The sequence below is a fragment of the Polypterus senegalus genome, chromosome 18 (genome assembly GCF_016835505.1).
Source record: "Polypterus senegalus isolate Bchr_013 chromosome 18, ASM1683550v1, whole genome shotgun sequence".
NCBI classification, from domain to species: Eukaryota; Metazoa; Chordata; class Cladistia; order Polypteriformes; family Polypteridae; genus Polypterus; species Polypterus senegalus.
Window position 1 is genome coordinate 1,279,721 of NC_053171.1, and position 144,179 is coordinate 1,423,899.

The window sequence follows — 144,179 nt, forward strand, 5'->3', positions numbered from 1 at the left end:
AAACCAGAACAGATGTTACCAGATTAAAGTCCAATTATTTTATGCAAGACACTCACGCAGACATGTCATCTCTGGGACCACCAGTCTCATTCAAAGCCTCAGATCACTTTGTGCCCCTCAGTATCCCCCTCAGCAGATCTGCAGGCAGAGAGCACCTTGATCCAAAAGCAGTCACTCACGAGGACCAGCAGCACAATTAGCACCAGAAATGATAATCTAATCCGAATTGCATTTCCTGTTGAATAATCCACTGAAAGAAAACGGAGAAGAGTTACTGTGTTTTTATTGTCAAAATCAGGGGAAATAGTCAAAATGAAACACTCCAATTTAATAGCACACTTCACCTCAACTTTGTTTTCTTTCATTTTACATTTTGGCATTAATGTATTTTTCATTGATGTTTTTAATACAGGAAAATGTACTTGTGCCATTTTAGGGTATGCTACTACATCATTACAACAGTCTAATGACAAAAGGACAATATCCAGACAAACAGCACATGTAATTCTGTTACCAAAAGCAACTGGAGTTCTATTGGTAAGTTGCTGATTACACGTAATGCGTTTCTACTTGCTTAAAAAATAATAATAATAATAATAATAATAATAATTCATTACATTTATATAATGCTTTTTTTCACTACTCAAAGTGCTTTACATAGTTAGTGAAGCGCCAATTCACCCAACACCAATTTATAGCTCTTTTGGTACTGTGTCTATCCGGAAAATCCTTGGGTTCCGCTGGTTTAATTTTGTGTTGCTCATGGAGTCCTGAATGAGGCACATGACCTGCATTGTGAGGGAGCATCAGTTACGGCACTACGGCCATGTGGTGTGTTTCCCAGAGGGTGATCCAGCTCATAAGATCCTCATTGTTGGGGACTTGAGTGGCTGGACCAGACCAAGGGGTCGCCCACGTACCACCTGGCTGCAGCAGATACAGGGTAATTTCCGGAGGGTGGAACTGGACCGCATGTCTGCCTGAGGGATTGCCAACCGGGATCCCGAGTTGTTTCGTTGTGTACTGGGTGCATGCTCCCCAACTTGACTTGACATTGATGATGCAATAGCAGCCATTTTTGTGCCATTACGTTCACCACACATGAGCTGTTAGGTGGTGAAGGGATGAGAGATAGTTAACCAGTTAGAGACAGGGGATGATTAGGGCGCCAGAATGACTAGGCTGTGGTGAACAATTTAGTCAGAACATCGAGATATACCCTTTTCTGTTCAAAGGATGCCCAGTGATATTACATAACCACAGAGAGTCAGGACCTCAGTTTTACATTTCATCTGAAGGATGCACTGGGGCATTGGGATCCACATTCAAACCACAGGGCCATGCCAGCACCTATTCCAGCAACACTCCAAGCTTTTTCTGGATGGCCTGCCATCCAAGGACTGGCAGGGCTTGTCAACAGATTTGAGTATTTGTAGGACTCTTAGTGTCTAATTTCAGCTTATTTTTGCCTTTGCAATAATATTAACTTCTTTAATATAATGCATGTGAAGAAAACCTTTCTAACATTTGTCATGAATTAACTCTAAACCTGCTTCTATACCCGTGTCTTGCTTTTGTAAACGATTATCAGAGAATAATAATAAAACCAGACACATCTGTTTGTTGTTAGTTTGTCTCTTAGATGATTTTAATAAGAATGTTTTGTTTTCATCTTTTCAATATTTTATGACACTGATGACCTGCTCTCCAAGGACCACTTTGGTCTTCTACAGATGTACGGTCTCTGCCACATCCCAATGCCACTCCTGGACCCATTTACAAATAATGCATCAGTCGCAGAAACTTTTTCATGTGCAAAGAACAAAAACACATTTATTTTTACAATGCCTATACATTCATCCATCAACTTACAGCTCCATTTGGGACCGGCCATTTAGTCATATGTCAAATTGAATGTACAGTATGTCGAGCTAAGAGTGTGCAGGTCATTGCAAACTGAGGCTCTCTGGGTGTTGTGCAGGTTACTGGTTCAGAGTAGAACACACTCATCTTTGAGTCTCGATGTCCACACACCAGGTCCATGTAATGCAGTGTTTCTCAAGCACTGAGGGTTCATGGATTGCCAGTGTTGGTTCTCCAGGGGGTTGCACTGCGTTGCCTAAGCGATTGGCAGCACTGCAGGATGTTTCCCCATTTTCTACTTGAACGATTTTCACCAAGTGGGACAACTGATTGTGCTTGTTTCACAAGGGGGCACTTGGCAATTGCTGCGAGTGGGAGTGAATTTATATTGGTGCTGTTAGTTAGAGTCACACCCGATCATGGTGTGGGGGGGTGGCGGCGAGGGAGAGCGTGAACGTGATTGAGAAAATAAAACTGAAAAAAAAGCTAACTTTTACAAATGCCATACATTCACAGCCGATCTGACGCAGTTCGTTTTGAAATAATATTGCATTAGTGCGAAGATGTTTTCTGATTGATACAATTCAGTTCATAAAATGATTTCTTCAAAGTGTCACATATATTTGTCTGTTTCTTTTTTGCCCGGTGCTGCGTTGACATTGTGCACCAGAAGGCGTGAGCTGATTCAGTGCGAGCAGGAACACGCAGGTGGCTGGTTGCTTGTGCTATAACACGATTGACTTGGTGGCGATGAACGCATATGTACTGCATAAAACTAAGCAAGTGCTACAAAGCCATCTTGTGCCTTATGTACACAGAGTTCTTTGTCTCAAAATACATATGGAGATGAAACATCTACTCCCTACATTACTGCATCTTATCATACAGAAAAAGTTACATTTCTTCACTAGAGTTAAGTTCCCCTCATCTAAAACTACTGACCTGTCACATGAAGACAAGGCCTCTACTGCCTCCAGTCTGTGCTACACAGGTGAGTGGCTTCTGCACCCCGCTGTCCCTCCTGTTATCACTCGCTTACCTTGAACAGTCAGTGTCACAGCATTGCTAAACTCTGTGTAATGTGGAGGATGGTCTGTGAAAGCGTAACACCAGTACTTTCCACCATCAGACTGAGCCACAGACTGGACAGTGTAAGTGTCTTCGGTGATGCTCTTAAGCTCATTCCACATGCCTGCCTCGCTCCATTGGTACCAACGATATGTCCAGTCAGATAAGTTACTGTCACTGCTGCACTCCAGAGTCACACTGTCACCAATGTTAAATGACATCGTTGGATTCTTTATCTTGAGTGTCACTTTGTGTGTCGCTGTAGAGAAAAAGACATCAGCTTTACACTCAGAAACTGAGATGGTAGACTCAAAGCTGCTGCCATAAACCTTGTAAATGAATTCAAATCCCTGCATTTGCTTTCCATTGACAATGTAACTATTTGACTTTAGTTTGATTTTTTACAGTCATTTCTTGGACTCCAAAAATGTTAAGCTATGTTTTTATGTATTTCTTAGGTCAAAAACATAAGCAGTTTGACAAATGAGGAGACCATTCAGCCCATCAGGCTCGTAGATTTAGCTAATGACTAAGCTGCCCCAATATCACAAAAGTGACAAAAGAAACACTACAGTCAGCCGTGGAGATAACAGGTGAATAATCCTACCATGGTCCCGTTGTCTGATACAAGTGTAGCTTTATCTTCAAAAAATGTATCTATAGGAGGACCACCAACAGATTGGCCTGCCATTGACAAACCAGCCACTCAACCCAAGTTGGACTCATTTTTATCAATGACAACAACAGGAAAGGTATAAGTGAATTTTCGGTTAAAAGTTATGAACAATTTAAATGGCCAGAATACAGTAATTGCAAAAATAACAGAACAGGTTTTGGGGATGCTGGGACAGGGTCTGTTTTGATGGTGTAGCAGTCATGTCTAGAAACATGAGGGGTTAAACAAATGTTTTCTAAGCTGTATGATTTCACTACAGTTCCCTAAATCTGGCTCTGTGCACTGCAGCTATGGTACCGGGACACATATACACTCTTATAAAACTCTCAACTTCTTAGATAATTTCATGACAGGGTCTCAGAGACATTTATGGAAATGCGGAAGGAGATGCGCTTCGTAGACAGTGCCTTGAGCTGCAGATATCAAAATCAGGATCTGTCAGTAAAATTCTCATAAATGGCTATACAAAACTAAAGGCAAATTCTTTATTACAATAGGGCAAGACTGACAAAAGTGTTTTTTTTTCTTCTTGTAAAGTTTGAAACATTTCTTGAAAGTCAGTGACTTTTGCTTTTCTCCCAAGGGGTCCCTGAGTTACACCCTGCTTTATTTGACTAAAATCTCAGTATTGGTTTTGCTAAATTCAGATATAATTCAGAATGGGACTTTGATAAAGCAGTCAAAATTAATTGAGGGGTTAATGGACAAACACGAGATTGCTCACTTTAAAGTCACAATCTAACGAAAGAGAAAGTTGTCAATAAAACCAACAGTTTCTTACACCTCATCCACTCGTACCTGGGTATTTCTAAGTTTTCCACCTTCATTTTAAAAAAAAACTTCTGTCCATGTGCACACTATTTTTTAAAATGCACATGAAAATGCAAAAATCCACTGTCAAGAGCCAGAAAGAGACATGGATAATAAAGGGAATGTCATTTAGATTAATTTCAATCGCCCTGTGTGTTCAGCATGGAATTTGCAAAAATATGGATGTCATGAGCAGTAGACCCCATTTTACTATGATGTCAATAAATGAACACTTGTAATCACAGGTGGCTTGTATGATAAGAGAAAAATTCCCCTTTCTGTTCTAACAATCCATGGAATTTGTGGATGGCTGCTGTGACAGATGGCCGTGGCCCATGCCCGCCTGGGACGCCCCTGCAGCATATGTTCCAGGGGAGCAAGCATGGGAAACCCAATATCTCCCCCTGGACACTAGATGGCAGCCTCCCTGGGTTGCAGCAGTGCCTCGGACTCCTGCAGGGCTTCATGGGGGTTGGAGTTTGGTGCAGCCCTGTTGGGTAGACTGCAGAGCTATAGCGCATCTTTATGTGAAAACAGCAGAGAATGAAACTGAATTAAAAAAAATAACAAAGCTAAGCTTTATAAGTATCATACATTACACTGGCTGTCACAGACCGAAATCAAATGTATGTTTTTATTCTAAAATAGTAAGAATAAGAGCAGTTCATTTCTCAAAATGGAGTCATGCGGGATCGAACTTGTGACCTTTTGATTCCCAGTCAGCAGCTGATGCTGTTGCACCATGGAGGAAGTCGTAGCAAATGCGTGTCAATGTCTCACCCTAACGCGGCTTTTTTTTCTGCCGTTATATTCTTGAATATGAAGCGCGCGCACTTGTTCTGTTATATTTGTACATTTTGTGAAAGTGTTTCTTTGACATTTGGACTTCAGGCTTCACATATTATACACTTCATGTCTACATTTTGTCAATTATTACTAAAACATGAAAAAGTTTCTGTTTTAACGATGTGTTTACTGTGCATAGATCGTTGTAGACATGGAACACATGTGAAATGCAAGTGTTCCAAATAACAATATAGTATTTACAAAAGGTGTCATTTTGCTTGACGTCTCACTCTATACAACTCTAAGCAACTGGCACGCAGGTAAACAGACTTGAGCTGAGAAAACTGTGCGGGGTGGGGGGATGTCATAGCAGGCTGCTTGCTGTTTGCTGCTTATCCACACATTTAAACGACCAAAGGACGCTGACAGAGAGGTGAGAAGCGATTTAAGGTGGGACAGATTTTTGAGTTTTTTTCGTAGGCTCTGGTAATTCTAGTGTTAAAAGTTCCATCTGCTTCTACCTACGGTTAGTGACAACTGCACACTGCTGACCCTCCAGAACTCAAACACTCACCTTGAACATTCAGTAGAAAAACATCACTGAGATGAGACATTGGAAAAAAGCCATAACACCAGTACGCTCCACTATCAGACTGAGTCGCAGACGAAATTAGAAAAGTGTCTCTAGAGACATTGTAATGGGATTCCATTCCTCCTGTTTGGCTCCATTTCCTCCAGTTATATCTCCAGGTAGTAAATCTGCCTTCAGTGCTGCATTCCAGAGTCACGTTCTCTCCAATGTACACTGGTTTCCTCTGATTCCTCATTTTCAGTATTGCCTTTAATTTATCTGTGTGGAAAAAAAGAAAGAAATCAGCCAATCATATCTGCTGCTTTAAATGTGTAAATGAAGTGAGTTTCTGTATAGAATTCACATCCCTCTGGTTATGTTTTCATTCCAAACAGGTCTCATGGTGAGGGAGTTTGTTTGAAGACACTACAGTAGAATTAAATCAGCCAGCACATAAAATGTTGCTTCTTCATCAATTTTCAATAATTAGAGATTTTAGTAATTTATATTTTCAGACAGGAGTTTTTTAATGTTCAGAAATTTACCCGGCTTTCCCTTAAAGATAGGGTGAGAAGCTCAGTCATCTGGGAGGGGCTCAGAGTAGAGCCTGTCGAGAGGAGTCAGATGAGGTGGCTCGGGCATCTGGTCAGGATGCCTCCTGGACGCCTCCCTGGCGAGGTGTTCTGGGCACGTCCAACCGGGAGGAGGCCCCGGGGAAGACCCAGGACACACTGGAGAGACTATGTCTCCCGGCTGGCCTGGGAACGCCTCGGGATTCCCCCGGAAGAGCTAGAAGAAGTGGCTAGGGAGAGGGAAGTTTGGGCATCTCTGCTCAAGCTGCTATCCCCGCGACCCGACCTCGGATAAGGGGAAGAGGATGGATGGATGAAATTTACCCACAATGAAACCATACACATTGGGCAATAAGAGAAAAACACACAAATATAAATGGCAATCTGTCACCTCATTAATTTTCATACAACTGCTTATTTTTAAGATTTGAAGAATGCCTTTTGCCTCAGGTGGAGTTGCAGCAGAACTGAACAAAGAAACTGAAACACAATGTGAGTGAGCCTGCTGACTACACAGCATGAACAAAAGAAACAAGGAAACAAACCACAAAATGCCTTTAAGGAAAACATTTTATGAGAAGAGAGATAAAAAAGTTCATTGAGAGGTGAGACTGTCGTCTTTCCATTCATGCTAACAAACAGACTAATAGTAGGAATGAGTGGGGCTCCTCAGGTGAGCTTATTAAGTTTTAGTTTATTTACTTACATCTTCTTCTCCTTTCGACTGTTCCCGTTAGGGGTCGCCACAGTGGATCATCTTCTTCCATATCTTTCTGTCCTCTGTATCTTGTTCTGTCACACCCATCACCTGCATGTCCTCTCTTACCACATCCATAAACCTTCTCTTAGGCCTTACTCTTTTCCTCTTCCTTGGCAGCTCTATCTTTAAAATCCTTCTCCTAATATACCCCTCATCTCTCCTCTGCACATGTCCAAACCAATGCAATCTCGCCTCTCCAACTTTGTCTCCCAACTGTCCAACTTGAGCTCTAATGTCCTCATTTCTAATCCTGTCCATCCTCATGACACCCAATGCAAATCTTAGCATCTTTAACTCTGCCACCTCCAGCTCTGTCTTCTGCTTTCTGGTCAGTGCCACCGTCTCCAACACATATAACATAGCTGGTCTCACTACCGTCCTGTCCTTTCACTCTCGCTGATACCCGTCTGTCACAAATCACTCTTGACACTCTTCTCCACCCATTCCACCCTGCCTGCACTCTCTTTTTCACCTCTCTTCCACAATCTCCATTACTCTGTACTGTTAATCCCAAGTATTTAAACTCATCCACCTTCACCAACTCTACTCCTTGCATCCTCACCATTCCACTGACCTCCCTCTCATTTACACACATGTATTCTGTCTTGTTCCTACTTACCTTCATTCCTCTCCTCTCTAGAGCATATCTCCACCTCTCCAGGGTCTCCAGTTTATTTCCTTACAGCGATCTCTGATTTCAAAGAGTTTACACTTCAATGTAAATCTCCCCTCCTCTAAAGCTTATAAGACCCCACATGGAGATAGACCTTCTATTCCTTCTAGACTCAGACACATTATGTGTTTTCTTACACATCTCTAAGTTCTCAGTCATCACAAACTCACCTTGAACATTCAGTGTCACAACATTGCTGACCTCTGAGTAATCAGGTGGATCATCTCTGACTGCCCAACACCAGTACTCTCCTTGGTCAGAGGTCCACACAAACTCCACCGTGTATGTGTCTCCAGTGATGCCAGTAATCTCCTTCCACTTGTTTGTCCAGGTTTTGAAGAATCGATATCTCCAGCCAGGTAAGCCTCCCTCAATTCTGCACTCCAGTGTCACATTGTCACCTGTGTAAATCTGTTCTTTCTGATTTCTCATCTTTAGGGTGATTTTTAGTTTCTCTGTAGGGAAGAAAAACAATCAGACATACACAGTAACTCAAGGATCAGAGAGCTAATCAAACTGCTGCTTTAAAGTCTGTAAATCAGTGAGTTTGTAGCTAAAATTAAAATTCATGCTTTAATATTCTAATTTTTAACACTTCTGATTTTGAATTTTTTAGTGCTTAATAATAATTCTTTACATTTATACAGCACTTTTCTTGCTACTCAAATTGCTTCACACAGAGAAGTGAGGAGCCACTTCAAACACCACTTATTTGTAGCATTCACTTGGATGATGCAACAGCAGCCATTTTTGCACCAGTAGGCTGACCACACATGAGCTGTTAGATGGTGAAGGGGTGAGAGAGACAGGGGATGATTAGGGGACCAGAGTGACTAGGCCATGGACCTCAGTCTTACGTCTCATCCAAAGGATGGTATCATTTTAACAGTACATTGTCCCATCACTGCACCAGGGCATTGGGATCCACACACAGATGACAAGGTTAGAACTCCCTGCTGGCCTCACCAACACCTCTTCCAGCAACTACCTAAGCTTTTCCTTGATGGTCTCCCATCCAAGTCCTGGCCGAGCCCAAACATGCTTTGCTTCAGGTGGATGATCTCTTCTGGTGCAGGTAGTATGGCTGCTTCTCAACAATATAAAGACACCAGGCCTGAGTATAAAAAGTGAGCTTACTGAGTTTCAGTACTAATAATATCAGTGTTGGACAGTTTGTGACCACTTCTCATGTCCCATCATCTTATAGTTCCACCATCAGTGTAACTTTATTACTGAGGCTGAAAAACACAGGGGACCCCTCAAGTGCACCATTTGATTATTATCTTTCAGCAAGAATCCACCGCCAATGGGGGGTATGGATTTCAAAGTCTTGTTTCATGTCTTTTAAGTAAATTATTGTGCCATTAATTTGTTAATGTTGATTTTTTTGATTATGTGCATTGTTCTTTGTGTTTGATCTTGTCTATAAAGCTACCTGCGTTATGTCCCATGTGTTTTTTAGGTGGTCCCTCAAGAGGAGCGGCCACCTGCTAATTACTGTCAGGAACTGCCCTCCACCCTATCAATCTGGATGGTCCCCCATAGTTCCTGGTAATTCATTTAGAATGCATTCTAGGAGTTTGACCAATTCTTGTGTTTCTGTGTGCTTTGTGCCTGTTTGATTTCTCTGGAGTTTTGACCTTTGTGTTTTGTTCTTTCACTTCCCCTTGGGATTTCTGTATTGGGGCTGTGCTTGACTTGATTTTGCTTGTGATTTTAGGCAACTCCATTTTGTTGTTGTGTTCTTTGGAACGCCACAGTCTCACAGAGCATCTTTGTGAATAAAAAATATAACCTTTTTCATTTATTTGAAGTGTCTTTGTTTTACTATTTATTTCAGAAGGCTTTGGTTTGCAATCTTTTGGGACTGACATGCCTTGGGACTTTTAATTCACAACACTGATGAGTCTGATTCTGTGGGCTGGATGTAAGACCTTAATGTCACATCGACTGGACTTTGTGTCATTGCTGATGGCTACTGGAAATTTAGTTGTGTTTTTTTGCTTCATTCCTAGACACAGGAGTAGGCACTACAGTATGGTGTAGTGGTTAGCTCAGGTCTTTTCTGCCTATGCTGGGGAAAAGGCATATTGTGAAAAATAACTATGAGTACCTAGACCAGTAGATGAGAGAAAATCATTGTCAAATGAATAACAGAGGTCTGAGCCAAAAGATAATTAGGAAATCAAAATCAGGCAAGCAGCCCAAACTCATAATCAGACTGAAACATGACCGGATTCCCTAAGCTGATTTTCAAGAACTAAACTCACTGAAAAGATTGTTTTTAGAGTCCAGAAACTTGGACTTCAGCATTAGCATGCCAGCATATTTTACAGGCAAGCATTCAAAATGACAAGGGACCCCAGTGTTTGGAAATAGGCATAGAAGAAAACAACATGGCCGCGACTATGCAAATGGCCACAAAATGGAGGGAATTCTCCAAAAATCTGAACACATAATGGAGTTATATGAAAAACAACAAAAAATAATAACAACCATAAAATGTAACAAAATGTGTATAACAAATATTTTGTGCTCATATGGTGGAGGTTTTACGGGCATGACCAGCTAGGAGGAAACCCCAGGGAAGACCCATGGGCCACTGGGAGCATTAAATTCCCCAGATGGCCTGGGATTGCCTTGGAATCCCAATGTATGAGTTTTCAAGTGTGGCTGGGGAATGAGACGTATGGGGCTCACTGGTAAGACTGTTGCCCCCACAACCTAGTCTTGGATAAATGTTAGAAAATGAATGAATGAATGAATGGTTAAAAATCTAAATTATAACATTGTGCTTTACTGCTCCAGTGCCCTGAGTTCAAATCTCAGCCTGGCCTTGGTCTGTGTGGAGTGTGCATGTTCTTCTAATGTCTGTGCATATTTTTCTCTGTGCCCTCGAGTTTTCACTCACATCCCGTAACTATACAGCTGATTTGACTGGGGTATTTGAATTGTCCCAATGTTAGTGTGAGTGTGTGTATGTGTGTGTGAATAGGGAGTGTGTGTGTGTGTGAGTGTCCTGTAAAGAATTAGCTTTTTCTTTGCACCCATTTTTGTAACCTGGACAGCAAAACTGCACACAGTACTCCAGATGAGTCCTCACTGGTGCACTATAAAGGTTCAGCAGAACCTCCTTGGACTTTTACTCCACACATCAGGGAGCTATATAACCTGACATTCTGTTAGCCTTCTTAATGGCATCTGAACACTGCCTGGCAGTTGATAGTGTAGACTTCACTACAACTCCTAAATCTTTCTCATGAACAGTACGTTCGATTTTCAGACTTTCCATTGTGTAGTAAAACCTCACGTTTTTACTTCCTACCTTCATACCTTACATTGACTTTCATTAAACTTCATCTGCCACAAATCTGCCCAAACCTGTCTGCTGTCCATGTCCATCTGTAATGATTCAACAGATATGAGATTATCTGCCAATCCACCAAGCTTGTTATCATTGACACACTTAATCATCTTGTAACTTATATTCCAATCTGAATACTTTACTGTATACATATTAAAAATAGCACATTATCACCCTCTGCTTCCTGTGTCTGAGCCAATTTTGCACCCATCTACAATGAGCACCCTGAACTTGAACTTCTTTTACACAACCTGACATGTGGCACCTTATCAATGCTTTCTGAAAGTCAAGATAAATAACATCATATGCACCTGGACTGGTCTGGTGATATCCTTTAGTGGCTTCCTCATAGAATTCCAGCATGTTTGTAAAACATGTCCTCCCTTTTCTCAAACCAGGCTGACTTTCTGCTAACAATCCTGTTCTCGCCATGCTGACTGTTCAGTAAAACTCCTGTTCTTGGCATATGTTGCTCAAACATTTCCTTAATTATTCCTTCCACTGGCAACTTGGCGCACGCTACGCTGCGCGTTGGATGACCACAGTTGAAGGACTCAATCATAAGGACCTCTCGTCGGGTGTCTCATTGGCACGCTTTTGCCTCTTTCTTTCGCGATCATGGCGTAATCTGTCTTCTCTCTCTGTAGGGGTTTCAGTTGCCTTTCGTTGTGTGGTAGAGACGCGTCATTGAGCTAATCTGTATGAATGCTGAGTGTCCGTTTCTTGCGAGCGACTGTCACGCCTTTGCCTCTTTGCTTCGTGATCACGCTGTGATGTGTCCTCTCTCGCAGCAGCAGGTTTAGTTGCGTTTCGTTTCAGCATTGTTCCGTAAGGTCTCCTCCGTACAAGTGCACATGGGTAGCTGAAGAAGGAAAGGCATAGTGGGCACAGTGAAACACATGAATTGGTGACCAGGGGAACCATCCGACTCAGACGCGGGGCACGAAATACACAAGTGCACATGTTATTTATAATTTATTTATTTATTTTTTTTGTTATGAACTTCCCCAAAAGAGTTGATCCCTGTAAATAGTTAATAGTAGATGAACAATATAATCTGTTGTAGTACGGACGTTAATTAGCGTCACACCTCATAACCTGTATAAACCACGTGTTTGGCTGTAACGCCAGAAGCACGGTGGATGCTGTAAGGGTAGGTTGTTGTTTCTGTTTCTTTCGTGATTTTTTTATTTAATTTTATTGATTATTTAACAGGCAGAAGGGAGAAGACGTTAATGTGACGCTCTGTCTATTTCTTTACTTTTGTTTTGAAAAGATTTTCGGGAACAGGAAAAATAAAAGCAAAGGGGAAACAACGGAGGGGGGTAAGCAGGAATTCTGAGAGGGGACGGACTGGGGCTTTTCTACGGGGCGGCTATACAGCCAAAAGGAATGCGGACACGGACACTGCGCTGGGCTTTTATTATATAGATTAATTTAAGTTGCTTGTATCTTCCCGGTCAACGTTTTATTATAATGGGGTAATATTTGCCATTTTACTGTCCTTCGCAGTTACTTCTCAAAAATGTGTCAAGAGTTGATATATGTACTCACTAACCTCCTTAGGCCCTCTTTGATAAATAATATCTGGTCCTGGTGATTTCTTTGATTTCAGCCTATTTAATCTAAGCAGTACTTCTTCTACAATTTCCAAATCACTCAGTACCTCCTTATTAGTTCCTATTACTGCTGGGATGTTATGCACTTCCTCACATGTGAAGACCACAGAAAAATGTGAGTTTAGATCTGCTATTTCACTGTCTGTATATTTTAATTCTCCTTTACCATTCCTAATTCACTTCACCTCCCCCTTGACTGTTCTGTTATTATTAAAAGACTGAAAGAATTTCTTTGGGTCATCTTTCACCTTATCTGTTACGTTCCTCTTTAACTACCTTTTAGCCTTCCTAATATCCTTCTTAATGGTTGCCCTTATGTTCTCATATACCGTATGATTCAAACTGGAAATATTAGTCTTATGTGCTTTATTTGTTTGTTTTTATCTTTGCTGCTTCTTTTTTAACTCTGCAGTGGGTTAGGTTAATAAATTTCCTACCAATTCCAAATTTAGGTATGTGCCTGTCCTGCATTACATGTAAAAGTTTTCAGACCTGTTCCACTCCTCCTCGACTGTCTCCACACTTAAGAGCTTATCCCAGTCTATCCTCCTTAGACTTTGCTGTTTGAATCCGCACTCTTCTAAAACACTAAGAATTGTATTATATTATGGTCACTTTACCCTAGTGGCTGAATCACATCTAAACTTTCAGTTCTATCCCGATTATTACAAGATACTAAATCTAGACAGGTGTCCCCCCATGTCAGTGCTTTAAAAAGCAGTCACTGATTACTTATAAAAACTCCTGCTCTTGTGCTCCGCTATTTGCAAGGTTATCACAGTTAATATATGGGTTAAAGCCCCCCATAACTATAACATCCCCCTGTAAATTGTCATTTTACTATTACAAAAAAGATGTGCATTGGAATTAGTCTGCAATGATGGTCTTTAAAACACTCCTTTAATTAGCTTTCTTTCCCTAATGCCTTCCAGATGTCCTCACTAAGATGGGGCTCATTGTGCAATTGAACAGGATTTGCATTTAAATTCTGTTTGACATAAACAGCAACCCCACCTCCTTTTCTGTTCTGTCTATCCTTCCTAAAAAGATGTGACACCTACACAAAGAAAAATCACAATGTCAGTGAGAGGAGAGGAGAGACAAGTGAAACAGAAAGTGTCTGCTTAGATTTAGGGGATGGTTTCACTGTTTTAATTCTAGTGAATTATCTAAAGTAGAGTCACCTGAACTGACTTCACAGACTGAGTAGCCCTGCCGACCAAAGGGTTTTGCAATTAAGGCTGTATGACACTCAGAGCTTCACAGACAATTCACAGTAACAATAAAAAAAGAGAAAAACAAGGGAGCTTCTCCTTCTTCCCTTTCCAAGTAGCATGTAAAATATAGTGATGTCTCGTTAACTTCAAACAATACTAAAATCAGACCAACTTTTTAAGGTCAGATGAAGTCTGATGTCAAAGTGTAAATGAATTAATGAAAAGAAGCCATACAAGTTTCACTGCCTTAAACTTCCAAACTATAAACCCACTGAGAATATTCATGGGAATGACGCCTCTGTGGTCACCTGTTTGTGTTGGACAGATAGTGACCACCGCACACTGTTGACCCTTCTGGAGTCCTACGCTTACCTTGAAAACTCAGTGTAACAGCATTGCTGGGTCCAGAGTATTGAGGACTCCCATCTCTTTCACCAGCACACCAGTACACTCCAGTATCAGACTGAGTCACAGACTGGACCGTGTAAGTGTCTCCAGTGGTGCCATTAAGTAAATCACTCTCTCCTGCCCAGTTCAGTTTGTACCAGAAGTATCTCCAGCCAGTAAAGCCGACATCAATGCTGCAGTAAAGGGTCAGTGTGTCTCCAGTGTGCACAGGTCTCCTCATTTTCAGTTTCACCTTTGGTTTCTCTGTATGGAAAAAGAAATGCAGTTCTAATAAAACTGAGAAAATCTTGTGATTGGTCTCTCGTATTCTCAGATATGGGGATGGATATTTGAGGAGTTAACCTCAAGACAATGATTATATTTTTATATTATGTACATTTATAGAACCATCAACAACAAATCAAATTAATAATATATTGAACAGTTATCATAAAAATAAAGTTGAATAAATCGGACTCTGCAGCTGCATGAATAAAAAAAAAAAATTGAGTATGTGTTCAGATAAAGAACCACTTCCAGTTAGTGGAAATAGCCCAAAAGTTTATAGAAATCTATGTTTTGTACCTCATACCTGTATGCAAAATTTAGTTGACCTAAGTGAAAGCGTACTCAAGTTATCGTGTTTACGCACACACACACACACATAGACACACAGACATAATTTCAAAAATGGTATTTTTGGACTCGGGGAGGTCTAAAACCTTGAGATTCATCAAAATCTTGAGATCAAATTTTTGGACGATTACAATACTTTCCCAATACTTTGTATACGAGAAAGTAAAAACAGACAATCAGAGCTACTGCTTTAAAACAAGCAAATGGAGTGAGTTTACTCTTTAAAATTGAATTCCTTTTATATTTTCATTTTTCATTTGTATAGTAAAGGGACTTTGTTTTAAGACTTCTTAGTAGAAGGACATAAGCAGGCCAGCATGGAAGAATATGTTGACTGTGCTTACATTGAAGCCATCTTCCTAAAAGACCAACATTATACATTATTTGCATTGCACTGGTGTCATGATAAACAGTTCAGGCCATCCTCTTGCCTCTCCATATCATCACTCATTCACTTGTGTGCTGTTTTAAATGTATGCTTTAGACAATTTAAGTCTCTATTTTTAACACTAGAATTACCAAAGCCTATGAAAAAACTCGTAGATCTGTCCCACCTTAAATCCCTTCGCACCTCTCCATCAGCATCTTTTGTCCTGTAAATGTGTTGATAAGCAACAAGCAGCCCACTATCACATCCCCCCACCGCCGCACAGTTTTCTCAGCTCAAGTCCGTTTACCTGCGTGTAATTTGCATAGAGTTGTATAGAGTGAGAAGTCAAGCAAAATTACATCTTTTATAAATACCCGATTGTTATTTGGAACACATGCATTTCATGTGTGTTCCGTGCCTACAACAATCTATGTAAACACATTGTTAAAACAGAAATGTTTTTCATGTTTTAGTAATAATTGACAAAATGTAGACATGAAGTGTATAATGTGTGAAACCTGAATTCCAAATATCAAATAAACACTTTCACAAAATGTACAAATATAACAGAACAAGTGCACTTCTATTCAACAATATAACTGCAGAAAAAGAACCCGCATTAGGGTGCGACATTGACGCCCTTTTGATATGACTGCTTTGGTGGCGCAACGGTATCAACTGTATCGACCCGGGACAAGCCCATTTTGAGAAGTGAGCTGCTCTTATTCCTACTATTTTAGAATAAAAACATACATTTGATGTCAGTCTGTAACAGCTGGTGCAAATTTATGATACTTGTAAAGGTTAGCTTTGTTTTTTTTATTCAGTTTTATTCTTTCAGTCGCATTCACGATCCCACCCCCACCCCAATCTGACACTGCTGTTTTCACATAAAGGCGCGCTATAACAGAGGTGAACTCAGATGATGATGACGGTTCTACATCGGAGAAAGAATGCACGTCGCACTTTTGCAGTCGCTGTACTTTGTATATGTACACGAGAAGCTCTGCAGTCTACTTATGACTTTACACTGTAGGAAGTAAGTAAATAGATCAAGGTAAATATAGCACAATCTATTTGAACTTCTCCAATCTGGCAAATACTTCAGAGCTTATCCTGCACAGACCTTGAGGCTCAGAAACAGTTTTATCCAAAGAGCTTTAAATATACTCAATCAGTCCATCATGTACTCCTGGTAGAACTGTTTGTACTTATAAGTACAATTACCTCACTGTAAACTTGCACTACAACTGTAACACTGCACAACCTTAGCCACTTTATGAATCATTTGCACCATCTGCACTATATGCACATGTTTATTGAACTTTAATATTGCATATTTTTCATTGTTTTTACTGTATTTATTAGTACTTTGATCATTTTATAGGAGATTTGCATATTGAATCTCATTGTACCATACAATGACAATAAAGGAAGACTATTTAATGCAATAGAAGAGAGCGTGCATTTACAGATGATGATGACTGGTTTCTAAGTCGATTTAGATTTCTAAGAACTATCCTCTTGGAGCTGTGTGCTGTTGGAATACTAGGATGTATACTTGATGTCATTTTTATGATGAAATCCATTAAAGTATGCATATTACATTTTATAGATAAATTGTTAACTTCATTTTAATAATGTTTACTGTTAATAATTAAACATATGAAGTCATGGTGGCACAGTGGTATTGTGAAAGAATATGAATTGCTTACAGGCTACTAAGGATCGAAAGTTGTTTAACGCAGTAAAAAGTTACTCATACAGGTGTCTGTCATAAGACAGGATGCAATGAATTGACCTAGGGCAGCTTCTGCTTGTCTGTCATAAGACAGAGTGCAATGAGTTGATCCATGGTAAGCATCTCCTTTTGAGGTGCGTCTGTCACAAAAACCAAAACTAAAACAAAGATAACTTCTGCTTTAAGGGCCTGACACGTAGGCAAAAGAAAAATGGATGGCTGATTATTTACGGAATAATACACACCTGCTGGAAGCAGGAAGGATAAATTCTAACCTATCTGTGCAAGCTGCTGAGTTGTATGCTGTCACACTTGCCTGCCAGCTGTTTATTGACAAACAAGTAACTATCTGTACTGATTCCATATATGCCTTTGGAGTATGCCCAAAGTGCCTTGAGCAAGGGAAAGGCGCTATATAAATAAAATGTATTATTATTATTATTATTATTATGCCACAACCATGACTCCATGTGGAAATTAAGGGGCTACAAAACCAGTACTGGAAAACCAATTCAGCATCATATACTGGTTGAGTTCTTATTAGATGCGATAAAGCTACCAGCTGTGCTTGCCGTAGCTAAATATGAACCCATACAGGAAAAACAGATGTGGTTAGCGAGGGAAATGCTTGGACTGGCTCGACCCAGGATGGATGGAATAATTAAACATGTATAACAAAGATATTTCGATGTTCCATAAATGTTCTGAAGAATTGCCATTCTAAGCTTACAGCTGGTTTTACATTTATTACAGAGCTCATTGTGTGGCAATTAGTTACATGGAGAAAGAAAACAGAAGGACAGCAATTCAGGGTTGGTATGTTTCACAGAGACAGTACTGCTGCATTAAAGTATTCCATGCAGGGTTACATGGGTCTCAGCAAGCATTTTGTGAGAGGCAGGAATAATCCCTGGATGTGAGAGGCAAGTGCTCCGACATGTTTAATACATGTTTTAATATATTTCATCATGAAAATCAAGTATACATCTTACAATTCTAAAATGTTCAGAGAGCTCTAATATCATCAATATAATTTATTCTGTGTGGCAATTAGTGCCTGCGCTCTCCTGTCTATGAAAAGAGAAAGCCTGTTTAAAAAGCATGCAGTGATTCACACACATGGAACACAGAGAATACAAAGCATTTAACGTGCTACTTTAGTTACAATGAGATTTGATAAACTGTAGTAAGTTAAACATCAATTTTAAAATGAAGTTTATGATGTTCTACTTTAATGACAAAATAAATTACGAGATTAAAGCTGAAATGTCCACATTAAAGTGGACATTTTGACCTTTTTTTTTCTTCACTGTGTCCCTCATTTTCATTTCTTTTCTCTGTGCCCTAATATGCTTCCATGTGACACTTTGACAGTGGGCTATGATTTGCCTTTTCACCTCGAATTTGACATCTGACCACTTTTTTTTTTGGGCACTGTGTGACTTTCTGAACTTTTGAGTGTCACTTCATCAATCCCCTTTGGTTGCTCCTACCACTGCCTAAGCCACGAAGTGCGTGGAAGTTGGCTTACGGATGATTTTGTGCATGTGATTTTTTTTGTGCGCACACACATTTCCACTTTTGTCCATACACCCTGTTTTAGTGTGAGTTCTACACACGGCGTTATACATGACGCCCCAGGAGAAAGACACTAAAGCAAAATGTGACTGTCACACTGTGAAAACAAAAATCACAGATTTAAGTGTGAGTGAGATCCAACAGGCAAATGAAAGGCTGCGTCAAGAGGTACAACTTGAACTTCGAGAAAGTTCAAACCCTGTGAAATTCGCAACTGAACTTTTTTCTAAAATAATCGGGGGCGACTTTAAAGCAGAATCTGAGATAGCAGCGGCTTACCGCGTACGCGGATCAAACACCGTCAGACCCCGACCAAGATCTTTTGTAGTTCGTTTTGAACGATTATCATTTAAGTTAGAGGTGATGGCACTCCTCAGAAAAAAGGGAGATATTATATATGAAAATAGCCACATTCGTGTCTTCCCTGACTTCTCTCCAGCAACAGCTATTAAACGCGCAGCCTTCTATAATATTAAACAGCTGCACGGCAAGCCAGTGTCAAATACGGCCTCCTGTATCCGGCAAAACTGAAAGTGGAATGGCAGGGTGTAATACTACATTTTTCTTTATGTCACTGTATCTGGACAGTACTGTTATGAGTTTTATTCACATGTGCATGTTAACTGTGGCACACACGGGCTCAGCAGTTAGAATTGCTGACCAAGCATTGGATTAGATAGCCAAAGACAACTGGAGGCTTGTATAGTCAGCTTAAACACAGGTTAGGGTATTTCTGTCCTCTATCAGCACAAACCTTCTTTCCTTCTTGGGAGAATGAGAATCGACATGTAAGCACTATGATATTTCTGTATTTTGTGGGAGAGGAATTCAGCCCTTGTTTGGAGACGGAGAAGACCAGCAAATGAAGCAAGAACCATATAAAAGGTCTGGACAGTGGCCAGACCCTTCGAGGCTGTGCCGACACAAAGGTGTGTTGGAAAACCTCCCAGCGTGGGGACGGAGAAAATGGCTGACTGTGTTGATCCAGGGATATCGCCTTTTCTGGTATAATATGATATTGTTTAATTATTTAATAAGCCACAATATTAAAAGAACACATTTCCAAGAGAGCTAATGCCTCTGCAGGAAACACAGGGTCATTTCTATGTTTTCGCTAGCAAGGAGGAAGCAGAAAATGAATTAAGAAAGCTGATCCCGGGACTATTCTGATACATAATTGTGAGTCATGGCGGTAAATGATAATGCTAGGATTAATAATCTACTGTCTGATCTATTTGTTTTAAAATACGGGTTTTTTATCAGCATATATTCTCATATTCTTATTATTACTTACTTATTACTTATTATTACTTAGTATTACTAGGGCGCTAAATGTTTATGTTTTATTGTGCTTAATTACGTTTTCCTCCTCTTTTTTTTTCTTTTCTAATTATTTCATGTGTACCCTAAATGAGACTGTTCAATATCATACCCTTGGTTTACTGTTATTGCTATTACTGCATTAAGACTTGTTATGCTTATTTTGGACACATCTTTAACACCATCACCTGGGTTTATTATCTGGGGGTATCATCTTAATGCACTAAAATTGCTGAAGATTATATATATATATATATTAAGTGCAAAATTCTTTTTTTTTTTCCTCTTTTAAAGACTATATTGGTAACAGATATCTCTATCTTTTAACCTTAAAGCGCCACTGCATGGGGGCTTGATGTGCTTTGGACGTGCTCTGTCTCTGGGTATGTCAGAGGACTGGGACTGCATGAAGTGGGTTTTAGCCTCACCTGGGGAGGCAAAAGGGAGGGTGGGGGTTAAGGCGGGAAGAGAAAGAGAGCAGGCTTGATCTATATCTAATCTATCATCTCAATCTTTATAATTATAACTATCAACGTAATAATAAGCTGCATGGCAACAACTCTTGGGGGAATAGGAAATTAAGACCTAAACTATTTCACTTCCAGTTAAGACTATAAAATGACATCAAAAACTCAGAATCAGTGTCTCCATGATGGGACAGTTAACTTCGTAAGCTGGAATGTTAAAGGCCTGAATCACGAATTAAAGAGAAAGAAAGTACTTTCTCACCTAACAGGTCTAAATGCTAAAATAGTATTTTTACAGGAAACCCACTTACTAAGTAAGGATCAGTTCCGCTGCAAAAGACTGGACTGGCCAAATGTTCCATTCTAGTTTTACAAAGAAAACTAGAGGGTGGGAATTCTCATACATAGAACAGTACCATTTGTAGCATCAGATGTAGTATTGGATCCTGAAGGGAGATATGTGATGGTCATGGGAGACTTATCTAACTGTAAAATGATTTTGATAAATGTTTATGCACCTAATGTTGATGATAAGGAATTTATACAAAATTTATTTGCATCCATTCCCAATCTGAACACTCATAAACTTATAATGGCTGGGGACTTTAATTGTGTTCTAAATCCACTTTTAGATAAGACTTCCTCCACAGGGGGAAAGGCAACTAACACCGCAAAGATAATTACAAAGTTTATAACTGATCACAACTTATCAGATCCCTGGAGGTTTTTAAACCCAAATTCAAGAACATATTCTTTCTACTCACCAGTACATCATTGCTACTCAAGGATTGATTACTTCTTTATAGATAATAACTTCTTGCCTAAGATTAAATCTTGTAAATACGATGCTATTGTTATTTCAGACCATGCTCCGATGATCTTGGAGCTGAAATTACTAAGCCCCATACACTCACCCGCAGATGGCCTCAATCCGCTTCTATTAGCTGACGAGAATTGTACTGAATTTATATCCAAACAAATGAATTCTTTCTAGAGACAAATACATCCCCTGAGATCTCTGCAGGAATACTCTGGGAAACTCTTAAGGCCTTCTTAAGAGGACAGATTATCTCATATCTTTCCCACAGAAATAAATCCGAAGCGAAGAAAGTAGCAGAGATAAAAAGCGAAATTACTAAAATAGATGAAGAACATGCCAGACTACCAAGCGAGACTCTACATAAGAGGAGGCAGGCTCTACATTCAGAATTAAACCTCTTGACAACTAAAGAAACTGAACAACTAATTTACAAATCCAGACATCATTATTATGAACATGGAGAGAAAGCTAATGCAAGATATACGCATACGCAATCTCGTAATCACTAACACGAACGGAGATAAAATCATCGAACACAAAAATATAATGTACACTTTTAGAGACTACTATAAATCCCTATATACTACTGAGTTTAAAGAAGACAATATACAATCTAATGCATTTCTGGATACATTACAGATACCACAAATTGACGCTTTTAGTGTGGAGGAACTCGATAAACCTCTGTCATTATCAGAATTACTGGATGCTATAAAGTCACTCCAAGGTGGAAAAGCAGCAGGCCCTGACGGCTACCCTGCAGAGTTTTACAAGAAATTCTCCGCTCAGCTAGCTCCCTCCTATTAGCAACATTTACAGAAGCCAGAGATAACCAATCTCTTCCACAAACCTTTCGCCAAGCACTAATCACTGTCTTTCCAAAACAAAATAAGGACTTATTACAATGTGCATCATACAGACCAATTTCACTTCTGAATAACGACGTTAAAATACTCTCTAAAATCATAGCTAGAAGGATGGAGAAAGTGCTCCCCTCGTAATATCACAAGACCAAACTGGATTTATTAGGGGCCGACACTTATCTTCAAATCTTCGACGCCTGTTTAATGTAATATACTCACCAACTAAATCAAACACCCCAGAAATATTATTATCATTGGATGCAGAAAAGCATTCGACATGATTGAATGGAAATACCTTTTACTATTTTGGAGAAGTTTGGGTTTGGCCCAACATTTGTGCATGGATTAAATTACTGTATACTAACCCAGAAGCTTCAGTTTGCATCAATAACATTTGCTCAGACTACTTTAAACTAGAACGTGGCACAAGACAAGGATGCCCTTTGTCACCACTGCTGTTTGCAATTGCCATTGAACCACTGGCAATACATTGTCGAAATACTGATCAGATAAAGGGGATTAGCAGAGAAGGACTGGAACAGAAAATCTCATTATATGCAGATGACATGGTACTGTATATATCGGACCCAGAAAATTCTGTGCCTGCAGTCTTAGCAGCACTCACAGAATTTCAAAAGCTCTCTGGTCTCAGAATTAATCTGAATAAAAGTGTACTCTTTCCGTGAATTCTCAAGCATATAATATTAGATTAGACACCCTTCCTTTTATCATTGCAGAACAGTTTAAATACCTCGGGGTAAACATCACAAGTAAACATAAAGTCGTCTGCATCAAAATTTCGTCGTCTGCATGGAAAAAATTAAACAAGACTTGCATAGATGGTCAACCCTTCATCTCACACTAGCTGGAAGAATTAACACTGTTAAGATGAATATTCTTCCTAAGCTCCTTTTTTTATTTCAAAACATACCAATATACATTAATAAATCGTCTTTTATTAGATTCAAATAAATTTATTTGGAATTCTAAACATCCACGCATCAAAAGAGCGACCCTACAAAGACAAAAGGCAGAAGGCGGCATGGCTCTACCTAACTTCCAGTTTTATTACTGGGCAAATATACAGCGATAAGAACCTGGACACAAATAGAAGAACATACACAGGCATGGACCGCAATAGAAGTAAAATCCTGCAGTACTTCTTTGTATTCCTTGCTGTGCTCCAATAAACACACGCTATCGGCAATACACTAATAACCCAATTGTGCTCCACTCACTTAGAATCTGGAACCAATGTAGAAAGCATTTTAAGACGGAGAAGCTTCTTTCTGTGGCACCCTGCAAAGAACCACCTCTTTCAACCTCACAAACATATGCAGTTTTAATATCTGGAAAAATTTGGAATTAACTTGCTTAGAGATCTTTATATAGACAACGTCTTTGCATCCTATGAACAATTACATTCCAAATTTAACATTCCAGCTACAAATTTCTTTCACTATCTTCAAATCAGGAACTTTGTTAAACAGAACCTTCCAGATTTTCCTCATCTTGCACCCTCATCCACGCTGGAAAAATATTGCTCAATTTCAAGGAGTTAGACTCCATCTCTACAATATATAAAATCATTTTACAATCCCTTCCTTTCAAAGATCCAAGAGGACACTGGGAAAATGACCTCTCAATTAATATATCAGAAAAGGAGTGGAAAGTAGCAATGCAGAGAATTCACTCAAGCTCCATATGCAAAGCATACAATTATACAACTCAAAATTATATATCGAGCACATCTGTCTCGACTAAAACTCTCCAAAATGTTTCCAGGGCATGATCCAACCTGCGAACGTTGCAACCAAGCCCCAGCCTCACTAGGTCACATGTTCTGGGCCTGCACCAAATTAACATTATTCTGGACAAAAATTTTAATTACCTCTCAGACAGCCTTGGACTCACAATCCCTCCTAACCCATTAACAGCTGTGTTTGGGGTTCTTCCAGAGGGTCTTAAAGTGGAGAAAGACAAACAAATTGTGATTGCATTCACTACACTGTTGGCACGCAGACTTATTCTGATAAACTGGAAGAACCCAAACTCTCCTCTTTTAAGTCAGTGGGAAACTGATGTGTTATATTATTTAAAATTGGAAAAATCAAATACTCAGTTAGAGGATCTGTACAGACTTTTTCAAAACATGGCAGGATCTAATCAGTAATATTTTGAAATAAGTTTATAAAGCACAGAGAATTTGTTGATTTAGGTATTTTTACAAGCCTTAAATTTTACACCGTTTGGCTTGCTCTCTCTCTCAAGGGTGGGGATCGATCTGTTCTTAACATAATTCTTTTTTTTGTAAAAACTTGATTGCTATGTATTGATTGTAATAAAATTAATAAATAAAAATAAAAAAAAAAAAAAAAAAGAAATAAGTGTGAGTGAGATGCAAATCGCAAAGATACCGTCAAAGGTAACGTTTTATCAAAAAAAGAGTTAATTAAGTTTTGTGAAAGACAAATCATCTCCATTCCTGAATTAACAGTCAACCTGTAAACAATGTAGATGAGGGCAACTCTTATTTTCTGTGCTCTTGGCCTGGTGTGGTGATCTTACTTGGCTTCAGTTTACTTACATACAGAAAACTCTTATTTCAAAAAGTTAAACATCACCTGTTGAAGTTAAACTTCACTCTTCCAAAACCACCAAGCAGCGACATAGAGATAAAGCCTTCATCTTTCCAGTATGTGCTGCACAGGTAAGTGACTGCTACTAACTTCTGACCTTCATGTTGTCACACACACACACTCACCTTGAACAGTCAGTGTCACAGCATTGCTCAGCTCTAAGTAATAAGGATGATCATCTCTGACAGCAGCACACCAGTACTCTCCACTGTCACCTGATGACACGGACTGAAGCGTGTGTGTGCCTTCATGGATGCCATTAATATCAAAAGACAGTCTTGTCAAGCTCCATTTCTGCCAGCTATATTTCCAGTTTGGTAAGTCACTCTCAATGCTGCACACTAGAGTCACATTGTCACCGATGTAAACAGGTTCCTTCTGATTCTTTATCTTTAGTGTCACCTTTTGTCTCTCTGTATTAAAAATAAAAAATGAAGATGAGATTCAAACATTGACACCAGAGCCAAAATTTGTAAATTAATGTGAGTTTCCAGTTAATCATCTATCCAATATCCAACCCACTATATCCTAACTACAGGGTCACGGGGGTCTGCTGGAGCCAATCCCAGCCAACACAGAGCACAAGGCAGGAAACAAACCCTGAGCAGGGTGCCAGCCCACCTCAGGGCGCACAAACACACACACCAAGCACACACTAGGGGCAATTTAGAATCGCCAGTGCACCTAATCTGCATGTCTTTGGACTGTGGGAGGAAACCCACATGGACACAGGGAGAACATGCAAACTCCATGCAGGGAGGACCTGGGAAGCAAACCCGGGTCTCCTAACTGCGAGATGGCAGCGCTACCCACTGTGCCACCATGCCAGCCCCACTTAATCATTTTGTACTTAAATCACTACATTTCTGTTTTCATTCCTAAGATGTCCAATGATAAGATTTTGTTAACACTTCTCAGTAGAATGAAAGCAGAAGGCTTTAAATTTGGTTCTCTCAATATTCTAAAAGCGGTGCTATTAGTAATTTAAATCTTATTCACATAAATTTTATAATGTTCACAACGTTACACACAATAAAATCGTGTAGCTTGGATAAAAAAGTAAACACACCCAAAATCAGTATATTGGAAATCTGTCTCCTTAAAAATTTTCTTATGGATATTTATTTTACATCTTTTTAACCATTTAAAGTCAGTCCTGTTTTTTTGGACTCGCAGTTGGGACTAAACAATGATGCAAACTTTTTTAAAAAATGTCAAAATTTCCTCATTGTTGTACTTAAAGTAGGGTGTTTTACCATTAAAATGCTGTATTGTACAGTATGCCTTGATACAACATTGAAATATTTCTCTTTCTTTCCTCAAAGATGGCCCCACCCCAATGGCTTTTTTGAACGTCCTGATTGGCAGACAGGCTACTGTCTACTAAATGGGAGGGGTGTTTCAACTGTCAAATGACATCACATTCCATTTTCTATAATTTATTTTTTTTTTCATAAAGATGTTTTTGAATCTCACAAATATTGGTGTTCACATTTGGATACTCAGTAGGATTTCTTTACCAACTATATATATATTCTGACAAAATGATGCATACGCCCGGGGTCTTCAATAACAGATATGTGTGTTATGGAAATTATTTGAATATAATAAAAAAGGACAAAAAAAATCCTGTTTTTTGTACTGCTTCAAAACAGTAAAACTAGAAATATTCCTTCTAAATATTTCATAACAACTGTTTTCTGGGAGGTCCTAACACCTTTACAGTATTTGGAAGCTTCTAACACATATGGAAATAATAATAAACTTTGAAATGCATTGCTAAACTAAATTACTAATATTTTGTGATTTTTTTCTATTCTGAAAGATAAGTGTCTGACTTGTATTTTTAGGGGTAGAACATGGATGTTGAATGAAAAATGAAGTAATAGCCAGTTAAATCAAAATAGCTGAAAACAGATATAAATAAGGCTGAGTTCAGAGAGTTAAGATTTGAGGGATGCGTTTTCTTAGGTAGTCGAGATGCAGAATTGGGCAGAGAATGTTGAGACTGAGCAGACCTAAAGCACTAAAGAGTTCCAAAAGCACTTCTAAATATGCCTGCTAGAGGGGGATATACCTCCAAACCCGAGCTAGTATAAAGGAAAACACAAAATCTTTATATATTATTCACTAAGGCAAGACACCCATGGAAATCATGCCAGAAGGGGTGTGGATTCACTAAGCCGCCGACAAGTAAGACACCTATGGCGCACGCAGAAAGGATCCACGTCCACCAACTCCAAGACCATTCGATACGACGACAACTCGCAGAGCCACGCCCACCAACTCAGACGCGACGACACAGAAAAAACGCCGTCATTTATATTCGCCTGTCGTAGAGGCCACGTTGACTGTTCATAGAGTTTCTCACGGAGGTGAATTGCCATATGCAGCGTGTAAAACGGTTTGCGAGGGGTATCCCATGGGATCCTTAAAACAATCCTTTACAACTGAGGTTAAAACACAATGAAGTAAGCAGTCTTTAAAAACAGAGTTTTCGGTTACGACGCACGACCACGTGCAGCATAGCAAACTGTTTTACACGCTACATACAGCAATTCGCATCCGCGACAAACATGCATCTTCTTAGATGCTCCTGCAGGAACACGGAAAGTCTACGTGAGTCACAGGTGCATCTGGACTGTGCAAAGACGACAAAGACTCAAGTGACGAGTTGGAGGTAGGCACATGAGCGATGGCGGTCCGCCAGTTTTCAGTCACGGACGATTGTGTATTGGTTCATTCCATGCATGGTTACAATGTTGCTTTTCTTGCTGATTTATTACATTACCGATTTTTCAAATGTTAATTTTCTCCCTGTGCTTAAAAATCATTAAAAAACCGGCCTTATTATGCGGCGTATGGTATGCCGCGGGTTGGCTAGTAATATAAATTTCACCAAAAATGCTCTGTAATACTTTGGAAATTCAAAGAGCACAAAATGTATAAAGCAGCTGCCTAAAACACAAGGGAATCTATGCAAACATTTGTGAAAGGGCCCTGAACCCTCGGTGTTGGCGATGAGATAAAGAAGCCATTAAACAAATGAGGGTGGGCTTATGCATGGGCACACATGGTACACAAGTGTCCCGTGTTGGGACTTTGAAAATCTTTTCACCCCATAATTTACCTTCAGAGTTCCACATTCACCTGATATCCATAATTGCTCTATCACTGTAATGAAGTTTGCCTTTCACTTCTGTTTTTTTCCTAACATTTGTTATAATTGTAATTTTATGAAACTTACTATGGCCAGCCATGCTCAAGCAAATAAGGAATTCATTATGAAGGTTCTTTATTTTATTTATAAATTTAGGTTATGTTAATTGCCAATTGGAAATTGTCACTGTGTGTGAATGTGGTGTGTGTGTGTGTGACGGTGGTCTTTGTGATTGACTAGTGTCCTGTCAAGTCGTGTTTTTAGCCTTTTACTCAGTCCTGGTGTGATGGTTTTTGGAACCTGCAACCCTGAAACAAAGACCGAGATGGTTGCTGAACCCAAATACTAAACTCCGTCCATTGAAGCCCCCAGTGTCTGAACAGCCCACAAACACACCTAAATGTTACACCATGTTTAGATTTTCTAAGTTGTTGCATTTTGTTTTGAAATTCTCCTTTCTTCAGTGTACAGTATGTTTTGGACCATAACCTTTAACAAATATCACAGTGTCACACCTCACCCAGTCTTCCATGAGTGCATATTTTCAAATATTTACTATTTATTCCAGAAATAACAACATTTCCTCAGATGTACAGTCACCAACAAAACTTTTAAAAATTCTGTGTTAGTGCTGCCATTCAGTCTAACTGAAGTTTAGCCTCTGCAGTAAAGTCGTGATGTGAAAACAAACCAACTTCATGTGGTCACTGCTGCCTGTACAGGAAATGAGGCGGGCACATGGCATGCGTGGAAAACATGAGGAGAAGGCAAAGAGGAAATGAGCAAAAGGAAAGGTTTATTGATTGATTAAGAAAAGCAACGTGAAAACTGGAGGTACATGCTCTAGACAGAAAATGAAGGTGTTAATGGCACTGGAAACTGGAAAACAAGTTACCTGCATATGCTGAAGAAGTCACCACCATCAGCCCTGAAAAGAAAAGAAAGGATGTGAATAGCAGAGTAGACTGAAACGCCCTAGAGTAGATGAGGGTGTGAAGAGAAAGAAAAATCCGATCATTTCAAAGGGTTTCTTACAGCTGACACCTCCATTCTGGAGATTCCCTCCTTACCTCCTGCTGGCCCTTTCTTTGTTGGCAGAATAAGAGTGAAATCCTGGACTGCTATTGTTCCCCAATGCTGTCAAATACTTTTTGCTTCCTTTCTAGCCAACCCCATCTAAATTTCTTAACCTACCCCAACTCTAGACCTACACCATTACATAATAAAACTTAAAAAAATGATAATCTTGAAGTGCAAGTGGAAAATGAAGCAGAAAATTTCATGTTCATAGTTGCCCTTCTATATCCAAAAGTTAATGGGTGTCTGTATTTTAATGTGAAATTAAAGAGCGTGCCCTAGCAGCATCCATGGGCCATTTCTGCCTCACAAAGGGTTATGGCAGGGGGGCACCTAGTATCCCATAAACCTAAAATAGAAATAAATCAGTTCATAAAATTTAGAAAATAGTAAAGAGAAGCACAGATGGATGATATCCTGAAGGTGCTCTTTAAAGAAGGCTGCTTTATAGAATTTTGACGTTACGGCCATAACATTACCTGCTTCATGGAATTTGATTTGGTGACAATTACACATAAAACATCACAGCTCAAACATTCCCAAAATTGTAATCAGAAATTTGGTAAATGAATTTAGTATAATGCAATATGAGTCTTTTGTACTTACTAGGAAGGTGTCCCAAGGCTATTAACTAATTCCTTATATAATGATTCTCTGAATATATAAGGTGTGGCAGATGGCCGGGGCCCATGCCTGGCCAGAACGCTCCTTCACCACATCTGCCAGGTGGACAAGGGTGGGAAGCCCAGTATCTCCTCCTGGATGCTAAATGGCAGCATCCCTGGGTTGCAGTGGTGCCTCGGACTCCCCCAGGGCTTCATGGGGATTGGATTTCTGTGCAGCTCTGTGGGGTTCTGCAGGCGCCGCCAGGGGGTGCTGCACCAGGAACGACTGGCCCCTATTGGGCACTGGTTTCATCGCACCTGGAAGTGCAGCTGGAGGCCAGCAATCAACCACCTGGAGCACTTCCAGGTGCCTGATAAAAGGGAGCCAGAAACCACCACTGTTGGCCAGAGTCGGGAGGAGGAGGAGGACTGAGCTTGAGGAGGAGTGGTGGTGGAGGAAGAGATACAGGATAGTGTTTGGGTGTTATTTGTGCTTGGGACTGTGTTGTGGCTGGAGGAATTACGGGGAAGACGTGCCCTCCAGCTGAAGAAAAATAAGAGTGTTTGTTTTACACGTGCCTCCGTGTCCAATCTGTGTCAGATCGGGCGCTATATAGCGCCTTTCTTACAAAGACTAAATTCTGAATATACAGAGGCAAAATCCAAATATATAAAGTCAAAGTCCAATTATATAAAGTCATTCTTGAATATATAATCTCAAAGTATGACTTTATACTGCAATTCCTTAATATGCTAGTTTAAGTCATTTTTTAATATTATAGTTATTCCTGAATACATAAAGTCAAATGCTGAATATATAAAGTTATTTCCGAATGTATAAATAATTCTCAAATATATAAAGTCATTCTTGAATATATAGAGTCAAAGTCTGAATATACAAAGTCTGCGTTAGAATGAATAAAGTCAAAGAAAGAATATATAAACTCATATCTCAGTCAAGGTCTGACTATATAAAGTAAGCATCTAAATATACAGTGTGAAGTCATTCCTGAATATATAAAGACAATGTCCGAATATATGAAATCATTTTTGAATATATGAAGTGAAAAATCTGAATGTATAAAGTGAAAAGACTCAGGCACACTTCTAATAAACTTAATGAGTCCTAATACTGTATTGTAAATTTAGTTTCTTTAAGTATTACTTTGCATGATAGGAATTTTTGAAAAATAATATGTTTAACATTACCAATGTAGACCACATGTATTTTTGCGTGGGCCACTTATTGGACATACAGTATGTTAAAAGAGCGAGTGCCTGTATAAGGAAGACATGAACAGAAGCCCATGAATCGTAGCTTACAATCAAGTGTTAGAAACTGGATTGCCATTCCACTTATGCATTTAGTTTTACTGATGTTATTTAGCACTGATGTTTTCAGATGAGCAGAGCAGTGGTTTAGAACTACATTTCCCCGCTCACAAAGTCAGAGGTTTCCAGCTTGATTCCTAGCCTGGTCAACATGGCTTTGGCATGTTCTCCCCATTATATTCATGGATTAATTTGTACAAATGAGTATGCAGATTTTATTTATCTGTTTATGTACTGATTATTTTATAATATTTTTATGTAAAAGGCAAATCTCTATCTATCTATCTATCTATCTATCAAATAAAGATCTATCTATCTATCTGTTGTTTTCATAGATTAACTTATTTTTATTTAAATGTTTAAAATCATCAGATATACTTACATACAATCCAGCAGAATTCACTTGGATTCATCTCACAGTTTCAAGAAGCAACATGGAACACAGCACAACAAAGGTGCCTCAGCTGAATCTTACTCCTTTGCACAAAATGATCAACTTGTAGGCTTCTCTTTGCGTTAATTCAGGAACACTTTAGATGTGTCGCAATTTGCAAATCATGTGCTCTAAGATATTAGGAAATGTGGTTTGCTAACCTAAACTTTTATGACATCAAATGTCTAAATATAAAAATTCTCATTATCACAAACCCTGCAGTTATTTTGAAAGTTCCAGAGAATTAGATTGCTGGGATTGAATCATTGCCTTCCTGTTATCTTTGTGCAATTTGCATGTTGTCTCTGTTTCTGTGTGGGTTTCTATTTCACATCCCAAAGACATAACTGTTAGGTGCAAAGGAGATTCACAATTTGTCCCAGGGGTGTAGGTTTGGTCCCACACTTGCACCTTATGTTGTCAATGTGGCCACTCTGACCCTGACATTGTAGAGGTTTGAGTTTATTACATAATGTTATCTGATACTGGTACTGGTGATACTGGTGAAGGATCTGACAGGTATAGTGGACCTTTAACTTTCTACATCAGAGTGTACAAAAGCAATCAAGAATGCTAGTAGAGGATACTATTTAGACTAGGGTTAGGGTTAGGTCAGGTAGACTTTATGGTCCTGCGTTATTATTCCAGTAACACTGGGTATAATGCTGCGCTTGACTAAAACTCAGAAGTCATAATTTCTGAAATCTGAATCAGACAACAGAAAGAAAATGTGCATTGAACTCAGAATTGCTATTTGCACCATCAGGCCTGGTCTTTCAAGTCTGAGTTTATCTGACATTACATTATGTTGTCAATTCAGATTGGCAACATACACTGCAAACAGGAAGTGCAGTTACACTTTATAGGTTTAATTTATTTATTCAGAGAATTGACTTTAAATTAATCCCCTCAACCCATAATACTGAATATTGAGAAAGTAAGCACTAACATTACCAGGAACAATAACAGACTAACCAATGTTATTATGATACATGCTACTGTTTATACATTCCGCTCAATGGTTGCTTTGTGCTTGTTTTATGGAAGCATATACTGTATAGTACTATTTATTGTGGCTAAGGACATCAAAATCAGTTTTAAGAGAAGGTGACATACTTTTCTGCCTTTTTTCGCTCAACGGTTTCTTCTTCGATCTGGACTGCAGAACTAATTGTTAGCACTTGTTGCTGAAACACCAGCATTTATTGGGGCATTCATGTTTAGTTCCCCACCCGGAGGTCACAAATGGCGCTACTGTGACTTCTGATTTCCAAGCTCTGCACAGGGTTCTTTAAATAGTCCAGTTAGTGAATTCAAAACAGTCGCACAGACTCTCAACAGAAATCCTCGTCCCAGACATTTATTTGTTTAACTCTTTGAGGGCTGAATATTCTTTCCAAAAAACATAGTTTCTGAAAAGCAATGGTTTCACACTGAAATCCATATAATCCATATTTCTATCTCTTATCATTGTTAAGTGGCAGTCCTCCTGGCCAACAGTGCTGTAGGCGTGTCAGCTACATGAACCTGTTCAGCACCACGATTAGCTGGGGACCAGTCAGCTGAAGCTGGAACCTCATATTCGTTTTCGATCACATGTAACAAAATCGGAGTCTGACAAATCATAGTCCAGTTCAGAGATAATATGCAAAACTCCTTGGGTATTTTGCTTTACACATTCGCTCTGATCTCTCACCATTATGTCAGTGCCATTTTTGCTCTTGTTTGTGCCATACTACTTACACAAGTGCTGGAAATCTTGGTCAAACCAATGAAGCTAACTTTCCTTCTAGCAATCAGAGTCCTACTAAAACATAAGGTTGGTTTTGTCTCAGTTTACAGTTGATTACGATCGTCATCTCCTCCTTTTGACAAAAGTCAACATCAGCCCTGAAAAAGTTAATTTCTGGCAGTGGTGGCTTCGCTCTTAACTCATAGGTGCCTTCGATGTTCCCACAGCACTGACCAAACACTCTGTTGTGACGAGATGGCCAAGTGAACATACTGGTAAAAATTACGCAGCATTTTGTTTGGCGAACACTGGTTACAGTCTCCCAAAATACAATTCTGATAGTCGGGAGGCAGCGATTCAAGTCTCTGTATCACTCATGAGATGGGGTTAGCAGCTTCGTTCACAATTGCCCTCAGGTGAATATACAAAATTGTGATGAAAATTTGTGGAGACAGACAAAAATTCCACAACTTTCATGCACACTTTGTCTCTGTCACAGTTTTTCACCATTATTTATATATATAAAAGCAGATGCCTCCGCTGTGAGTTATCGGTGATGGCTGAGTCACTGTCCAAATTAACTGTTACACCAAAAGCATCAATTGTCAAGTGGTCATCTGAATTATTTCTATTCAGCCAGTTCTTGCAAATGCCATAATGCAAGTGTCTCTGTAATCGGTCTGAAAGGTGCACAAGCTTGAAGTTCATCCACTTTATTTTCAGAGAGACTGAACATTACCCATTATAAGAGTTGGGACGGGGTGTCAGACTCCATTTTTCAGTTTTTCTTGAATATCTCCTCTTTTCTCCTTTTTTCGTTCTTTCTTGGTTACACAACTATTGTAACAGTTTACTGTGTTAAAAAAAGTGCAAAGATTCACCGAGAATCTTAAACTCAGGGTCGGACATGCTACCATCTGCATTATTCTGCAAGTGCACTAAGATTAGTATTCAATGGGAAAAGAATCTTGGCTTTCCCGTTTTTTTCATGACTAAATGAGCTTTACACTTTTGTGAAAACCATTTTTCTCAAAGCTCTCTATGGAACTTTATATGTATAACATATATTCTCATAGAAGACAAGAGTTGACTGGCATCCCGACTGGAATGGATAGTTCCCTACCCGGCTGTGCAATGCCTTGATAATGGAAGGATAAAAAAAGTCCGCCACCTGGAGTCATGTGAGAACCTAGTCTAACAGGTGGCTACAGCACTCTGAAGGGTCACCAATATACAGTACACACCCGCAGGGCTTCATGGGAATTAGAGTTCCAATGAGCAGCACTGTTTGGTCTCATGGGAGGTTTCTGAAAGGAGGATGTCTCTTCCTTTTCTAAAGGTTCCGCCTGACCCTGTTGTGCTTCCTGGATGCAATGTAGTGGCACCCAGAAGTACTCCTGGGTATAAAGGAAAGCACTCCTCCTCACTCCACTCAGTGAGTCAGAGTCAGGAGGATGAGGACAAAGCTCACTGAGGAAGAGTGGAGGAGATGGAAGAGACAGAGTAGAAGACTTTTGTTTATAATTGTGCTTTTGCAACCTTTAAAGAAGCCTTTGAAAGGTATTTGTATCACTAGTCTGACCCAAGGACCTATGAAGTTGTGGTTCTATTTGGGGTTTGGGGTGCTGCAATGCTCCTTACCGGTCACAATACTTACACGTGCTATTCTATGAAACCTTTTGAAAAGTATTCCTCTGGTTTTCATTGAGCAAACCTTCCGTATTAATGATTCAGAACCTGCCACATCCCATAGATTTAAAAAGAGTGCTGGACCATCCGACAAAGGGCAGTGCGGCGATAATTTACTAACACCAGAAAGTAAAACAAGCCATTTACTCAAAGAACAATTGATTTACTGACATTTTTTTTAAATATAATATAGCAAGATATTTAATATTTCAAAGTTTTCTAAATAAGCAAGGCAACAATACAGGGAGCAATAAGAAAGCCATGCAAAATAACTGAATTACTCCAACAAATATCATGGAGCAATTACAAAGATTAGTGATTAAAAGAAAACAAAGAATGGCTAATAATAATGATACGACTCATCACCAAATTAGTTTGTTCCTATGAAATAATAGGGAAGACATGGGGTTAAAATCATCCCACCACCACCAGCATTTATTTCTGTTGCAGAATTTCATATAAAGGATGTGCTCAAAGTACTTTACGATATGTCAAAGAAATAGTTACATACAATGAAAGACAAATTAAATTTAGAATAAGAATAAAAATGAACAAATATACAAAAGATAAATTAATAATGCATATTTACATAAGATGGATATCTAATTAAGACAAGTAGAGTCCTTAAATAGTTGATGGCCAATTCTAGGAAGAGTTCTGGTGATTCCAGACTTCTTCTATGTCACAATTCTGGAGGCCACTGTGCTCCTGGGATTTCGCAAAGCTTTAGAAAGAATCTGATCCCCTTGTAAGAGCCATTTGCTAGTTATTTAAGTTATATAAAATGTTTGCCTATATATTAGGGAATAGTCCATGGGAGGTTCCTACAACCCCCATAAATTGAATTGAATGATATATTCTAACTATTTGTAGCCTCTCTGACTATACATTATACTCAGTTAGTGACCTGTAAGGCATTGAGGGCACACAGTTTTTAATCGTGCCTTGGGTGCCTTAAATGCCAAGTAACAGGAAAGACAACGTACATTTAAAGAGTTCAGAAGAAGAAGTAAAGCATCTTTAAGTATAGAAACAACTAAAGTGTGACAAGAAAAGCTAAGTTTAAAGAAGATACATTTATTCTAATTTGTTTTGCCTTTTATTCTACATGCGTAACAACCTTTTTTCTTTATTCTTGTGTAGATTATTTGCTTTGAATTTTCACTGAATATTTTAAAACAAACTTTTGGATTGAGAGATTTCTTTCGGCACACATTTTACCCGTGCTTGAACCCGCCTTACACGCCCGCAACTACACCCCTCTTCCCTGATCAGAGGTCGGAGCCTCTCCACAGTTTCATCATGGAGGTCTACAGAGAGTTGTGTGAACTTCATGACTTGATTTTTGTCCTGACATACAAGTGTGAATTGTGGGGCCTTCTATACACAGGTACACATGTGCCTTTTCAAACGATGTCCACTCAGTTCAATTTGTCCTAGGTGGACTCCAGTCATGTTCTGGACACATCTCAAGATGGATTAAAGCAAATAGGAGACATCTGAGCACAACCTGGAGTGCCACAGTAAAGGGTCTGAATACTGAGTTGAAGGAGAAGTCTCACTTTGTGAATTTTAATGAATTTGGCAACATTTCTGAAAACATGTCTTCACTTTATTGTTATTGGTTATTGAGTGCAAACTGAAGAACGAGTATGGCAAATATACCTAAAGGTAAATTAACAGCACAGTAAAGTTCATAGAAAGTGAATATTTTCGCAATTTACTGTATTTATAAAAAGAAGGCTTTGCAATATTGCATGTTGGTTTTAAAATTACAAAAAAAAGTGTCACTATAAAATCTACAAGAATATGTCACCTTGGCTAAAAGTGTCTGCAAAATAAAAAACTGCAATTGCGAGGGCTTTTTGCAAGCTTTCCATCAGCATACTGGATCCATTTGGCTCATCACAGCATAACAGGGAACTGGAATCTGCAACATCCGGCAAAGCGCAGGAAACAGAAAGAGATAACAACAGTTTTATGTCTATGGCACTCTTTCATGCAAAATATGGAACTTAAAATGCTTTACAAGATGTTGAAAGAAAAATAACAAAAATTTGGATGGGACTCCATTCCAGCCGTTATGTGTATATTAATTTACCATTAATGTTATAATTATTTTCATTGATATTAAATTTTTTTAAATTATAAATCTGGTCCACACCCAACTGCTGTCTGTGTGGAGTCTGCATGTTCTCTCAGTGTCTAAATGTGTTTCTCTCTGGGACGTCTAATTTTCCTTCCACATCCCAAAGATATGAGCGTTAAGTGAATCTTAAGTTCTAGATTACTCCATGGGAGTATGCATGAGAGGGCCCTGTGGTGGACTGACACCCCTTGAAGACCTCCTTTCTTACCCCACACTTTATAAGTTATGGTCCTCTATGACCCATTTTAGATAAGAAGGTTTTAGAATATTAATGTGTGGTACGGTCATCTGTAATCAGTAGCACTGGCATACTGCAAAATACTTGGGGACCCCACAATAGCAGAGCTGGGGGTCCCTTCCTGAAAAAAAAATTACAATAGAAGCCTATGCAAAACAGAAAGCAGACACAAAAAAGGTTTGGGGCCCCATATAATGAAAATAAACAAAACATGGCATCATCTTTTTACAAAGATTGAGTAGTCATCCTTTCAGACAGGAGTCGGATATTAAACTGATTCAAGGAAGTCCGAACTGCTGGTCATATGGGTTTCAGGCAGGAAGGGGCGGGTTCAGGAGGGCAAACAATAGAAGTGATGCCAGAGGTAGAACAGCCATTCTGCAGAGGGAGGAAAGCGAGAAGGCATTAGCACAGAGCGCCATCCCCTGGTTTGGTGGTTAACTGTCATCACCAGAACACTTAAGTTGCCTCCCAAGTGCACTTGTGTGACATCTGATGTAACATTTACATTTATCTGCTGGGCAGACAATTCCTTCCAAAGTGACTTACCAAAGAAAATTCCCATATTTAGTGTTTTCAAACATTTAATGCCTTTAATAAAGTGTGAAAAAGTTTAGGGGAACAGGGAATAGATGTGTTGTGGAATCTAAAACGGAAGATCTACGAACAGGAGAGAACACCAGAGGAATAGAGGAACCATGTGATTGTATCCATTTATAAGGAGAAGGGGGATATTCCCGATTGTGGAAACTGTACAGGGATAAAGTTGATGTCATACACAAAGAAAATTTGAGAAAAGGTTCTGGAGGAAAGGTTTATGGAACAGATGACCATAGGGAAGGAAAAGTTTGGTTTTATGTCATGAAGAGGAACAACTGAATCAGTCTTGGCAATGAGACAGAATCGAGAAAAACAGAAAGGACTGCATATGGTGTTTATTGATTTGGAGAAGGCTTATGATAGAGTGCCAAATCAAGAGATCTGGAGGTGAATGAGAAAGGAAGGAGGACCAGAGAAGTATGTGAGGATTGTCCAGGATATGTATGAGGGAGTGAGGACTGTAGAAGGAAATTTTTTTTAATTAGCATAGAGAATAGCAAATTAACATAAAGAGCCTTAAAAAGTAATTAAAAGCTTCTAAAACATTAGATTAAGCATAAATTAGAATGTTAAGCAAATAGTTAACAAAAAAAATCAGTTATATTGCATTATTTTTAAGCTTACAGCAAAATTTCCAGAGTAAGAAAAGAACAGAAAATTGACGCTTAGAAACCAGCTTAGAACAGGATAAGAGGTTGAGAACACCTGTGTTCAAGGCATTGGGAGCTAAAAGAACAATACCACACAGAGAAGATGGCTCTGGAAGGCACGTAGCGAAACCAGCTGGATTGGGGAATCAGCAGAAAGGCAATGAAAGGCTTTTGCTCTAAGCAAGGTCACACTGTAATGCATGAAGAGAAAATCTTAGTAAATTCAGGCTTTAGCAAAAATATTAGAAGAATATATTAGAAATTAGCTTTAGTGTAGAAATTAAGACAATCAAGTATGCCAAGCAATAATAAAATGAAAGTATATACAATATTTCTTTTTAATTAAAGTTTAGCTTTAGGCCAATATTATAGTATAGCTTGAAAGGCTAGAGGAGGAAGTGACACCATGGAAGACCAAATATGGAATAGAGGACATCTTCCCAGTTGAAGAACCAATCAAGAATAAGAAAAACAGAAACTGGAATAAACAATAGACAGTATGGCCAGGTGCAGAATGAGCTCATTGAACAAGGTTAAAATGATAATAAATTGTTATAAAAACTTCGATTGGTGCAATGTTCAGGGCTCAGCTCAATTTGGCCGTATTGGGTTGAGTCCTTGTTATTTTTTGTGTTGATTTATTGCAATAAAGCCTTAAAACTCTGTCTGTCTATCTTGAGTCCTAATAGCCTTAATTTCCAGGTAAAAAACCTTCTGGTGACGAATTTTTCGCCACGACAGGACTCGGGTTAAAAGCAGTGATGGGGTAACAGACAAGATCCCAGTTAGAGGTGGTCTCCACTAGGGGTCTTCTTGAAGTCCTTACCTCTTTGATCTGGCTATGGATGTACTGACTTGTGGGATAAAAGACCAATCCCCTGGTGCCTGCTTTTTGAAGATGACATTGTGTTGTGTAGCACCAGAAAAGAGGAGGTGGAGAGGAAGTTGGAAGAATGGAGATGGGGTTTGGAAGATAGGGGGTGAAGACAACTAGGAAGAAGACAAAATACGTGACATTTAATGATGATCAGGATTCAGACGTTAGTCTGCAGGGACAGCCATTGAAAAGAGTGGCTTAAGTTGAAAAATCTAGGATCAGTAGTGGCCAAAGATGGATGCAGTGATAGATAACCCATAGAGTGGATGGAATAATTGGAAGAAGGTATCAGGAGTAAAATGTGTTCGAAGAATTAAGGCAAAGGTTAAAGGTTAGGTTTTTAAGACAGTGATGAGACAAGCAATGATTTATGGAGTTGAGACATGGGCAGTAAAGAGAGAGCAGGAGAAGAAGTTAGATGTGACAGAAATGAGAATGTTGAGATGAATGTGTAGAGTTACAAAAAAAGGACAGAGTAAGAGATGAGACAATCAGAGATACAACGAAAGTGGGAGACATGGCTAAGAAAGTCTAGGAACATGGGTTGAAATGTAATGGACATGAGATGAGGAGAAACAAAGAATATATTGGGAAAAGAATAATGGGAATGGAAGTCCAGGGGAAGAGAAGGTGAGGAAGGCCAGAGGGGAAGTGGATGGATAAAGTAAAAGAAGATCTGAAGGAAAAGGGCTTGACTGGTGAGGTGGTGCAGGGCCGAGCTGTTGTGGAGAAAATTGATCGAGCACACCGACCCCACATAAAAGTGGGAAAGGATGAACAGGAAGAACATGAATAAGGAGATCTGTTAAACCATTAATCTTCAGTAAAAAGAAGGAGAGTTGGTGTCCCTTAATAGAAATTGCTTGGCTGCTGGTTCAGAAGATGCACATTGAAAGTATAGAATTTTAATCAATATTTTTAATCAATAAATTATATCATTTTACAATTTAATGCAAGTATATACTTACTGTATATGAAGTAATAACAATGAATTATTAAAAATAAGGGTAAGAACTGAATGTAACTAAAAGGTTAACTAAATGTTGTTTTAAGGCTTGGCATGCGAAGTTGTTGCCTTACCTTAGAGCAGCCACCAATATAGTTGCTAAGGGTAAAATGAAGTAGGTGAGTAATAAACACCCCTCTAGAACGTGGGGATAAACTAATGGGAAAGCCACAAACACCCCTCCTATGAAGTGGTGCTAAAATCAATAGAAGAATCTGCAGATCACCCCTCTTTACAAGGCAATGCTCAAACTGATGGGAAGTCAGAAAACACTGCTGGCAGATGTAGATTGGATGAAGCTCTGCATATTATGCATAGTAAGAGTCAGATAATGTGATGTACTAGATGAGGTAATGCAACAGAAAAGCATAAAGGCAGATGAATTTTTTGACTGAGTAATCACTCCATGGACTGAGACATTTGTGCACACCTGTGTACAAATAAAGAATTGTTCTTCATTTCCATCTGGTCTCTGTGAATGACTTCTTTGAAAACAGAGGAAAGTTTTTCTTTTACAAAAAAAATTGCCGACAGGTTCTTCTAATGCTGACATGAAAGTTCTCACAATTTGTTTTTTATAGTGCATATGCTTTATTGTGAAAGTTTTGCTTTCAATGATTCATTCTCTATGCATACTGAGGACTAGACCCGACTAGGTGTTTTAAGTTTTGGTAACTATTGGATTATTTTGGTTATTAGGAAAAGCTGGGTGCATAATCAATGACAAGTACAGATAGACAGATTTGTCCCCAGGATAAATCTGGCCTTTTACAGAAGCTCTGTAAATAAATTGTGACGTGTAAGTCCCTGTATTGCACCCCAAAACATGAGGCTGAGTCTCAGTACTTTAGCAAAACAAGCTTTATTCAAGATGACACAGGAACAGCACGGTTATTTATTGCAGAGGGAGCTACCACTCTCTTATACACAGACAAAGCAAACGGGCAAAGTCGGGGCCAGGTCAGTGGCCAGGTTATACTGTTCCCTGCATTTATAATGTCACTTGCATCACCCATCGGCAACAGGCACATGTAGCATGATATCGATCAGATCGTAGTTGTTTTCCACAGCTATGCTGCTGCACTGCGAACCTGTGGTTCCTCGGCAATGGACACGCAGTCCTCCACAGGCGGAGCAGTCACGCTTTGGCATGTTGTCCTGTTTTGGGGGGAAAGGGATCCAAAAAGTAAAAAAATATATATATATAAGTAGGTAGATAAATAAAGAATTATGTACATACTCAGACACACTATGGTCTGAATATGCACCAGAATGACTACAAGGAAGAAAATTTAAAACAAAGAAAACTTTGGACTTGGCTGTCACTGTCCCAGTGAAGCATTATGCCACATTGCTGTTGAAGTAAAGGAGCCCCCACTGTTTCTTCACACACTTGTGCTGAGTAATTCATTGGCTGAAAGTCCTCAGTGTTAGTGTGTCATGAAGTGGTATTTGCAATATTCTTCATACTGGCACTGAGTTTTGTTTTGATTCTCCCCTTGTCAACTACCTCCAGGGTGTTCAGAGTGCATCCCATTACTAAGTGTGCCCATTTAATTAGTTTGTTAACTTGCTAGGCCTTTCTTGAAGTGAAGTAATCAGCCCAGCACACCACACTGGTCATCACAGAGTTATAGAAGATGTGAAGGATGTCATGTCCCATGTTAACGGAACACAGTCTCCTGAGGAAAGAGAGGCTTTCTGAGTCTTTCTTCTATAGTTCCCCTGTGTTCTGAAACCAGTCCAAACTGTCATTAATGTGGACCCCCAAGTACTTGTAGGAGTGGACCACCTCTACATCCATTTCTTGAATAGTGACCGGGCATAGAGGCTCTTTTGTGTGGCAAAAAACAGTAAGCAGTTCCTTGGTTTTGGTGATGTTAAACATTGCAGGCAATTCTCTTTGAACCAAGAAACAAAGATCTCCACCTGACTCCTCTCCTCCATCTCATCCCTCTTGTCAGTACACTCCATAAGTGCAGAATCATCTGAGAATTTCTCCAAGTGACATGACCTGGTGTTATATTTATATTCTGAGGTATACAGAGTGAATAGATAAAGAGACAGAACTGTTCCTTGTGGTGCTCCAGTGTTGCTCACATCCGTATCAGAAACACAGTCCTTGAAACAAATTAAAGTGTGCTGGACAGAAAACCCATTATCCAGGACACCATAGGGTCCTCCACATGTATATCTTTGAGTTTACCCTTTAATAGGGAGGGCTGGATGGTAATGAAGACACTAGAGAAATCAAAAAACAGAATCCTCACAGTGCTGTCAGCTTTGTCCAGGTGAGAATAAGCCTCATTTGTCTGCAGTGGGTCCAGGTGGTCAACCACAACAGGACCCATAGAGTCTAGGATCAGCCTCTCAAAGGGCTTCATGATGCAAGACGTAAATGCCACTGGTCTGTAGTCATTAGGTGAAGAGGCGCCTGCCTTCTTTGGAACAGAAACAATGCAGGATGTTCTCCACAATGATGGCACTTTCTGAAGCCTTAGGGGCAAACTGAACAGGTGACAGAGGACACCATATAGTTGCTCAGCACAGGCCTTAAAAACTTGAGGACTGACTCCATCTGACTCTTCCTGTGTGCTTTCCTCATTTGTCTCCTTATTTGGTTTTCAGCTATGAACAGTGCAAACTGATGGCCAAAGGTGGACTCAACTCTCCTGTATTATCTACAATAATTAAATTGTGACATTCAGGGCTGAACATGTTTAACATGTACACAAAACAGTCTTCTGAACCACCTGGATACAATGTTGTACACCTTCTACCAAGGGAGAGTTTCCACACCAACCAGTATAGCTTTTTAAATTATAAAGTAAAAGATTCTTCTTATTATTGTGTATTTATTCAACATCTTTATCCAAGCTCACTTGTGAGATCGTGATACGTTAAAACTGTGTACATTTTTGATACTTGGAGCACAGACTCTATAATAAACTTGCAAAAAATCACACATTGAGCTAGAGGTGTCAGACCTTAAAGTAGAAAAATAAAGTATATGCATATTTTGGTATATAACACATGAAAAGAGCAAAATAAAATGTAAAAAAACCGAAAGCACTCCTTAACTCACTCTCCCATTATCTCACTACCATAAGGCCTTCCTGAGTGCACATGCTAAACTGTTAGCTCACTTGTTACCAAAGGGCACTTCGCAAAAGCAGCAGTTTTTTTCTTAGGTAAGTGGTTAGAATAAGGGACAATGTAAGCTGGGTGTCTTTTCAGCTATTGGAGAATAAAAGTGACATAATTTCCCTGTAAATCTGATCTTGTTGATGAACTTATAAATGCATCAACACATACTGTATAGTACAATGGCATTAGTAATAGTGCTTGTTCTTCAACTTCCCCAACACAGCAAATTTAATAAAAACACACACTAACATATTTATAAAATTACTAGGCTCACCCGCCTTTTAAGTTGACCACTTCTTAAGGCAATTCAATATGTAGATCACTTTGATATTTTATACAAACTCATTAATTTGGTTATATTGCATTTGAGCATTATTACTTTAATACTCGTAGTTTCTGTTATCTGTGATATTTACTACGCAGTGAAGCATTTGTACTCCATCAACATTAATTATTTCCAGAGACATAATTTTGTCTATTTTTCCAGCGCATCGCGCACAAAAGCAAGGGAACGATGGGAGCACCAGAACTCTGCTCACATCATGTCGCCTGCACGCAAGCTGCAAGTAGTAAGTCTGTGATAAGCGGAATACCACTACGCTCTTCACTCACGGGACGGAAGGACAATCCTGACCGCTTTTATATAGTAAGAAAGAAGAAGAAGATATTGCACGTCTGTAGTAGAAAATCATCTTTTACCTGGAAAAACGAAACTACAAATCCCATCGTGCATTGCAAAATGGATGGGGCGTGTGTGAAACTCCGCGCTCGCATAGCACTCACGGGACGGAAGGACATCCCGACCGCTTTTATATAGTAAGATTGTAAAACACTCTTGAGGGCAATAACTTTAGTTAACTAGGCTGTGGAGTTAGTTTCTTTATTTTATCTGTTAAAGATCCATAATCTGTTGAGACAAGGACTGAGAAAAGATGTTGAAAATGTAGGAATGATGGACTTTGTGCATTCAGAGTTGTTCTGCCTTTCCAATTGGTTCTGTTCCCATGTGCCTGTATTCCTAGCTGCAGGTTTGGAAAAACCTTTGCATAAAACAAGAAGCTCAGAAGGCTTTGCTACAAAATTGAGAAAAAAAAATCCATCACAGAGCTTCTTCCAAATTAGTCATAAAATTAAAAGCAAATGAATCGTGTAATGTGGGAACTGTATCAGTCCAAATGCAATTCCAACACAAAACAAGATTTTGTTTTTTGTTCAAAAATGTCAAGAGTCAGTGAGACAAATAGAGAGGAAAGGTGAGGGTGATTATTTTATTGTTTAAAAGTGTTCACAAAAGAGAATATAAGATTCTTTTTATTTTGTCGGACAGGTTAATGCTGGAAATGCCTAAAAATATTAGTCTTGATTTACATGTACACCCCGCAATACTTATCTTTTTAACATTCACTCATCATTCATCTTCATCACAGACTGCAGTGACTGAGGCTGGCTACCTCAGCTTCAATAAATTAGTGAGGACCAGAAGTCGCTAAACTCACAAGCCGCACTTGTGTCAGGATGCCCAACTCTCTAACTCTGATTGAGAGGGAGACATTGTCAAATTACCTTAGCAAAGGCCAGAAGCCACTTTAAGGGCTATGTTCCTGCTTGGACTTCCCTGATAGCTACATTTTAAAGAGCTACACAAATCTAGCAAAACGAGCACATCTCACACCTGAACAAACATGTAAGACATAGGCCTACTCAAACAAGGTCAGGAGAATCACCTGTCAGGTTACCGTTATCCTTCAGAATCCTGATTGTTTCCTTTGAAACAGCTGAACAGATAACAAATTGCATTAGGGTAGATGATATCAATAAGTAAGACAAGATTTAGTGAGATGATATTCAAAGTTTCATTTAATCACAACTTATGTTTCATTGAAGAGAAAATACTAGGAATCAAAAGTAGAAGAAAACATACAACCTGAACAATTCAAATCAATGTCCACACAGCAAGAATCGCTTCATTATAACCCAGATAAAGAGTTCACTCGTCTTAATCCAACTGAAGTGTTCTTTACAAGTATGCACCATTGTGCTGTCTTTTCCTCCTCTTCTTCATCTGGGCACATTTCAGGTCATGCTGTACTTTTGTCCTCCGACAGCATGATGGTTTGATGCACCTTCACAACACACTGTGTTTCACAATTCTAACATTAAAAGTTGTATAACATCTATGTCAAGCCAATACAGGTGAATGAATTTTATTGTGACTTAATGGCTGTTTTTAGTAAGTGAGTATGCTCCCAACCTGATGTAATTGAATAAAATCAGACAACTGATAAATTACCATGGTCTTTCTATCTGTCAACCTAAATTTGTTTTGAGCTAATTATGAGATACAAGTTAAACAACAAAGTTCCCAAAAGCACCTATTCCACATATTTTTTACAAACATATACACACTGGTAAGTTTATCTGAGCTTAAACATATACATTCTAATAGACATGACACTTGCTCTTAACATTTCTTTATAACTGCATATTTTCCCAGAGTTATACTATTTAGTATCTCAAAATTTACCACTCTGTTTAAACACATTGTTATGCCTGCCAGTTTTCTAATGGTCCGTTTTTTAAAGTGGTCTCAAACTTGATCCACAGTTCTAATTTTCTAATGCTGTTTCTAACAATTTTCTAATGCTGTCCCTGACAGTACGATGTGATCAAGTTAATGGCCTGTCTGTCAGTGACCGACTCCCATACCTGTGTTTTGCTTCTTCCAATTGTCTGTTAAACTCCTGCTTAAATACACACACTTGAAAGTAATGCTAGCATTTCCCTTATGCACCCTATAATATAGTTATTGTCTAGGTCACACAGCTTATTAACTTAAAAGATACGTTTTATCTAAATAATAAAAAATGAAAACATACATGTTAAATATTATCTTCTTCTTCTTCTTCTTTAGGCTGCTCACATTAGGGGTTGCCACAGCGAATCATCTTCTTCCATATCATCCTGTCCTCGTCATCTCATTCTGTTACATTTGTGTCCCCTCTCACCACAACCATAAACCTTCACTTAGGCCTTCCTCTTGCCTGGCAGCTCTATCCTTAACATCCTTTTCCCCAATATACCCAGCATCTCTCCTCTGCACATGTCCATCTTAATTAATAAAATGAAAAATCTGAGATAATTAAATAATTTTCTGAAGGAAGTGCAATATTGGTATTTGTTTTCACTGTTTTATGGAGAAAATGGAATAATTTACTCGAGATCTTGTAAAAATGAAATTTAACCTTTGCTCCTGGTGAACTTGCTAAAACATTACAACAACTGATAACAACAATGATAGCAAGTGTTGAAAATAAATGTGCGCCTATTTGTGTCACGCATTTCTGCTAACTGTGTAATCTTGTTGGATGATTTGTTGCATGTCTGCTTTGCCTTGCTTTGTATCAAACTACAATACTAATATAGGATTTCCGTTAACCCCGCCAACATCTCCCCCATTGACAGTTTATCATAGCAATCCATGTGCTAAATGTAATTTAATTTAAATGTAATTTGTACAAACTAATGATACTGCACTTTCTCAACAAAATTGATAACATTTTGTTATCATTAAAAAATGATAATTTGTACATCCTCTCTCGGGTTCTGTAGTCCTCAACTAAGCTTGCACTTTAATACAATTGTATAAGAAAACAATAAAGGTTATAGTAGGACTAATCTCGTCACATTAGAGAAACATTATGCTACTCTAGACACCATTCCAAATGGGACGGCATCACCAAGAATGTGTAAAGTTAATTTAATTTACAATTCCAGATCACTTTCCAATGCTGGCTGTCCTGATGCACAGGCCCTTTCATTGGACCTGGAAGCCAAGCATTCACTCACAAGGATCAGCAGCACAATTAGCACCAGGCCTGATAATCCAAGTCGAATGACGTTCTCTGATAAATAATCCACTGAAATGAATGACAGAAGAGAAATTGTGAATATCATTTAACAAAAACAAAATGACAATTCAAAAATCCCTTCTTCATGGCTGTTCCTACCGTGTACTTGAATGTCAGTCTTCTTGCTGTGCGCAATTCTTCCTCCAGGCATCTCCACAGCACATGTGTAGCTTCCAGTGTGGCTTTTATTAACATGCTGGATATCAAACACTGCACTGTTGCTCATTTTCCTCACAGTCATGCCGTCTTTAAAGAAGCTGATTCTGAGGCTAAAGTTGGAGGGTCTATTCGCCACCCATGAGCAGTTCAGGCTGAGATAGTCTCCCTCCTTCAAAGAACCTTCAAGTGATGCAGTCAACATCACAGGGTGGGCTGGGGGGACAGCAAAACGAGAGTGAGCGTATGAAGAGGAGTTCTGTAGCAGTCATAGTGTGGAGAAATAAGCTGCTCCTCCAGGAGCTCAAGATCTCTATGTCATTGCCAGCCACACAGACAAATACAATGGACGTCAATTCTGTGAACAGATTTAAAAGTGAAAGGGTCTACAAAACCATCCATCCATCCATTATCCAACCCGCTATATCCTAACTACAGGGTCACAGCCAACACAGGGCGCAAGGCAGAAAACAAACCCCAGGCAGGGCACTAGCCCACTGCAGGGGTCTACAAAACTTTCTTGAAATATAAGACTGCTGTTTAGATGGGCACATTTCCCTGGTTGAAAAGGTAGATGCAGAATTAGGAGAGGCACTGAAAACTGGTTGAGAAGAGTGTGAAATGAATTACAAAATTCAACCTACTACACTATGACACAGGAGGTAATACACCAAGCCACTCCTGTGATCACTTTTATATGTGACTATTTAAATTTTAAATAGAAGGAATTTTTATTTAGTCGACAGAAATATCTTTGGTAGGAATGGTAAAACAGACAGGAATATTATTCTGAATAAATCAACTCAAACCTTAAACAACTTATAATATTTTGCTCTCCATAAAAATATATCCTGTCTAAATTATACAAGTTAGAAATAAAGTAAACGTTAAAAGAACAAACATTCAAATTTCTTTACTCTTATGTAATTTTATATAAAAATAAACTTAGATTTTAAATATCCCAAAAGATTTTGCTCTCCATAAAAATATATCCTGTCAAAATTATACAAATTCAAATATGAACATGCTGCATAACAAAACCTAGAAATATAAATAAAATGTGTTCCTTTCAGCAATAACAAATCAAATCATTCAGTTGTCTTTGCTCATATGTCATTTTAGAGCTGGACGCCTGGCATCTTTTTTGGCACAGGTTCGTTTCTGTTTGGTGTGAGGTTCTGTGTTGTGGAGATTCTCAGGATGGATTGCAGGTGCTCATCAGTGAGGCGACTCCTGTGTGCTGTTTTGTTAGTCTTTATCACTGAGAAGAGCTTCTCACACAGATATGTGCTACCAAACATGCACAAGGTTCGAGCCGCATGTAGACGGACTTTTTTTGTTCTTCAAAGTCACCAAAGCGCCGTGCAAACTCAGTGCGCCAGTTTATCAGCAAAGTGCGATTTGGGAACACCGTAGTGACGACTTGGTTTAACATTACTTGGCAACAGGGAAAGTGGGGCAAGTGCACTGGTGCATTTGTGTCTCCCATAAAAGCAGCTTCACTTGAAATCACTTTGTGATTGTGCACGGTAAAACGTCCGCTGAAGTGTCAGATTCTTATTTAATTCTTCTGCTTTCTGTATCTTCTGCATTGCATTCAGGTTACCCTGATGTTTTGTCTCATAGTGCCGTCTTAGATTAAATTCTGTAATTACAGCCACATTAGCTCCACAAATGAGACACACGGGTTCAGTAAACATATACTCAGCCTCCCATCGGTTTTAAAGGCTCTATTTTCAGAATCAACTTTTCTCTTCAGCATCGGTGAGCTAGCTTCGCAATAACTTGCAGCATCATAAGCTAGACTTGATTAACGTGTAAGTGTTGGCAAGGCAGCTGAAGCGCTGCATTATGGGATCTGTAGTTTATTGTGTTACCAGCGCTTCATATACCCGGCCATTAATAACAATAATACAGTATATAAAATGATCTCGGGGCGGATATAATTACACGCCGGGCGGATGTGGCCCGGCCCTTGAGTTTGACACATATGGACTAAATAGAACTTGAAAAGATATATTTTTCAAATGTGATCGCAATTCAGATAGAGTTGACGCACTACAGCCTGCATGCCTCAATAAGTCATCCTCCCTCGCTCTTACTTTTTACCGCTCATCTAATGAATACACTGAGTATGGCTTTACCAAAACAATCATTGATGGCTAATAAAGTATCCATTATTCAAGTATGTAGATCGGATATATATATATATATATATACATATATATATACCCGCGTATCGCAGCGGAGAAGTAGTGTGTTAAAAAAGCTAGAAAAAGAAAAGGGAACATTTTAAAAATAACGTAACATGACTGTCAATATACAGTATTTGTTTTGTGAGTGTTACTGAGTGTTGCTGTCATCAAGGATTTGATTATCATTATTTCTTTCAATCAGGTTCGTATTTGTAGGATGTGTTGTGTTCAAGTTACATTCCGTGTTTGTCAATCGCTGTAAAGATGACAGGTTTCATTCATCGATTCGTTTCTTACTGCATCAATAAACAGCTCGTCTTCTTCTTTATCTGAGACCTGACACACTGCATGCACGGGTTTTTTTTACACTGTCTTCCTTTAGCGGGACATTGACTTTTTCCAACGTGTGCTTTGTTTCCGCAGTAGTTGGATTTATGAATATGCTTATCAGACGCTTCATATTTTTTGCTGCCTTTTCAATTGTGTAATTCGGTTTTTGTTCAGCTCTTTGGAACTGTTGCTTTTATCTGTGCACTGCCAGTTCACGTGAGCCACTCGGTGTACATGCATCGAAGGTTCCCAGCTGTGCTGGTGCCATCTCGTGCTATGTCCATGGCTGTATTTAATGTTACCTTAGTCCTGGCACTTAAAACTTTCTCTCGCAGTTTCGCTGAGTTTGTGTCAAACACCACCCTGACCATCTCATCTTCCTCTCCATAAGCACAGTCCTTCACCCGTGAATATTTACCCGTGGCAGTTTGCTATTGGATTGCCGCTGACGGACGGCCTTATATGGGCAGGCACTAAATTACAAACGCCAGCGGCAGCCTGTCTATGAACTTAATTTAAAGTGTAGGTTTACATCGTGCTTTGTTTCCAAGTAGCAGAACTCATGAATATGGTTGTATATGTCACTCGCCGCTTCTTATTGTTTCGCTGCCTTCTCAATTATATAATGCATGTTTTCTTCAGCGCTTTTTTTGAGGTCTTCCTGGTTTTCTATGTACTGCGTGATTACGGGAGGCGTGATGATGTCACACGAAACTCCTTACTGTCCAGAGAAAAGACACCATAACCTTCACCTTACTGAAGTGGAGACATTCCGGTTGTTACTAAAAATGTACATTTAGACACTTATTGATATTTTAAGGGGATCACCAATGAATGATGTGATACATTTCATGCAGGAGTTGAAATTGCCACTTCATGGAGACAGAGTTATGGTTGCCAACTTTAATGTGGAGAAATAAGGGACAATCCCCCAAGGGGGTGTGATACTATAATACATATGGCTTTATTGAAAGACAACACATGGACATGGGGGGTGGGAGAGTCACTTATGGTTTTCATAAGAGTCGTCTAAAGCACAATGTGTATGGAAATACGGAACAAATCACATTCCATATCAGTTCAATACATTGCACGTCTTTTACTTCCCAATTGCAGGATGGTTCCGTATTGTAAGGGATATCTGGTAATCCTAGCCAGAATGTTTGCTGAAAATCAAGAGCCTGGTATTTATTGCATTCATAGGAACTACTTGCAAACATTTTGTAATCACTTCAGTTTTTTTTGTCCACCTTCTGACAAGTAAACTTCCACATATGATATTCTTTTCGACTCAGCTTGATGTCTAGTTACAGTATTCAAAATCTCAAGGTTTTTGCATTTGACCTCTATATATTGCCCTCTGGAACCAAAAAATATTTCATTTTAATGGCATTTGCAGACCAGTTTGTACAAGGTCATCATGATAAAGGACAAACCAATAGGTTTCTTTAGCAAAAATGATGAGTTGAAGTTGTACAGGACACTTTAACCTATCCAGGGGTTCACTCTCAAATGGAGTGTGAGGGGTCAAAGTTACTCCCTTTGAGAAAATGAAAAAGTTGAGGATAAGTAATACAGCTATATGGAGTGATCACAAATATTATAATACTTTTGATATTTGACAAATATATAATACTTTTGATATTTGATTCTTTACTGGTGGTCCTAGCCCTCTAAGAGCCACTCTCAAAAGTTTAAAGCATGCCAGTTAGACTATTCCAAGGTCAGTGTTTATGAATATGGTGTTATTTTGGATTTTTGATCCTTTACTGGGGATCTAACCTTCCTCTATCAGTGGGTGAAAAATAACACATTTCTATTACAATCAAACATTTAAAATAAAGCACACATTTTAATATTACAAATTTATGATGCAACTACTCTTGCTTATTATGTAGGTCTATCTCATCATTACATTTTTTAAGAACACCCCACATTACCGAAAGAATGAGATTGTGAATACAAGCGGCTGAAATAAGTTTCCTCCGCAGGGTGTCTGGGCTTTCCCTTAAAGATAGGGTGAGAATCCCAGTCATCCGGGAGGATGTTTCCTTTAGAAGCAAAAGCTCCCTAATTGGAATACGTTCTTTTAAATTGCGGCATTTTAAGTAACCGAAAATATAGAGATATGATATTAAAAGGCGATATCCCTCCAATAGTGATTACGGCGGTTATAAATCACATCAGAGATATATACTTAGCTTTCTTTAATGATGGTTTACGCGGCATTACAGACGAAAGGAAGCCATAGGAAGACAATCAAGGTAGGATCTTGATCTATAGAGTCTGCCATTTTCATCACTGCGTTGAAAGGATTTTCCGGATGGATGACATCATCCATCCATAGGCTTCAAAGTGTCTTGGCAGCAGTCCAAGCCTTATATACTGGGTTCTCCACGTGCAGGCTCTCTCTGGTCTCCAAACAAGGACAGGAAAGGACTCAACTCCACCTCCAAAAATATAGGAATAGCACAATGCCTACTTGCAGTTGTCTCATTCTCCAAACTGCTAGACTAGTGGTTTCTAAATGCAGCCTAGCCCCTGTGTGCCATACTTGGTCTGCATGTGTGAATGGATCCATGAAAATGTGCACAGAGACAGTGACATTAAACAATATTATAACGGAGGGGCCCAGAGTAGAGCCGCTGCTCCTCCGCATCGAGAGGAGTCAGATGAGGTGGCTCGGGCATCTGATCAGGATGCCTCCTGGACGCCTCCCTGATGAGGTGTTCTGGGCACGTCTAACCAGGAGGAGGCCCCGGGGAAGATCCAGGACACGCTGGAGGGACTATGTCTCCCAGCTGGCCTGGGAACGCCTTGGAATTCCCCCGGAAGAGCTAGAAGAAGTGGCCGAGGAGAGGGACGTCTGGGCATCTCTGCTCAAGCTGCTGCCCCCGTGACCCGATCTCGGATAAGTGGAAGAGGATGGATGAAAAGAAATAAAAATAAATAATGAATAGAAGCAAGATTACATAATCACAGTGTGGAAACCATCAGTATTACTGAAGGTCCTGGAAAGCACGTGAATAAAAATGAGACTTTAATCTTGTTTTGAACAGTTCAATTGTAGACGACTCCTTTATGTAACGAGGTAAAGAGTTCCACAGGCGAGGAGCAACAGCTGCCAAAGCCCTGTCTGTCCCCCTTAGTTTTACACTTGGTACGAGGGACAACAAGAGACAACTGACCAGAAGATATAAGCACTATAGATGGCTGGTGTAATGCACACAATTCAGATAAATAGGCAGGAACAAGCCCATGTAAAGAAGCTAATATTGGAGAAACAGAATCAGACTTTCTTGCCCCAACCAGAAACTATAGTAAATTCTGGACCAACTGTAACCTGTGTATCATCGATTTGCTAATCCCAGAATACAGTGAGTTGCAGTAATCAAGGCGAGAAAAGATAAAAGCATGAGTAGCTTTCTTAAGATCCCTAGAAGATAAAAAAGGCTTGATCTTACCTAAAAGATGAAGCTGGAAAAAGCAACTCTTGTCTACAGAATTAACTTGTTTCTCAAAAGAGACGTTACTGTCAAAAATAACACAGTTGATTGCAGACTTGAGGTTTGCAAAACACAGAGAAAGAGCCGAGAAGTCCAAGACCAATTTGAGCTTTAGCTGAAGGACCACTATAAGCACTTCTGTTTTATTTTGATTTAGATCAAGAAAATTATTAGCCATCCAGGATCTTAGTTCAATACCTGCCTATATGGATTTGTCTGTCTCTGTCTTTCTTTCTCTCCTCTCTCTGTACTGCGTCTTGGCCCAGTTTTTGCCACCTGCAATGTTAATGTCACTTTACCAAACACTTTATGCTAGCAGCCATACAACCTGCATTTCAGAAGAGGTCATCCACCTGAAGCTAAGCATGCTTGAGCCCATTTCAACCTGGAATAATGATTAGGGGTAATCACTGCACTTTAATTTCATAGAATTTTGTCATTATATTAGGGCGGTTAGCACTTGAAGCTACCTGACAGACTGGAGAGTTAAATAGAGGTGCTCGAGACGTACTGTATTTTGGTTTTAATGCCACTCAAAGATAATTTGTTTTGCACATTTAGGTGGTATGACATTGATTTAAAAAAAGCACAATTTTTATCTTTGAGTCTTTTCTACAACATTATACCAGGACTGCCATAACTGCTGTGTCGGTATGTATAAATCAAGAAAATGAAAACCGGTATGAGGCGAACACCTCATTGCCTGCCCTGGATTTGACAATATTTTTTGAAAGTGTTAAACTGGCCACTTTAATCACAAAAATGAACATGTTAACTTTCCCATCCCATATATATATATATATATATATATATATATATATATATATATATATATATATATATATACATTTTATTTATTTGTAGGCACCTTTCTAAACAGTCAAGGACACCGAACAATAGACAAAACACAGATTATAAACAAAAGTAAAATACAAAAGTTAAAATCAGACAGAGCAATTAAAAAAAAGCAGTCTTAAATAAATGAGTTTTAAGTTTAGATTTGAAAAGTGAAAATGATTCAATATTTTTAGGTTTAGATGGTAGTGAGTTCCAGAGCAACTGAATGAGAATGATTCTCCCCATAGTGGTAAGATTAAGGGTATGGGAAGGAATGGCAACATGGAGGAGGTCGGACAGATATGGAGGGGCGAGGACGTGGATAGACTTAAAAGTTAGTAGAAGAATTTTGAATTGAATTCGGAACTGAACTGGAAGCCAATGAAGCTGCTGCAAAACGGGAGTGATATGGTGAATAGAGGGGCTTCTAGTAATGATACGGGTGGGCAGCTGAATTCTGGACCAGTTGAAGCTTATAAAGAGATTTGAGAGAAAGACCAAAGAAAAGGGAATTGCAATAATCGAGATGAGAAGTGACAAGGCTATGAGTGAGGACAGCAGTGGTGTGGGGAGTGAGGGAGAGGCGAATACGATTAACGTTATGCAGGTGGAAATATGCAGACCGGGAGATGTTATTGATGTGAGACTGAAAGGATAAAGTACTGTCAAGGATGACACCCAGACTCTTAACCTGTGGGGAAGGGGAGACAGAGGAATTATCAATAACAAATGAAAAATGATCAGTTTTGGATAATGTTGATTTTGTACCAATGAGGAGAACCTCAGTTTTGTCACTATTTAATTTAAGAAAGTTTAAAGAAAACCAGGATTTGATTTCTGCTATGCAATCAGTAAGGGAGGAGGGTGGAAAGGAAGCAGTAGGTTTGCTAGTGAGATAGAGATGGGTGGCATCAGCAAAATAGTGGAAGCTAAAGTTATATTTGCGAAAGATATTGCCAAGGGAAAGGAGGTATATAATGAAAGGGAGGTAAAGAAGTAACAGCAGTGAGTTGGGATGTGAAAGTTTTAAGCTGAACAAACTGAGTGCGGCCTAAGAGGTAGGATCTGAACCAATCTAGTGGAGTGTGGGTAATGACAATCGAAGATAATCTATTGAGAAGAGTAGGGTGACAAATAGTGTCAAAGGCTGCACTCTGATCAAGGAGGATATACAGTATATATGCTGGGTTTCATCTTCCATGTTCATTCACTGACCATTGACTAACATGTCACCATTCTGTAATGACCGCAACAAAGAGAGTCACATATGCTAGCACTGAGAAGAAATGTAAGCCACTGTCAGTTTCTGCAATAATCTTCCATTTTAATCAGTTTAACTTTAAATGGATGGTAACCCTGCTGTTTTCTAAGAGTAATAACAGTATTTTTTATTTCTGCAGCACATTTTCATACCAAGAATGTAGTTTAAAGTGCTTTGCAAAATGTCAAAGAAAAACTTGCAAGAAAAGCAAAACAAATTTGAAATAGATAAATATATGAATGAATCACATTTTGATTTAAGCAAAAGGAAAAGCTACAAGGAAAGCAACAGATAAAGATGTGTTAGTGATAACGGCCCACCTGACACATCCAACAGAACAGGATGGCTATCCCTTGAGTAAAGCCCTCCTTTTCCAGCTCAACACCAGTACTCCCCAGTGTGAAAGATTGTCACAGGGTTGATGGTAAAGGTGCTGTCCATTTTTGTTTCATTAGGGTATTGGCATTCGCTCTTGTACAGCTCATATTTCCATCCAACAGGATCTCCGTCTACCTGGCAGTGCAGACTGACTTGGTCTCCTTCAAAAATCTGTCCATCTGCACTTCTTTGGATCACTTCCAGTCTGGCTTTTCTTACTGAAAAGTAAAAGATGACAGGAGTAGCACACTGAGGCCAAGTGAAAAATAACATTAATACACAGACATTCCCATTTTCTCCATCTACTTTTAATAAGAAAGATAATACTTTGGTATTACTCCTGTAAACCCCAAAAACATCCATCAATAAATCTTGTCCAGGTAGATTATAAAGACAGTACTAATAAGGGTAAACAAGGATCAGGATTTGAATCTAAAAATGTTCTGGTTCTGCAGAGTAAATTTCTGTAGGCAATTGGAGCAGCGTGACATAAGGAAATCACATTTTCATCAATGTCTGATTACCCATGGAAAGAGACAGCAAATCTGCTGAGGACACAGCTGATTGAAGTCTCCCACCACTCAAATGAACAGTCACCGCAGTTTAATTTCTTCATAGATTATTGGAGTTCAGTTAAGAAATTCTATGACTAGTAATATATTAATAAACATTTTGGTCTTGACCCTTTAAATTCAGACTTGTTTTTATCCACTTTCTTTCTGCTTTTATTTAAATGACCAATATTTACGTTCTACTCCTCAAAATAAAGGTCAGATATTTGTCTTTCAGAATTGTTACACCTGGAGAATTAATTATGTTGTACACATATATTACAGCAGAAATTCTAGTGAAAGTATTTATTCCCTGAGTGATTGTCCTGTTTTGTCCCATTACAACCAATATACTTAATGTGCTAGTGTAGAAGAGAAAAAATCTATATTAGCATAAATAGTAAATTAACATAAATAGCCATAAAAAGTAATTATAAGCTTCTAAAACATTAGATTAAGCATAAATTAGAATGTTAAGCAAATAAGATAGATGAAGCAAATAGTTCACTAAAAAATCAGGCATATTGCATTTTCTAGTAAAAAAGGAAGATTACCAGTAAGGATAGAATAGGACAAGAATGATGCACAGAAACTACCCGAGTGAGAACACCTGTGTCCAAGGCTGGGAAGCTGAGGAACGATACCACAGAAAAATGTCTCTGGTAGGCACGTAAGAAACCAGCTGGATTGGTGAATCAGCAAAAAGGCAGCAAAAGACTTTTGCTATAAGCAAGGTCACAATGATGTAATGCATGAAAGAAAAATTTGTATATTCAGGCACTAGCAATAAATATAGAAGACTATATTAGAAATTTACTTTAGCGTAGAAATTAAGGCAAGTCAGGACTGCCACGCAATGATTAAATAAAAGCACATATATTTCTTTTAATTAAAGCTTAGTTTTGTGCATCAGACAAACCGCTCGAAAGTCCGAGAAAGAGGAAATGACAAGAGGGAAGCCCGTAAATGGAAGAGAGAGAATGTCTATACCGGCCTTGGCCAGTGAAAGAAATAAGCAAAAACAGAAACTAGAAATGAACAATAGACAGTGAAATACCAGGAGCCCAGCTGCAGGGGATGAGAAATTGGCTGGACATGAGTAGAAGGGAGTCAGAGAAAACAGCAAATGAGCTAATTGAGCGAGGTCGGAGTGATAAGATATTGTTATATAAACTTCGAGTTTTGAACTGTTCGGGCTCAGCTCAATTTGGCTGTATTGGGTTGAATTAGTGTTGTTATTTGTGTTATTTTATTGCAATTAAGCTTTAAAACTCTGTTTTAAACACGACACTAGCAAAAAAAAAAAATCAGTACAAGCATATGTGGTTTGACACAGTTAATAACATTGACGTTTTGTGTACAGTATAGTCGGTAAGCAATGCAAATGCAAAATCAGACGAACAAGAAAAAGATATAAGGCTTCAACTAGGAGAACTCTATTTAATGTGTTAATGATCTAGAAAAGAAAAAAAACTAATAAATAATTCTTCCCATTAGTCATAAATGGGATTTTGGTACCCTCTGCTGGGCAAGCTGAAGAATCTCAGAAGCAAGTTCAACCTCTACCTCTTCTAGTCAAATGATGGCTCCTACTGGTTTCAAGATTTCAAGGTTTCTTAATTTACTCATGTTTTACACAAGAAAACATGAAATTTACCTTCTCAGTAGCATCTAATAACAAGATAGAAAGAAATATAACAGAGACAAGATAGGTTAATGTAAGGCAGTTTGATAATGTATATTTACAAAACCTTAATCATTTTCTCCAATATTCCTTATTAAAAATTATATGGCACTAGAAAGAAAGGGATTTCTGGAGTGATTTGTGTGAGTTTTCAAAGTGACTAGCCTTCCTGATTTGCTGAAATTAAGTTCTACATGTAATGGATGCCTGTCATCAGTTGAGATGATTTCCAGATTCTTTAGCACTGTCCTCTGACACACTCTTACCAGATCATCTACATCAGCCCCAATACTTTTAGCTGCATGCTTAGTAATCTGCTGGAGCTTTTTAAATTTTGGTTTGACAGACTACTAAACCAGACAGTGAAACTGAAAGTGATAACAGACTGGATCATACTACAGAACAAAGGACAACAGGCCTCATGTATAACGCTGTGCATAGAATTCACACTAAAATATGGCAAAAACAGAAATATGCGTATGCACAAAAAAATTCAGATGTATAAAACTGTGCATGAGCAAAGTTCCACGCACTTCCTCTTTATAAATCCTAATGAATATGAAATTTAACATACATGTATGCACCTACAGCCCCATCAAGAATTTCACACATTTAAATATGCAAATCAATATAAATAGCCCCTTCCATTTAGTGTGGTAAAAGCATGTATATACTGTAAAAAAGAAGAATTTCAAAAGAGAAGTTGTTAGATGTCAAAGTCGATGTGAAAAATTGAATGTCATACAGAAGAGTATTAGGGCCACAAAAAAAAATATGGACACAGTTTAGAAAAAAAGGTCTGTGTCGACTTTTATTCTCATAGTTTATTTTGTCAGTAAAGTAGAACATCATAACCTTCATCTTAAAGTCGTGTTTAATTTACTATAGTTTCTCAAATCCCATTGTAACTGAAGTAGCACGTTAAATGTTTCGTATTCTATGTGTGACCTGACCCAGTCTTTTAAATGGGGTTTCTCTTTCATAGACAGGAGCGCACATTCAGTGATTGTCACACAGAATACATTACAATCATGATATTACAGCTCTCTGAACATTTTTCAATACTATGATATATAGCTGATATTATTATCATGAAGTAATGCATTAATTCATTTATTATACGTGTGGGGGCATGTTCTGTTCAGTTTCCTAAACTGTATGTGAGGCTGTATGGTATTGAACGCTGAAGAAAATTCCAACAATAGTGCTCTGATATATGAACCAGGAAGATCAAGAAAAGTGTAGATGTGATGTAAGATAACAAGCAGAGCATTTTCAACACTTCCATCTGCACAGCAAGCAAATTGGTTGTTATCTTGAAAAGATGTCTCTGTAATTAAGATATTTTTCACCAAATGTTCAAAGCATTTCATTGGAATAGAGGTGAGTGTCACTGGTCTGTAGTCATTCAAACAGCTTGGCCTGGAAACCCTAGAAACTGCGGTCATGATTGATTGTTTCCACAGCTTAGGTACAATATCACAGGTCAGAGGCCAGCTAAAAAGTAAATGATAAACTAGAGAGAGCTGCTTAAAGCAGAACTTTAATAGCCGACTAAACTGAACCCCATCACAACAGAATTTCTGGTATTTTTATAAAGCATTTCCTTTACTTCTGCATTTTGTGTGGTGAAATCATTTGTTTCAAATCTGGAAAAAACATTATTGAGTTCATCTGCTAAAAGCTTGTGGTCTTTGTCAACTGGAAAATTCACACTCTTTTTAAACCCAGTCTTGTGATTGTTTTTACGCCTTGCCAAACCTGCTTTGGATTGTTATCGTTAAAACACCTCTTGATTTTTTTCCCCATACATCTTTTTTATTTTGTTTAATTAACCTGTTAATCCTTTCCTGTGAAATGTGTTTTTCTTCTCTCTTATTTTATTGATGAGCATGTTGTTTTTCTAGTAGTAATGTTTTAACCTTTTTATTGATCCATGGCTTACTGTTACAACTTGATAGTTTTTCCTTAACGATCATATACTCACAGAATTTCATGCATTCAATTACAGTGTACGTGGACTCATTCAATGGCTGGAAGGATGTCAGGACATTCCAGTTAGTACAGAAGAAGAATTTCTGCAGTTCCTCTACACTGTTCTTGCACCAGTTTTGTGTATTTCATATTTCTGATATTTCTTGTTTCAGTTTCTGTTTGTACTTTGGAAGTAGATGAATAACGACACGTTCAAACGCACCCCGGGCGGTTCTATGATGTGATATGTAGGCTCCAGGGACGTTTCCATAACACTTGTCTAGTTATTTGTCCCAATAGTATTTCATGTACTGATGGTAATGTGGTAATGATGATTCCAGATTGCATAAATTAAAATCACACATCACACGTTTAAAAGAGCCAGGTGATTTGGTTTCTAGTTTCCGAACAGTTTCAAGAATCATTTCAGCTGCAGCTCCCACATCAGGTATGTAAACTACTGTCACAAATAATTGATTAAACTCTCATGGTTAGATAGTATGGGCGAAGTCCGATGGTGAGAAGTTCAATATTAGCCATGCAGATACAGTCTGTTACAGTGATATTCTTGCACCACCTTTTGTTAATGTAAAGGCAGATCCCGCCACGCAACTGCCTATCAGAAGCTGGGTTTCTGTCTTGCCAGACACAATCAAATCCATCCACTTCAACAGCTATATCGAAGTTGGTATTCTTAAACGAGGTCTCAGTAAAGCACTTCAGACAGTTTTCATGGTACTCATGGAGGTAGCGTGAAGATGCTCTCAGCTTGTCCAATTTATTCCACAAGCACTGTGCGCTGCTCATGTTGATAGCTGGCAAAGTGTTTTAAAACTTCAAAATCCACTTCTCTTTCCTTGCTTTCTGGGTTTCAAATTTTTTATTTCGTCTGGTATACTGATGATGAAAACAGAAACTAAATGTTCCAGTTCCTTGTTCCACCCACGTGTCACCTTGAGAAAGATCTGCGTAACTCTTATTCAAACGAGATTAGCTTTACAGCATGAGGTGAGGTAAAGTCATTATTACTGGAGAATCTCTGTAATCTATTTGAACTGGATCACTTTTATGCCAGAGGGTGTGGTAAAGTCAGTGCTTGAAGTGGGTATTCCATTAAGATTTGATTGACTATTTACCTGCAATTCTGGTCATTTTTAAAGGAAAAGTGTAGCCCTATGTCTGTGGACACTTGCTAGAACTCATCCTTTGAGATTCTCATTCAGAATATTCAGATTTATTTACACACATAAAGTTAAGCTGCCTAGCCTGTGAGGTTTATCCTGAAACATACGCTAAGAAATGGCAATTAGGCTCTGAGGTTGCCTATGAAATATTATTTACGTTGTGGCAGACTGGTGACTCTAAGGCTAAAGATCTGTGCTGGTATCTGGAAAGATTTTGGTTTAAATCCTGTTACTGCCAGAAGGAATCCTACTCCACTGGACCCTTTAACAAAGCCCTTAAAATGAAAATTGCTCCAGGGGCACCGTACAATGGCTGACCCTGCACTCTGACCCTCAAATGTCATGCAAAAAGGCAATTTCCCTTTATGGATTTAATAAAGTGTATATACTGTATAATGTAACACCTGGTAAGAGTACCTCCGTTATATGCTTGGTGATTTCTGTCATATGAAGCTGCAGTGTGGTGCAGTATCTAAGTAGCAAAAAGGTTGCGATCAGATCCACGGATAAAAAGACATTTGCTCCGTATGTACTGTTTCCAGTGCAGCAGCAGTTGTTCGTGTCAGGACAAATACAAAAGTCATTAAGTCTTGCCCTGTGGTAGTCTGTAATAACGCAATGGGTGGCATTGATTGTGTCGATCAGACACTGACATTTCCACCCTCTATTGCTAGAAATGCAACAGAAAAAATATTATAAGAAAAGTGCGTAAAAGTATCCACTTGTACTTTCCTGATTACGATGACAGGCTGTGCATTGGTGACTGTCTTAAAACATATCACACACAAGATGTGTACTAAATCTGCATTGGTACAGCAGTGGACACTAAATGTGCTTTCCTACTGTATTTATTTTGACGTTTTGGTATTTACACGTTTCTGTTACATGTAATAACATTTTTTCTTCTTAAAAAAAATCAACATTTTTGGCTTGTTTTTCTGGGTGTGAATAAAAAACCCTAAAGATGTTAAAAGATTTTGAACAAAATAAGAAGTGTTAAGATTCACCAGTGCTTCTGCGATTCAGTCAGTTACCAGGATATTTAAGAGAAAAGTGTAATTTTCCCCCATTTATAGGGGAGCCTCTATGGAAATCTGAGTCTGGATGAATTAATTAAAATGGACTGGAAGTCTTTCATCAGCCTTAACTTCCCTTTTCTAAAACCCAATGTGTTCAAATGGAGACAGAGACCCTACTGACCCACCTGTAGTTAGATACTCACCCTGAACAGTTACTTTAAGAGGAAAGCTGGACTTTGAATCGTCAGGATGTCTTCCTCTGTAGGCATCACAGCTGTACACTCCACTGTCAGACTGAGTGACAGACTCGATGGTGTAAGTGTGTTCAATAGTTTTTCCAATCTCATTCCCCCAGTTTTACTCAGTCCCTTTGTACCAGCGATAAGTCCAGTCACTAAAGCCACCTTCAACTCTGCACTCCAGAGTCACAGTGTCTCCGATGTACACGCGTTTACCCTCATTCCTCAACATCAGTATCACCTTTGGTTCTTTTTCAAGAAATAAAAGATCAGAACTACAGAAACAGTCAAACACAGAGTTTAAGGGGCAACCCAGTTGGTGCCCTAACATTATGTTTTGCAGACAAATACTATATATATGTTGAATTCTTTGCAATGCTGTTTTTTCTTACTTTTCAATACAAAACGATTCAAGGTTAGCACAGCTTTTGCGACTATAAGCACTTTGAGAAAGGGAAATGCACTTTTTAACTAAAATTTATTATTATAATAAAGTGTATTATTTTACCAAAACAAAAGACTTCTCTCACTTACCTTCATTCTGGGATGACGACATCACTATATTCAAGCCTAAAAAATGGAAAACAGAATCTGAAGCTGATGTGTGACAAAATAAAGACAAAAATGAAGAGATTTCTGTCAGGTCTGGTTGTCTTGTTAAGGTCCTTTATTCACTGACATGAAGCGTTAGTAAAAAGTGCACATCGACAGTGCATTCAGAGAGTATTCAGACTCTTTATGTTTTATAGATTTTTTTTTGCAGACTCATGTTTCCATTATCAAGCAACACATAATACCACATAATAAAAAAATGAAAATAGGATTTTAGAATTTTTTGCAAATTTATTATAAATAAAAATATGTAATTATCTATTGATACAAGTATTCAGGCCATTTGTTATGACACAGGTGCATCCCATTCTATTTGTCATTGTTAAGATGTTTCTACAACTTGGTTGAAATCCATCTGTGGTCGATTAAATTGATTGGACTGATTAGGAAAGGCACACAGCCTGTCTGTGCATAAATCTTGGTCTAATATGTTTAGTTTAATGTTTCACCATAAATATCATGCCCACTGCTATATTATATTTATTTGTACTAAGTTTATGTTTAATGGTTGTGTTCTTTGTGATGTGTTTTTATTGTCATATTGTAGTCTCTTCTATACTGACAAACCAAATTTCCCTTCTCAACCAATAACATGTAATGAATAGAAGATCTCAGGGTTGAGAAAAAACAAGCCATGTGTTTGAAGGAACTGCCTGCAGAGCTTCAGGACAGGATTGTGTTGAGGCACAGATCTGGGGAAGGCTTAAAAAAATCTGCAGCATTCAAGAGTTACCAAGAGCAGAATGGCCTCCATAATTCTAAAACGGAAGAACTCTGGAAAAACCAGAGCTGACCAGAGAAGAAGGGCTGTGGTAAGAGAGATGACTACCGACATGATGATCACTCTGGCTGAACAGAGAAACCTGGGTGACAATGGGAGAAACTTCCAGAAGGAAAACCAACTCTGCAACACCACACTATTTTGGCCTTTGCTTCAGAGTGGCCAGATAGATGCCTTTCCTCAGTAAAAGACACATGAAAGCTAATTTGGATTTTCCAAGAAAAGGCACCTAAATGACTCTCAAACTTCGAGGAATAAAATCTTCTGGTCCAATGAAACAAGATTGAAGTGTTTATCCTCAGTTCTAATTATCATTTCTGCTGGAAACTAAACACCGCTAATTAGCTGCATAATACCATTCCAACGGTTAAGTATGGTGGCACAGAGACTGGGAGACTAGTCAGGGTTGAGGGAAAGTGCAGAGATATCCATAATAAAAACCTTCTCCAGAGCGTTCTGGAACTCATAGTGGGCCAAAGGTCCACCTTCCACCTTTTATTTCTAGAGTACATATTCATATAAAAGAATGTAGCTTAAAGAGCTATACAAGATGACAAGGAAAGAAAGACAAATTAGATTAGGGTTAATGTTAGGGTTAGATAAAAATAAGAATGAATAAATGACATACCAAAGGTAATAGATAAGCAGAAATCAATACACACTTACATAACATAGATATACAGGTTAAGGAAATTGAAATTATCTAAAGCGTTGGGAGTTTCATAAATGAGTGGAGAAGAAATGTACTGGTACCAATTTTTAAGAATAAGTGGGATGTGCAGAGCTGTAGTAACTACAGGGGGATAAAATTGATGAGCCACAGCATGAAGTTATGGGAAAGAGTAGTGGAAGCTCAGTTAAGAAGTGAGGGGATGATTAGTGAGCAGCAGGATAGTTTCATGCCAAGAAAGAGCACCACAGATGTGATGTTTGCACTGAGGGTGTTGATGGAGAAGTATAGCGAAGACCAGAAGGAGTTGCATTGCGTTTTGTGGACCTGGAGAAAGCATATGGCAGGGTACCTCGAGAGGAGCTGTGGTATTGTATGAGGAAGTCGGGAGTGGCAGAGATGTACGTAACAGTTGTACAGGATATGTACAAGGGAAGTGTCACAGTGGTGAGGTCTGCGGTAGGAGTGACGGAGGTGGGATTACATCAGGAATCAGTTCTGATCCCTGATGTATTTCTTTCTTATTTGTAATGGTGATAGACAGGTTGACAGACGAGATTACACAGGAGTCCCCATGGACTATGATGTTTGCTGATGACATTGTGATCTGTAGCGAGAGTAGAGAACAGGTTGAAGAGACCCTGGAGAGGTGGAGATATGAGAGGAGATGGATGAAGGTCAGTAGGACCACCAAGACAGAATACATGTGTGTGAATGAGAGGGAGGTCAGAGGAATGGTGAGGATGCAGGGAGTAGAGTTGGCAAAGATGGATGAGTTTAAATACTTAGGATCAACAACACAGAATAACAGGGATTGTGGAAGAGAGGTAAAAAAAGAGAGTGCAAGCAAGGTGGAATGGGTGGAGAAGAGAGTAAGGAGTGATTTGTGACAGACGGGTATCAGCAAGAGTGAAAGGACAGGACGGTAGTGAGACCAGCTATTTTATATGGGTTGAAGATGGTGGCACTGACCAGAAAGCAGGAGACAGAGCTGAAGGTGGCAGAGTTAAAGATGCTAAGATTTTCATTGGGTGTGACAAGGATGGACAGGATTAGAAATGAGTACATTAGAGGGTCAGCTCAGGTTGGACGGTTGGGAGACAAAGCTAGAGAGGCAAGATTGCGTTACATTGGACATGTAGAGGAGAGATTCTGGGTATATTGGGAGAAAGGTGCTAAGAACAGAGCTGCCATACAAGATGAAAAGAGGAAGGCCTAAGACAAGGTTTATGGATGTGGTGAGAGAGTACGTGCAGATGGTGGGTGTAACAGAGAGAGATGACGAGGACAGGAAGATATGGAAGGAGATGATCCGCTGTGGCAACCACTAACAGGACGAGAAGAAAGAAGAAGAAAGGGGAGAAGGAGAGGCAAACAACAGCATTTCTAGGAAAAATAAACCTCTGGGGTCCTTGGTCAATTGTTTTTTATTTTTAAAATTCTTAGTAAACTATGTTTTTTTAATTCTAAACAATTACACCTATACTAATTTCTTAATTCTTATAATTACTAAAATACTAGTTATTTTGTTATTTCATCTCATACACTGTGATATGGGGATTGACTGCGATGGACTATGAATAATTAAGTGATGTGTGCTTCCAATATCCTATGCATGTATTTTTAGAATAGTGATAAAAGAAAAAATATAGAAAAAATAATTGTATTTTGACTAGCAAGTACTCTATAATAAGATTTGCTGGGCTGCTTGGCCTTCCGCATGCCTGGCTTGAAATGATAAAGAGGCGAGTTTGAGGTCAGTGTGGGCGGAAGGTGTTAAAGCATGAGGTACATCCTGCAAGACTGTTGTCATGGGTAGAACACTGAGTAACTGAAGAACTCAGAAGAAAGGAAGGACTTGGACAAGATGAACCAGAGGTCACCAAAAGAAGGGTATAAGCCACTACTCTTCAATATCCCATTTGTTCCAAAATTACCAGAGTAATGCGTGAAAAAAGACACGAATACCAGAACACATTGAACATCTAGGATGAAACCAGCCAGTGCAGCCTAAAATGCCTAACCATCTCATTGCATAATGCAAGAAGACCTTCCACCTAAGCACCAGGGACATTGGGAATCTAGACTTTGACATGAAGAACTGCGATGCATCCAAGTTGTATTTACAAACCCAAACTCACCAAACCTTTATGGAGCTTACAAATATACACTGACACTTGTTGTCCTTGAGATAATCAGAATCAATCAGAATCAGAAATTAATAGTAAATAAAATAATTTAACTTTTACAACAAACCAACACATTTAAGTGCATTAAGTAAGTTAACACACATCTTTTTAATGATCAGTAGGAAGGCATCAGACAACCTGGGCAAATTCCACTTGAACACTATGAAGAACATTCAAACTCTATACAGACAGTGACTTGGCCAGGAGCTGTGACACAGCAGTGCACCTCCATGATGCCCATACTTTCAGGTTTGACAATTATCCTGCTCCATTGTGATTCCATTCATTACAATAAAAATGTATTTGCCACTTTGATTTTCTGCATTACTGTGTGTTGTTCAGAGTGAAACATCTCTGCACCAGTCTTGGCATTGTTCTCTTTCACCACATGGATTTCTGATAACTGGTGTTATGCTGTTTTATGATTTCTGGTGTCCTAAGACATCAGCATCTGTTTTTCTGATCTTTAAGTATCAACCTGGGATTAGGGAATGACACAGTGCCACTGTGACCCCAAACTGTTACACTTTTTCTGACCTTAAATTACTATAATATTCCACATCCTCATATGCATTTCCTTTTAGTTTTCATCTTGCCATTAATACCCTCTTTGTATAACCAAATCCATTATTATTATATAATTATATTATTATATGGAGTATTGGACACCAGTAAACTATCTTTTCAATCTTTGAGACCAATAAATGTACTTACCAATCAGAAGGTAAAAGTCACAGATATGCATCTTGAAGTTGCCCTCAAGTAGAAGTGAAGACAACAGGCAGAAAATATAAGAACTTGAACATTTTAGTTGCAGTGTTTCAGTTTTCAGGAAATGACCGCTAGCTACACTGCTCTCTGTAAAAATACCACATTAAACAAGTTGTAATTCATGAATGACTCATGCACAATGTTTGTTTTTATATAAATGGCATTTTGGTCTTCTTTTTTTAATTGGTGTGATATGATAGTCCTGTATGTCTTCTGGCTTAAAGAATGATTGTGTGATTCCCTAGCTAAGTCCATGGGGGTTTTCTCTGGAGACTTCTTTTTTTTCTGATGAGATTTCAAATATATCTTTCTAGATAATCAAATTGGCACACTAAGATTGATGTGGGAGTGTGCCCTGAGATGTCCTTGCATCCCATCATGCTTCATGTTCCCTGTCTAGAGGATAGCCTCCAGTTGCCATCATGCTACAAAAGAAAGGCAGGTATACAAAATGGGTGTTAGATATTATTTGGTGTGTCTATATTAAAAAGAATCTACACATGTAAGAGAAGCTACATATTTTGAGGGTAGGTGTCCCTAAAGGTCTCTGCATGATAAAACAATATGTGAGAAGATGATAAAACTGGACAACTCTGCTGCAAGAGTCCCGACTCAGACCCACAGCAGTGAGCACCTGCTCTGTTCTTCTTCACTGGCTCCCTATTTGTTGTAGGACCGAATCCTGCTGTTAAACCTTTAAAAAAAAAAAAACAGACCACCCTGGCCCATGGTTGAAAACAGTTGCATGCACTATTAAAAGAGTGTTATCTAAAACTACATTTATTTGAATTCAGTATATCCATTCACCTATCCATTTTCCGAATACACTTATAATGAGCTGGAAGCTGGAGCCCATCCCAGCAAACACAGAACTGCATGCTTGCCCAGCTTTTGCACACTTTCTTCTTCAGCCCAATATGTGCACCTTTTCTTAAAAAAAACCTGATCTCTCTTTAATTATCAAACATTTCATCTTTGTGAAATCACAGATCACAGAATTAATTTTTGTGTTGGACTGACTGATTTGCCTTTCTACGGTATCTTTACAATAAAGTGTAGAAATGTGAGGTACACAAAATTATACTCGGATTTTAGATCAGACTTCATGTGCAGAACTGATGGTTAAAAACTAATTCACAGGTCATGGGTAGGTAATGGAGTTGTAATGTAAACTTCTGTTTTAAGAGCTAGACACTGACTTCATCTTCCTGTTTTTGCTACAGTTGGTTGCAGACACAACTCTTCCTGCAGAGGTTAACTTTACATACCTTAATTGGCATTTGATCTTTTTTGATGTGAAAGCTGAAAGCGTGACAAATCTTCCAAAGCTACATTAAACATAAGCAAAAGTTATGTGTTAAACTTAATTTCCAAGTCCAGAGAAGAACAACCAGGCTGATTCCAAGTCTACAGGGTAGGAGTTATGAGGAAAAACTAAAAGAGCTGAGCCTTTACAGTTTAAGAAAAATGAGATTAAGAGGTGATGTGATTGAAGTAATAAAAATTATTAACGAAATTAGTCCAGTGGATCTTGACTGTGACTTTAAAATGAGTTCATCAAGAACACGGGGGCACAGTTGGAAACTTGTTAAGGGTAAATTTCGCACAAACATTACAAAGTTTTTCTTCATGCAGAGAACCACAGACACATGGAATAAGTGACCAAGTAGTGTAGTGGACAGGAGTACTTTAGAGGCCTGCAAAACTCAACTTGATGTTATTTGAGAAGAATTAAATAAATAGGACTGGTGAGCTTTGTTGGGCTGAACGGCCTGTTCTCACCAAGATTGTTCTAATGTTCCAAAAACGCATGACATTCTATAAAACACATGACATTAATAAAATCAAAGTTCAAAATGGCCAACGTGACATTTATATACAACACTGGACACTCGGGCCATCTGCATTATGCACCAGATATGCATGTTAATAATGATTTTCAGGTAATTAGCTCAAAAAGTAATCCCCATGTGTGCCTAGGTATCACCTTCCTGGCACTTTTGTGGTACCACCCCAGGACAAGAGGTGGCAATTCACTAACACTGTCTAATTTTTCTCACATTATTATGAGAGGCAGCCCAAGGAATAAGCCTAGCCTCTGCATTCAGTTGGGGAGCGATAAAAATGAGCAGTTCCTGGAAGATGGTATCTCACTCTAAAGACAGTGCTCCCAATGACAGACCTTTTGTGTTGTTTCTTATTGTACTTTTCCTCCCACAGTTCTGAGAGGCAGCCCATGGAAGAAGCCTAGCCTCTGCCTTCAGCACTGAGCAAGCTCCACCCCTTCTGATCAGGATGCAATAAAAATGGGCGGTCCGTGGAAGATGGTGGCTCATTCTGGAATCAACTGACAAACCTTTTGTGTTGTTTCTTTTTGTATTGGCCAAATTGGTGTCTAATTCTTATGCTTAAACCCACCAAACTACCTTTTTTTTTTGCTTCTGTTCTTTTGGCTCAAAGTCTACGTACAATTAACTGGTGGCCCAGCTATTTTTTTCTGTCTCCTTTGCAGTCTGTCCACTGGTTACAACCGTATAAAGGATTTAAATCGAAGACTCTTAAAAAAAGTCAATTAACATCTCAAGGATTTAATTATAGAGGTTTTAATATATTCACTTACACCATATTTACTTTAGGATATTATTGCATGTGCTGTTGCTATGACTTTCTTACTGTATGTGTCTGAATTGTAAATGTTTAATATCGCAGTTCACAGGGTAGACTGGAGGTTTAAAGTACAAAGCGTAAACAAAAGCAAAGTCTTAAGCAGAAAGTTGAGAAGCCTGACCATTAAAGCACAAAACACCAAAGGAAACTCAGAGTCAGAAGGAAACAAAGCCAAAATTTTATCTCTTTAATGATCATTTCTCTAAATAGCTGTCAGACTTGGCAAGGTTTGTTTGCATTCAATCCAAAATCTTAGAAGCTGTGTGCAGTGGGCTGCCATTTTAAATCCTTCCGAAAGATGAATACAAAAGATACACTTTCTTGGGGTCATGTGGTGTAAATGGCACTTCATTGCTAACAACAAGTCAAGTCAAGTCAAGTCAAGTTGGGGAGCAGGCACTGGTACAGTGCGTTGCCGCACCCACTACACAATGAAACAACACGGGATCCCGGTTGGCAACACCCCAGGCAGACACGCGGTCCAATCCCACCCTCTGGAAATGACCCTCTATCTGTTCGCAGCCAGGTGTTATGTGTGCGACCCCGTGGCCTGGTCCAGCCACGGGTCCTCAACAATGAGGATCTTACGAGCTGGATCACCCTCAGGGAAACGCGCCACATGGTTGTAGTGCCGTAACTGATGCTCCCTCACTATGCAGGTAATGTGCCTCATTCGGGACTCCATGAGCAACCACTCATTCAACACAAAGTCAAACCAACGGTACCCAAGGATTTTCCGGAGAGACACAGTACCAAAGGAGTCCATGTCGTGCAACCATATAACAATACAGGAAGCACCAGGACTCTAAAGACTTGGAGACAGGATTCTTTGAAGCCCTACAATACACACTTTCATAATATAAGTTCAGGCTAACATATAAAAGCACAGCAATTTGAGGAAATATAAAAATAGCATCAAAATATACAACACAAAATGGTAATTTACCTCTGTTGCACATTGATGTGAAACACAGGAGCAAATCAAGCAAGAAAATGACCTACCCAGGCAAAAACGTATGTTCTGGAATGGCCAAGTCAGAGTCCAGACATCACTCTATTTCAGATGATGTAGTATGACCTGAAGAGTGCTGATCACACATGAAATCCCAGAAATGTCAATGAACGTAAACACTTTTATAAGTAGGTTGGGAGCGTGCACTGATAACAGCGCGTTGGTGCACCCACCACACGACAAACCATCTGGATTGGGACCCGAGTAGGAATGGTCTCAAATTCCTCCCAACAGTGTGCGAGTCCGATAGCAACTGCAAGAAGCATTTGTTGACAGTTATTGGGGCTAAAACAGGTTCTAGCAGTTGGGCTGTAAATATTTAAGTGTTCACTATCGACAAGAGAAGATCCAATTGCTAGCAGCACTTTGAGGATGATGTATTTGGATTTCTCCAATGCCTTCAATAATGTTCAACCATCCCTGTTAAGGGGTAAACTCAAAGATATGCAGGTGGATGAGCCTTTTAGAACATTAAAACACTGGAACAATCTGGAGGAGAATAGGCCATTCAGCCCAACAAAGCTAACCAGTCCTATCCACTTACTTCTTCTAAAATAACAACAAACATAGTTTTGTTTCTAAAGATCTACTGTCTACCACATTACTTGGTAGTGTCAAAGTTAAATCACGAAGCCAGTCCAGGATGAGAAGAATACCTTTATTGACACGTATGTTGAGCCACTCTGTGCATGGAAATATATGACTGACTTTCAGATGGAGGTAAAACTTCTTAAATTCACTTGTAAATTACAGAAGTATATGATTAGTTTAATTTCTCATAGCCTTGCTAGTTACTGATAACAGGACCCTAGGAGCTAGGATTCTGCTACACGAGATTGTATTGGGTTTCTTATCAATATTTGAACTTGCAGAGAAGTAGCAGCGGGACTGGGTCACAGATCAAAAGGTTTTAATTATAATGCTTTCTTAGAGTGCTAAAGCCAAAAGCTGACACTTACAAGGACAGAAGTCATTCGATATAATCAATATGTAACCAATTAGTGAAAATCACATTTATTAGTAAAAGTCAACTCTCACAGTAGCTTATTCCATGTGTCGTCTGTGTTTCTCTGTGTAATGAAAAACTTACTAAAGTTTGTGTGAAATTTACACTTAACTAGTTTTCCACTGTGTCCCTGTGTTCTTGATGAACTCATTTTAAAGTCACCGTCTTGATCCACTGCACTGATTCAATTCATAATTTTAAACACTTTAGTCAGGTCTCCTCTTAATCTTCTTTTGCTTAAACTGTAAAGGCTCAGCTCTTTTACTCGTTCTTCAGAATTCATCCCCTGTAGCCCCGGAATCAGCCCAGTCACTCTTCTCTGGACCTTTTTCTTGTGCTGTTATGTCCTTTTTTATAGCCTAGAGACCAAAACTGCACACAGGACTCCAGATATGGCCTCACCAGTGCATTTTAAAAGTTGAGCAGAACTTCCTTGCACTTGTACTCCTAATGAAGTGACCACTCAAGGGGTACAGTAGACGCATTTATGTGGTCCCATTCTACACGGTGACAATCAACACACAGAGTAGTATAACTAATTTTTATCAAATAAAAATCTGAAATATTCAAGTATGCAGTGTGGGTTATTAACATGCATGTGTGCTCAAGGCTGAAATGGGCTCAACAGTGCGTATTTAGTGCTCTTAGCGTTTTTAGTTTTTCAGGTGATTCTACTACATATAACAGTGATGTCCTCTATTAAGAACTTTTAAAAAGAACATTCAAAGAAGAAACGAGGACAGCTGACTTCAGTTATTCAGCTATCAGGCTGATTCCACATTTGTCACAAAATATTCTGGAATTTTAGTCTTTCATCTTCTTGTGATGGTGTGACCAGCTTTTAAAAACTTTTTACTAAGTTTTGGAGATAAACATGGTTATCTCAGTATTGGTATTAGAAATGCTGTCAAGTCGTACACTCTGACCCCAGGGTAGTGAGAAGTGGAAACTGATGCAGTAAGGGTACAAAGTGTGGCAATTGGACAACATGCTCACCAGACATTACTTCATTATGGTCATCATTATGGCTCTCTCTTAACAGGCCAGACCAAGTTTTAGAATACTGGATATTTTCCACAGTTTTACATTTTCCTTAATCATCATTTGCCAATGAACACATCTAATTGTTCAGGTAGTCTTTCTGTGACGTTTTTCACTGTTTTTCATGCATGAATACTCCCATTACACAAAAGCTGCTCTGTTCATTCCTTAAATCCAAATGGATAGACCCTCCTTTCCCAGCTGCCTGTTTGCTACTCTGTTTGGGGATTTGGGATGCTGCAGTGCCCCCCTACTGTGGACCTTGTGAGGGACAAAGAAGGATTTAAAAATTAATGTGATTTTGTAAAATTCTGAGTTCATTTTTTATTCTTTTTACTTTATATTTACTTTTTATTTTTAACTCCTAAGTATGGATCCCTTGAAATATGCTTAAAAATAAAATGTATAACTATAATAATTTATTTTTCAAAGTGCATTTTCTTTTGAAAAATGCAATTTATTTCTTAGATTTCATGATTATGAATAACTTGTTGCTTAATAAATGATGGCAGAGTAAAATCTGTTACTTGTAGTCTGTCCACTGAGGCTGAACTGTTCCAATTGTAGAGCTAATTCAGGAGTTAATTAGTGTTAGCTATGCCCTAATAAGATATATAACTGAAAAGGGATTATTTCCTTTTTGATTGAATATGTTTTTAAATATTGCAAGCTTACTTATAGTATTAAATTACTAACAGGTATATGGGAACTGTTAAATATACTTATCAATTGCAGAAGTACGTGATTAGTTTAATTTCTGATATCCTTACTAGTTACTGATAAAGAACCCTTGGAGTCAGAATTCTGATACTCTGGATTATACTGGTTCTCTTCTAAATAAATGCCGTTGTGCTAAAGTAGCAGTGGGACTGGGTCATAGTTCAAGAGGCCTTAATTAAAATGCTTTCTGAGAGTGCTAAGAGCAAAAGATAACAGTAAAACAAGGTCAGAAGTCATTCGATACCAGTAACAGCGCACTGCACAATAATGTGCAGTGAATCCACTTGACTTGACCATTCCTAGTTTTCATCCTCTTTCTCTGTACGTTTAGCATTCGTTTGCTCAGAGGTTGATGTGCTTGCTACTTCCTGAGCAGCTCTTCTTTTCACCACCCTAGCGGGCCTCTTCTCCTCTTCTTTTGTCGGCACTGATTAAGTCAGTGTTTGTGTTGCAATTGCTTAGTACATTTTCTTAAATTTTCACCCAAGCTTGCACTTAAGTCTTCAATCTGCATCAAGAATGATTTAAGGTACGAAGAGGTAGGGGAAGTGGCGGCGAAGGTGGTAGGGATGAGAACAGCGGCCATACGCATGTTGATTCTACAATAAGATAAAATAAAAATAAAAAGAGGAATAACCTTGGAGGTCAATTCTCACCCCGAAAGCACAGTAGAGGTCACGTAGTGCATGTGTACCAAATTTCAGGTCAATAGGGCAAACGGTTTGCAAGCTACAGGTGATTTAAAATCCTGGACAGACTAACGAACAGCCACGGTAGCGTAATTTATATAAAAATAATCATTATATAATCAATTTGTGAAAATCATATTTATCAGTAAAAATGTATTTTCACTTAATCTTCTTCTTTATCTTTTTATCTTTTGCGACTTCTCTATGGGGTCGATGTGCTTGATCAGCCTTCTCCAAAGAGCTCTGTCCTGCAACTTCTCCCCAGTCAAGCCCTTTTCCTTCAGATCTTCTTTTACTTTATTCATCATCCTCTGTTTTGTTCTCCCTCACTTTCTCTTCCCCTGTACTTCCATTCCCATCACTCTTTTGCCCACATATTCATTGTCTCTACTATCACATGTCCATACCACTTGAATCTACTTTACTGTACTTTCTTAGACATCACTCCCCCTTTTTGATTGTCTCATTTCTTATTCTGACCTTTTTTGTAACTTCACACATTCATCTCCACATTCTCCATTCTTCAACCTAATCTGACTTCTTCTCCTGCTCTCCCTTTACTGCTCATGTCTCAGCACCATACATCATTTCTGGTCTTACCACTGTCTTAAAAACCTCACCTTGAATTTTTGCCTTAAGTCTTCAACCATACAATAGTCTTGATGCCTTCTTCCAATTTTTCCTTGCACACTGCGCTTTATGAGTTACCTCTACATTGAATACTCCATCTTTGGCTACCACTGATCCAAGATATATTATATTATATTATATTATATTATATTATATTATATTATATTATATTATATTATATTATATCCAAGAAGTTAAAATGTGTAAGGTAAGAAAGGAGCTTTGCAACAGGTGTCAGTCCACCACAGGGCCCTCTCATGTATAACTCCATGCAGTAAATCTAGTCTTTTCAATAGCTCTTCCTGCAGGCTACCTTCTGAATCCTGATCAGCACTAAACCTCATATTCTGTCTTCTTCCTATTTATCTTCAATTCTCTATCTTTCAAAGCCCTTCTCTATTTTTCCAATTTCTTCTCCACTTCCTCCTTTCTGGTGCTACCCAACACAATGTCGTCAGCACAAAGCATGCACAAGGAGTATTTTGTTCTTTTACCTCTTGACCTAACACATCCATAACCATATCAAAGATGTAAGGACTTAAAGAAGATCCCTGGTGCAGATCAACTTTAACTGGGATCTTGTTTGTTACCCGAACACTGCTTTTAACCTGAGAACTCACTCCCTCATACATATCCTGGACAATCCTCCCACAATTCTCTGGTTCTGTTTTCCCTCTCATGCACCTCCAGACCTCTTGATGTGTCACTATATCATAAGCCTTCTCCATACCAATAAACATCATATGCAAACGTTTCTGTTCTTCTCAGTGCTTCTCCATGAGCTGGCTCAATGGAAACACTGCATCAGTTGTTCCTCTACCTGACATAAAACCAAACTGCTCCTCCTCCTCTGTGGTGGTCTCTTCCCTAAGCTTTCTCTCTAGAACCCTTTCCCAAATTTTCATTGTGTGACATTAATTTTATCCCCCTACAGTTTTCACAATCCTGAATATCACCCTTCTCCTTTTAAATGAGTACAAACATGTATTCTCTCCTGTTCATAGATTTTCTGCATTAGATCCCACAACACATCAGCTCCCTCTTCCCCTAAACCCTTCTGCACTTTGTTAAAGGCGTTAAATATGAAAAAGCTAAATATGGGAATGTTAAATCAGGTGTCACATGCATGCACTTGTGAGGCAGCTTATGGGCTCTGGTGATGGTAGTTAACCCATCCGAACCAGGAGAAGGGAAGCTTGATGGATGTTCCACCTCTGACATCACTTCTGTTGTCCACCCTCCTGGACCTGCCCCTTCCTAAATGGAACCCATATAACCAGCACTTTGGCCATCTTTGAGTCAGTTCAATTTCAGTCTACTGTCTGAAAACACATCTACTCAATCTTTGTAGAAAGTTTTGTTCATTTTCATTATACGGGGTCACAGAAGTGCCCTAAATCTTTTTTTGCATCTGCGCCTTGAATGAATTTTGCAGTTTGCCAACGCTACTGATTACGGATGCTGTACCACACAATAATAATCCAAAGCCTGCTTAACTAATATGAATTACAGAGGGCCATGACTTATAATGTGTGAGGTAGGAAAGGAGCATTGCAAGAGGAGTCAGTTCACCACATGGCCCACTCACGTACAGTATATCCCCATGGAGCCAATTTAGAACTTGACATTCACTTCACGCTTATATATTTCAGATGTGGAAGGAAAAACAAATGCCGCCAAGGACAAACAAATTTAGACACTGAGGGGACATGCAGACTCCACAACAGCGGCAGCTAGGTGTGGATGTGACTTCTGAACTCAAAACAATTTAATATCAATGAAAATAATACTACTAATGGTTAATTAATATGTAAATAATGGCTAGAATGGAGTCCCTTCCAGATATTTGTTATTTTCTTTTATTTGCAGTTTTATAACATCTTGATAAGTATTTTGAGATCTATGTTTTGTATGAAAATGTGCCACAGAAATCAAGCAGTTGTTGTTATCTCTTTCTGTTTCCTCCGTTTTGCCTGATGTTGCAGATTCCAGTTTCCTGACGTGCTGTGGTGAGCTAAAGGGTCCAGTAAGCAGATGGAAGGCTTGCAAAAAGCTTACATATTTAAAATTTTTTATTTTGCAGACCACTTTACCCAAGGTGACGTATTTTTGTAGATTTTACAATGACATGATTTTGTTCCTCAATTACAAGATTGAGCATTCAAAATTACAATGTTTTCTTTTAATAAATACAATGAATTCCAAAGTATTCCGATCCCATTCACTTTCTACAAACTTTGCTGTACTGTTGATTTAACTTTAAATAATAGATTTGCCATTTTTGCCCGTCAATCTGCACTCAACAACCCAGAATGACAAAGTGAAGCCGTATTTTCAGAAATGTTGGCGAATTCATTGAAAATCCAAAACTGCAATCTCTCCTTCATAGAAGTATTCAGAACCTTTCACTCCGTGTTGTACACAGCTACCTCCTGTTTGCTTTAATCCTCTTTGAGATGTGTCCAGGACTTGATTGGAGTCCACCTGGGATAAACTGAACTGATTGGACATCGTTTGGAGGGGCACATGTGTATCTGTGTATAGAAGGTCCCACAACTGACACTGCATGTCAGGACAAAAACCAAACCATGAAGTTCAAGCAACTCTCTGTGGACCTCTGAGATCAAACGGTGGTGAGGCACAGATGAAATAAAGGGGGTCAAACCATTTCTACAGCTTTGAGTGTCCCCAGGAGAACAGTGGCCTTGGGAATTGTGACATGGAAGAAGTCTGGAACCACCAGGACTCTTTAAATAGTTGGCTGTCAACTATTTAAGGACTCTACTTTTCTTAATTAGATATTCATCTTATGTGAATTTATATTTAGTATTTATATTTTATATATGTGAATTTATATTTATGTTTAGTAGAATATTCATTATTATTCTAATCCAAATTCATTTTGTTTTTCTTTGTATGTAACTGTTTCTTTGACACATTCTAAAGTATTCTGAGCACATCCTTAGCTTGAAAATGTGCAATAGAAATAAATGGAAGTGGTGGTAGTCTGGTTTTAATCCCATATCCCCCTATTACGTTATAGGAACAAACTAATTGGGTGATGAGACTTATCATTATTATTGGTAATTTATTCTGGGTTAATCACTTAGAACTCATTTAGAACACTTTGTAATATTAAATATTTTGCTATGTTATAATCTTCAAAACTGTGAGTAAATCAATTGTTCTTTGAGTTAAAATGGCTTGTTTTACTTTCTGTTGTTGGTAAAGTTATTGCCTCACTGCCATTTGTCAGAAGGTCCAGCACTCTTTTAAAATCTAAGGGTATGTGCCATGTTCTGAATAATTAATTTGGGAGGTTTGTTCAATGAAAAAACTGAGGAATAGTTTTGTAAAGGTTTAGATAGATAGATAGATAGATAGATAGATAGATAGATAGATAGATAGATAGATAGATAGATAGATAGATAGATAGATAGATACTTTATTAATCCCAAGGGGAAATTCACATAATCCAGCAGCAGTATACTAATACAAAAAATATTAGAATAGCATGTGTAAATAATGTGATCAGTATGGGGCAGTACAGCCCCCCAAACCCCAGACATAACCACAACTACACAGGTCTCAGGTTGAAACAAGTGATTTATTGTGCACAAATACCCTTCACAGGCTTCTTCAAAGGCTGCATAAACAGAATTATAATCAGAAGTCTTCTTCTCTGCCTCTTCCCTCTCGTCCACTCCTCCTCAGTGAGCTTCATCCTCATCCACACAACTCTGACACACTGAGTACAGTGAGGAGGAGGAGTGTTTTCCTTTATACCAGATCCAGGGATACTTTAGATGCAAGCTCCTTCCCACAACTCCCTCTGGTGACTCCGAAGAGACCCAATCCATTAGAAATCCAATTCCCATGAAGCCCTGCTGGTGTGTATATGGTTGACCCATCGGAGAAAAACTGCCACCTGTTTGAGTGAGGAAGAACATGACTCCAGGTGGTAGTTTCCTTCCTTCCTTTGATTATCAATGCGTTCTCGACCAGGTTGGGAAAATTCTAGCCGGGATGCCAGCCAACCCTTATCTTATATGACAATATCTGTTATACATATAAAGCTCCATAGAGAGTTTTGAGAAAAATCGTTTTCTCTAAAGGGTCAAGCTCGTTTAGTCATGAAATAATCTGAGAAAGCCAAGATGCTTTTTCCATTAAATACTAATCTTAGTGTTGGTCTATGGCACTTGCAGAATAATGCAGACGGTAGCATGTCTGAGAATGTTAAACTCGCGGTCAGACATGCTACTATCTGCATTCACAACACAGTAACTTCTTGCAATAGACCTGTTAACCAACTTGTTTGGACAGAGACTCAGCAATCATCAGTGAGTCACACAGTGGAGGCTTCTGCCTTTATATGAATAAACAATTGTGAAAGACGACGATGGTTAAAGATAGAGTTTACACAAAAGATGTGGAACTTCTGTCTGTCTTGCTGCAACCCGTCTGCCCAGAGAGTTATGGAACCAGGCAAATTTTATTCCTTAAGCAAAAACTGCACACCCCAAAGCATTAAGGGATTTCAGACTGGTGACATTAACTTCTCATGTCATGAAATCCTTTGAGAAGTTAATTAGGAGACAACTGCTTAACAAAACCTAGGCCTATGTATACCCATACTGGTGAGTAAAGAGGGGTGGAGGACACCACATCACTTCTGCAGCTACTGTATAAGAACTTGGAAGGATCAAAAAACCAAAGAGGATTGTTATTTATAGATTTCTCATCACCATTTAATACAATCCAAACAAATATTTTAGTTGACAAATTGATTAATTCTCTTAGGACTCTAACTTGGTGTGGCAGATTTTGGACTTTTTAACAAACAGAACATAAACAGTATTAATGGTTGTCTTTCAAAAGTTAAGCAGGTTTCATTTCAAAATTCTAACGGTCATATGTCGACAATCCGCCATGTTGAACTTTTTATTTATGGCCCCATCTTCACGAAATTTAGTACTAACGAAACCGATGTACTTACTTATTTCGATGGTATGACGCCACTGTTGGCCGCCATATTGAACTTTCCAACGTCACCCAAACTTCCTGTGCAGGTAGAAGTCTGACCCCATCTTCACGAAAATTGGTAGGTGGCTTCCCGCGCTAACCAAAACCAATGTATGTACTTATTTCGGTGGTATGACGCCATATTGAATTTTCCAAACATCACTAATTCTCCAACTTCCCGTGTAGGTAGAATGCTGAAATTTAGCAGAGCCATTCCTTACAGCTTACCAAAAGTTAAGCAGGTTTCACGAAATTCTACGCATATCGGTCATAATGATCAACAACGTCCGCCATATTGAACTTTCTTATTCATGGCCCCATCTTCACGAAATTTGGTAGGCGGCTTCCTGCGCTAACCGAAACCAATGTACATACTTATTTCTCTGTCAGCCGCCATATTGAACTTTCCAACGTCACTAATTCTCCAACTTCCCATGTAGGTAGAAGGCTGAAATTTGGCAGGCCCTTTCCTTACAGCTTACTTACAACAATTATTTTCCGCCATGTTAAACTTTCTTATTTATATTTCGGTGGTATGCGCCACTGTCAGCCGCCATATTGAATTTTCCAACATCACTAATTCTCCAATATAGGTAGAAGGCTGAAATTTGGCAGGCTCATTCCTTACAGCTTACTTACAAAAGTTAAGCAGGCGTGTAATGGTCATAACGGTCAACGTACGCCATGTTGAACTTTCTTATTTATGGCCCCATCCCAAAAAGCTTCCCTGCACTAACTGAAACCAATGTACGTACTTATTTCGGTGGTATGATGCCACTGTCGGCCGCCATATTGAACTTTTCAACAGTCTTTGTTACTTATGGGCCCATCTTCAAGAAATTTGGTACACGGGTTCCCAACGCTAACTGAATCCTACTTACGCATATATATGTCCATTGCAGCTCGGTCATCATGTGAGGCGGCGTTGGGTCCCCATCCCAACGCCTCCCGTTGTTGGATGCCGCCAACCACTAACTCTCGTGGATACGCCTCTTCATTGGGAAGAAACACTACTTTTCCCTGATGGCAACACAAATTAGACGATCTACAAGTCTCCAAATTAAAGTCTAAATCTGAACAATATATTCGATCTCTTTTTGCTATTCTGTTATTTCACTGAGTAATAATTTCCATTTGTTTGCAGTAATGCATTCTTTACTATCATTTCTTTGAGACTTTCGAATTTTAGTACTTTCATTATCTCCAACCTGCTCTGCATGTGTATCGCGCCAATGTTTTTGAATCGACGACGTTCTACTTTATGACTTTCTACTTTGTCATCTACTCTTTATCTTTTATTTCTGGCCCCAGGCATGGTTAAATCTCTTGACACAGAGTCTTGTCTCTCGGTACTTGAAAGTGTCTCTGTGAAAAAGTCACATCTTGCCCCAGGCTAAAAAGTCTCTTTACGATGTTCTACTTTGTCATCTACTCTTTGTCTTTTATTTTTAGGCCCTGGGCATAGTTAAATCTCTTGACATAAAGTCTTGTATCTCGGTACTTGAGTGTCTCTCATTAAAAGCCACGTCTTGTCCCAGGCTAAAAAGTCTCATCTCGTCCCAAGATTTTTTTTATATAATAGAGAGACAAATGACTACAGGATTACACACATGGACAGATATATCCTGAAATCTGCAGACGACCAGTTAAGGCAGAAACCTGGTTTCTTGATAATCCGTGTTTGCATATCCAAGTATCTGTAACACAACCTTATATTTTTGTACTTTTCTGCAGCAACCAAATTTCCCTCTGGGACGAAAAAGCCCACCTGACCTAACCCTACCCCTAACCTAACTAGTATCCTCTATTAGCCTTCTTAATTGCTTTTGTAAACAGTTCTGATGTAGAAAGTGAAAAATCCACTATGCCTATTAGGTCCTTTACCAGTACTATCAAGCTCTTGAACTGTTACAAAATATAACATTATGTAATTATCTCAAGCCTGTACAATTTCAGGGTCAGAGTGGCCAGAGCCCACACTGACAACATCAGGTGCAAGTCAGGAACCAAACCTACGCCTATATCACAGGGCCCACTCATGAAACCATTTACACAGGACAAATTGAGAAAACTCCATTGAACTAACTCTTATGTCTTTGGGATGTGAAAGAAAAACACACATTAAACACATCAATCTAACTCTCTGGAGATTCAGAGATAACTGCTGGGTTTGTGATAAGGAGAATGTTTATATTTAGACATATGATGTCATGAGAGTTTCTAGAGACAGATTAGCAAGTCACATTTCCTAATATTTTAGAGTACGTGACATGCAAAGTGTGACACATCTGAAGCACCCGGTTTAATATAAACTTGATCATTTCATGCAACGGAGGAAGATTCGGCTGAGGCACATTTACTGTGTTCCATTTTGTTTTGAAAAATATAAGATGCATAAAAGTGAATTTTGCTGGATTGTCTGTAAGTACAGTTGATGATTTTAAACACTTAAATAAAAATGAGCTGATCTGTGAAAAATTTAACAAATAATAGCCATGGTAAAAAAGAAGTAACTTTAGATAGATAGATAGATAGATAGATAGATAGATAGATAGATAGATAGATAGATAGATAGAACTTTATTTGTCTCCCGGGGTAGATTTGACTTTTTACAGAAACTCTTTAAATATATACTCTATGGTTTTAAAATACACCAGAATGATTAAAAATCAGGGCTGTCTTAATGCATGGGCACGCTGGGCAGTTGCCCAGGAGTCCTACGAGCATAGGGGCCCCATGCTAATCGATGTATGTTGTTACTTACTGTCAATAAATAAATACTGTACTATACTGAACTATAAATATTTATTATTGTGTTACAAGTGAACATTGGCATTTGCGTCTGATTAAGTATCACAGTCACCTCTGCAACCTCACATGTACATATGTGTAAGGATCTCACACACACCTTAACGGAAAAGCAGATATGTTAACTTTGCTACAACTCAGTTTTCTGCAAAGCAATTTGGCAAATGTTTGTGTTGAACACTTGATTAATAATAAATAATTCATAGTAATTTCATACTGTGCCATCTCCGTCTGTATCATTTAATAATTGAGTATCATTTATATGTTGAAGTTTTTGTCTTTTTCGTAGATCATGTTAATTAATTGATTGTTGATTGATCTTTGCTGTACAGCATGTTTTTTAATGTTTAAACACTGATTTTGTTGGAAGTACCAATACAACAACAACAATATTTATTTAAATAGCACATTTTCATATAAATGATGTAGCTCAAAGTGCTTTAGAGGATGAAGAAATTTAGACAATATTAAAATACAATAAATATATGTTTAATTTTATTGAACATTTACATTTTCATTCCTGTGAGTGGTTGTGTAGGTTGGCGCTCCAGTACACTGCTTTGCCTGGGAGATCTATAATGCTTTTAAGATGGCCCTGTTCAAAAGCAAAAAAAATAAAAAGATAGAAAGAAAGCCTTCTAATTTGTCTTTCCCAGTGAGGGATTATGTAGACGTATTGCTGTTGGTATAAAGGACCCCCGCTGCATTTCTTCACATTTCCTGTATAATTTGATGGCTAAGTCCTCAGTGTTAGTGTGTCAGTGAGAGGACATGCAGTATTGTTCACAATGGCACTCTATAGGCCTCTTTTGAATTGATGTTAACAGCCCAGCACACCAAGTCAAGTCAAGTCAAGTTGGGGAAGCATGCAATGGTAGAGTGCGTTGTCGCACCCACTACACGGCGAAACAACTCGGGATCCTGGTTTGCAACCCCCTAGGCAGACACGCGGTCCATTCTCACCCTCCAGAAATGACCCTTCATTTGCCGCAGCCAGATGTTATGTGGGCAACCCTTGGCCTTGTCCAGGCTCTCGGGTCCCCAACAATGAGGATCTTACGAGCCGGATCACCCTCAGGGAAACGTGCCACATGGCCATAGTGCCTTTACTGACGCTCCCTCGCAATGCAGGCAATGTGCCTCATTTGGGACTCTATGAGCAACACAAAGTCAAACCAACGGTACCCAAGGATTTTCCGGAGAGACACAGTGATGAAGGAGTCCAGTCCTCATCTCAGGTCGCTGGATAGCGTCCATGTCTCGCAACCTTATATCAAGACAGGAAGCACTAGGACTCTAAAGACTTGGACCTTCATCCTTTTGCATAGAAATTAGCACACCACAGCATAGAAAATCGCACTGGCCATGTAGAAGATATGAAGGAGGTCACATCTCACATTAATGGAATGTTAGCAGTAAAATTACACAAACACATTACCGACAGAAATAAGTACAGCGAAAACATTTAGAGACTGGCATTGACATTGACATTATACTGGACATTAGAAATGTGAGTATAAATGTGACACACTGCTGATAATGGAGTACTGCAGTGACAAGAGATATTGGACACGTTTAACTCAAAAAAGAATTCACTCTCTGGAGCTTCTTTAGAAACTGGCAAGAATTAATTTAAGTTATTTTAAAACAAGTCTGCTGGGCTCCTTCTGAGGTCAAATGTAATGCATTAAGTATATTATCAGTATTAATTAAGATATATTTAATGTGTATGGAATGTGCTTGGATTTACATATATACAGTATATATTGGAAATGGAGGCATTTATGAATATAAACTCAATTTTAAGTATATATTAAATCAGATTGAGCACACTTGGAGTGAGTTTTATAGTTAAATCTGAATATACTATATAATATATGTAAAAATATTTTAAAAATATGGACTGAATTTTGAATATATATATATTATGGGATGCTAAATAGGCAAAAAATAGATTTTGAAATCTAAAGTTAAAGTTTGAATATAAAAATCAAAATTTGAATATATAAAGTCATTACAACTGAGGATTATAATGAGTGGTCAGCATGTTACTTTATAGTTCCAGAATCCTGGGTTCAAATCCTGGCCTTTCACTGCTCCGTATTTCCAGATCACGAAGCTTAGGCTGTTAGTTAAGTGTAAAGTCGACTCAAGCCAATTATGGGTTTGCATACTCACTTGTAAAAATTAATCCACAAATAAAATGGGGAGAACGTGAAAAAGCAATGTAGGCCTTGACCAGTCTAGGAATCAAGCTGGAACCTCTGGCTATGCAATGCTGAAAAAGTAATTCTAAGCCACCATTCTTCAGACGTTAAAACATCAGAGCTAAATAACATTAGTAAAACTAAATGCATACTGACACTTAATTATAAGCTATGGGACATGGGCTTCTGTTCATGACTTCCTTATACAGTCACTTGGTCTTGTAAAGTATGTTCAATACAGGGTCGTGTTATACATATTATTGTTGGTATTGGTATTATTGCAAAGTAATACCTCAGGAAACTCAATTCTCAATTTAGTATTAAGACTCATTGAGTTTATTAGAAATGTGTCTGAGCATTTTCACTTTATGTATTCTGATTTTCATTTCATATTAGGGGGTTTTGTCCCCTGCTTGCTTCGCTTGCCAACCCCCGTATAGGCCTTACACGTTAGTCATTTCCCGGATCTGCTGCTTGCGACGAATCGTGCTGTGGTTTTGGATAAACACGAATATCATCTCTGTCTTTGATATCTTTACCTTTTGAAACTATTATCACTGACAATTTATCACATGTTGGTTTATTGTATGTGCGAGTGTGATCTTTTTGATTCATATAGAAATCCAAGAAAACTTCTTTGTCCGTTTTTTTCAAATAAATTTTGTGTAAAGTGCAATACTTTTGGACTTATGGATTTGTATCTATTATTGGCGGTAGAATTTCAAATACGTCTGATCGTTTAACTCTTTCGATTCTATGTTGCATCGCTTCTCCGTGATCATAAATATAAACCTGAGCAAATTGTGGTTGCTTTGAAATTAAACTTGTAGTAGCTTTAATTGTTGCGGGATCACAGATTCTCATAGCGTACAGTCCTGTATCATGTAAATCTACGTTTTGAGCATTGAATGATTCAAACACGAACAGATTATTGTAGATTCAGATATTTTGCCTGTAGTGTTTGTGGATTTCACTTTCATCAAATAACAAACCTTTTATTTCTCACGGATATGCCTCTTCATTGGGAAAAAACACTACTTTTCCCTAATGGCAACACGAATTAGACGATCAAAAAGTCTCCGACTTAAACTTTAAAGCAGATTAATATCTACTGTACATACTTCTGTCATATCACCTATGTCCATATATTCGATCTCTTTTCGCTGTTCTATTATTTCACCATGTGATAATTTCCATTTGTTAGCGCTAATACGATCTTTACTATCAGTTTTTTGAGACTTTCAAATTTTAGTACTTTCATAACCTCTAACCTGTTCTGTATGTGTATCGCACCAACATTTTTAAACCTCTTTACGACATTCTACTTTGTCATCTACTCTTTGTCTTTTATTTCTGGCCCCAGGCATGGCTAAATCTCTCATCTCTCTCATCTCTCTGTACTTTTAGCCATCTCGTCCCAGGCTAAAAAGTCTCTTTATGATGTTCTACATTGTCTTTTATTTGTGCCCCTGCAAAAATTTATAAGAGCCAAGATCGCAGGAACTGTGTCGGACAATAGCATTCACACGAATGAGAGGTGAGTGGACCGTGGGCGTGGTTAAATCTCTTGGGACGGGACTTGAAATTATCTTTCTGAAAAAGTCGTGTCTCGTCCCAGGATTTTTTTCATATAATAGAGAGATATTCAGAAATGATTGTGTATTTTCATTCATTTATATGTTCAGACTTTGACTTTATATATTCTGATGCTGACTTTAAATATTCAGGAATGACTTCATATATTCAGAAGTTGATTTTATATATTCAGACTTTGAATTTATATATTCAGAGTTTGACTTTGTACAGGTGGAATCCCATTCTAACGAAAATCATGGGACCATAAAAATATTTAGGTATAATGGAAATTTGATGAATACAGGGAAAATACATATACTGTTGTGACTGTGGTCACCATCTTTAACAGCAGCAGTGCAAGGACAGCTCCTTAGCTGCCCTGCTCTGCGTGGTAAGCAGTAAACCAAGGGCAGAGTAATTGGTTGTTCTCTGCAGGATCAGGCTTACTGCATAACGTGCTTGTCACAAAATGTTTAGAACATTTAATATCAGGCTCTGAAATGCGCTTACTCGCACTCTCTTGATGTCTCTTCTTCAAACCGCGTCTGCCACAGCAGTGATTCCAAGCCACTGGTGTTCTTCTAATCTGAAGATAGGAGCTAAAACAGGACAATCGTTCATGTTGCAGCTCTTAATAGCTCCTATTTTGAATGAAGTCTTGAGGCTGTGCCTTCCTTCTCTTTACAGGAATAAAGTACCTATATTTTCCTTGAAACTCTTCCTACCTCTCGCGCAACTCTGTGACCCAATCTTGATAATACCTGTTTATAAAAAATCCCTTCTGAAACTGCAAATACTATACTGGAAAACGTTAGATGTAACTTCTTTTTTAAATAGAAATACAGTGGAACCTCTAGATACGATCACCTCTGTATACGAGAAATTCAAGATAAGAGGAAAGTATGAGCGAAAAATTCGGATCTAAATACGAGTATTGGCTCGCGTAACGAGCCACGAGCCAGGCTGTGGTTATGCGTGACGCATTTCCCAATCCGCCTCGACTCGGGGATTCACCCAAGCTGACGCTGCCAGCCCGTCAGCTCACTCAGTGTTCCTTGTTCTCCCGTAGCGTGAGGATCTACGCGTTTGTGCGCTTGTGATTTCATTGTTTCGCTGTAGCAGTTTGCCGTATAAGCGTATCCAAAAATATTGCGGACTTGCAGACGGAGAATAGGAGACGATTGCCCTCAAGAGGAGTACTAGGGTGTTGTACCGTGTTAGCCATTATGAATGTAGAGAAAAGCCAAGCAAAATGACACCTTTTATTGGCTAACTAAAAAGATTACAATATGCAAGCTTTGATTACATCTTGCCTGAAGAAGGGGACTGAGTTGCCTCGAAAGCTTGCATATTGTAATCTTTTTAGTTAGCCAATAAAAAGTGTCATTTTGCTTGGCTTTTCTCTACCCTCAAGAGGAGAGAGAGAGAGAGGGACGAGCGAGCGAGCAAGGGAGATAAGGAGAGAGAGAGGGGGGCGAGTGAGCGAGCAAGAGAGATAAGGAGAGGGAGACGCGCATGAGAGAGAAGAACCATCAGCTCAGTTATGATCACATGACGCTCAGCAGACAAAGTGTATCCACACTTATTTATCAGTGTTATTTACTATTTTCTCAATTTTTTACTGACCTGTTTCTATACAGCATTATGTAATGCCTTAGGTCTAGATTTGGGGCAATTTAGGAAGTTTACATGGAGGGGGTGAGAGGGAATGCAAAGAGTAGCTGATGGGATTGTGGGAAAAATGCAGTCCAGAATTTCATGATTATTCTGCCAACAAATAAAGAGCCAGCATGTGGTAAGGAATCCCCAGAATGGAGGTGTCAGCTGTAAGAATTTATTTGAGCTCTGTGACTTCTGCATGTTCTCCTTTCTCTTCACACCTTCTTCTATCATAGGACTTTTGAGTCTACTCAGCTATTAATATCATTTCTTTTATTTTCAGGGCTGATAGTGTTCAGTTCTTCAACATATGCAGGTAAGACGCTTTCCAGTTCCCAGTGGCATTAACACCTTCATTTTCTATCTAGAGCTTGTTTCTCCAGTTTTCACATCGCTTTTGTTAATCAATCAATAAATTTTTCCTTCAGCTCATTTCCTCTTTGCTTTCTCCTCATGTTTTCCATGTATGCCATGTGCTCGTCTCATTTCCAGCAGCGGCTGCAGTTGGTGTTCCTGCCATTGATAACCTGAAGTTGTTTTGTTTTCACATCATGACTTTACTGCTGAGGCTAAACTTGAGTTGTAATGAATGTCAGCACTAACCTGGAATTTTATATGTTCAGTTGGTAACTGTACATCTGAAGAAATGTTGTTCTTTCTGGAATAAATTTTTGAAAATGTTCACTCATGGAAGACTAGGTGAGGTGTTTTGGGGTGATGTTTGTTTAAGGTGATGGGCCACAACATTTTGTACACTGGATAAGGAGAATTTCAAAAGAAGCCAGAAAATGAATGTATGGCGTAATATTCTGGTGCATTTGACAGCTGTGCAGACATTGCAGCCCTCAGTGGATGGAGTTCAGTTGGTGGGTTCTACAACCTTCTCAGTCTATTTCAGGGCTAACTCACCAGGACTGGGCAAAAGACTGAAAACAGGACTGGACAGGACTCTAGTCCATCACACGGACCACTCTTGCAGATACAGAAACACACGCGATATTCACACTCAGCGACAATTTACAGTTGGCAATTAACATAAACCTAAATTTATATATTAAAAAATGTTTAAAATTGAAATTAATTCCTTCTTTTCATGAAATGGAATTTGCAAAGATATTCAGTTATGACAAATGTTAGGGAAAAACAGAAGTGAAGGGCAAACTTCATTCCAGTTACAGACCACTATGTACTGTATATCAGCTGAATGTGGAACTCTGGTGGTTAATTATAGGGTGACCAGATTTTTAAAGTCCCCAACCGGGGCACTTACGTAACATGTGTACCCACACATAAAACCCATCCTCATTTGTTCAATGCCTGCTTTATCTCATCATCAACACCGAGGAATCAGAGCACTTTCACAAATGAACATTTATTTGAAATGGAAACAACTAAATAGCTGTGCTGTCTGGTTTTGTCTCCTTCTTAGTCTCTTTGGTGATGCTGTTCAAATTTAACACAAATTCTTAATTTAAGCTTTCCCCATCAGAGTTTTGACCATGTTATTATATGTATATTATATCAAACTGGGATCGGGTATGTGGGAGGGCTGCTAGGGGAGCCCCCCCTTGCTGTTCTAAATATCTTGTGAGGAGGTTTGTTTTGGTGGGGCAATGTTTTATTAGATAGGCTGCTGCTTCTTAAGACCGGGGCATTCGGATATTCTTCAGTCATTTATCATGATGTATTACCTGAAAATTAGGATTGCCCCTGTCACCTGCATGTCTGGCCACCCTAGTAAGTTATAGTTACTGTAAAACAATTAATCATTTTAATATGCAGATAATGGAGCTGTGAGATCGGTTTAGTGTAAGGGAAATAGTACTGGCTAAATGTTTATTTGCTCTGTGTGCAGCGGTTTACTCGTCACAGGTTCTTTCGTTCATCGTAGATAACCCTGTATTTCCTTGCTTGCATTTTATACTTTTATGGTTAGTAAGATCCTTTACCTCGCCTTTTACTAATTAAAGCATCGGGAGGCAGAAGATAACTGCAGTGGTTTCCAACCAAAATTGAAAGAGACTTCCGACCCCGCGTGCCCAGTCTGCTTGTTTTTCGTTTACTTATGTCGAGGATGTGTTCGCCGTCAGTAATATCTATCGAAGATGAAACAAAGGAAAGTATACAGAATATACAAGTTGGTGTAACCGCTGTCAACGTAAAACTGAGACAGTAAACTAATTCCTTGTTGAAGTCGCACATGTCATTTCTCTGTTTAAAATTAGATGAGTTTGCCCATTTGAGAGTGTTTTTCAATGGGAGCTGTTGAAATTTTAAAACTGTGCAGAGCACGAACTGTTCAACATATCTTGATGGAAATGTAACTGCCTTAACAAACTTTCTTTAAGAATAAGCGTGACATGTTTCAGTTTGTCCATGGGGTAGGAGAGTTGTTTCATGAGGATAGACGAACAGACATGGTAATAGATGCGTTGCACATTATATGTGAATGCATCTAAAAACTGGGATAACTGGTGTGTGTAACTAAAGAATTGAAAGTCCCAGACAAGGTAATGTTGGGGCACCAAACCAGCCTCCCCTGTTTATTCGTATAAAGGTAACAAATTACACTAAAAAAATATCGTACCAGTCAGGCCTGTATTAACCTCAGGAGCTCTGTCTGTGTCATGCTCTGCTCACAGAGTGACATTTTCTTCTGATGACTCCATGATATATAGTTGGGCAACTGGAAAAGGCAGAGTCAGGTACCCTCAGGGAGGCATTTTCATGGTGCTGTTGGAGGAATAGCAGAGGACATGATTAGTGACAATGTCCACTTTCATCCCGGGGTGGTACCACATACCTTAGAAGACCTCAGAGGTTGATCCACAGACACTCATGCATGTGTGACACTGCATATAAAGTCACAATTATATCTGTATCTCAAAAACATTTCTATCTTTAGATGAACATGTAAAATTTATGTTTTGTTTAAATCATTCAGTATCCAGATTCTCAAAGATGCACCTGGCACTCCGATTTGCTGTTGCTCTTCGATTGATTTCAGAATCAGATGGACTTCCTGCTTTTTATGACGCCATTGGCCGAAAAAAAAAAAAAAAAAATCTCATAACTACCTTATTACTGTTGTCTTTTGTTAGTAACAAATCTGAGTTTTTGCTTTTTATAATCATAAATAGCTTTTTTCCAGCTGTCATTAATCACAATCAGAACATTCACTCAACCACACTAGGATTAGACTCTTTTTGAGTAAAACAAGAAGCAGACACGGAAGAAGACTTGGGGCACATCTGTTACCCGGTATAATTAAAATAAATCACATAGGAAAATGATCTTTTCACAAAGATAAAGCTGACGTCTTTTCTGATGGGAGTCTGATATTGAACTGACTCTAAAGATGACCAATCTGCTGAACATATGGGTTCTAGGCAGGAAGGAGCAGGTCCAGAAAGTATATATGACAGTCCCGTGGTTTCAGAAGTGAGGATATTCATTTTTTTGATATTGAAGCTCTCTCAATGGATGAAAAATGTAAACCAAGAAGCCCACTTCATCAGAGCAGGAGTATTAAAAATAAGAATCAAGCTCATCCCGCTGGCTTTCAGTCTGTCTGCTAGCTCAGAGTCATAGATATGACGAGAAGTGCCTGGTCTCTCAATGCACTTTCTAAACTCTCTTTTTGATTAAATGTTTCACTTGAACGCATCATATTTCGATAAACTTCAAACTGTGACCCTTGAGTAGTCAGCAGCATCTCTCACACTAATGTTTGTTGTCTCTTGTTATATTCTGGTAGAGGTTCAAATGCTTCTTTTGTGTCTTTGTTGTACATTTTAGATTCATTTGTAGGTGTTACTATTTATTTTGTTTATAATTATTCTTTATGTTTTATGTATCTGTGTCTAAGACTGTGCTATGTTCCATGTGTATTGTGGGAAGACCACCAAGACGTGGGGCTACCTGCCAATCACCGCCAGGAACTGCCCTCCGCCCTATAAATCTAGAGGGTCTCCCACAGTTCCTGATAGTTCATTGAGAATGCGCTCTGGAGTTGGTGAGCTCTTGTGCCTTTGGCTGTGCTTTGTGCTTTATCTTATTTTGAGGATTTTTGACCTACTGTTCTGTTCTTTTTGATTTTTGTCTTCGTATTCTGCATTCAGGGTTTTGTTAGCTTAGATTGCCTTGTGTTTCAGGCAGTTTCTTTATGCATGTTGTACTCTTCGGAGCTTCACATTATTACTGAGCATTTTTGTAGAAAGCATAAATCTTGCTAATTTAAAAAAGATTCTGTGTTTGCCCTTATTCTAGCCGGGATTCAGCTGTATACCGCCCTCTAGTATATATTTTTGGAAGTGCTTTTGGAACTCTTTACCGCTTGGATCTACCTGGTCTCAACAGTCATCTCTGTCCTATTCTGCTTCTTGACTACCTAAGGAAACGCATCCATCCAATCTTAACTCTTTAGGCTCAGCCTCATTTATATCTATTTTCTACTACTTTCATTTAACTGGCTATAACTTCATTATGCTCCATTCAACATTCATGTTCTACCCATCAAAACGCAGGTCAGACATTTCTCTTTTAGAATAGAAAAAGTTGTAAAATTTAGTAATGTATTTTATTTAAAAAAATGCATTTTCAATGTTATTCTTATTTTCATAATTGTTGGAATAAGCTTCCAAACATTACAAAAGTGTCAGGAACACCCAGAAAAAAATTGTTATAAAATATTTATAAGCACTATTTCTCATTTTACTGTTTTGAAGCAGTACAAAAACAGGATATTTTTCTTTATTTTTGTTATTTTCAAATAGTTATCCAGAGCATACATATCCATTGATGACCCCAGGCCTATGCATCATTTTGAAGTGCAGATTTTATTTTGTCAGAAAATATGTAATTGGTAAAAAAATGAAATTGTGTATCCAAATTACAATACCAATAGTTGCAAGTTTCAAAAAAATCTTTAAATGGAATGAGATGTCATTTGAAAGTTGAAACACCCCTCTCGTTTAGTAGATCTGTCCACCAATCAGAACCCTCAAGAAAGCCGTAGGGGTGGGGCTGGGGAAAGGTGTTGCCGTGATACAGCAACTGGGCTATCTCTGAGGAAAGAAGCATAAACATTGTAATGTGGTATCAGGGTATGCAATATGCCATTTTAATGACAAAACACTCTCCTTTCATTGTAGCAATGAGGAAATTCATGATTTTATGCCATTTGTTTAAAAAGACTTTATATTATTGTTCACTCCGGCCAGCGAACCCAAAACAGCAGGGTTGACTTTAGAGGGTTAAAAGGACGCAAAATAAATATCCATGAGAAAGGAGACACATTACCAATATACTGTTCTCGTGTGTTTTTACTTTTATTCTTTTTATCCAACCTACAAGAATTCATTGTGTGTAATGTTGTGAACATTATAAAATTCATGTGAATAAGATATAAATTAAAAATAGCACTACTATTGGAATATTGAGAGACACAAATTTAAAGCCTTCTGCTTTCATTCTGTTGAGAAGTGTCAACAAAGTCTTATCACTGAACGTCTTAAGTAATGAAAACACAAATGCAGTGATTTTAGTGCAAAGTGTTGAAATTGAAATTATAGATGAACAGGTTTGATTAGGTGTGTCGGCTCTCTCTGACTGTGTGAATCTCATCTTTATTTATTTTCAATACAGAAAAGGCGACACTAAAAATAAAGAATCAGAAGGACTATGTGACGCTGGAGTGCAGCATTGAGAGTGACTTACCTAACTGGAGATATAGCTGGTACAAACAGACTTCATCAACACTGTGGGATGATATTTATGGCATCCTTGAAGACTCACAGACGCTTCAGTCCGTCTCGTTAAATGACAGTGAAGTGTACTGCTGTGCTGCTTTCAGAGATGATCATCCTTATTACTTCGAGTTGAGCAATACTGTGACACTGACTGTTCCAGGTGAGTGTGTGTCTGTGAGACGACATGAGGGTCAGCAGTGAGCAGCAGTAACTTAACCTGACCAGGGCGTACTGGAAGGATGGAGGCTCTATCTTCATGTGGCTCCTTGGTGGTTTTAGAGAAGTAAGGGGTAACTTCAACAGGTGAAATTTACCTTATCTTTCAAATAAGAGCTTTCTGAATGCAAGTAAATTAAAGCTGAGTAAGATCAACACCCCAGGACTAAGAGCACTGAAGATAAGTTGCCCTCTTCTTCATTAGTTACAGTTTGCCTGTTAAACTCAGAGATGGAGATGAGTAGAGTCTCATCTTTCACTTAACTCCTTTAACTCTTTTTTTGATAAAATGTTACCTTTTAAGATGTCATTATGGTTTGTGTCTCAGTCACACTTAAAACTTTGATTTTTGTTTTCAGAGTGCAATAGTCACATTGCGCTTTAGTGTCTTTCTCCGGGTCTGTAGCTCTTCATTTATCAAATCTTACAAAAATGAAAAACAAACATTCATGGGACAGTTTTTGAGGAGGTGGCATGCTGATGTATTGATTTGTTTGTGTTTTTAGTCTTATTTCGTAATTGTACATGAATCTTCAATTACACAATTACATCTTCCATTTGTGAGAAGATGAACTTAAAGAGAGGACACTAAGGGTGACAGTCTGTTTTTTCAAATTTCGTTTGGAATGACAACATCATTTATACCTGTGCTGATTTTCTCTGTTTTCTGTCCTCACCAATGGCATATTTTCTCATTTATATGATTGCACTGCAGCAGGACACGTAGATGCTTGTCCACCTGGTGGAATTGCAGCACAACATCAAGGGCCACACAAACAGGAGGAAGGAAGTGGGGTTGGAGATCTTTGAACATGGGAGGAGGAAAGAGTGGATACAGAGTCAGGACATTTATAAAACATGGTCTTTGGCCAGTTTTACGTTTGATTATTTCAAATGTCCAATCACTACACAATACAATGGATGTGCTTCAGTTATACACAAACTGATTGCCCTCTCACTTCAACACTAGCCAGAATGTCTTTGTCCATGATGAGGCAAAGAGTCTTCCTAGATTTAGACTGTTTAGAGCTTGTTATGAACATTGCAGAGTGTGCCTTCGTGTGAATAATTTGTGGTGCAGCAGTGTCACAATGTTGAGAAGAACCTCCTGGCATCATCTACAATTTTTGATAATCATTTTATCTCATAAGGACATTGGTATCCATTATTCTGATTAGAGTTTATTTTACCTGTCAAAAAAATTCAATGATAGCAGATTTTTTCAGACCAGATATTTCTTTCTAAAAATGAATACCCGCAATCCTGACATTATTTTGGGACTTCTGTCTGAATTCCCAAACGCAAATAGCTGGCAAGATGTTTTACTGGGCAACTGCCACACAGACTATTCCAGATGCTTGCCTATTCCACAGACCTTCTGGACAATATTCCTTGTCGTTTCTTACAAACAGAAATTAAAATCATCGGAAGCATTAGAAACTGCATACATGTGAGGATAAGCAGAGGCAAGAGGATGTCCTGTACTTTTTTTCAAGATGCCAATACAATGCAAGTCCTGTATCAATCAATCAATCAATCAACATTTATTTATATAGCACATATTCATACAAAAAAATGCAGCTCAAAGTGCTTTACAAAATGAATAGAAAAATAGAAGACACAATAAAAAATAAACATAAGTCAACATTAATTAACATAGAATAAGTAAGGTCCGATGGCCAGGGTGGACAGAAAAAACAAAAAGAAAACTGGAGAAAAAAAATAAAATCTGTAGGGGTTCCAGACCAAGAGACCACCCAGTCCCCTCTGGGCAATCTACCTAACATAAGTCAAACAGTCCTCTTTGTATTTAGGGTTTTCATGGAAGGACCTGATGATGATGGTCACGTAGACTTCTGGCTTTCAGTCCATCAATGTTGGAGCATCATGATGCTTTGAGTAGGTGGTGGTGGCGCAGGCCACCACCACAAAGAAACCGGAAAAAGAAACAGAAGAGAGAGTTGGGGTCAGTACGGATTTTAGAGCCACTGTGAATAGTTATTATGAAGAATTGAACATACAGAGTATCAGGATTAAGTTAAAGTGAAGTTATGAGAAGGCCATGTTAAAGTAATGTGTTTTCAGCAGTGTTTTAAAGTGCTCTACTGTATCAGCCTGGTGAATTCCTATTGGCAGGCTATTCCAGATTTTAGGTGCATAACAGCAGAAGGTCGCCTCACCACTTTTAAATTTTGCTTCTGTAATTCTAAGGAGACACTCATTTGAAGATCTAAGGTTACGATTTGGAATATAAGGTGTCAGACATTCCGATATATAAGATGTAGCGAGATTATTTAAGGCTTTATAAACCATAAGCAGAATTTTAAAGTCAATCCTGAATGACACAGGCAACCAGTGTAGTGACATCAAAACTGGAGAAATGTGTTCGGATTTTCTTTTCCTAGTTAGGATTCTAGCAGCTGCATTCTGCACTCGTTGCAAGTGATTTATGTCTTTTTTGGGTAGTCCTGAGAGGAGTGCGTTACAGTAATCTAGTCGACTGAAAACAAACGCGTGAATTAATTCCTCAGCATCTTTTAATGATATAAGAGTTCTAACTTTTGCTATGTTTCTTAAGTGAAAAAATGCTGTCCTAGTGGTCTGATGAATATGCGATTTAAAATTCAGATTACAGTCAACGGTTACCCCTACGTTTTTTACTTCCGTCTTAACTTTTAATCCTAGTGCATCAAGTTTATTTCTGATAACCTCATTGAATCCCTTATTGCCAATTACTAAGATTTCAGTTTTCTCTTTATTTAGTTTGAGAAAATTACTATTCATCCATTCAGAAATACCAGTAAGACATTGTGTTAGTGTATCGAAAGAGTCGGAGTCATCAGGTGCTATTGATAAGTACAGCTGTATGATGTTGGTCTTTTTGCAAGATGGCTGTGATGAGAGACACATTCTTCCATTCTGACCTGCTGATGTCCTTCTACTGAGAAGTCTTTAAACAAAACACCCTTACGATCCATACTGTGAAGAATGAAAATATAAAAGGAAGGAATTGAAATGTAAAGAGAACATCAAATAATTTGCAACTTTTAAAGCAGCAGCTCTCATAATCTCTCATAATCTGTTTCTTCACTATTGTTAATTGCATTTCATTTTTCATACAGATGAACCAAAGGCAACATTGAAAATGAGGAAACTTGTGCACATTGGGGACACAGTGACCCTGAACTGCATCATTGAGGGCAACTTTACTGGCTGGAGATACACCTGGTACAAACTGAACTGGACAGGAGGGAGTGATTTACTTGATGGCACCACTGGAGATACTTACACGGTCCAGTCTGTGACTCAGTCTGATACTGGAGTGTACTGGTGTGCTGGTGAAAGAGATGGGCATCCTCAATACTCTGAACCCAGCAATGCTGTTACGCTGAGTTTTCAAGGTAAGTGTAGGACTACATAAAGGTCAACAAGGTGCAATGGTCACTACCTGTCCAGCACAAACAGGTGACCACAGAGGCGTCATTCCCATAAATATTGTCATTGGGTTTATTGTATGAAAGTTTATGGCACTGAAACATCAATGGCTTCTTTTTATCAATTGATTTACACTTTGACAACAGACTTGGCCTAAATGTTAAGTAACACAAGTTCTGCTCTCCTTTCAATATTGTTAAAGCTCATCAAGTTATCACTACATTTTACACACTACTTGGAAAGTAGAAGTTGCTTTGATTTACTGTTTCTGTGAATTGTCTGTGCAGCTCTGGTAGCCAAAAAGCCGTAACTACAAAAATCTTTGCAGGGCTGCTCTAGTTGTGAAGACAGTTCAGACGTCTCTACTTTAAGTTTTTCACTAGAATGAAAACAGTGAAGCACGATGTTATAATTGTGGATTTTGGTCCATTTGTTCATTTATTCATTCATTCATTTTCTACCATTTATCCAAGACTAGAGGCCTCATGTATAAATGGTGAGTACGCACAAAAATTTGTGTAAACCCACCTCTACGATCAGTTTGTGATGCATAAAAACTTAACTTGGCGTAAAGCCACGCACATTTTTACGGTAGCCTCCCCACTTGCATACGCATTCTTCTCCTCGGTTTTGCAAACTGGTGGCAGCTAGCATCAAAACAGTGGTACTGTTTCTGTTTTGTCTCCATTTATTCAGACTTACTGTACATCAGTGATGCAGGATTTGTAAATAACACTGAAAATAATTGCATATAGTTTACAAATTAAATTCACTTGATTGTGATTATTCTGTAACAATATAATGGTGTACTTAGCCAAACTATTTTAACTTCCGTGGCTGCTTTAGCGTTCTTAGATGACATCACAAAATGATGACTGGCTTCTAAGTCAATTTTGATTTCCAAGAGCCATCCTCTTGGAGCTGTGTGATTAAAAGGGTGCCAGCTTTATAAAGGCAGACTTTGAGGAATTGTGCTCTGCCTGCTTATTTGCAAGTTCTTTCCACTCTTGGGCTTTTATCCACAGGCGCTTTTCAACGTGAACTGGGTGACCATTCAGGTATTTCTCAGTCATCACTGAGTCACTCCATGCTAGTTGTATAGGATGGTATTATCAGTTGCAGATGCTTTTTCCAACTAGTGTAGCAAAGGCAAGCAGTCCTTTTAAAGATATATCATCTCAAAGAGCCATGTAAAGAGCAAATAATTGATCCATTGTGGCGCTCAGCACCAAATCTACATTATAAAAGTGTCTTCAGCGAATGAATTTGCTAATGTAAACAGAAAGTATTTCCATTAATGTGCTGCTCTATAGTACACAGAAATTCTGTTGCATTGTGCAAACATGTAGTGTGCTGCGTAATATGGCACACAATCGTGGCCTACCCGTACCTGAAGAGATGTGTTATGATGTATCTTACCCTGATACAACAAATGATCTGCCAGATTGGACAGTGTTACAATTTCATTTGAATGTAATTAGCAGAATGTAAAAACAGGTAATCAGATGCAGCATTTATATCTTAACCAATTCATTTAATTTGTGGTCAATAGTCCATAGTACAGCCCTTATATTCCTTAGTTCATTGGCCACATCTTTTTTGCATTTGATCACTCCAGAACAGAATCCATCAGCACAAATCCAGTTTCCAGGGAAGAGATGCTTGTGCCTGAAGACGTGCTGGACACAGCAGCACCATCACTGCGTGGATTTGAATCCTCAACATGGGGGTCAGCTTTTGTAATATTATCTGAAACAGAATAAACAAACGGTGGGCTGCAACTCACTTTTCACGTCAACTTTGATATCTGACCATTGAGCGACTTTCTGAACTTGAACTTTCAAGTGTCTCTGGCATGCTGTAGCACTCCATCAACTTCCTTTTGTTGCTTATATCACTGCTTACGCCAACAAATAATACGTTTCCTTTGCCTCCACTCTTCAATTGCTGAAATTCTTCTCTTTTCCGCATGCTTTTGCCATTGTCTTTTAATAGAACACTGAAGGAAAGGGGCTATTTATATTGATTTGCATATTAAAATATGGGAGTGAGGCTCTAGGCGCATGCACTTGCGTTAAATTTCAGGATTTATAAAGAGGAAGTGAGTGGATCTTGGCGTACACACAGTTTTATTCATCTGGATTTGTTTGTGTGTAAGTACATTTCCAGTTTTGTCCATAAGCCATGTTTTAGTGTGAATTCTAAGCATGCCATTACACATGAAATCCCTTGGTTACAACATTAGAACAATCTGGACGAAAACAGACCATTCAGCCCAACAAAGCTTGCTAGTCCTATCCACTTAATACCTCCAAAATAACATCAAGTCAAGTTTTGAAAGTCTCTAAAGTCCTACTGTTTACCACAACACATGGTCACTTATTAAGAGTCTTACATTCACCTACGGAATGAGTCTCATTAGTGTTGTGAAGTCGGAGTACTAAGGCACATAAGTCCGAACAAAAATTGCCAAATCATTTCCAATAATGCCAACTACAGGGGGATCTCAAACCATGATGAGATAAAAGGTCAAATGCAGACACTATATTAAAATAAAAAAGGTTGTTTTCTTGAGGATATTGAGGAGTTCCAAAGAGCAAAACATCAAAATGGAGTTACCTAAAAACACAAAGAAATCCGAGGTGAACACAGTCCCAAAACAAAAATCCCAAGGGAAAGTCTAAGAACAAAACGCAAAGGTCAAAACTCCAGAGGACAGGCACAAAGCACAGAGAAACAGAAGAACTGATCAAACTCCCAGAGTAAATTCAAAATGAACCACCAGGAACTATGGGAGGCCCTCCAGATTTAAAGAGTGAAGAGCAGGTCCTGGTAACGATTGGCACACATGGGACATAACACAGGTAGCTTAAAGAGAAGATGAAAAACAGAGAACAAAGAATGTAATTAACAAAAGCAACATTTACTTGAATAAATGGCACAAATTGAACTTAAAAGATATGAAACATAACTTGGATCCCCAGGCTTGTTGGTGGGTTCGGGGAGGAGGAACCTTGTCTGAAACATGACAATCAAGTGGTGCACTGGTGTGACACACTCAGAGGAGTCCCTTTTGTTTTTCAATCTCAGTAATTCAGTTCCACTGATGGTGACACTACAAGATGATCGAACATCAGCAGTGGTCACAAACTGTCCCACACTGAGCTCCACCTGCACCTGGCTGTCCTGTCACTTTAAACCTGATGACATTTAACTCTTTGAAATAGGAGTTCTTGCAAGGAACATAAACTGAAACTCAGTAAGCTCACTTTTTATATTCAGGCCTGCTGTCTTCATATTGTTAAGAAGCAGCCACACCTCTTGTACTTTAGAAGAGGTCATGCACCTGAAGCTAAGCATGGTCAAGGGTGGTCAGTATTGGGATGGGAGACCATCTAGGAAAATCTTTGTTTGCTGTTGGAAGAGGAGTTGTTGAGAGCAGCAAGGGATATTTCTCTTGTGGTCTGAATGTTGACCCCAATGCCCCAGTATAGTAACTGGGACATTGTGCTGTTAAAATGGCACCGTCCTTCGGATGAGACATAAAACGCTCTTTGTTGTCATAAATGATCTCTGGGCATCCTTTGTAAAGAGTAGAGTGTATTCCAGTGTCCAGGATGAATTTCCTTCCATGACCTAATCATTCTGGCCCCCTTAATCATCCCCCCTGTCTCTAATTGGCTACCTCTCACCACTTCACCATCTGACAGCTGATGTGTGGTGAGTATACTGGCACAAAAATGGCTGCCGTTGCATCATTCGGATGGATGCTACACATTAGTGGTGGTTGAACTGGCTTCCCACTTACTATGAAAAGAGCTTTGAGTAGTGAGAAAAGCTCTGCATAAATGTAAATAAGTACTATTAATTATTGTTATTATTATGAAGCATTAAAGAAAATCAAAATCAGAAGTGATAAAACAATGACAATATTTAAACAGGGTTTTTCATTTTAGCTAGAAAGTCATTAATGTATGGACTTTAAGCAGCAGTTTGATTAGCTTTCTGATCTCTGAGTCACTGTGTACATATTTTTCTTTTTTTACTTTTCTTCCCTACAGAGAAACTAAATGTCACACTAAAGATAAGAAATCAGAAAGAACTGATTAATGAACTTGCCGATGTGTTTCTGGAGTGCAAAACTGAGGAGGGCTTACCTGGCTGGAGATATCGCTGGTTTAAAAGTAGCGGGCTAAACGAGTGGATGGAGATTACTGGCATCACTGGAGACACATACACGATGAAGTCTGTGAGGACCTTTGACAGTGGAGAGTACTGGTGTTGGGCTGTCAGAGATGATCCACCTGCTTACTCAGAGGTCAGCAATGCTGTGACACTGAAAGTTCAAGGTGAGTTTGTGACAACTGGGGGCTTAGTGTTGTGCAGAGGTCACTTACTGTCTGTCTGAGACTAGGAGGACTAGAGGGTCTCTCTCCATGTGGGGTCTTATAAGCTTTAGAGGACGTGAGCTTTACATTGAAGTGCAAACTCTTTGAAATAAGAGATCTCTGCAAGGAAATAAATTGAGTAGTAGTAGGAAGCTCACCTCAGGAGTGCCACTTATTCCTACTGTCAGTTTGTTTGTTAACACAAATGGAAAGACGACATTCTCACTACTCAGTGAACTTATTTATCTCACTTCTCATAAAATGTTTCCCTTGAAGGCATCTTGTGGTTTGTTTCTTTGAGTCTTGATCCTTGACCAGCATGCTGTGTAGTCAGCAGGCTCACTCACAACAGGTTTTAATTTCTTTGTTCAGTTCTGTGGCACCTCCACCTGAGACAAAAGGTATTCATCAAATCTTAAAATTACAAGAAATTAGTAGTCATATGAAAATTAGTGAGGAGACAGATTGCTGTTTATATATGGGTGTTTATTTTCTTATTTTGTATGGCTTCATTGTGTTCAAATTTCTCAGTATTAGAAAACTCCTGTCTGAAAACATAAAGTCCTCTAATAATATAAAAATGATGAGGAAGCAAAATTGTATGTGCTGGGTGGTTAATTGAATTCTACTGTGGAGTCTTCAAACAAACTCACCTCACCATGAGAAGTGCTTAGAATAAAAACATAACCAGAGGGATGTAAATTAATTTACACATTTAAAACAGCAGATGTGATCGGCTGATTTCTCTCTGTTTGTCATTTAAATCTGATTTCTTTTTCCATACAGCTCGATTCAAGCTAACACCGAAAATTTGGAATCAGAGTAAACCCGTTGGAGAGAACGTGACTCTGGATTGCAGCATTGAGAGCAATCTTACTGCCTCAAAATATCACTGGAGGAAATGGAGACTGAAAGAAGTGATCAAAGAAGTTCACCCTGCCTCTACAAACACCTACATAATTCCATCTGCGACTCAGTCTGATAGTGGAGTGTACTGGTGTCATGTCTATATGTCACCGTCATATTTTAAACATGTTTATCTACTGACTGTTCAAGGTGAGTGTGTGAATTCTGGAGGGTCAGCAGTGTGCAGTGCTCACTAACTGTCCAGCATAGCACAAGCAAAATAGACCTGTAACTCATTTAAGGTTCAATTACTTCTTTTAAATATGAATTTACACTTTGATATCCTATTCCATGTGAGCTAAAAGTCGACATTTTTACACCATTTGTTATAAACTTGATGGACATAATTTGTAAATATTCTGTAAAGTTCTGGATCTCTGGATGCAATGCAGCTTTAAATTTGCAGGTTTGTTTGGGTCAAGTATAATCTTAGTGGAAGACCAAATATCTCTGATTTATTTTGTTATTAATTTAAAGCAAAATTAAAGCATTCCAATTCAGTTTTCATATTTGAGATTCTGAGTTTTCATGTCATGTCAGCAGACACCGTAGTGATGGACACAAGTGCAGCTCAGCAGCTGAAGAAATGCACTGTGGGGAAAATTCACATGGGGGTACAAATCTGAGTTATTCTCAATGCTAAAACGCTGTCCACTTTAAGACCACCATTTCAAAACAGTTTGTGGAGTACAGCTGACTAGACAGACGTTTGAGGAAATGACCCAAACAGATGACTTCAAGTTTAAACTGTGAGGTTTCACATTTCTCAGATGAACGTCTCTGTGATGGGAATGGAAAGGGCACTTTAACCAAGATGGTGTGCCCAGCCCTTTGTTGTGTTGTGTTTGCTGTTCATTTCAGTTAGTAAATCTCATCAAATGTGTAATTTGACCAAACAGAATTAAGACTGGCAGCAGAAATATTTGCCCTGGAATCCTGATCTGTGGTGCCCTGTATCAGTCCACATTGGCATTTTTATTAGTTCACTTGACTTGCTGGCATAGCAGGAAACTTGTTTTTGCATGATGTTGCCACCTCTTACAGACCTTCCTGCCAAGATAGGGACTTAACTCCAAAAATGTAGAGTCAAGTCCTGATAAAGCATAATCAGGCAGAACAACTCGTGGAATCTCATACATACATACATACATACATACATGATGCCTTTATCTACGTTTCCCTCACATGCATAGATAAAGCAGTGGTTACTCAGGCTACCGAACAGTACTATGCCACGGAGTACAAACACACTCACACACAAAGTGTTTACTTGCAAAACTGAAATTTCTGAAGGTTTCGCTAGATATCAGCATAATGTATGTTATTGTATTATATGTATTATATTATGTAATATATTGGTATTCTTATATTGGTGTTATCCATCCATTTTCTAACCCGCTGAATCCGAACACAGGGTCACGGGGATCTGCTGGAGCCAATCCTGTATTGGTGTTATATTGGTATAATTGGTATTATATTGGTATATTATATTATGTATTATATTGGTATAATGTATTAGTATATACTTTACAGACATGAACTCCTCTTTCAACACAAGACAAATGTATTACTGATGAATGTAATTAGCATAATTATGCCTCTTATCTATCGAAACACCTCTTAACCCTCTTCTACTCAAATTGATTTGACCACAGGTGTCAGCTCTCTTGAACCAATCAAACCAATGCTTCGTTCCCTCTCAATCTCTTGCCCTTGTTGATTTGTAAGCCAAACTATCTCCAACCGCATGAAGCTTGCCTTGAGCTTTATTGAGTTTCTTCAAAGGAGATATAGTAAATGTCATCAGAACATGCTGTATATTGTGGGCTGCGGTTTAACAGTGCGCCACCTCTGTTCATGACGATGCCCCTCATGAATCCTTCTAGTGTCTGACTGAATAGTCTGCCATTCAACTAGAATACTCAAGACATGTTGTTCTGCACCTTTACCTTAGAATCAGAGTTGGCCATCATCATAAGCCTCAGTCTTATCAGCTTCCAAGGTACTCTTAAATGTCTTGTACAGGTATCTGTGATCTACAATGTCATATGCCTGCTTGTAGGCGATGAACAGCTGATGTATCAGGATGTTGTACTCTTGACATTTATCCAGGAGGCATCAGACCATGAAAATCTGGTCCGTTGTGGATGTATTGTAGTAAAAACCACATTGGTAGTCTCCCAGGATTTTACTGGTGAAGGGTTCTTACCATTTGGCTATGAACTTGGTTAAAATCTTGTATCCTACATTCAACAGTGATATTCCACTCCTGCCTTGATTCCATCTAATAGATGGGACAGAGTAGGATGATCCCCACTCACTCAGCAGGTGCTCCTGCCAAACTCTGGTCATAAGGATATATAACTCACCCTTGATCTCCCTGCCACCATACTTGTACTGATCTGCCATTATCATGTCTCCCATTGGGGCCTTGTGGTTCTTCATGCTCCCTGTAGTGTCCATTGTTGTCAGCAGAGTTGATTCAGAAATATCCTCAAGCTTGAGTTCACTCACATTATCCTCATTCTCTCCAAAAGTTCCTTTATTAGAAAACTGCTGTGTGATGAATTAATTAAAGATGAGGGTAATAATAGAGGAATGATGAGGAAGGAGAATTCTTAAACACTGCTGCATTTTACTGAGATTTGTTGAAAAAATGTTATTATCAGATGTGTTAAATGAAACGACTGAACCAAAGGAAACAGAAATTATGGGGCCAGGAGATGGTGAATAAGAAAAAAAATAAACTTCAATAGATAGATAGATAGATAGATACTTTATTATTCTCAAAGGGAAATTCACATAATAGCAGTTAAACAAGAAGATAAGTATATAAACAGAGCCCAAAATGTGAAGCATTTTATTCAAAATGAGGGACAAGAATTAAAATCATATAATCAAATAGAATGAAAACCAAAAGATCAAATTAATATAATAAAAAAAAGTATTAAAAAAAAAATCAATCCAACCACTATATTTCTTGACAAGTTGTGGGGATGTGGAACAAACAAAGGCATGGAGTTAAAGCAGAAGCCTTGAGCACCTTTAAGAAGTGTCTGGATGTGATACTAGGACAGTTTAGCCAGCAAACAATTCTAACTGACCGAATGGTCTTCTCGTTTGTCAAATTTTTTATGTTCTTGACCTAAGAAACGCATAAAAGCACAGCTTAACATTTTTGAGGCAAAGGAATTACAACAAAAAAAAACCCAAAATAAAGTCAAATTATGACATTGTTAATGGTAAGAAAATGCATGGATTTGAATGTTAGTTAGAAACTCAGCTTTGACTCTGCCATCTGACTGAATGTAAAGCTGATCTCTTGTTCTCTACAGCAACACAAAATGTGACACTGAAGATAAAGAATCCGAAGGTCCGATTTTACATTGGTGACGATGTGACTCTGGAATGCAGCAGTGACAGTGATGTATTTAAGTGGACATATCGTTGGTACCACTGGAGTGAGGCAGGCGTGTGGAATGAACTTAAGAACACCACCGAAGACACTTACACTCTTTTGGCTGTGGCTCAGTCTGATGGTGGAAAATACTGGTGTTACGCTTTCAGTGAGGATCCTCTGCATTACACAGACTTCAGCAATGCTGTGACACTGACTGTTCAAGGTAAGCGTGTGACAACAGTTTGCCTTGTCTTAATGTGGCTTGTCAGTACTTTTAGATGATGAGGGTAACTTAACTCAAGGGATGAAGATTAACTTTTTGAAATGATAAACTTATCTGTATGATAAGACACAGTAACTTAGGGAATAGACGATTCATCTTCGTATGTAGTTTGAGACAAAGAACTCCTTACTGGACACGTGTAAATAATGCACAGGGTGGCTTTGTGGCAGCTGCTTTGTTTTATGCAGGATTTAAACATCTAAGGAAGATCACTCTAACGGGGGGGCATAAACAAAGATTTTACAAAATAACGACAGATTGAAATAAGGAATATGATGTGTAATTATATATAGATGTTAATTTATTTATTAAATGAGTATTTTAAATATCAATAATAAATTATTAAGGTTAGATTGACATTTGAAACTATAAATTTTGATGTATGTTATGAATAATGGTAGATTCCAAGAAATGGGAGGAGTTAAAGTTGAAAGAGACTCTCATCAGGATAACAGGGAGTAGAAGAGAAAGAGAGAAACTGACAGATAGTGGAGCCAAGTCAGGTGGCTCAGAATTGTGATGTATTTGTTTTTATAATTTGTTCTGTTATTTGGCTTCTGTTGTTTATTTTGTGCTTTCCCTCTGGATACATTTACTAGTTTATCACTACATTCTTAGAAGTATAGTCATGTGCCGATATACGGCCAACCACTTTAAGGCAACTTGTGTTGATGGCTGGTAGCTATAGGAAAACAACAGGGTAATAATGTTCTAGGGATTGTCAAAACAAGTTACTGTACAGTAATAAATCTTTCATTATTATAATTATTACTTCACTTTGTCTCATATGTTATCTGACTCTTGGAGTTCCCTTTAAGTTTTGTTTTGCTCTATTTTGGTCTATTCTTTTTACTTTTTACAAATATTGCATGTGGTAATTTGCCACATTCTAAAGTGAAGCATTTTTTTAATACATTTTGGAAAACACCTAACCTGGTTTTGTGTTTTAAAAGTGAAAATAAAAGTCTTAAAGCTTACCAAATTACCAAAGGTTTCGACTTAAGAAAACGTGCCTTCCGCATTTCTGAGGCATACTTGTGACAGTTTAAGTAAGCTGTAAGTAATGAATGTCATCACAGGCTCTTGTGCGATGTTCTTAAGTTAACAATATGTCTACCATTGCTTGTGTGCTCTCTGCAGCCCGTGTGGGTGGAGTTTCACAATTTGTAATATGTGTGTTTCTAACATATATATATATATATATATATACATACAGTATATATACTAGCAAAATACCCCCACTTCACAGCAGAGAAGTAGTGTGTTAAAGAAGCAGGAAGACATGAAGCAAGGCCAACAATAACAAGTCTGAAGTGGTGGAGTAAATGAAAAGGCAGGAGGCACCAGCAAGAAGACATGAAGGAAGGCGAACAATAACAGGGTTGAAGCGGTGGAGTAAAGAAGAAGGGAGCAGTGAGCATAATGAACAGGAGAGGAAAGTAAGGATGCGAGTAAAGAGGCACATGAGTGAGGGATGACGTTAATGTACATAGGCAGGGAGCCAACCACGTGGTAGGTACGCGGACAGCAGCCGTGCGGAAAAGGGAAAATGGACTGGGGCGCCCTTGTGTGTCTCTGCCATGAAATAAATCGTCTGTTAATGGAAATAAAGAATGAAACTGCCAAAAGGAGAGGTCAGTTCCAAAGGTTCCTTACGGCATTATGGTGAGAACCGCCAAAAAGATGACGTTATTTTCAAAAGTTCGTTACGGGGCACAGCATGAAATAAAACATAGTTAATGTTTGTAAGTACACTGTAAAGGATGAGCTTGGGAAATTTGGGCTTCCTACATATATTGTAAGTCGCAGAAATAGTGAGGAGGGGTTACCCCTATCTATATATACAGTTTAGGGGTTACAGCCTTGGGTGTAACAATAGGGCATGAAACATACCTAACTTTTGTAAGTACACTGCAAGGAATAAGCATGTGAAATTTTAGCTTCCCACCTATATGGAAAGTGGGAGAATTAGTGATGAATCAGTGAGGGCTTTGCCTTTTATATGTATCGATACTGTATATATATATATATATATATATATATATATATATATATTAGGACCCGGCCGGGCTGGAGCCCGGCCGACGCCCAGGAGGACGTGAGGAGGGCTTGTGCCTCCTCCAGACCGCGAGGGGCGCCGTCCTGGTTTTGTTGGAAGCCACGGGTTGAGGGCATGGAAGCCCTACCCTGTAGGGGCCCGTGGTTACCGCCAGGCGGCGCCGATGCCGGTTGATCCCATGCAGTCGCCGGCCGGAGCTGGAGCCCGCCGACGCTTGGAGGACGAGAGGAGGGCTTGTACCTCCTCCACACCGCGAGGGGCGTCCGTCCTGGTTCTGTTGGGGACCACGGGTACAGGGCATGGAAGCCCAGCCCTGTAGGGGCCTGTGGTCACCGCCAGGCGGCGCCCGATGCCGGTTTATCCTGCACGGTCCGCGGCTGGGGCTGGAGCCCGGCCGGACGCTTGAGGACCGGAGGAGGGCGAGTGCCTCCTCCAGACAGAGTGGGGCGTCCGTCCTGGTTAGGCAGGGGGCCTCGGGTACAGGGCATGGAAGCCCAGCCCTGCAGGGACCCGTGGCCACCGCCAGGCGGCGCCCCAGTGCCTAATTATCCCGGAGCTCGACACTTCCGCCACACCAGGAAGTGCCGGGGAAGACTTGTGTGGCACCCGGAGAGCTGCCAGGAAGACAGCCGACACTTCCGCCACGCTGGGCGTGGCTAAGGGCGGAACACCTGGGGCTCATCCGGGAGCATTATTTATAGCCTCCCTCCAGTCAGAGGTGGAAGTCGGGAGGAAGGAGACGGAACTGGAGAGTGAGGACGGAGGCGGCCAGGAAGGCACAAAAGACTGTGGGCCTGGACTTTGGGGAAATCGGTGCAGAGGCACTGGGGTCGTGTGAGTGTGCACTGGACTTGTATATTGTAAATAGTCTGTAAATAAACAGTGTGTTGGGCAAAATATGATGTCCGCCTGTCTGTGCCGGGCCAGCGTTCACAATATATATATATATATATATATATATATATATATATATATATGTATATATATATATATATACTAGCAAAATACTCACGTTTCGCAGCGGAGAAGTATGTGTTAAGGAAGTTATGAAAAAGAAAAGGAAACATTTTAAAAATAACGTAACATGATTGTCAATGTAATTGTTTTGTCACTGTTATGAGTGTTGCTGTCATCAAGGATTTGATTATCATTATTTCTTTCAATCAGGTTCGTATTTGAAGAACGTGTTGTGTTTAAGTTACATTCCGTGTTTGTCAACCGTTGTAAAAATAACAGGTTTCATTCATCGAAGTGTTCACTACCCAAATCGCTTTGCGAGTATTTAGCAGCAGCGTCTCTATTAAGTTATGGATTTGCCTGTTCCATCTATCACAGCAAGCCTTCCAGGTCCTGAAGCAGCAAAACAACCCCAGACCATCACACTACCACCACCATATTTTACTGTTGGTATGATGTTCTTTTTCTGAAATGCTGTGTTCCGTTTACGCCAGATGTAACGGGACATTTTCCTTCCAAAAGTTCAACTTTTGTCTCATCAGTCCACAAGGTATTTTCCCAAAAGTCTTGGCAATCATTGAGATGTTTCTTAGCAAACCTGAGACGAGCCCTAATGTTCTTTTTGCTTAACAGTGGTTTGCGTCTTGGAAATCTGCCATGCAGGCCGTTTTTGCCCAGTCTCTTTCTTATGGTGGAGTCGTGAACACTGACCTTAATTGAGGCAAGTGAGGCCTGCAGTTCTTTAGATGTTGTCCTGGGGTCTTTTGTGACCTCTCAGATAAGTCGTCTCTGCGCTCTTGGGTAATTTTGGTCGGCCGGCCACTCCTGGGAAGGTTCACCACTGTTCCATGTTTTTGCCATTTGTGGATAATGGCTCTCACTGTGGTTCGCTGGAGTCCCAAAGCTTTAGAAATGGCTTTATAACCTTTACCAGACTGATAGATCTCAATTACTTCTGTTCTCATTTGTTCCTGAATTTCTTTGGATCTTGGCATGATGTCTAGCTTTTGAGGTGCTTTTGGTCTACTTCTCTGTGTCAGGCAGCTCCTATTGAAGTGATTTCTTGATTGAAACAGGTGTGGCAGTAATCGGGCCTGGGGGTGGCTACGGAAATTGAACTCAGGTGTGATACACCACAGTTAGGTGATTTTTAACAAGGGGCAATTACTTTTTCACACAGGGCCATGTAGGTTTGGATTTTTTCTCCCTAAATAATAAAAACCATCATTTAAAAACTGCATTTTGTGTTTACTTGTGTTATATTTGACTAATGGTTAAATGTGTTTGATGATCAGAAACATTTTGTGTGGCAAACATGCAAAGGAATAAGAAATCAGGAAGGGGCAAATAGTTTTTCATACCACTGTACATACATACATAGATATATATATATATATGTGTGTGTGTGTGTGTGTGTGTATATATAGCTGATTACCCATTGGCTTCGCTCACTAAGTGCAAGGGAAAAAATAAAATGTAGTCTATAAGTTATTAAACAGTAATACATTAATGTTTTAAGAAGTAAAGATACATTGAGCACTACTGGAGTGGTTTCGGGTAAACTGCATTTTAGAGACGGTATAACACAACAGGTAAGTAGTACTAACAGCAGCTAAAATGTATATGGATCATCTCTCGGTAGTAGAACCCTTTTGATGTGGTATAGAAATTACATTTTCTGTGTGAACGTCCAAATTTCTGCCTGTGGTCATGTGCCTTACCGGGAAGGAAAAAAGGTGCAAAGAAAGGAAACTTGCCTTTTTGTTTTATGTAATGTAGAGAGACGTCTTCGCTGACGATATGAGCGCCTTTTGGGGACCGTCACGGTGGGTCTCGTGTAGACTGGAGAGACGGCCCTGCCATTACCCGGCCAGGATGGCACTGTCGGTCCTGCACTCCTGTGCGTGTCTTCTGCGACCTCATAATCGTATACGTGCAAAAGAAAGTGTGAAGAGCCTTAATATTAGTTTGCTGCGGTCTAGAAAAGGGATACCGTGTTTGCAGTTGTCTGGGCTAAAGCTCAGGGGAAGGAGGAGAAAATTAAAAGTGCTTACTTTCATTTAAGGCAGAAGGGCAGTCAGGGTCTCAAAGGCCGGCACAGCTACACGTATTTTTGTAGGGAAGGAGACGCCACTTTTTGCAGACACATTCACGTGATCAAAAGTCTCCGCGCTCTTTGGAGGTCTTGTTGTTCTCTGCCTACTGCGTTCACAGTCAGTTCACGTGAGCTGCTCGGAGTACATGCATCGAAGGTTCTCAGCTGTGCTTGTGCTATCTCGTGCGATCTTGCGAAGTCCACGGCTTTATTTAATGTTAGCTAAGACCCGGCATCTAAACGTTTCTCTCGAACTTTTGCTGAGTTTGTGCCAAACACTAGTCTATCCCTGACCATCTCATCTTCGTTTGCATAAGCACAGCCCTTCACCCGCGAATATTTAGCGGCAACGTGTCTATTGGATTGCTGCTGATTGACGGCCTTATATGGGCAGGCACTCAATTACGTGGGAGGCGTGACGATGAGGGACGCAACTCCGTCTCACACGGCGACTGAGCTGCAGGCTATTGTCATATATATGTACATAAGTTGGTTCCATTTATGTCCGTTACGCGTAGAATTTCGAAATGAAACCTGCCTAACTTTTGTAAGTAAGCTGTAAGGAATGAGCCTGCCAAATTTCAGCCTTCTACCTACACGGGAAGTTGGAGAATTAGTGATGAGTCAGTAAGTGAGTGAGGGCTTTGCCTTTTTTTAGTATATATATATATATATATATATATATATATGTATGTAGCCTCACGGTAGCTTCAGACTACATGTGTTCCTACTTTTGTATCTCCAATTCTGTTTCATCAACAGTTATGTTCTGTTATGTAATGCACTCCACTAAGTTTGCTGAGTGTCAGATATAGCAGTGAAGATATCAGCATTCTATGAAATCATTTGATTCGTACATGAGTGTGCATTTGCTGTTAAACCACTGTGGCTGTACACAAGTTAAAATGTGAGCCTGCACTGGTGGCTCTTGTGTAATCAATTCGTACTTTTTTTATTATTCAGTGCTGGTGCACATACTAAAAAATGTCAGACACAGTCATTTAAGAGGACATAAACACTCAAATCAAACAATTATGTGCCTCCTAAATGGCACCTTTATATACCTGTACAGTCAAGTTCCATATCACATCGGCTCCTCGGGCTGCAACTTTAGTGAAAAGGAAAATGATTTCCAATTATCACATTTTTATACATTGTTGGGTCTGCGTGGCCGTGCTGCCTTCCAGCAATGCTCTCTTCATCCACAGCTTCCTCCTTCCACTCTCTGCTGTCTTCTCTTTTCTCCACATACAAGCTGGTGCAGGTTAAATACTAATTACTCAAGACGTGTGAAAAGCATTGTAGTGCCATTGCCAGTGGCTTTACAAAGTTTTACCTAACTGAAATCATTCAATAGAGCTAAACCATATTGAAAAACGATTGAAGTTCCGCAAAAAAATTATCATATTTTATAGCAACTACTCAGTTGCTCTTGCTAAGGATATGATAATTAAAGAACAACTGAGGACAACATTTTGGATGAGTAAAAACTATTAGTAAATTTCACTATTTTTTCACAGAGAACGTTTACTCACTCCAATAATATGATGAATATGAATTCTGAATTATGATATTATAAAATATTTTATTAACTTTATTAAAGATAATGAGATCCTTATAGCATTACTGAGCACTACTATTGATGCTCTCCCATGTCAATATGGAATCCTGTAGCAATATCCATGTAATCACAATCATCCTGTTTCAAATGCTTTCCATAGTCCATGACAGAAATAAGTGGAGTGCCGACAATTTTTCTGATATGTCTATGATCTTCTATTTCACACATAATGAGAGACTGTGAGTGACTATGGGATATTTCAACCCTCTTTTTATCATTTTTTTTTCTTTTCTCTGTATCCTAATATGTTTCCGTATGTCAATCAGACGGTGGGCTACGACTCTCTTTTTCACGTTGACTTTGATATCTGACCACTTCTTTTTTATTTCGGGCACTGTGCGTCTTTCTGAACTTCAATGTCTGAGTTTCTCTGCCACTCTGCAGTACTCGATCAACTTCCTTTCATTGTTTATACCACTGCCTAAGCCAACAAATCGTAAGTTTTTCACATGCTTTTGCCATTGTCTTTTAACCAAATACTGAACGGAGAAGGTGATATTTATATTGATTTGCATAATAAAATATTCAAAATTCTGGGAGGAGTTGGGGTGGAATGGCAGGTGCGTGCATATGTGTTACTTTTCATGCTGACCGGGATTTATGTAGCTGAAGTGCGTGGAAGTTGACTTATGCACAGTTTTGTGCATCTGAATTTATTTGTGTGTACGCACATTTCCACTTATGTCCATACGCCATGTTTTAGTGTGAGTTCTATGCATGGTGTTATGCATGAGGCCCCAGGTGAAGTGTGTTATTGAATTGGTGGGTATGAAATTGATAATTTCTCCTGATTTTGATAATAACACAGTAACTTTTCTTTTTATTTCAGTGGGTTATTCAACAGGAAATGCAGTTCGAATTGGATTATCATTTCTGGTGCTAATTGTGCTGCTGGTCCTCATGAGTGACTGCTTCTGGATCGGAGTGCTCTCTGCCTGCAGATCTGCTGAGGGGGATACTGAGGGGCACAGAGTGATCTGAGGCTTTGAATGAGACTGATGGTCCCAGAGATGACATATCTGGGTGAGTGTCTTGCATAAAATAACAAATGTAATCAGTTTGTTCACTAAGAAGCTAACAGAGGAAATCATGAAGATAATTTAAATTTTATTTACAATATGCAGTACTATCCAGATTGATAAACAAAAAGAAACCTACACAAAAATTGATTTGTTTCAATCAACCATGTTACACGTGAATGAGAGAGGTCAATAATCTTAATGATAAACTGGAGTGCAGCAAAACTGGCAAACCCAGATAAGTAAGCAACATCATGACCAGCTTACACATCTAAAAGTAAAAAATACAAAATGTGCCAAAGAGTTGCCACGCTGATGTTAGTTTGTTTGCAGAGGACACAATGTTGTAAACAGCATGTGGCACAAAAAGACCCAATTAATAGATTTAATAAAGCAAGAAAAATGGTGGACTTCTATATATACTAGGGGGCTCTGCCCCTTGCTCGTTTCGCTCTCCAACCCCCAGGTTTGGTTAATTGGATATACAAATTAAAGGGATTGTTATTTTCATGGGAATTGTTACATATGTATTATTTTCACTTTTACTTTAAAAGTTCAGTAAAAACAATATTTGGAATTAACTTTTCTTTAAGATCGCATTGAATTTTGATTCCATGCTTGGATTTACATCGTGATAATACAAACATATAGCTGCCCGTGAGTAAATATCATTTCTTTTTCTCCAATTAATAAACCAACTTTTTGGAATGTGATTTATTAATTGTCATAGCAATAGTTATTCTAATGGGGCACTATCACCACCAACTGCTTTAGTATAGACTATTGATATGCATTTAATCAATTTGCCGTTTTTTCCGATCGACAATTTTTGTGTTAATTCGTTTGACTTCATCGTTTCTTGCTGCTTGAATTGCCCGTGAACTCATTTTGCATTCACAAGACTAAGAGCTGAGAACGCAGGAAGTGTGTCTGACAAAAGCACTCACACGACTGAGAGGTGAGATGACCATCGTCTTGCTTGAAAATGATTGCAATAATTCCCGTCTCACGGGACAGGTTTCCAAAAAGTCTCTTCAAAAAGTCTTGTCTCATCGCAGCATTAGTCTCATCTCCTCCCAAGATTATTTTATATTATATATATAATATATATATATATATATAGTAAAAAAGGCACTATATAGGCGCCTGACCCGACACAGAAAGACACGTATTAAAACACAGAGACTTTATTTTTTCTCTTCAGCTGTGGGACACGTCTTCCCCGTGCCACACAGCCAAAACACAGTCCCAAAGCACAACAAACGCAATCCTTTTCCTTTCTTTACCTCCACTCCTCCTCAATGTTCGTCTCCTTCCTCCCAACTCTGGCTCCTCGAGTGGTGGTGGCTGGGCCCTTTTATAGCCCACCCGGAAGCGTTCCAGAATCACGTAGGCCAGGGAGGCTGCCACCAAGCATCCCAGGGGAGGTATTGGACTGCCCATGGCAACTCCCCGGAACATAAGCAGCAGTGGTGTCCCTGCCGGGCATGGGACCCGGCTGTCCTTCACAATATATATATATATATAGATATAGATATAGATATATCGTGAAGGACAGTTCCATGCCCGGCACCCCTGCTGCTTATATATATAGTGGACTATGGCCGGCAGCTTATCCCGGCCAAGACCCCCAAGCCACCAGATGGAGCCCTCCCTGCAACGTGGAGATGCCCCGAATTCCAGCAGGGCATCATGGACTATGGAGTTTTAATACACAGTCCTGCTGGATAATTTTGGGGCTGCCAGGGGACGCTGCAGGGAGGCACAGAGACTTTTTTTTCCATACAGCCCGAAAGTACATCCCAGTCACATGGTTGGAAGAAATAAAGTGCTTCCGGGCTGACGAAGAAAAGGAGTTTTCACCTGACACTTCTGGGTCCAGGAATATAAAGGACTGTGAGAGATCGCAGACGGGCGAGTTGAGTCGGGTGGCAGGGTGACAACGTGTCTGGGTGTGGAGGATTGTTTATTGTATAGGATTATTGACATAGTTTATGAATATTGTGGAGTGTAGGGTGCTTTGTGCACATTATTGTAATAATAAAACCAATTATTGGACTTTTATCTGGTGTCTGGCATTTGATCAGAGGGCTCAAGGGGACGACAGCACCACCTATCTGTCACAATATATATCACAATGTTTTTCACCTACCCAATTCAATCCATATGAGTGCTTGCCTCCTTTAACTAGCTCATAAATGAGCATTAAATGAAAAACAGTAAAAAGAGAACATCCTGAAAGAAACTAAGCCAACAGAACAGGTTTATAAAAATATTGTTTAAAAAGCATATGCACAAATGGGGAAAATTGTTCAAAATTTGTCAGCAAAAGTCTGACAATTATAAACACAAAATTAGAGGTGATCATAGATAGAACAAACTTTATTTGTCCCCAGGCAGAAATCTGGGTTTTTTCAGAATCTCTAAATAAATACATAAATAGGTAGACAAGTATGTAAATAAATAAATATTCACACACACTTTGGTCTGAACACACAAAAAAAGATATATAAACAGTAAAAAGACAACATCCTGAAGGGAAGAAAGCCAAACGGAATTTGCTCAGAAAAGTGTTGTTAAAAAAGCATGTGCATAAATGGAGAAAATGCTTGAGATTTGCGCATGATTTGAGCCACACGTTAGGTCTTCTAATTTCCTTATTTTTTTCTGGACTGGCACATGGCACAGGCAGAACTTCAGAGAAGACTACCTTGTCAGTTCTACTCCTCAGCTTGGCACCAGGTCTTTAAAGTTTGACAGACCACCCATATGGAGGTCATTTGTTCTAACATAGAAAATGACAATTTGATCCACCCCAGCTCTGGCCAAGAGCTTATCCACCCTTCCAGGATAAACCATAGAATGAGAAGGCAATACATCTTCCAATACTGTCTGTCTCTGGAGTAAACCTGTGCTTCAATTCCCTTTATGATTGAGTTCCCAACTATCACTACCTCTCTCTTTCTGGGAACTGTTTTTTTAGGTGGCCTATTGGGGCTCCTCATCCATACCTACAATTTCAGAATCTTCAGAGACACCGTCCAGCTCTGCAAGGACCTAGAAACGGTTTGACACTTCCAATTCTAGGGGTGTGCACACTTTACCTTACACTTTATGACCATGACCCACCTATCTCTACCTGTCTGATTTACAATATCTTCTCTTAGGGGGGTACACTATGTCTCTAAAGGACACCTGGGCCAGATCTGCCAATTCTCTACTACAATGCAGGTCAGCCAACCCCTCCTTTAGTTCAGCGACCCAGAGCTCAAGGTGCTGGATCAGCTGGCATCTCCTGCAGATGTAGTCCTTACTGACGTCCTTATCTGGCTCTTCCAAGCCATCATCTAAAAAGTCTGACATCCAACCGAACTTGCATTGCACTGGCCTCATTATTAAAATTTGAGTTAGAATTACTAAAACTACCTTTACTTTTTTATTACAATTAAATGACTTAACTTAAATGGTAAAATTTAAAAAGTAAAGCCAAATAAATTAAGTTAAGGAACTGCTACAGTTATTGTACATCTTCTGGCCCCTTAAGCTCCTGTAATTTTCCTCATTTTGACTGCCTGCTATTTGTTCTTCTATGAGGTTAACTAGCTTCCATGAAACCATGGAGTGCACCAGCTAACACAGCAAGAGGAAAATATAAATAAAACCTAAAACAACACAGAATGAGCCAAGCCACCTTACAGGCAGATAGGAAAGAAATACAAGGCAGCTGAGGGATTGTTGAAAAGCTGAAAACCACAGGATGAGTTTCTACCATCAGATCAAAGACACCAAACAGCAAACAAGGCAAACACAAGCAACAAGAACAAGAAAACTGGGCCAGTCCAATATGGCTGAACTACACAAACTTCATCAAAGAGGTCAGAAGGTGGCCACGCAAGTAGATGTAAGACCTTCAGGCTACAACATCTGCCGAGTCGGCATGAACATCATAACCGTCACATAGCACAGTGGGCTGGGTAAGGTAGAAGTAAAATGCCCGCCTTTCTGCAGCCCACTTATCAATCTGGGGTTCCAATTCCTGTGCCACTAAAACGAAACTTAGAACAAAATATTTTTTAACAAAAGATTCAACAAGATTGTTAACATAGTAAACATTTATGTTGAGTTTAAAGTCCAAAACCCTAAAAACATTTTTATCAAATCTGCTTTAACTAATCAGGATCATTTTGAATGGTAAGAAAATCAAATGTAAACTCTGTTCTTATCTTGTATTATATATAACTAACTGTGATCTTTTTTTTTTCAGTAGGTCTAAATGATGATAGCTGCAATTCCTGTTCATAGTGAAAGAATGAAAATGGACTTGAGGACAATGATCTGCAGGCGTCAGGTCCACACTCTTAGCGTTTACATTTATATTAATTTCCTTAGCAAATGCTTTTATCTGAAGGGACTTCCAAAAACGGTCAACATAATCAAGTGAGGGAATTGTTTTGGATGAGGCATGAAGGGACAAGGTGACAAAATTAATCACCCCAGATGATGAGTTCAGAACAAAATGCAAGTGAGTTACAATTCCTAGGCTATGAAAATCATTTCAGATGTTTTGAAACTGTTAGACTTTATTTTTGCAATTTTTTTTTTTTTTTTACAATTTTTAATCACTTTTTTTCTACTGCATGTGCCACCACACACTTTACTTACTGTACATTTGCAATAAAAATAAATAGCTGATAATCCTGCCATACTTCTAGGTAAGTTCATAAAATACCTCCAAATCAACCAGAAAGGCCAAATGACTACCCCCCAGTGACATCACATGTCCACCATGTACATCATTGCCTATTATGTGTCTTTGAGATGCAGAATTGCCAGCAATTGTCATCCCCTTGTGGCCCTTGGAGAACTGCCGACATGAGTTGTAGCGGAGTAATGGCATTTGATTAGGCTTACAGCTAGGGAATCCATTCCCGGACGGGATTATCCATTGCAGGGAATTCGGAAATCGCGCATGTCATTCCTGGGAATCCATATGCTATCCTTTTTGTTTTTCTTGATGCTCCTCTATGAGTTGTCCCAATGCAATGACTGCATTAGTTGTTCCTCTCCCTGGCACAGTACCAAACTGTTTGTCCCCTAAGGTGGTCTCTTTCCTAAGCCTTCTCTTTATAACCTTCCCCAAATTTTCACTGTGAGTGACATCAACTTTATCCCTCCACAGTTTCCACAATCCTGGATATCGCCCTTCTCCTCATGAATGGTTACAATCACACTGCTCCTCCACTCCTCTGGTATTCTCTCCTGTTCATAAATCTCCTTCATTAGATCTAACAACACATCTACTCTCTCTTGCCCAGAACTCTTCCAAACTTCATTAAAGACGTTAAATGTGTGAAAACGCTAACTATGGGAATCTTACATCAGTTGTAGGTTGGGCGGTTTTTGAGGGCTCTGGTAATGTTAGCTCTTCAAGGGGTGTCAGCCCGTCAGAGGGCCCACTCCTGAATATCCTCATAAAGTAGATAGATAGTAAATTTAGAACTCAAGATTCACTTAACTCTCATATGATTGGGATGTGGAAGGATTTCCAGACGTCTCAGAGACAAATACATTTAGACACTGAGAGAACATGCAGACTCCACACAGTCACCAGCTGAGCTTGAACCTGATTTCTAAACTCTAAGTAATTTAATATTAATGAAAATAATTATAATACTAATGGTTAATTAATATATAAATAATGGCTAGAATGGAATCCCATCCAGATATGTGTTATTCTTTTATTTTCAGTTTTTATAACGTCTTCTAAAGCATTTTGAGTTTCACATTTTGCATGAAAATGTGCCACAGAACTAAAACAGCCGTTGTTATCTCGTTCTGTTTCCTGCGTTTTGCCTGATTTTGCAGATTCCAATTTCCTGACGTGCTGTGGTGAGCCAAATGGGTCCAGTAAGCGGATGGAAGGCTTGCAAAGCCTTTTTCATTTTGCAGGCCCCTTTACCCAAGGAGACTTATTTTTGTAGATTTTGCAGTTACAAGATTTTGGTTTTGTTTTGTTTTTCAGTTTTAAGCATTCAACATTACAATGTTTTCTTTTTATAAATTCAGTGAATTCCGACGTATTCCAGCCCCCTTCACTTTCTACAAACTTTGCTATGCTATTGATTTAACTTTAAATAGATAGTGTGGCGAGTGGCTGGGGGCGGTACCCAGCCAGAATGCCCGGAAGGAACGGAGGAGGGATTATGCCTCCTACAGACCACGAGGGGGCGATCGCCCTGGTGTCCATGGGGACCACGGGAGAGGAGCATGGAAGCTCAGCCCTTTAGGAGCCCGTGGTCACCACCAGCGGGCGCCTGAATGCCTGGAGAGCCCTGGTTGTCAGCACTTCCGCCACACCCGGAAGTGCTGGAGGAAAGAAGGCCAGGGACACCCAGAGTGCTTCCGGGTGCACAACCGGCACTTCCGCCACACCAGGGAGTGCCGGCAGAAGTTCATCGGGGGGCACCTAGAGCACGTCCAGGTGGATATAAAACATGTCGCCTCACTCCATTTGATAGCTGGAGTTGGGTGGAAGAGGACGAAGCCTGGAGAAGAGGCATTATTGAGGAAGGCCTGGACTAAGGGTGATTGGTGCGGGAGCACTGGTTTGTGTGGTATTGGAAATTGTAAATAATAGTAGTAATGTACAATAAAGGCGTGTGTGGTGGTAGAACATCGGTGTCTGCCTGTCTGTGTCCGAACTGCTTGCCGCAATAGATATGGCATTTTTTGCCTGTCAATCTGCACTCAATAACCCCAAATGACAAAGTGAAGCCTCATTTTCAGAAATTTTGGTGAATTCATTGAAAAATCACAAACTGCAGTCACTCCTTCACAGAAGTATTCTGACCCTTTCACTCCAAGTTGTGCTCAGTTGTCTGCTGTTTGGTGGTGGTTAGGTAGTTTTACTCCCATATTTGCCTATTACATCATAGGAACAAACTAAGTAGGTGATGGGACATATCATTATTATTCTTTTTTGGTTAATCACTTAGAAATCATTTAGAAAATTTTGTAACATTAAATATTTAATTATATTATTTTACAAAAATGTCAGCTAATAAATTGTTGTTTGAGTTAAAATGGCTTGTTTTACTTTCTGGTGTTGGTAAAGTTATCGCCTCACTGCCATTTGTTAGAAGGTCTAGCACTCTTTTAAAATCTAAGGGATGTGGGAAGTTCTGCTTAATTAATATAGGATGTATGCTCAATGAAAAAAAAACAAATAGGTTTTTAAAGGTTTCTTAGAATAGTATGTCCAAATATTGTGACCAGTATGGGGCATTTTGGAAAGTCCCTAAAAGGAGGAAATCTCCACCCCACAACTCCATCTGGTGGCTCCTAAGAGACCCAACAGGGTTACTCATTAGAATTCCAATTCCAATGAAGCCCTACAAGTGTGTATATGGGTGACCCAGGTGAAGCACATATCTCCAGGTGGTAGTCCCCCTGCCTTCCTTCCTTCCTTCCTTCCATTATCAGCCAGGTAGGGAACCATCCATTCTAGCCCGGATGTAAGCCAATCCTTGTTTTCATTGACAATTTATGTCATACATAAAAAGCTCCATAGAGAGTTATGAAAAAATAGTTTTCACTAAAGGTCATGCTCATTTAGTCATGAAATAATCTAGGAAAGCTGAGATGTTTTTTTCCACTAAGAATTAATCTTAGTACTGGTCTATTGAACTTGCAGAATAATGCAGATGGTAGCATGTGTGACCCTAAGTCTAAGATTCTCAGCAAATGTTAGCACTATTAATAAAATAGTAACTCTTACAGTAGTTGCATAACCAAGAACTAACAAAAAAGGGGGAAATGAGGAGATATTCGAGAAAGACTGAAAAAGTAGCGTAGATTTCAAAACCCCCTACCGACTCTTATAATGGCTAATGTTCAGTCTCTCTGATGCTTTCAGACTGATTACAGGGACGCTTGTGTTATGGCATTTACAGAAACCTGGCTGAACAGAAAAGATTCAGATGACCACTTGATGATTGATGGATTTGGTGCACCAATTTGCTTGGACAGAGACTCAGCAATCACCGGTAAGTCACACAGCGGAGGCGTCTGCCTTTATATCAGTAAACAATGGCAAAAAACGATGATGGTTACGGAAAAAGTGAGCACAAAAAATGTGGAAATTCGGTCTGTCTCTTTGCACCATGTCTGTTTGCCCAGTTAGTTTATGTAAATTTTAATCACAATCGTGTATATTCACCCAGAGGGCAGAATCCCACAGAGACTTGAATCACTGTCTCCTGACTCTCCAGATTTTATTTTTGGTGACTGTAACCAGAGTTTACTGCACAAACCGCTGCATCATTTTCACTTGTCAAACTCTTCACAACAGAGTGCCTGATCAGTGCTATGGGAACATGAATGTCACCTCTTAGTCAAGAGCAAAACCACCACTGGGTTCATCAGATCATAACTGTGTCCATCTTATAAGGAAATCAAATGAGCTTGATGACGAAATGTAGAGGTTAAAATCAAAATAAATCCATTAAAAGCAAAGGTTAAAAACAGAGTCACTGGATCCTTAATGTTCTTTTCTGTAATGGATGATCCCAGCCCTCGTCCTTATTCGTCTCCCCGGCTCTCCCATAACTCGCACAGCCATTGGAGACTCAGCAGCCACGGTCCTCAACCCTAGACCCCTGACTTGGTCGCCTCCATACAGCACAGCCAAACCGTCCGAGGTCAGTACTCCTCTCGTCATCCTGCACCCACAGTTATACCTCAGATACTTGGGGAGGTCATCCACCATGATCGGCCCACACCAAACCATTGATCAGTGGGGCGAACCAGCCCCTTGAGCACCACAACTTATGCTTCTTCGCTGGGCCCCTGTATGTGCTGCCCCTTCTCCCTAGGTGGCTGGATTGTCCTGCCTGAGACTGCTCTTCTGGTGCTTTTGAACCTCTCTTCTTGCATTTTTCTCATTATTTGCCCCACCCTCCCAACACTCGCGTTTCCCCTTTTAAAATGGCGACGTGGCACATCTGTTGATTAGCAGCTGCTGGTGCCTATTAGGGTCACGTACAATCAATCCTACACCTGTTCACTTAGTGTAGGACTGTCCACTCCCACACCGTGCCCGGCGATTATTTATTTAGAAACTGCCAAACAGCCACAGACTTCACTTTACCACACTCTGTAGTTTAAGAGATAACTGCTGGGTTTATGATAAGGAGAATGTTTATATTTAGACATTTGATAGCTTGACAGTTTCTAGAAACAGATAAGCAAACCAGATTTCCTACTATTTTACAGTTTGACACATCTGAATGCCCAATCCAACACAAACTTGATCATTTCATGTAACGGAGGAAGATTCAGCTAAAGCATATTTGCTGTGCTGATGAGCATTTTTAGGAAGTTGTTTGATCTTATTTTAAATTCACAGGTCATATTCTGCATTACCTTTGAACATTTATAGAAAAATGTCTATGTTATATGACTCTACAGTTTCTTTGTGCTCCTGAAAAAGGAATATCCTGCTTTATAGACATCAAGACAATGTCCAAAACAACTTTCAAATGCTGATGGCTTCCCTGTATAAATTAATTATCATAATCCTAGGAGTTTAATTCAAAACTGTCCACAGCCTTATGGCACCACTCACAGTATATACTTTAGAGTTCCTATAATGTGCTGTTTACTCATCTCTTGTTTTTCCAATTTTTAAACCATTTTCTATTATGCACGTCTGGAAATATCTACACATGGTGACCGGGTGGAAACAGGCTAAGGATGCCAATGAAATCTTGGGGTTCCAACTAGGGAACCCCATTTAATCTGAAATGCACAAAACAAAAATAAAATGGATATTGCCCTCAGATTTTAGGGGTTTAAAGTAACCCAGGGGTATGGGGCTGATGCAATTGAGGTCCAGTTCAAAAATTAATGCCTTCTTCAGGGCATTGTCCATTTTATGACATGCTAGGAATTTTAGGGGAGGCTAAGTGATGTTCTGGGAGTTCTTCTTGGAACTACAGTAGATAGAGAAGAAATGGTTAGTGTTAGTGCCCCATCTCACTCTAACTGGTATTGATTACTTTCTCAGACATTCTTAGAGCTCCTGAATGCTACACTGCCGATCTATTAGCTAAGATGGCAAAAGAAATACATTTTTTATATATATTTTTTTTGTTGTTGTCTTAGGTAATACAACGGTAATGTAGCAGCACTAAGAGTGTCTGAGAAAGTAATTAATACCAATTAGAATGAGATGTGTGCCACCTCTGTTCATAATGATGCCCCTCATGAATCCCCGAGGTTTCAGGTTGAAGAGGAAGCAAGACAAAGAGTCTCCTTGCATTAGTCTGCCATTCAACTGGAATACTCAAGACATGTCATTCTGCACCTTTATCTTAGATACAGAATTGGCCAGCATCATATACATCAGCCTCATCAGCTTCCAAGGCACTCCCGGATATCTTGTACAGGTATCTGTGATCTACAATGTCATATGAACAGCTGATGTACCAGGATGTTCTACTCTTGACATTTTTCCAGGAGGCATCAGTCCATGAAAATCTAGTCTGTGGTGGATGTACTGAGGTAAAAAAAAAAAACAAATTGGTGGTCTTCCAGGGATTTTGGTGAAGAGTTCCAACCATTTGGTTATTAACTTGGTTAAGATATTGTATCCTACATTCAACAGGGATCCCCACTCACTCAGCACGTGCTCCTCACAAACTCTGGTGATAATGTTAAGTAACTCACCCTTGATCTCCCTGCCACCATACTTGTACTGATCTGCCATTATCATGACTTCCACTGGGGCCTTGTGGTTCTTCATGCTCTCTATGGTGTCCATTGTTTTAAGCAGAGCTGATTCAGAAATATCTTCAAGCTTTTATCCACTCACATTGTCCTCATTCTCTCCAAAAGTCCCTTTATTAGAAAACTGCAGTGTGATAAATAAATTAAACATGAGGGTAATAATAGGGAATTGATGAGGACAGAGGATTCTTAAACACTGCTGCATTGACAAAATCGTATTATCAGATGTTTTAAATAAAATTTGGGGCCAGGAAATGATGAATAAAAAAATGAGCAAAGTTCAATTCCAATTAGGCAAGAAAATAAGTATATAAACATGTGAAGAAAAATCAGTGTTAAAAAGAATCAGAGCCAGAAAGACAATTCATTTACAAGGTACTACCTAAAATGAGAGACACAATTAAAATCATATAATCAAATACAGTACAATGAAAACCAAAAGATCAAATTAATATAATAAGGCACACACAAAATTCTTTGATATCTATATGATAAGATGATTTGGAAATGTGTGACGGTGAGCTTAATCCTCTCATGGCAATGACATCACATGACACGCACGACCAATCATCAAGCATGGTAAAACCTAGCAAGTGCACAACAAAAATGGTACCATTTATGCAAATGAAATATGATGTCACATAAAAGTAAATTTCTTAAGTTCTTCAGCTAAGAAACACATAAAAGCACAGCTTAACATTTTGAGGCCAAGGAGTTACAACAAAAAAAAATCAAAATAAAGTCAAATTATGACATTGTGAATGTAAAGGAAATGCAGGAATTTAAATGTTAGCTAGAAACTCACTTCAATAATGAGGTTTAGAGCAGTAACCTTTGACTCTGCCATCTTAGTCTCTGAATGTAAAGCTGATCTCTTCTTTTCTACAGCAACAAAAAATGTGACACTGAAGATAAAGAATCCGAAGGTCCGATTTTACGCTGGTGATAACGTGACTCTGGAGTGCAGCAGCGACAGTGACTTGTCTGGCTGGACATATCGCTGGTACCACTTGAGCCAGGCAGGCGTGTGGAATGAGCTTGACAACACTACTGAAGACACTTACACTCTCCAGTCTGTGGCTCAGTCCGAAGGTGGAAAGTACTGGTGTTACGCTTTAATAGATGATCCCCTGCATTACACAGACTTCAGCAATGCTGTGACACTGACTGTTCAAGGTAAGCGTGTGACAACAGGAGGGGCAGCAGGGTGCAGCGGTCACTCACCTGTGCTGCACAGACTGAAGGCACTAAAGGCCTTGTCTTAATGGGGCTGGCCAGTAGATTTAGATGAGGAAGATTACTGCAATGGTGGGCATAAACAAAGATTTTACAAAATAACAACAGACAGACATAAACAATATGATGTGTAAGTACATATAGATGTGAATTTCTTTATTAAAAGGGTATTTTGAATATCAGATAATCTTAAAGAAGCATATCAAGAATAAATTATTAAGATTAGAAAGATATTTAAGGCTATGAATTTTGATGAATGTTACGAATAATGGTAGATACCAAGAAATGGGAGGAGTTAAAGTTGTAGCAACAGACTGTGATCAGTATAACAGGGAGTAGAAGATAGTGGAGCCAAGTTAGGTAGCTTTGAATTGTGATATATATATATATATATATATATATATATATATATATATATATATTGTAATTTGTTCTCTTATTTCGTGTCTATTATTTATTTTGTGTTGTCTCACTGAATACATTTCCCTGTTTATCACTCCATTCTTAGAAGAATATTCATGCACCGATATATCTCCAACCAAGTTAAAGCAACACGTACTGTCGGCTGAGGGTGACATGAAAATAATAGAGTTATAATGTTCTAGAAATTGTCAGAACAAGCTGCAATAATAAATCTTTCATTATTATAATTATGATTTCACTTGGTCTCAATGTCATCTGACTCTGGAGTTCCCTTTAAGGTTTGTTTTAATTGGTGCCACTCCACGTGCTCACTATTATCTAAACCATACTCTTTCATTATGTAAAGTTCTGAACACTGGAATCATCTGCTCTCTGAAACATAAGCTTAAACTGTCTTTAACAATATTAAAATGACAACAATTACAAAATCCAAACTGTATACACAGGTTAATTGCATTTGTTCTGCTGATTAGTCTAGAAACAAACACTCTGTACCATCAGATCTGCTAGAAATGAAAACCAGAAAGCAGAGATTTAATTTTAAGGCGAAGTTGACTTCAAGTACAAGAACTAGAGCAGCATATGTGATTATGGAATGATTGCAATAAAATTAAAAAAAATAAAATAAGTAAATAAATAAACAGGTTCAATAGGGGTGCTTCTTTTCTCTCTGTCTTTTATTTTTAAGTTTCTATTTTTTTTTTCAGCTTTCTACACCAAATCAGTGTCTACTGTCATAGCCAAGTGGCTAACAAACGTAAACAGAAGTTTTCCCTATCCCTACTAATTAATGTTATCTTGTTTCAGGATACATGTCATACATAATGTCCAATGACACATCTGTTTAGCTTTATCTTTTGCTCGTTTCTCCTCCTCTTCTTTTCTCTTTTTTCTAAACTGAGCACCTGATGGCTTTGACCTTTTCTTGTCCATCTTCCATCAATGTTAATTTTGCACTCCAGTATCAACACCCATCCCCCAACCCGAGAATCGCCACAACGTTAACTAATAGACCTACACCTTAGTGCGCAGATTCAGTTTGTATAAGGTTTTCATTTCTGCGATTTCGCATGATGGGTTTGGATTGACAATATTATGAATGAAATGTGCTTTATTTTAAAGCACCCTGCACCCCCTTTTGACAGATTGTGTGTGAGACTTCAGCACAGCAACAGCAGCAAACAGGCGCACCGAGGGCCCTCACGCTCACTTCCCGCTTATATGGGTGTGATAGAATTTAGAAAACACATCAGTGCAAATTATGTCTATATCATAATGTCTGGTGCTTTTTGTTTGTTTGTTTTTATATTGTTTTATTTTGCAAGCTGGTTATCAGATCATGCCACTCCAGCCAGCCAGAGAATCCCCCGCCCGCCGCCCCACCCCTCTCCTCCCTGTGCGGCTAGCAGCAAGCGCACCTCGCAAATGGAAGGTGCCCTTACTCCCCGCAAATGGGCAATAGAAAACCGATCGGTGCCCATGCAATCCCAAAAATGTGCTGGCATGATGTCGGGGCAGCATGGGCGCACAAAAAAAAATTTTTTGCCGATGTCCATGATGCCGCCCTCACCACGATGCCGGCTTGGGTAACGGCACATGTCGCCCATATCAAAAACCGCCACTGGCTACACTAAACTACATTCTAAAGTGACATATTTTTAAAATAAATTTTAGAAAACACCAAGCCTGCTTTTATGTTTTAAAATGGAGCCCATGGGGCAAAAGTGAAAAGAAATGCCTTAAAACTTACTACATTGCTGCACTTTAAACTGAAAAGGTTTCAACTTAAGAAAAAATGCCTTTCACATTTCTGACCCATACTTGTGACAGGCTGTAAGTAAAATGTTATAACAATAGATTCAAACTAGAGAACATGTTGTATCACTTTTAGGCTCCTAGTTTTCCATCATTTTCTACCATCCATTATAAGGACATAATGGTAAAACTGCACCTTTGACTGATATACGTCAAAACAGTTTTTGGTGCCAGAAGCAATGAACAAGAATACTTCACATGGTTTTCACTGTGTTCTGCTCCATCACTCTGTGTTTCCCCTTCTCTGAGTTGTTCCTGCTTCTGCCACCGAGCACCTGAACTCCCTCACCTGTCACACCATAACACAGATGTTCTCAGATGAACTCAAAGAGGAAAGAAACCTCAAGTAGAGCATAAACAACAACAACATTTATTTATATAGCACATTTTCATACGAATAATGCAGCTCAAAGTGCTTTACATGAAGAAGAAAGAGAAAAAAGACAAAATAAGAATTAGAATAAGGGAACACTAATTAAAATAGAATAAAAGTAAGGTCTGCGGTGGGCTGGCGCACTGCCTGGGGTTTGTTTCTTGCCTTGCGCCCTGTGTTGGCTGGGGTTGGCTCCAGCAGACCCCTGTGATTCTGGACTCAGGATATAGCGGGTTGGATAATGGATGGATCGATGGATAAAAGTAAGGTCCAATGGCCAGGGAGTACTGGAAAAACAAAAAGAACTCCAGGAGGCGGGAGAAAAAAATAAAATCTGCAGGGGTTCCAGGCCATGACACTACCCTGCCCCCTCTAGGCATTCTACCTAACATAAATGGAAAGGCAAAGGCTCTCTTTGTCTGCTTGTATTTCTCTGCGCACATTAAGCATTTCTCATTTTGACTTGCTCCCATACTAATGCACAACTGGAATCCTTTCAGTTTTTTTTACTGAATACATATGAGCAAAACCAAAACTGTTGTGCAGCTACAAAAACAGCAGCGTAACTTGTGTAAGAAGTGTAACAGCATAACTAGAGAGTGGTATATTATGTGCCTTGTCCAATATAAAAAAGCTGGTATGCCAGCCTGCTGGGTTATGATGGCAGGGAGGCACAGTGGCCTTTTGAGAATATACCTCCACAACAGCGAACTGCAATATTTAAAGAGCAGAGTAGAGTAAGATAGAGTATGTGTAGGCTGTTATTCAGGGTTATAATGATAGATAGGCAGGCTGTTACACTGGTCTTTCTAGTATATCCCACTAAGAGGCTGGTCCAAAAACCGTCCTACATCCCCCTGATGTCTCTACACATCCTGATTATTCAGTAGCCTTTAAATGGCCAGGTCTCTCTGACACTCTGAATGTTGCCCATTGTTTTACATGAATGATAAGTTTATGGCCATTAGGCTATTGAAAAGCTTATTAGTTCTCAGGGATATTTATTAATGCTGCCATATTACATTCTAATGGAAAAGACACCACATTGGCCTGATAATCGCTCAAACAATGGGGCACAACACACATGCCACTTCTTGACAATACAGAACTTTAGTAAAGAACAATGTCAACAACCTGCAGTTAGGTCAAGCAGTGAACAATGGCTAACGACTCTGGAAAATATAACATTGATTATTATCTGATAATTGTTTACAAAAGCAAGACACAGGTGTAGAAGCAAGTGTAGGGTTAATTCAGTAATATAATATTAATATTAATTAATATTAATACTATTACTGAAAATGTAAAAAAAGGCTGAAATCAGACACAAAGAACGACTTTGAAAATCACTCAAATCTGATCATTAACAATCAATTAACAGCACTTTAGTGGGAAACCAACCAGGAAAAGAATGGCATGCTGCAGGAAGAGGAGTTGGCAAGGCCAAGAGGGGACCCTTACTCTGTGGTCGGAATGTGGATCCCAATGTCCTAGTGCAGTGACATGGATACTGTGCTGTAAAAATGGTACCATCCTTTGGAAAGAGTTGGGTGTATCCCGATATCCTGGCTAAATCTCCCACTTTGGCCTGGTTATTCTGGCAAACTAATCATCCCCAGTCTCTAACTGTCTCTCTCTCTCTCTCTCTCTCCCCACTTCACCACCTAACAGCTAATGTGTGGTGAGCATTCTGGTGCAAAAACGGCTGCTGTCACATCACCCCGGTAGATGCCGTATATTAGTAGTGGTGGAAGTGGCTCTCCATTCACTATGTAAAGAGCTTTGAGTGGTGAGAAAAGTGCTATATAAATGTAAAGAATTAGTATTAAGCAAGTAGAAAGGCATTACGTGTCATCAACAACTTACCAATAGACCTCCAGCTACTTTTGGTGGTGGATTTCTGTCTGCTTTCTACCTGGATTCTGTCCTTTTGTCATTAGACCATTGTCGTTATTTTGTAGCATACCTTAAATGGCACAAATACATTTTTCCGCACTTAAAAATTTTAACGAAAAGTATATTTACGCCAAGTTATAAAGGAAAGAAAACAATGTTCAGGTGAAGTGTCTTATTAAATTGGAGGGTTTGAGAATTGACCATTTCTCCCGATTTTGACAATAAAAACACATTAACTCTTCCTCCTTTTATTTCAGTGGGTTATTCAATAGGAAATGGAATTCGAATCGGATTATCGTTTCTGGTGCTAATTCTGCTGCTGGTCCTCATGAGTGAATGTTTCTGGATCAGAGTGCTCTCTGTCAGCAGATCTGCTGAGGGGGATACTGAGGGGCACCAAGCAAACTAAGGCTTTGAATGAGACTGGCAGTCCTATAGATGACATATCTGGGTGAGTGTCTCGCATAAAATAAAATCTAAAATGTGTCAATGAGTTACCAAATTGATGTTTGTTTGTTTGCAGATGACAAAATTTTGTAAATAGAATGTGGCACAAACAGACCCAATTACTAGATTTGAGAATTCTATATGTAAGACAATGTCTCTCTTCACCTTCCCAATACAATCCATATGAGTGCCTGCCTACTTTAACTAGCTCATAAATGAGCATTACACAAAAAACAGCAAAAAGAGAACATCCTGAAAGAAACAAAGTCAACAGAATATGTTCATAAAAATAATATTTAAAAAGCATATGCACAAATGGGGAATAATTTTAAATTTTGAAGCAAAACTCTGACAATTGATCATAGATTGAACACATTTTATTTGTCCCCTAGGAGAAATTTGTTTTTTCCATAAGCTATACAAATAAATACATACATAAATAGGTAGTAAGCACGTAAATAAATAAATATACACACTCAGTTTGGATTGAACAAACACCGACATGACTATAAAGCAAGATCATTAAAAAAATATATAAACAGTAAAAAGAAAATAGTCTGAAAGTAAGAAAGCCAACGAAATTTCCTCAGAAACATATTGTTAAGAAAGAATGGGCACACATGGAGAAAATGATTGAAAATTAATACGCAAAGTCTGAGAATTGTAAACAAAACATGAGACGACATGATAAGACCAGGATTCCAACTTTTGACTATACTGTGCTTGTAAATGACAACCAAGCCCCCAGTGGCATCCATCCATCAAATCCATCTATCAAATGACCAAGCTCACCCCGTCAGGGCCTCACACTCCCATGTGGTCATGAAATGTTAGCCAAGTTCGAATGATTATTAGAACATTAGAACAATCTAAATGGAACAGACCATTCAGCCCAACAAAGCTTGCCAGGCCCATCTACCTAATTCTTCTAGTCTAGTTTTGAAAGTCCCTACAGTCCTACTACCACACTGCTCTGTCGCTTATTCCAAGTGCCTACGGTTCTCTTTGTAAAGAAAAACAGCAAAATTTACCTTTAACAAGTTTCCAGATGTTTCCCTGCATTCTTGATGAACCCATTCTAAAATAGCAGTCTCGATCCACAGTACAGTCCCTTCATTCATTTAAACACTTCAATCATGTCTCCTCTAGGATCTTTCAAGGTTTTTTCATAATTTATCCCCTTTAGTCGTGTAATCAGCCTAGTTTCTCTTCTCTGGACTGTTTCTAGTGCTGTTATGTCCATGTTGTAGCCTGAAGACCAAAGCTGCACACAGAACTCCAGATGAGGCCTTACCAGAGCGTTATAAGACTAGAGCAGAACCTCCTTGGACTTGTGCTCCACATGTCAGGGTGCTATATAACCACACATTCTGTTAGACTTCTTAAAGGCTTCTGAACACTGTCTGGCAGTTGATAGTGTAGAGTCCGTTACGACTCCTAAATCCTTGTCACAAGGTGTACTTTCAATTTTCAGACTTCGCATTGTGTATTCAAACCTAAAATTTTTTACTTCCTACATGTAATACCTTACGTTTACTGACATTACATTTCATTGTCAAAAACGTCTGTATGTTGTCAAAGTCCCTTAGTGATGATTCAACAGATTCCAGATTATCTGCCAATCCACCTATCTTAGAATCCTCTGCAAACTTAACCAGCTTGTTAGTTATATTCCTATCCAAATCATTTAGGTATATTAAAAATAGCAGCGGCCCTAGCACTGACCCCTGTGGAACACCACTCTTAACGTCAGCCTATTTTGAAAAGGTTCCTTATACCATAACCCTGTCCTTCCTGTGGCAATTTTGCACCCATCTACAAACATCACCATGAACTTCCACTTCATTTGCTTTGATGCCCAAGCTCTCATGTGGCACATTATCAAATGCTTTCTGAAAGTCAAGATAAATAACGCCATATGTTACAATCTGATCACAACCTTTTGTTGCTTCCTCATAGAATTCCTGCGTGTTAGTAAAGTATAACCTTCCTATTCTGAATGCATGCTGAATGTTCAGTAAAACTCCTGTACTTGCATTATGTTGTTCAGTCTTATCCTTATAAATTCCTTCTAATAATTTTCCTGCGTTGCATGTTAAGCTTACTGTGCCAGAAGTTGCTTGGATCTGCCTGGTCACACTTTTTTATGTACAGTTGTGGTCAGAAATGTACATACACTCATCATGGACATGAATGTCACGTTAATTGTAGGCTTTCAATGATTTCTTTGAATTGTTCCTTTCCTGGGGTGGAATGATTGTACAACATACATTGTTAATGACTCAAAAAACAACAGTTTTGTGCACAATGTTGAAACTATTTTAGATTTTCTAAAATCTGCACAGGATCAAAATTATACATTTTTATACTATCTAATCTATTGAGACAATAGATTTCCGTTATTGCTATAATATCAGAATTTTGCTCCTCTACATACAACTCCACCTCACTTGTTTTATTTTTGATACTTCTGGCATTAAGGCAAGCTATTTCAATGTGTTACTCATTTAAACATTGAGTCAGAATTTACATTACCGTGCATTTTTATTTTTACTGTATTGTTTGTTTCTCCATCTATAGTTCTAAACCTGGCCTGTCCTTAACTCCCTGTCCCTCATTCCCAATTTTAAACAATCCTTGAGTAACCTACTCATGTGCCTCCACAACACATTGGTGCCCCTCCAGTTCAGATGTAACCCGTCGCAGCAGAACAGTTCCTGTCTGTTCCAAAAAGGGTCCCAATGCTCCGTAAACCCTATACCCTTCTACCCTGCACCAAGATTGGAGCTACGCAGAATTTCAGAAAAGACTACCTCATCAGTTCTACTCCTCAGCCTGGCACCAACTCTATTAATTCCCCTGATGATCGAGTCACCAACTATCACTAGCTGGCTCTTTTTGGAAATTGTATTTTTGGTGGCCCATTGGGGCACCCAAATCCCTGCCTACTACCTCAGAATCTTCAGAAACACCGTCCAGCTCCACACGGACCTGATAGTGGTTTGACACTTCTAATTCTAGGGTTGATGCCCCCAGACAGTGTGCACTCTTTACCTCACGCCTTCTAACCGTGACTCACCTGTCTCTACCTGTCTGGTCTGGAATCTCCTCCTGCGCCACCTTAGGGGTGTAACTATCTCTCTAAAGGACACTTAGGCCAGGTCTGCCAGTTCTCTTCTATAACGCAGGCCAAACAACCCTTTCAGTTCAGTGACCCTGAGCTCGAGGTGCTGGAAGAGCTGGCATCTCCTGCAGATGTAGCCCTCATAGAAGGCTGGCTCCTCCAAGCTGTCATCTAAAATGTCCAACATCCAAAAGGAGTTGCAATGCAATGGCCTCATTATTAAAATTTGAGTTAAAATTACTAAAACTGCCTTTGACATTTGTTTTAATTATTATAGTTTAAAAAATTAAGCCAAATAAATGAGGTTAAGGAACTGCTACAGTTTACACCTTCTGACCCCTTAAGCTCCTGTAATCTTCCTCCTTTTGACTACCTGCTATTTGTTCTTTTGTGAGGTTAACTATTCTGCATCAAACCATGGAGTGTACCAGCTAACAAAGCAACAGAAAAATATAAATGAAACCTAAAACAACATAGAATGAGCCAAGCCACTTTACAAGCAGACCGGAAACAAAAACAAGGTAGCTGAGGGATTGTTGGAAAGCTGAAGATCACAGGATGAGTTTCCACCATCAGTCAAAGATGGCAAATTGCAAACAAGGCAAACACAAGCAATAAGCAGAAAACTGGGCCAGCTCAAAATGGCTGAATGACTACAAAAACTACATCAAATAAGTTAGAAGGGTGTCACTCAAGTAGATGTAAGACCTTCAGGCTACAACATCTGCTCAGCTGGCATGAACATCATAACTGTCACACAGCACAGCCGGGTGGGTAAGCACAGTCAGAATGGCAGCAGTAGAGGTAAACTGCCTTCTCTTTCTATAGCCCCCTTTTCAGACCAGGGTTCCAATTCCTGTGCTACTAAAAAACCTTAACAAAAGATTCAACAAGATTGTTAAAATATTTAAAGTCCACATCTCTAAAAACCTTACCTAATCTGCTTTGATTAATAAGGATCATTTTGCATGGTAAGAAAATCGTATGTAAACTCTTACATCTTATCTTGTATTACACATAACTAACTGTGATCTTTTATTGTCAGCAGGCCTAAATGATGATGGCTGCAATTCCTATTGATAGTGAAAGAACGGAAATGAACTTGAGGACAACGATCTGCAGGCTTCATGTCTTCAATCTTTACATTTATTTGCTTAGCAAACACTTTTCTCCAAAGGGAGTTCCAAAAAAGGTTAACATAATCAAGTAATCAAGTGAGGGATTGTTTTGGACGAGGCATGAAGGGACATGGTGACAAAAGTAATCACCCAGGATGATGAGTTCAGAACAAAATGCAAGTGAGTTACAATACCTAGGTTATGAAAACCTGATAGCTGAGATCATTTACTTTTCAGATGTTTTGAAATTGTGAAATGTTATTTTTATAACTTTTTTTTTTTTAACAATTTTTAATCACTTTTCAGTACTGCAAGTGCCACCCCACACTTTACTTACTGTGTTTTTGCTTTAAAAATAAATAGCTGACAATCCTGCCGTGCTTCTAGGTAAGTTTGTAACAGCCGACCCCTTACTCAGACTAGCCACCACACTACCGAGACTATTCCTTGGATAACCCGAGGCTTCTTGATCTAGTAACAAGCCATACTCCTTAAAAGTTGTACTTTTTTCCCATACGACGAAATAACCTGCAAACAGTAGACAGGAATGTAAAATCAAACACACATAACATAACACAGATATATTGTAAATGATAAGGACAAACAAATATTCAGTAATGTAAATATATGCGCACAAAACACCACTATCCCAATGACACCAGTGACTATATATATATATATATATAATTCTTTTCGCGTTTGAAATGGAAATTGTGTATGACCACGCGAAACGGAAATTACGTATCACCACAGAACATATTATAATACGGGAACTAATCACTTCGTTTTTGGATGCCATTTTTATATCGTCTTTACAAATTGTTATTATTTGTGTGAGAGTTATTTTACTGATATTGAAAAGAAGTAAATACAAACACGCCGATCTATCCCATAGAAGTGCGCCCCACGTCGTTCCCTCCCAGCCCTCTTCTCTGGACTCCAGCGCTGAGCCGTCCACCGTCAGGCGCGTTCTGTCAAAGACGTTTTATTTATTCGTGCAAGTGACTGTCGCGGAAACTGCCAGATTGTAACTTTTTTTAGTTGGCAGTACTTGATAGTAGAAGAGATGAAGAAAACAGCTTTGCGTTTTTCTACTTTTTAACTGCGCTGAGCTGTAAACACGGTGAAGACAAGACCGCCATCAGTGGCGAGGGGTTGTGACAACAAAGTGGACGCTGAGAGGCGCAGAATGTCGGGCTGCTCCGCCAGGTCGACAGCTTTGCAGTTTCGGGCAGCATCCTCTCTTCTCACACTGTTTGTGACACTTCAAGTGCCCTGTCGGCTCCTTGGACAGTGGAAATCTTTGTAAATAAGTGTAATCGGCGCCATCAAAGCGTGACTCTCTTTGTAAATTGTGGTGCACGGCTACTTACTGTCCCTTAAGGCGAGTTCGGGTCACTAAAACCCCACAACAGTCAAGGTTGCTTTTGTGATGAATTCTTTTTTTAGATGATGGATGGTTTACATCTAAGAAGATGTACCGACCTCTTCATGTGAAGTATTGGACTTGGGAATTGTTTAGACCTTCTGCCCATTAGGCACGGAAGGGCAGTGTCCACATTTCTCAGAATAATTTTTCTCTTAAATCACAGGCACATTGTGCAAAGTTGTCAAGCAGGTAGAAACCACTGCAGTAGTATTCAATGTATCTTTACTTCTTAAATGTTAATGTTTTACTGTTTAATAATATATACACTTCTTATATATCATTCAAATTCCCTTATGGAAATGTTTAACTGTTTAATAATTTATACGCTTCTTATATGTTCTCCAAATTCTTTAATCAAAATTTTTTACTACTTAATAACTTATTTTATAAATACTACATTTTATTTTTTTCCCTTGCACTCAGTGAGCGAAGCCACTGGGTAATCAGCTAGTTATCATATAAAACATGAATATACAAATGTTTACAAAGAACCCTCCCTTGCCCCTAAACACTGAATAGAAACACAGAACACAGACGCAAACACAGATTAGTTATGCAGAGCAGCTGAAATGTGGTGATAAATGAGTTGAAAGTAATCAAAGTCTTGCAGTATTGATACTGGCTGTAGTGTTATTGTGCTCTTTCCCTAAAACAAAACAACCTCACCGTGAAAGTCCTGGCAATGGCTGGTATGAATCTGAACGCCGGGGTTTCTCGGCACTGGCTGTCGTGATGATGAATCAGATGTTGAACAAGCAAGCAGTGGAATGATGCAATGAACGGCATCTCTCCTCTTTTCCCTCCTATGCCTTTCGCTCCTCTTTTTTAAATAAAAATATCCCGGATGTATCTGGTGAGTTTAACAGGCAATTTCCATCTTGGGGCTGAGGTCTCTCTCCATCATCCTTCCCCTTTTCACTTATGGGGACAACATTTACTGATGTACGTATAACAGACAGTAAACGGGACAACGAAACGAAACACAACTCAAAACAGATATAAAATACTTATTATGTAGCCCAGCTACAAGTTCATACAGTACCTCCGAAATGACCACCAAAGTCAAATGTCTACCACCCCAGTGACATCACATGTGCATGTGGAAGAAACTTATTTTGAAAGAGACACCCCCCCAATGGAATGCCCCAATTTAAGCAATAAAACACAGGCAGGAGAAAGTGCCAATCATTATTCTTTATCTAAATCTCGCAAGAGGCAACAAGTGCATGCCTTATCGGCAAAATGTTACAAAGAAAAAAGTGTCCCCTACGCTATATTTATACAATTCATTGATTAGGTCACTAATCAAAAAAGGAATTCATTACATAACCAGAAAACCTTTAACATGATTGGTTATATCCATTTGCTAACGAGACAAGACCAACATTGATACCTTAAATGACCACAATTTTAACTCCGTCCACTACTGCTGATTGATACTTCTGTTAGCTTAGGGCATACGTGACTTTTTAAATGTATTATTTTTTTTTTTCTTATTTTAGGAGTCATGAGAGTTTCACAACAGGTTTATTGTATTTTCATGGAAAAGAACAAAGATCTATTTTTTTATAATCCAGCTGGGTACAAAAACAGGAAACTCAGTACTAAGTAAAAATACAGAAAAATGATTATACCTTAAAATATATTTTCTCTTAAAGGGTTATATAAAATATATAAAAATGTATTGTATCATAGCACATAATAAAATAACAGCACCAGCTTTTAAGCATAAGCTCAGAAGGATAATAAGACTCGGACACATGCTAGGTGCACATTGGATCAGGATTCAAATTCAACTTTTAAATCCAACATGCATATCATGGCCTTTTATGTGTCTTTAATATTCAGAATCGTCAGCAATCGTCAACCCCTTGTGGGCCTTGGAGAATTGCAGACATGAGTTGTAGAGGAATAATGGCATTTGATTAAGCTTACAGCTGAGACCATCGCAAGAGATCCCACACACCGTTTGCAACCCTTTTCCACGGAGTACTGTCAGAAAGTCCTTTGCCAGGTTAAATGATGACTTGTAAAGAACATTTGAAAGCACTTGTCAAACTTTTTTTAGATACTTCCAGGTGAAAGTTCATGCTTCGATATTTTCTCCGTTCCTTTGTTTACTTACTGCACGTTGTGAGATCAGTTTGTCCTTTACCAATTTCACCTGAGCCATTAATATTGTGCAACCTTGCGTTTATTCAAGAGAATTTGATTTGTGGTATCAGATGTAGTATCTGATCCTGAAGGGAGATATCTTATTGTCATGGGCAATTTATTTAACTGTAAAGTGATTTCGATAAATGTTTATGCACCCAATGTCAATGATAGGGAATTCATGCAAAATGTATTTGCATCCTTTCCCAATGTGAACACTCATAAAATTATAATGGCTGGGGACTTTAGTTGTGTTTTAAATCCACTCTTAGAGAGGTTTCCTGTCACAGGGGGGATGACATGTAACACTGCAAAGACAATTACACAGTTTGTAACTGACCACAACCTATCAGAACCTTGGAGGTTTATAAACCCAAACTCAAGAACATATTCCTTCTACTCACCAGTGCATCACTGCTACTCAAGAATTGATTATTTCTTTATAGATAATAATTTCTTGCCTACGATTAAATCTTGCAAGTACGATGCTATTGTTATTTCCGAGCATGCCCCTCTGATCTTGGAGCTAAAATATTTATGCCCCAGACATTCATCTTGCAGATGGTGTCTTAACCCACTTCTATTAGCAGATGAGAACTGTACAGAATTTATATCCGAACTGTTCCTTCCTAGAGACAAATACATCTCTGCAACTCTGGGAAACTCTAAAGGCCATCTTAAGCGGACAGATTATTTCATATCTTTCCCACAGAAATAAATTAGAAACCAATAAGGTATCAGAGCTAACCAGCAAAATTACTAGAATAGATGAAGAACATGCCAGGTGTCCAAGTGAGGCTCTTCATAGGAAAAGGCAGGCTCTGCATTCAGAGCTCAACCTCTTAACAACCAAAGAAACTGAACAACTCATTTTTAAATCAAGACATCATTACTATGAACACGGAGAGAAAGCTAATAAGCTCTTAGCTCAACAAATCCACAAGCAAAAAGTTCACAACGCAATCCCAGCAATCACCAACACGAACAGAGACAAAATCATTGACTATCAAAATATAATGCACACATTTAGAGACTACTATAAATCTTTATATTCTACTGAGTTTACATTGCATTTTTAGATACATTACAGATAACACAAATAGATACTTTTAGTGCGGAGGAACTTGATAAACCTTTGGCACTGTCAGAATTACTAGATGCTATAAAGCAGCAGGCCCTGATGGCTACCCTGTAGAATTTTATAAGAAATTCTCCACTCAGCTAGCTCCTCTCTTATTAGCAACATTTACAGAAGCTAGAGACAATCAAATTCTACCTCAAACTTTTCACCAAGTATTAATCACCGTCTTTCCTAAACAAAATAAGGACTTATTACAATGAGCATTATACAGACCAATTTCACTTCTGAATAATGATGTTAAGATACTCTCCAAAGCCCTATCTAGAAGGATGGAGAAAGTGCTGCCTTCGGTAGTATCACAAGATCAAAATGGGTTTATTAAAGGCCAACACTTAGCTTCCAATCTCCTATGCCTGTTTAATGTAATACATTCACCAGCAAAGTCAAACACCCAAGAGATATTATTATCGGATGCAAAAATAGCATTCAACATGATTGAATGAAACTACCTTTTCACTACATTAGAGAAATCTGGGCTTGGCCCGAACATTTGTGCATGGATCAAACTACTGTATACCAATCCAGAAGCTTCAGTTTGTATTAACAACATTTGTTCAGTCTATTTTAAACTAGAACGTGGTACCAGACAAGGATGCCCCTTGTCACCACTGCTATTTGCAATTGCTATTGAACCACTGGCAGTTCACCGTCGAAATGCTTATCAGATAAAGGGGATTATTAGAGAAGGACTTGAGCAGAAAATTTCTCTATATGCAGATGACATGGTACTGTATATATCAGACCCACAAAATGCTGAGCCTGCAGTCTTAACAGCACTTACAGTATTTCAAAAGATCTCTGGTGTCAGAATTAATTTGAACAAAAGTGTGCTCTTTCCATTGAATTCTCAAGCATACAATATCAAATTGGACACCTTCCCTTTTATCATTGCAGATCATTTTAAATACGTAGGAGTAAAAATCACAAGTAAACATAAAGCTCTTTATCAACAAAATTTCAACGTCTGTATGGAAAAAATTAAGCAAGACTTGCATAGATGGTCAACCCTTCATCTCACTCTAGCTGGAAGAATTAACGTTGTTAAGATGAATATCCTTCCTAAGCTTCTCTTTATATTTCAAAACATCAATACATCAATAAATCATTTTTTAAGCAATTAGATTCATTTATTTGGAACTGAAAACATCCATGTATCCAAAGAGTGGCCCTACAAAGACCTAAGGCAGGAGGTGGCATGGCTCTACCTAACTTCCAGTTTTATTACTGGGCAGCAAACATACAAGCTATAAAAACCTGGACACAAATAGATGAATATACACAGGCTTGGTCAGCAATAGAAATAAAAGCCTGCAGTACTTCTTGTAGCAGATAGAGGCATGGTCCACCTCTAACACCCTCAGGTACCACTCTGAACACCAGGTGAGAGTATAATAACTATTATTTTTATTATTACACAGTGCACAAATCCAATACTCTTTCCTCCTCGCCCAGACACTTCGCCATCCTACCTCCCAGCTCAGGTCACTGTCTGGGCTTTCCCACAATCCTTTTATACACCCTGACCCGGAGGTGTTCCTGCCCCATCAGTCCACAGTTCCTTATTCTTTCCGGATCAGGGCAAACAATCCTTTTCCTTACCCTGGGAGCATGTTGTTTCTTCCCGTCACATGACTATGACGTACTCCTGGGTTATAGGGCACATGCGAGCCTACGAGCCCCCCTACAGCGATGCCTGGTGGCTTCCAAGGTATCCAGCAGGGCTGTGTATAAACACTACATAGTCCATGATGCCCTGCTGGAACTCAGGGCATGATCATGCTGTCGGGAGAGCTCCTCCTGGCAGCCTGGGGGTGAGGGCCAGAGTAAAATGCTGGCAATCCACCACAGTTCCCCCACCTTAGCGACGACAACTGGGGCAGAGCGTCGATCCCTGGAGGACGCGTCATCCGGACCTTGGCTGCATTGTCTAGACCCCCCAGCGAACCTTGGGGGAACGGTGTATCTTCTATCCCACCGCTCCCCTGTCCTCCCGGGACAGCTTCGCCACACGTGTCCCTGTTGCCGACAGTTATAGCACCGATGACGTCCTCCTGGTTGCCTCTCTTCCCGAGACCTGAAACATCTCGGGAATTCGGACAGCTCCACCCTTTCCCCTGCTAAGGAGGGTTTTATGGCCGCTTTGCTGCTCTCCGCCCATTTCTTTACTTTGTCAGGAGACCCGCGGCTTATTTCGGGGATCTCCTGCTTTCTCTGGGGCTTGTGCACAGCCTGAGGCTCTCTATGGAAAAGAGAGAGCCTCTTTGCTGTTTGCACGGCCGTTGTTCTGTGTTGTTTCGGAGGCGGCGTCATTAGTACCTCATCGCTCCGGGTAACAGCATTGTTTAGCTGTACCGGGGAGAGCGGCATTTTCCCTGCCCCTCCGGCAACCAACGACAATGCCCTTATTACACCGGTCGGGGTCTGGAATGACGACTCGCTCCGGAAGGCCACGTCACACGCATGCCTCGGCTCGATCGCTTCCTCCCCCGCCCAGTCAGTCACTGTGGCACGCTCAAGTGTCAGGCACACAGCGCTTTGGCAACCGCTACTTATTAATCGCGATGCCGAGTCGCACTGTGTCCCTTTGTTCTGTACGATACGGGTAGGACTCACCTGTATTCCCGCATCGATCATCAGCGGAGCTTCTCGCCCCAGTCGCTGTAGGAATTCCATCAGCCCTTTCAACGGTGCCTCGGCTGTAGCTCCCAGCTCCTCCACATGAGCCTTCAGTTCCTTCAACCCCTGGAAGAAAGAATACACGGGCTTGAGGTATTTCTCGAGCTCCTGTAAGTCCATAAAGTTAGTTATTTCGGCCGGAGGTAAGTTCACTTCTGCATTCGTCTCACCTGCCGGCCGGGAGCCAATGAGCACGTCCACTCCTGGCACGTGCTCTGCTGGGCTTTGCGGAGGCTTCTGGGACATGGAGTCCGAAGAGGAACGGGTAGCCTGCAGCGGCGGACTGTGGTCTGCCTCTTTTAATTTGCCGGCAGACCGTTCAGTCACTTTCCGTTCCTCTTTATTCCTGTTAAATTGTGCCGCTGCTTCGCTTGCGGTCCCCTTCCCTTTCAGGAAGCTCGGATCCGTCAGGGAACTACTGACCTCACCGAAGGGTCCTCTCTGACCGTTTTCCCGGCATGGTGGCTTTCGCCGTATGGGTTTCCCTTCTGCGGACTCCTAGACTGGCCCGGCTTCTTCTTGTCGCGACCATCTTGCCTAGGTCTGAGGCGGGTGTGCTCTCTGTCCACTTTGTGCAGACAGGCCTCTGCAAAACATGAAGTGAAAGTCTCCGGCGGTTCGAGTGCTCTCCCAGCACTTACCTCAGAACGT